This window comes from Eutrema salsugineum, unplaced genomic scaffold (assembly GCF_000478725.1).
Source record: "Eutrema salsugineum unplaced genomic scaffold, Eutsalg1_0 scaffold_15, whole genome shotgun sequence".
NCBI lineage: Eukaryota > Viridiplantae > Streptophyta > Magnoliopsida > Brassicales > Brassicaceae > Eutrema > Eutrema salsugineum.
Genome location: NW_006256867.1, coordinates 6,482,449 through 6,626,627, shown reverse-complemented (window position 1 = coordinate 6,626,627; position 144,179 = coordinate 6,482,449). Strand labels below are relative to the sequence as shown.

Sequence of the window (144,179 nt, the reverse complement as noted above, 5' to 3'; positions counted from 1 at the left end):
ATAGATGATTTGTGAATGTTGATGAGTCTTTTTCAAACTATTGCATTTACTCCCTTCCAGGATCAGAGTGGAAACATACTGGTCAGGGTTGCGAGAGATAGTTGTTTAGTGCTGCAAAAGTAGGCTATTCATACTTTCGTGCCTCGAGTTCTAGAACATATGTATTCGATTACCTTTATCATTTACTTATTTTCTTCATAGCTTTAGTCCATGAATCCCTGCAATACCCTTGAGCCCAGCGTCTGTTTTCTATTGTTTACAACCTTCGATTTTATTTGTTTTTTACCTGTTTTCACTTGCTTTCATTTTTAATTGTTTTTTACTTGCTCTTTAGTTTAGATTTAGTGACACCCAAAACCAAAAACCCAAATTGTTTAGTTTTAGTCTGATTTAAGTATTAGTGTGAATTCGTATTGAAACAACTAAGTCTCTGTGGATCGATACCCTAAGTACTACAGCACACACTGTGCACTTGCAGACGTTTAGGGGTTAAATTTAAAACCTGAAGCTTAGTAAAACAAACACCTAGCTTTTGCAGAATCACCTAATGCATTCTCTTTAGTTTTTATCGAGAGATATAAGCAAAAACGCCAGAGAGAGAGGAACGACATAATTTTCGGTCACTTAAAAGAAGGACTGAATGAAAATGTAGAGGAAGAGTATTAGAAATCTTATCAAGCTTTATGTTGCCTCAGAGAGCTCATTTTTAATGGTAACTTTCATGCTCTCTAAGACTCTATATCTAAAGTTGTTTTCCCTTTCTTAGAAAAAAAATCGAAAATAAATAAGAGAGAAAAAGAATGAAAGGAAAGAAAACAAAGCCTAAAGAGTCTTAGATAGTCACATTTATTTGGAGAAAAGGCAACTAGTATTCATCTATGGAGTTATGGTTTTTAACCTAGACAAAAATCTAAGTCTGGGGGAACTATGAGGAGAACCAAGGAAGAAGATCAGAGATTTTTTGGCAAGAAGAAAGTGACTGGAAACTGTGGATATCAACAGCTCCATCTTGTTTTGTTATTTTGCATAATATCCTGCTTCTTCAGAAATTAAGGTAACCTTAAACACTTAAAACCTCACCTCTAAAAATTCCTTTGAATACTTAGCCTTGATTGCCTTTTTTTTCTCTATTGATGAGAACCATTGAAACTTTTAATAAACTTTAAGAGCTAGTTGACTGGAAGTTAGGTCTAAGTGTGTACATTTTCGCATGACTGATCAATGGACTAGTTATGCTTGTATTTTGGTGAGAATTTCTAGGCTACACCAAATTGATGCAAGATGATTTATTATGGTCTAGAAGTATGGTCACTGAGATTTTGTTAATTAGTGCGATTTTCAAACCTCTTTTCTAGGAGTAGATCTTTATTTTGTTTGAGGATCAAAAAAATCTAAGTCTGAAGGAGTTGATAATACCAGATTTTTACCATTTTTATAAACATTTTTAATGTCTTATACATGTGTTTTAACTCTGTTTTCAATGTTTTATAAGTGATTTATGTGTTCCAGAGTCATAGAAAATTCTATCAAAATTACTTATGTTATAGATCATGAACCCTAAAGATAAACCCTAATACTCAGTGCTTTTTACCTATTGTTTTCAATCTCTTGCATTTAGTTTTATTTCTTGCTTAATTTAGTAGAATTAGTGACACACAAAACCCCTTTTAATCTGATTAGGTTTATAATTGTTATTAGCATCAGTTAGAAATCCTAAAAACACAAATTCATGTGGATTCGATCCCTAAATACTACTGTGTTTGATGTGCACTTACAGCTTGTTTAGAATAAAACTTGTAGTTGCCCACTGCACCCACATCACAGATCTCTCATAATTGTGTCACATTTACAACGTGAGAGAGAATGAATCATACTCCTGCCCTCAGATGTTAGCGAGCCTGCTCTGTTCCCGAAGAGGTCAGTGAAAAAACCCACACAGTGATCACGCAACTCCTCCTTATTATCTATTCTCCTGCCAGATTGATCAAGAAGGTAGTGAATCTGATTTATTAACCTTTGCTCCGCAATCATTCTATGAAAGAAGGATGTGTTTAGGTCTCCACATTTGAGCAAATTTAGCCATGACCTTTGACAGAAAAATCTCTCTTTTCAGCAACAGCCAATTCAAACCAAACTCTTGAGCCTCCTTCTCTAGAGCAGCAAGCTGAGAGAGGGAGAGGATAGGAGATTGTTCTGGCAAACGGTCAGAGCCTGAAAAGCTTGTTGAAAAGATTTCTCCAAGTCTGAATAGTGATCTTTTCTGAAGCTCTTAATTATCCTTATAAGAAATTTGAGTTTCTTTGAAAGGACAAACATAGAGGTTCCCTGAAATGCTAGCCTCTCCCAAGTATCTCTAACTGTAGTGATGAAGTCAGGATGATGCATCAGAAATTTAGAAAGCTTGAATGAGTTGCACTTGTCACCATTCTGATTCAAAATCCTCACACAGCTTGGACAATGATCCAAAAATTCTATGTCTTTAAAGGATCCATAAGAGAGAGAGGAAAGGGTTGAAGCCACTTGTCATTGATGATAATACGATCAATCTTTCTTGCAATCAGCCTGTTTGTTCCACCAATTGAAGTGATTACCCCTGTCCGGAAGATCGAAAATACCTGCGGATTGGATACATTCTCGGAACTCCTATATACCCCCTCGAATCCGAGAACCACCTGAGGTGGCATCAGATGAATTAAGTGTTTGGTTGAAGTCACCCAAAACCAGCCAGGGTTTCTTCAATGCAAGAACTGGCCGCTGAATCAATCAACTCCTGCTAAAGACTGCATCTTACATACCTGCCATTTAGAGCATATACAAAAATTACCACAACGGGAGAGTCAACATGGGAAAGCTTGACAAGATAGATAATTGTTTGAGCAGATTTGGAGATGACGTCAATTGAGACCGCGGGATCCCACACAACCCAGATTCGACCGAGAAGAGCAAACTCATAGTTACTCACCGCCTTTCAGCCAGAGAAAAATAGAGTGGATGAGTTTCTGAAACCTGAACTCCTTCACCCGTGTCTCAACTATACTACCAAAAAGATTTTTTGAAAGCTTAAACCATTTCCTAAAGTTTCTCTTCCGAACAAAATTATTAAAACCTCTTACATTCTAGCAAAATGTGTCTATCATCAGTATTTTCCAAAATTTGAGCCTTTGCTCCTGGTAACCTCGAGCTTTCCTTGTCTCTGCAACTCCAAAGTCTTATGCGCCTCTAGTTGCTTCTGCTTCTTGACCTTTTTCTTGGAGATGACCGGAGAGAAACTACTTCGAGATTTGTCATACTTGCAGTGGTCAGATGAAGGAAAAGAGGTTCGCCAAGCAACCCCGCAATGTGCTCCAAACCTTCCTCATAATAAATTTGTGGCAGATCATGATGGAAATCTAACCACACCGGAGCAGAGGTGAGCTCGAGAATCATTGGCTTCCGACCATGTTTCCACTTTGCAACAAACATGGATTGATTCTCTATGTGCCACATGCTGACAAAACTTGTAAACTCAATATTATTTCTGTGTGTTTACATCGTTCATAGGGTTGGCTATTTATACAAGAGAAAGAGACTAGAGCCCTAACACAATCAGGAAAGAATCTCTAGAGAATATACAAGTGTATCTTCTAATATAGGAATATCCTCTAATACCCCCCTCAAGTTGGAGCATACAAGTTTGCTATGCCCAACTTGATCAAAAATGCATCAAATTCCTTTTTACCCAATGCCTTAGTAAGAATGTCGGCAAGTTGCTCTTTCGTTGAAACGTGCACAGGTTTGATAACGCCACGAATAATGTCATCACGAACAAAATGACAATCCAATTCAACATGTTTAGTACGTTCATGAAACACGGGATTGGCACTGATATGCAGAGCAGGTTTACTATCACATAGAAGTGACATAGGCTCCGTGTGTTTCATACCCATGTCACCAAGCAATGCTTTAATCCATTGAAGCTCTGCGGTAGCCTCAGTCATCGCCCGATACTCTGCTTCCGTAGAGGACCGAGAGACAGTATCTTGTTTTTGACATTTCCATGTAACCGGCGAAGAACCAAATTGAATAATGTATCCTGTAATAGATCGCCTTGTTAAAGGACAAGATGCCCAATCCGAGTCACACCAACCACTGACATGGAAGTTATCCTCCGCACGAAGAAGAATACCTTGTCCGAGTGTCCCTTTGAGATAGCGCACAACCTTTAAAACTGCGAGCCAATGTGCATCTCTAGGAGACTGCATAAATTGAGAAAGCACATGAATAGCATAGGCGAGATCCGGACGTGTGGCAGATAGGTAGATAAGACGCCCCACCAATCTTCGATACCGATCCGGATCAGCAAGTAGAGGACCTTCAGCAAGAGCCAATTGATGATTCTGATCAATAGGAGACCCGGCCGGTTTACACCCAAGGAGACCCATCTCGGAAACAATATCAGTCGCATACTTCCGTTGGCAAAGATAGATGCCGGATGAGTTTCGAGCTACTTCCAAGCCAAGGAAATACTTAACCGCTCCTAGATCTTTCATGCGGAAACACAGAGACAAATAATCTTTAAACGTTTGGATCGCCGTATGAGAATTACCCGAAATTATCAGATCATCGACGTATACCAAGATGCGGAGAGAAACATCATTCTTGGAGTAGACGAAAAGAGAGTAATCCGCACGAGACTGGGTAAAACCATATGCAAGAAGCGCATCAGCTAGTTTAGCAAACCAACAGTGAGGAGCCTGCTTTAAACCATACAAAGACTTTTGAAGTCGACAAACGCGAGTTTCACCATCAGGACGAAAACCCGGAGGAAGCTTCATGTAGACGACATCATGAAGATCACCATGAAGAAAAGCGTTGTGGACGTCCATCTGATGAACCTCGTGATTATTTTTGGCAGCAAAGTCAAGAAATATGCGAACCGTCTTCATCATTGCCACTGGTGCAAAAGTCTCCTCATAATCAAAACCTTCTTCTTGATGATTACCAAGAACGACAAGACGGGCTTTATATCGTTCAATCGAACCATCGGATCTCTATTTCGTCGTAAAAACCCATTTGCACCCAAGTGCTTTCTTGTCCGGAGGTAAATCCTCAAGTCTCCATGTTTGCAATTCCTCTAGAGAATTATACTCCAAATGCACCGCTTGTTCCCAATGTTTCTGTTTCATGGCCTCTTGAAATGATCGAGGCTCAATATTAGTAGTTAAGGCCAATATAAACTTGCGATGATTAGGGGAAAACCGATCAATAGAAACATAATTAGACAGAGGATAGAGGGAACCTGAGGATGGCTGAGGAGCGGGTTCATCGGGAGCGAGAGAGAGTGGAGGAGTCGAAGCTGACAAGGACTCAACAATAAAATCACGTAGCTTGACATTCGGAATCCGAACACGATGCCCTCGGCCCAGAGGTTCCTCTATAATATCAGATGAGTCTTCCACAACTTGATCAGAAGCATTAGTATCAACAGCTAAAACCGGTTCTGTTGGAGGGGCAGAGTCAGATTCACTAGAAACAGGATCACTATTTCGATCATTCATCATTGGAGCCACGTCTATGGGATCATCAGTAGCGGTGTTCGTCAGAGGAGAAGATAATGTGGTATGTTCCAACAATGGTGGAGATTCAGAAGTAGCAAAAGGAAACGTCTGCTCATGAAAAACCACATCCCGAGAAGTGATAACAGTGTGACGTTCCAAATCATATAGTTTCCAGCCTTTCTTTCCATAAGGATAGCCCAAGAATACACAGCGTCGACTTCGTGGAGCAAATTTATCACCTTTATGATCACAATTGTGAGCATAAGCAAGGCAACCGAGAACACGTATGTGTTTATAACCCGGTGCATGACCATAGAGCTTCTCGAAAGGGGTTTTATTCTGAAGCAACACCGAAGGAGTTCGGTTGATTAGATACCCTGCTGTGAGTACACACTCCCCCAATATTCAATCGGAAGATTTGCTTGAAAACGAAGAGCCCTGGCAACATTCAAGATATGTCGGTGCTTGCGTTCAACACGACCGTTCTGTTGCGGTGTATGGACACAAGATGTTTCGTGTATGATGCCTTGTTCGCGAAAAAACTGTGTGAGACACGTAAACTCAGTCCCGTTATCAGTTCGTATAGTTTTAACCTTCTTGTCAAATTGTCTTTCGATCATGGCAAGAAAATTGCGGATCTGTTGAGAAACCATTGCCTTATCAGCGAGGAGATAGAGCCAGACAGCCCTCGAATAGTCATCGACAATGGTTAAAAAATATCGTGAACCACAGAACGCCGTAGTACGATAGGGTCCCCATAAGTCAACATGTATCAAATCAAAAACTGCTAATGCATTATTCAAACTATCCGGAAAAGACTGTCGAGTTTGTTTAGCTCTAACACAGACATCACAATGTTTAAGAGAAAAATCAGTACTACTAGACGAACTACTAGCTCCAGGGACGATTCCGGTGATCTGGGACGACGGATGACCAAGACGCTGATGCCACAACATTGTATCCTCGCGAACACTCGTCTGAAACACAGCCAAAGTCTCAATGCCCCGAAAACGGTAAAGTCCCTCTCTCTCTCGCTCACCCGCTCCAATCAGCATCCTGGTATTGCGATCCTGCAAAATCATCAGCTTATCAGTAGCCTGACCGACTAGATAGTTATCGGTGACAAGTTGGCCATACGAGATAAGATTCGTATGAAATCCGTCAATGTAAAAAACATCTTTCAAAGAAACGCCCGAGGTAAGATGGACTGTCCCCTGTTTCGATGCACATGCATTCGATCCAGCAGGTAGTATGACCGGGAGAGGAGATATATCTCGGAGATCCGTCAACAAATCAAGACAACCTGTCATGTGATGTGTGGCTCCAGTATCTAATATCCATATTGTATCATTATTCTTACCACCAGAATCCGAAACAGGCTTGCCCGCATTGATCATCCGCTTGACCACACTCCATTGTTCATCAGTAAGCCCAGCCAAACCTTGTCGATCACTGTCGGTAATCATCACTGGAGACCCAGCAATGGCAGAGTTAGCTGCAGAGATCTGAGTCACATTCGCACGAGGAGCTCCACCATTTCCACGACCTGTCGCAGAGCCCCTACCACCACCTCTGTTTCGCTGCTTATCAGTCCACCAATCAGGGTACCCAATCACTTTGAAGCACGTCGTCGATTCATGACCCAGCTTGCCACAAGCGGCGCAGACGCGAGTTGGATCGCGAGTATTTAACCCACCTCGAGAAGCACCAGACGGCGTAACGTCACGAGTCCACACCGGAGGAGTTTGACGAGACTCGGGAGTAGCTTGAGAAGCGAATCCCATCACCGCAACTTCTGCAGTCGCATTGGCACGAACCGTTTCGTTCTGCAAAATGGTCTGATAGACACTGCCAAGATCGGGAAGAGGAGAGATAGCACAGATTTGAGAGCGAATAACCCCGTGGATGGAATCGTCAAGCCCTGAAAGAAAATCGTGCACCCGAAGAGTTTCTCTCTCCTTGTCATGAGCTGCATTTAGATCGCATTCACACTTGCCACACGTACACCGTTTGGAGTTCATACATTCTTCAATGGCGTCCCAAATTTTGGTGAGGCGACCAAAGTAATCATCCACAGAAGCTCCGTTTTGTTTATATGTAGCAAGAGAGTTCCGAAGCTGCTGTAAACGAGCACCACTCTTCACCGAAAAACGCTTTTTAATGATATCCCACAGATCTTTCGTGACCTCACGAGTGGAGATGGAGGAGCGAAGCCTAGGTTCGATCGTCAACTTGATCCAACCGACGAGCAGATGATTGTTTGCTGTCCAATCCTCGAGAGTTGCATCACCATCCTTTGGTTTCGGAATACTCCCATCCAAAAAACCAAACTTCTTTCTGGAGCTCAGCGCCATTCGCAGATTACGAGCCCATTCATCGTAATTCAAACCGTTGAGAAGCGGCTGTGAAATTACAGCACCAGGGTTATCCCCGGAGGTGAGATCAAAAGGAGAGATCGTCTTGTAGGTGGCTTCTTTTGGAACGACGGCCATGATGATGTCAAGACGAAGAGAACGCCGAGAGGCTTAATGCTCTGTTTTAATTATGAAAAACAGAGGTTGCAGAGAACTCAGTCTGTAGAGAGACTCAGCGGAGAAAACAGACAACCGGTCGAGAGACGCGGCGGAGAAACTGCAGCCGGTCGAGAGACGCGGCGGAGAAACCCAAAAAAAATTGACTTGCAGCACCGTCGAGGGACAGGCACAGCAGAGAGAAGAAAAAAAAAATTTGAACTAGGTCTGTCAGATCGATTGCTCTGATACCATGACAAAACTTGTAAACTCAATATTATTTCTGTGTGTTTACATCGTTCATAGGGTTGGCTATTTATACAAGAGAAAGAGACTAGAGCCCTAACACAATCAGGAAAGAATCTCTAGAGAATATACAAGTGTATCTTCTAATATAGGAATATCCTCTAATACATGCCCTGAGCTAAAACTCACTGACGGGTGATAGTTCAGGGAATTTTGATCAGGAAAGATCGATTAGGGAGCTTGGAGACAATGATGTTATGCAGCTTGTTACTCCAAATGCCATTGGTGATAGCATGAAGGGCACCAGGGGAGGGAGCTCTACCATGGGATTACGCGATGATTAAGGCTTCCCATCGATGCTCATTTTTCTCTATGAAAGAGTTGGGGATGGAGACACAAATCTCACTGGAGTCAAAAGGAGGTACCTTTCTTTGACATCTTCCTATTGGAACCTTGGACAAGTTCACTCCAGGAACTGGTATTGATAGGGGTCGGATCAAGAGCTCCAACATCAGCAGAGGCTGAGTTGACATCAGAGGAGAGCGGAAGAGGCAACCCGGATCTCAGAAGGTCACTCCCAGGCTTCACGTGGGCAGCTGATGCCGCTGGAGAACCCAAAAGAGGAAAAAGATCTTGGGAGAGGAAACAACCCATATCTGCTTTTCTGATCGAAGCAGAAAGGCAAGAGGGTCTGCCGGAGGGGCGTGAGGGGTCTGCAGAGGAGCTAGGGACTAGCAGCGGCGGTGATTTGAAGGAGGGCGCCAGATTAGGGAGATTGGGGAGCGGAAGATTTGGAGGTTTGGGGATTTTAGGGGAGAGGGGTGGGCGTGATATTTCTTAGCCATTGAGGTGGCCGACATCGGCTGCCAGGGACCAGCACCGGTGAAAAGAGGGAAGACGAGGAGATGCTCAAATCTGTGTTTGTAGTTTGTATGTCTATCCATTTCACTTCTAAAATTCATAACTATGCTTTTCCACACAAGGCTTGGAGTCTGGCAGTCCTTGCAGCAAACATGTATGTGCAAATATGTTTCATTTACCCTTATGACAAGTAACAAGTTGTCACACACAAGGATATATAATCTCAAATTTTTTATGCATTGACGGCCAATAGAATTGATATGCCAATCGCTTCAATGGTGATCTCCAAATAGTGATCAGTGCAGAGGTAGGAGGAACTATAACAAGAAAAAATCATATGAGCCCAATTTTCCACATATTTAAGGTTGTTTGGTGGATTGGCAACTATCTTTCCGACTTTACGTAGGCACGCAATCGGTTTTAACAAATTTTTTATGTATTGACGGCCAATAGAATTGATGTGCCAATCGCTTCAATGGTGATCTCCAAATATAGTGATCAGTGCAGAGGTAGGAGGAACTATAACAAGAAAAAATCATATCAGCCCAATTTTCCACACATTTTTAAGGTTGTCTAGTGGATTGGCAACTATCTTTCCGACTTTACGTAGGTACGCAATCGGTTTTAACAACTTTTCTTTGTAACCTGTTCCACTAGTCAGTCTGCTCGACAAAAACTGTAGACTGCAGTCACTGTTGGTCTATTTGGCCTTTGTGAGTCTATTTGCAATTGCACTGGATCTAAGTTATACCCCAAGTCTCCAAGACAAATCAAAACTTTTAATTACATTTTTCCCAACAGATTATAAACGAACCATATGTACAAAATACTCACTCTAATCTAACCATCCTAACAAAAGCTACACTAAACCAAAATAGTCAGAAACAAGAAAAAAAACAAAGCTCTAATCACTAGTCAACATAATATGATGCAAATCAATCTGAAGTTTCTCATGAAGAAGAGACACATCCACTGCTACATTCCCTTTCTCCTCCTTCGCCGCCAATTCCATCACCGGAATCGCCGCAAGAAACCTCTTTATATACTCTCTGCAACACTCTTTACCTTTACAAACAAGTTTCTCCTCCGACGATTCCTCTTTCTCGTACATCAAACTCGAATCATCAAACTTGAGAATGTACGCTTGTTTACATCCTTCGAACAATCTCTCCCCTAACGAATCGATTACACAAAACCTATCTAAACCTGCCTTGACCACGAAGAAATGATCGTTCCAGCTAACGATATAAACCCTAGATTCTCCTACAGCTATCTCTGCTACTTCTTTCTCCACTTCGTCCCAGATCTGATCAAACGACATTAAACCTTCCAACGAAGCGAATCTATCCGGGCTGAAAAACCCTGTGAATGATTTATCAGTACAAACCCTAATCGGTCGTAATTTGGCGGAGACGATCGTCTCTAGGTCGAAATGTTTGTTCGGGAACAATCTCAAATATGATTCTTCGTCGGAGAGTGATTGCCATAAGGAAGAGCCTTGTGTGATTAGCGAATCGAATTCGGTTTCTAAAGGATTGATTAGCTTAGGATTTGCTTGGAACCAATGAGCCACCACCACCGCCACCGCCGCGCAAGCTGCTTCTCCGCCAGCTTGTTCGCTTCTCTGATCAATCGACGCCGTGTAAACTTCCGATCTCAGCTTCGATTTCCCATCTCGGCTCACTAAATCCTTTACCAACCATTTGTTCGCCACGATCGATAAATCTGTTTCCGTCGCCGGATTTTCTGGTTCTGTCTTCGACGGTTTTGAGGATGATATCTTCGTTGTAGCTTCATCCTCTCTCTGCAAAATAAACCGGTTGTTAACTGTCAAAAATCGAGCCGGGTTTTAAAAAGTTGTGGTTTACCAAATGCTTACCGGTTCTCTTCTCCATGTCATAGAAAAGCTTAACCGTCGTCTTTTCCACCAATTAAACCCGGCTTTATGACCCGGTTCAGACTGATTCTCCGGGCTTGAATTCGACTCGGTTTCGACAACCGGGCTATGTCCGCTGGAACTTGATGCGGTTGCCGGAGACGAAGACATCGCTGAGTCGCTGCCGTCGCGACGACTCGTCATCCTCGTCGGAATCGCTGAGTCAACTGAGATTGGACCGAGTGGTGTAAAGTCTTCTGGTTCGTTTCGTACCTCGGAAAAAGTCACGTTGACCTGATTAAAATAAACAAAAACCGCGTGTCTTAAATTCTTAATTAATGAAGGATTAGGATTAGTTAATTAATTTACTTTTTCCTTTGAAAAAAAAAAAAGTCTTTAATTGTATCCATGATGTTTCCGAGATTAATATAATACTCCAATGAGAACAAAGAATAATTCAAATTTGAAATGACTTTTGATTAATTAAAAACTGTGATTTAAATTTAAATTTTAATTGACTAGCTTACCACAAGAATTGCTTCCTTAGAAAGTAAACCCTTTGACCTAATCGGAAGCTTTCTCTCCACCGTCGATTCAAGCTTCGACGCTAACTCCGCCAAATCCAACGAGGCTTTTCCGATCACAGCCTTTTTGCTTTTCACGTCTATTGTCTCTCCCTAATACCAAATAGAGATTAATTCAACATAACTAAATTTAAACATTCAATTAATTATCCAACAAAAGATAATTAACAAAACTCACGTAGAAGACATTGAAGGAAAGATTCCATGGACCAACAACGCAACAAATACGTTCGAACTCCTCCTCCCATTCCACGTAGCTGGCGCCCAAAGCAATATGTTTAGAGCTCGTATGGTTAACCGGTCTGTTCGACCGGTAAAATGGGACGAGCCCTAATCCGAAACCGGAGACCGGTCCTTTCCATTTTAATTCTACCATCGCGAAAAGATTCTTTTCCGCCGTTTCGTCCCCGGGAATAGCCTGTAAACCATCAAGTCTCACCGGCTTCACCGTCACGTGAATCTTTCTCACCTTCTTCGCCATTGATTTTAAACTTAAGTCCTCTTCTTTTGTGTTTTTTTTTTATTTGGTGTTTTCTCCTTTTTTTTGTTTTAGGTGTTAATAAAATGTGTGAAGGCCTGATGCCCTGATCTTTTGTTGTTTTATATATATATATAGAGATGAGATATGTGTATTCAGAGGCGTAAGTCTTCTAAATAAGGCATAGGAAACGTAAGAGAATATTGAAAAGGTATCAAAGACAGCAAAGAGAGAAACCCTCCAAGAAAAAAACAAATAGAATAAAGAAAGCCAAAAAGAGCGACTCAGTCGTTTATGTGCGGCAAACGCAGCAAATCCGCGTTTGAGGAAATGAGAAAGAAATAATAAAAACCATCACGTGTGACTCACATAGTCTATTTTCCGCGGGCTAATACTGACGTGGATGTATCTCATTGGATGGATGACTTTCGTACCTTAGTTTAGTTAACAAATACTCCCTTTCTTTCATTATGAAATAAGAAAGAAAACTTAAAAAATCAACTATAATAAAATAGAGGGAGTATAATGAAACAGAGAGTATAACAGAAACTTGGTCTCTCTCTATACAACTTTTGCAAGAGGTGAACATAGATTAGGACCGCTTCGTCTACTCCTTTATCATTTTTATAACTTTTTCGGATAAAGAAAGGATCAGGAGGACCACTGAAACGTTGCCACGTCAACACGGACGAAGTTACGAAGTAAAGACCGCACGTGAACACTTGTTTACTCCAGCAAGTTATGTACTTCTTTTCCCTTTGTAGACACGAACTTGAAGATTCTCTTTGCCACGTATTTCCGACGCTTTATTCACTATATGAGCACGTGCTTTTTTCTTCGTTACGGCGTCCCTTAGGAGGTTCCTTTGAAAGCCTGAAAATTAAATCGCAATCCCAAGAGGATGTTTTCAGGAAATGCCATTTTTTGGGCTACCTGGTAAAATGATTTCTGTTCTACAAGGTGGACGTTTCCAAATGAAACAATTTCTATTATGTAAAGTGGGCATTATTTCCCGGTCCTTCCTCTTGTTATTCACCATTTGACCTTTATTTTTTGTATCATCCTATCTTTGAATTTTCAAAGTTTTTATCGCTTCTACGCGTGACATGTTGTTCATTGCTTTGGTGTCAATGGAATATCGATTATATTTGCTTTCTTGCTTTTTATTCCTTTGCCATGGAACCAAGCTTTTAGGTTGATTATTTTGTTAACACAATTTTTATATATAATTTAGCAATATATATATATATATATAATTGAATGTTTCCGGTGAACCTGTGAGTGTTTCTATGGAAAAATTCTCTCTCTCTCTCTCAATTTTTTCCCGTTAATGATTGGATCCAAAGAAACCGGTATGGCTACTACTTACACCGCTACAAATTATTTGATGCCACCCTACTATTCACATCATTCTGTCAGCACTAGTTTGTGAGAGTTAGAGAAAGATGAGACTTTTTGGTGTAAAAATACTTTTCTCTTTAATTTACAAAGAGGACTTTACAAAGATGAGACTATAGAAGGATAGGACTACTAAGGTGAAAAGACAGGATGTATTCCGACGAAATGTCCAAAAGTAGGGTATTCTTATCTACAATTTACAGCTGTAAAGATAATTAGCTAATGCAGAAACAGATTGGAGAGTATCAAAACGGTTTTGTAGGAGGAGCGTCTCTTTACTTTGCATTTCATCTTTTGTAGGTACGGAAGAACAGAGCTCTGTCTTTTCTGAAGTATTGCAGTTGGGCTTTCGACGTGGGCCTGTATTCAGATTTCGTGTAATATAGGGCTTGGATCACTCACAGCCCCCCTCAAATTTGGGGTGGGTGACTCAGCGACACCAAACTAGACCCGGAGATCTTCGAATGCTTTACGCGGCAATGGTTATGTAGAGCCGAATTCGCACTTAAGTACACTGCCGAGAGATTATCACACTGGAGCAATGTTGAGTCTTCTGAGGAATGCCTAAGTCGCGAAGGAGAAACGAGAGCCAGTTAAGCTCTTGAGCAACAGCAGGGAGGGCTCGATATTCCACCTCAGTGGAAGATTTGGAGACAGTGGCTTGACGCTTGGCTGACCATGATATTAGATTAGAGCCTAGGAGAGTGAAAAATCCGGTGGTTGAACGTCACGTTTCCTTGTAACCAGTCCAATCACTGTCATTGTAAGAAGGGAGGGTCATGTTTGTGTCTTTGTGAATCTGGAGCCCGAGTCGAGTTGTTCCTTTGATGTAGCGGAGGATTCATTTTAAAAGACAAAAATCAGAGATTGCTAGTGAATGCATCCGCTGACAGACAAAGTTGACTACATACTGAATATCCGGTCTCGTGATGGTAAGTTACTGAAGTTTACCGGCGAGACTCCAAATGTAAGTTGGTTCGGGAAACAGCTCTGTATTGAGGTCTGATGGACTTGCAGGCCTAGGGTTGTTTTTAACAAGCCCGTTGGTCCTCCAAAAGTTTTAAATTTATAAAACCCTAATGTCTGCAAGTGCACAGATGTACATTGTAAGACTTAGGGTGTCGATCCACAGGAAGGATGTCTAATCTGCGAGAAACAACAAACTGAGAAGTAAGCAAAGTCATAAACCAATAAAAGATTTTGGGGGGTTTTGGTTAAGATCCTAAACTAAACCTAATCTAATATTCACAAGAAATGCAATGCAGGATGAATTGTTAAAAGAACATCTAAACCATATCGTCTCAAACTAAAGACTCTTAAACTCATACGTGGCGATTTAGACTTCTCCGGATTACTCTAATCAATGTATGATGGCATTTTCAATTAGCTTCCGGGCGATTTATCTTCATCTGTTTTTGGGAATTTGCATTGAACTAGAATAGACATATGTATGATTAACCAACTGTCGTCGCTTTAATCAACTAATCTCTTAGATCTAACAATTAACTCTCGCTCTCATGCTAAACTTAAGATCATGCATTAGATATTGAATTCGTCTGCTCACATCTTCTCTATAGGTAGCTCTCGAATCCTATAGCGACTATATTCTTTTGAAGCTAGGTACTGATGATCTGATACTGCACTCTCGTGGCTCTGATCGATCCTAGGCTCAGAGAATAGGTCATGACTCTACTCTCATGCTTTATGAACAACTTAGAAGAGATGAGATCCAAAATATGGCTAAGAACAATAGAAATCCTAATTGGTAGATATGCTTGTCGATATCTTCAAACAACTCGACTCTCTTGGACTAATCTACATGATGCAATGAATGATAAAAGGCATAGAAGAATGCAAACAAAAAAAAAAAAAACAGAAAAGTTAATAAGATAAAAAGGAGAAAGAACAATGGATCTGGGGAAGAATCCCCATCTCCATCGCCTAACCCTAGAAAAACAGAGTTTGGTGGCTCAAAATCTCATTACAGGAGCACACACCCGTTTAGGACTGCTAAACAATGTATTTATAGGTCCTAAGATTTTCCAGGTCTCATTTAGGGCTTCTATGAAGAGAAATGGCGAAGTCAGCTTTGATGTTGGGCCTTGTGGCTCGTCCTAAGGTCCACCGCGGGTGAGAGTTTTCCAGGACAGGTAAAACATGTGTTTACCGCGGGTGAGAGTCTTCCGGGACTGGTGAACTGGGTCAACTTTTTCTCCATGTATCTTTTGATTGCACCGTTGGATCTTTGTGATGTAAAGTGCTATGGAAATCTGGTTGTCTCCTCTTGATTGTCTCCAAATTTGATCTGGATCAGACAGTGAAAAAACTTCATTTGAGGCTGAACTTCTGACGGTCTGACTCTGAGCTAAAAATGTGGATTTCTTCCATTTAGCCATCATTTTCCCTAAGTTTCCTAAAACTAAGTAAAACCTTTTAAAAAGCATTTGAAATCAATGGTGAAAAGTGGTCAAAATCAGGTGTTATCAACTCCCCCATACTTAAGACTTTGTTTGTCCTCAAACAAAACAAGATCAATTCTGGAAAAATATCATTCAATAAAATTGAGAGGGAACTCAAAAATATCAGCAACCATACTTCTAGGCCTTAATTATGGACAATGCATCAATCATATCAAGTCTAGAAAATTCTCACCAAAATACAAACATAACTAGTCCGTTAATCCGTCATGCGAAAATCCACACACTTAGAACTAACTTCCAGTCAACTAGCTCTTAACATTCGTTAAAGGTTTCAGTGGTTCTCATCAAAAGGATATTAAACAAGGCATTCAAGGTTAGGTATCAAAAAGGCGTTTTAATGGTAAGAATGATGTGTTTAGGGTTACCTTTTTCTGGAAAGATAAGACATTATGCAAAACAGCAAGAGATGATGGAACTGTAAATGCCCCCACAGTTTCAGTCACATTCTTCTTGCTTTAAGATTTCTGATCTCCTTTGTTCAGGTTCTCCTTATAGTTCCCCCAGACTTAAATTTTTGTCTAGGTTGTGAATCCATAACTCCTTAAGTGAATACCTAATGCCTTGGCTCAAGTGATTTCGGCTTCTAAGACTCTTTTAGGCTCTTAGTTTCTTTTCCTTTCTTTCTTTTTCTCTTTTTTTCATTTGTTTTTAGAAAGGGGAAACTGCCTTTTGACTTAGAATCTTAGGGAGCACAAAATTTACCTTTTAAAATGACCTTTTCTGAGGCATCATACGATTTCTGGCACACTCCCTTTCTGGTCTCTTTCAGTCTTTCTCTTGAGTGACTGAAGACTAGGTTGTTCCTCTCTCTCCGGCGTTTTTGCACATATCTGTCGATATAAACTAAAAAGAGAATGCATGAGGTTTAAACATAAAGGTTTGGGTTAAGGGTGTGGTACCAGCTAAAGATGAACTGGCCATCTAGGACAACAAAGAGTGGTAACAATAAGGTAAAGATGTCCTAGATGTATATCATGATGCCTTTTTTTTAAAACCACTGATGAGAAAATTAGATGTCAAGATTAATTCCCAGAAAAATGAGCTAGTATATCCTGTCAGAAAAAATCTTCATGAATAGAAGTCCTCTGGTGGGTATTCGTAGTGTAAGTACTCTAGCTACCGCCTAGTCTAGTACTAAAACTTGAAAGAGCTTTCATGAGTGATTGGTGTAAAAGCAAACAGGTTGGTTATCATCATCGATTTTGTCATTATTCCCTCAAAATGTAATTGATCTTTGAAAACACTTTTTGAAACTCAAAAGACTTTTGAAAAGTTTTAAGAAAATCGAAAAAAATTGAAAATTTTTAAAGAAAAGTGCAGAATGCAATGACTCATGCAAGAAAAGGTGGCTAGAAAGGGATGAAATCCTCCTCCAGACTTAAATCACACTGCCCCCAATGTGAAATAAATCAGGCAAGGATGAGAAATAGAGTATGTGAAAAATTTTAACAAAAAATCGAGGAAAAGAAAACTTACCTGGTGTTGGTGATGGATGGTGAGGTGGTTGTGGTGGTGGTATGATGTTGAATGGTGGATGGTGGATGATGTGTGGTGGTGCTTGATCCAACTTGGATTGATTTGAATCAAGGTAGATGTTGAAGTGGCCAAGGATGGCCGACTTGTGCTGGCCGCAGATCAAGTCTTCCCGGCCGTGGTAGGACGTGTGGTGGCCGCGATTCAAGGCCTCGTGGCCGCGGCAAAATGCTTGCTGGCCGCGGCTGAACCTCCTTGGGCCGTGGTCAGCTCCTTTTCTTCTTCTTTTTTTTTTTCATTTTTGTGGCATACTAAGGCTTGTCTAAAATAAAGGAAACAAAATTTTAATAGAAAAAGAAAGTTAAACAAAAACAAATAAGTACCTAAAATGGGTTGCCTCCCATCAACCGCTTTGGTTTATAGTCTTTAGCTAGACTTTGCAAAGAAAAAGACTTAGTTCAAATAGGATCTTGTCCTAAGACAAGTCCTTTTCGAGATCCTCCTGTTCTGTCTTGCAGGTTCTTCATCACTCTAGGGTTCTTCTGGTTCAAATGCCTGGGCTTTATGTTCTCCCTTTTTGCTTTTAAGTGGAATAGTTGATAACTTAAGGTTTTCAAGGCCTTAATAAGGGTTATCAATCCCCTTGTCAAAGTAGTATAAGGGGTGTCAATCCATATGTGTGGTAGTTAGGCACTAGTGTATGTGATAAGTTCTTAAGTCAAGTGATCAAAGATGAGTTTTGGTGTGAACAAAGTAACAAGAAAGCATAAAACAAGGAACAAACAAGCTATGATTAATGAACTAAGCAAGCAAACAAAACAAGATGATGGTGATTAAGCAAATGATAAAACCTAAACCTCTAGATGTGATCATTGATTAGGGTGCTTTAGATATTGAATCATGATGCTAATGCAACACTTGCTACTCTTTAGTCTAGGCTTCTTAATCAGATTAATTCATTCCCATGACAATAATCCCTTTGCAAATCACTTAATCAAGTCTAACAACCATTAGATATAATCAAGCAATCAGCAAGCATAATGCATCAAGCCTAATAAGTGACCAAACAATCTCTCAACCAAGAAGACTGAATCTTATACAGAAAGACATAACAAGCAATCACATGATCTCAAACATTTCAACTTAGAACTCTAATCTAGACTAATCCTCTCATGAAGGCATTAATCTCTACACTAATCCACTTTCAAACCAAATCATCATTTGTGAAATATGAATCAATGAGCATTAAGAAACAGTTCTAATATGTCATTCATGCATTTAACAAATCATTCCCATGATGAAAAAGGCATAAACCCTTAAGTTAGCTCATTCAGGCATTTCATCAAACACCTTGTGGGTGGAGAAATGCCTAAGTTCTAGATCAAGCTTATAATGAGAGATCTAGCATTAAGAGCAGCTAACTAAGGAAATGAAATGAGAATCTAGACCCTAAACATCACAAATCAAACATTTAAGCACCCTAATCTACACACCTAGAAGTTTAAAAGATGACTACTCACTAATTATGAAGAACACATCTAATCTTTTGCAAGAGATGATGTTAATCATGATTAGAAGCAGAAATGAGATGATGAGATGATAAGAAACAGCTTTGGAATGATCAAATCCCTTAGATATCTCTTAATCAAATTCGTTTTTACACTAAAAAGGAAAGAGAAACAAGAGAAAAACAAAGCTTAAGTCTTGGAAAAAACCCTAAAAAGCATATATAATGTCTCTTGCGGACCGGGTCAGCCCAGGACAAACTGGGTCCTGACCCGGCTTTTATGGATAGTGGTGTGGTTTGCCACGGTCAGATGATGCTTGGACAGACCGTGGCAAACTGACCGTGGCAAACTGATAGTGTCAAAGTTCTTGGACAGATTCTTCATGATCAAGGTTGCCATGGCTTGATTTACACCATGTCTTGTGGCCGTGTCTCTTCTTTTCTGGATTTGGGTGATGAACTTCTTGGATTGCCACGGTCTAGTATCTCTTGGTCAAGCCCCGTGGCAAGTGATCGTGTCAAAAGCCGAAGGTGTGTAAAAGTTGCCATGGTCAAGTCCTAGACCGTGGCATTCAAACCGTGTCAAAACCCGAATGCTTGTAAAGTTCCTTCCAGCCAAGTGTTTGTTTGCCACGGTCAAATGTAGACCATGGCATGATGATCGTGTCAATCGCCGAAGGTGTGTAAAAGTTGCCACGGTCAAGTCCCAGACCGTGGCATTCAAACCGTGTCATGTTTCACTTAGCTCGCATCATTCAGGGCTGTCTGGACCACTTCGCATTCCGGAGAGTGTAACTCATAAGATACTTCTCCGAATTGAGTGATTCCGGTTGCAGAGGCGACAGGACTCATATATCTACAACTTTGGTGAAGGAAGCTTCGGTGCTTGGGAAGTGGAAGGCTTCCTGGAGGGCTCATCTTCTCAGTACATTTACACGATCAGAGAAAGGCGTCTAGATATGTCTCCATTCCGGAGACCGTATCTTCCTGATCATAGATCCGAATTGAATGATCTTGGACGTTCTGGAAAGAGGACTCAAATAGCTCTGATTCTCATGCAGGACCCGGAAATCGAATCGGTCTGGAAGTGCACCGTCCTTCGTATTCTTCAGAGCTCATCGGCTTGGTCCAAAACGGCAGCGAGACAGGAGTTTCTTCCGACGAGCTTAACTTTCTGCTCACGCGTCCGAATTCCATGATTCTACTTGTTCTGGAACCGTGATCTAATACTCCAACTTTGATGAAGCCCCAGACAACTGAATCTGACCGGAAGGTTCCCCGGACAGGCGATCATTCAGGAGTATCGGATTGCTCCGGAATGGATGCGAGAGAGGTCTGTTTTCCGGTGACCGTATCTTTCAGCTCAGTGCTCCAAATGCCCTGATTCAACCTGTCCTGGATTCTTGACTCAATTATATCCAACTTTTCTGAAGACCCTGTAAGCTGAATCGGCCGGCAAGAGCTTCCGGTGACGCGATTTTGGAAATGTATCTGCACCCGGGATTTTTGGCCGAGAGACTTGACCGCGGTACGTGTTTTTGGCCGAGAAAGCTACCCGCGGAAAGGATTTTGGCCGAGAATCTTCGGCCATCAGTACATCATTTTGCCTAGAAACCCAAAATTGCTCATTTTCCCCATTTTTGATCATTTCAACTCCATTTCTTCATCTGAATCACATCCTCCACTCCAAATAAGCTCCAAAAGCACCTGTTTAACACTCCAAACCATGCAAAACTCTCTTGGACCTAATGCAATCTCCTAAGTCCTAAAACAATGCCTAAAGACCTAAAATGTATGCAAATGAGACATAATTTGGACTAGAATATGTACATTAAATGATGCAATTTATGAATATATCAACTCCCCCACACTTATCCTTTGCTTGTTTTCAAGCAAAAAAAGGAACAAATGACACTACAAGAAAACAATCGTTTTCCAACGGTCCATTACGACGGTTTTCAAATCGTCGCAAGCTTACAACGATTGTACGACGATCTTACGTCTAATTTTAAAACCGTCGTAACACCGTCGTATAAAAAAATCGTCGTAAACTCGACGTACAATTTACGACGAATTACGACGATTATACATCGATAACGAGAGATTTGCTAGTAAATATAAAATCGTCGTAAATTCGATGTAAAATTACGACGAATATACGACGACTGCATTTCGATGTACATTTAGGTGAAAAGAAGTTAGGTGAAAAACATTTAAAATATGTTTACCTAACAATTGGAGGGGAAAGATTTTATCGCATAATCGTCGTAAACTCGTCGTAATATTATTTTTGAATGTAAATTTGTCGTAAAATATCGTCGTAAAAGCGTTGTAAAGCCCGAAATTTTCCTATAAATAGATCTTCATTCCTTCTTTCAATCACAACACATCATCATTCAAACATAAGAGCATCTTCATCTTTGAGACCCATTGTTGGTCTCTTAAATTTTAGTATAGTGTTGTAAATCCTTATATATTGGGTTGTCCATTGCTGGAAACCCGAATCAAGAGTTATATTACTTTGAAAAAAAGAAGTAATAATATTATAAGGTTAATTTACTCCATTCACGTGGCTAGACGTGACACAATTGTCTAATCAATAAAAAGAGATAGTATTTTGAGTTTATTTTCAGGATGTCTATATACGAGCTAAGAAGTTGGATGTATATGCGTAAAGATTCAGATGGGGCGTTGACAGAAGAGTTCAAGAACGGGTTAGAAATATTTATGTTTCAGGCTACAAATATGGAGAGAACGAAAGATAGTGGGAAGATGTTTTGTCCTTGTTTGAAATACAAGAATACGAGGTATACACTAACCAAAACCGTGTGGACGCATTTATTGAATAGAGGGTTTATGCCGCAATATTTTGTTTGGTATCTACATGGAGAAGGATATGGCAGTAATACTCATGGGAATGCTGGTAGTAGTAGTAATTATCAAAGTCATGTTGATATTGATGAATCGAATTATGGTCATCAGCCTAATCAGTATCAATATGATCAAAGTGTAGATCATGATAGGATGCAAGAAATGGTGACTGATGCATTTCATGAAACGCATACTGGTAATGCTGTTGAGAAACCTAATGTAGATGCCAAACGATTTTATGATTTGTTAGACAATGCTAATCAGCCAATCTACGAAGGATGTAGAGAAGGCTTGTCTAAATTATCGTTGGCAGCTAGGATGATGTCAATTAAAACAGATCATAACCTAGCTGAGGTTTGCATGGATGATTGGGCTGATCTTCTGAAGGAGTATCTACCGGAGGATAACTTGGCAGCGGGAACATACTATGAAATTTAGAAGTTGATTTTTAGTCTTGGTCTACCTTCTGAGATGATAGATGTATGTGTTGACAATTGTATGATTTTTTGGAAAGATGATAATCAGCTGGAGGAATGTCGATTTTGCCAAAAACCAAGATACAGGCCGCAAACTGGTGGGCGTAAAAGGATACCGTACCAACGTATGTGGTATCTCCCTATAATTGATAGGTTAAAACGACTTTATCAATCTGAAAGGACAGCTCCATCAATGAGATGGCATGCAGAACATACACAAGTAGATGGAGAAGTTGTTCATCCATCAGATGCAAAGGCATGGATACACTTCAATATGGTATACCCAGATTTTGCTAAGTTCAAACGGAATGTCTATCTTGGTCTGTACACTGATGGTTTTAGTCCATTTGGTATGTCTGGTAGACAATATTCATTATGGCCAGTAATCCTAACTCCTTATAACCTTCCTCCAGATTTGTGCATGCAAAGGGAATTTCTTTTCCTAAGTATTTTGGTTCCAGGTCCAAATCATCCGAAGCGAGCTCTCGATGTATTTCTGCAGCCACTCATACATGAGTTGAATCAGTTATGGTATATTGGCGTTCGTACATATGACTGTTCTACGAGGAAAAATTTTACTATGCGGGCTGTGCTTATGTGGACAATAAGCGATTTCTCCGCTTATGGTATGCTATCAAGATGGACTACACATGGGAACACAACGGACGGTTTCCCAACCGGTCGTTGTACCACAGCCGGCACCGCCTCCACCACCACCAGCCAAACCAGCGGCTCCCGCACCGGCCGATCCTGAAGCTGATCCGATCCCGCCTGTACCGTATGCCCAGTTTACGGTACATGATCTTCTAGCACAGCCGGGTCGTGAGACCATGAACAAACTCAACCCAGATCGAGCCCCGGGAACATTTTGGTACGTTATTTTTTTCCTACAATATTTTTAAATTAATTAATATTTATTCTTATATATTTGAAATTAATTTACTTTTCTCTTTCTATTTGACTAGGTTTACGACCGACAATGCAGTCGATCGTAACGTTGCGGATATCATCAAGGGTTTTTCGTACAACCCCATACCAGCTGGAAGAAGCTGGATCAGGCCACACTTGACACTTGGTTCAAGTGTTTTTGCGGTAAGTAATTTACAATTTTGTTTAATTTTAATTTTTAATTTTAACTTTTTACAATAATTACTAACTTTTTTTTTCCTAGCAAAACTGGCATTGGAAAACATCCGCACACGGACGTGTGGAGACGGCCTTCAAGGAGAAGGTCAAATTCTGCCTCAACAACACCGTTTCCGACTGGAAACGAAAGTGGGAGGTTGACGGCGACAAGGCCAAGCCGGCGCCTATGGCCAATTCCGTCTGGCGGGGACTTGTCCAGTACTGGTTGGATCCGCACAACCAGACTACGGCCGCCAAGTGTTCCGGATCTAGGTAAGTAGTTAATTCCATTAATATTTACATTATTTGTTTTTATTAATTTTTATAATATATTATAATGAAAATATTTTTCAGGAACGCTACTGACGATGCGAGAAATCGGAAGAACGTTCCGCACACTTCCGGCCAGATTCCTTTTGCCGGAAGACGGCTTATGATGGTAAGTAAATTAAAATTACTGATTTTTTTGTTTTTAAATAATTAACCTTTATTTGTATTATAATTTTTTTCATTTTGATTTTGTAGGTCGAAGATAACGGAGGAGAACTTCCTCCGATGACAAAGGTTTTCGCCGAGACGCATAAGAAGCGGAACGGCGAATTCACGGATCCTCGGGCGGAGGAGATCTACAACGCCGCTTGTGCGGCGATCGAGGAGCGACAGACGCAGCTCAGCAGGCGTGTCAAACGTCTCCCGGAGGTAGCTCGGTCCAATCGACCCCGGCGCTGACGGTGGCGGAGATGGACCAGATTTTCGAAGAGGTAAATTTAATTACTATATTTAATTAATGTAACTTTAGTTATAAATTGAATTTCTAACCATAATGTTTTTAAATATTTGTAGGTTGCCCCAAAGAAAAATGGGCGGGTATTAGGGATGGGGTCCATCCGTGATACCCTGAGAGCTACGGCGACTGGTCACGTCCGGGTCCCGGATCCGGTTATCCGCTAGAAGATCGATCAGATGCGGATCCGTTACGAGATGAGGATCGACCAGCTCTACGGTCTCTTCGAGATCATGGGAGCCGACAACCCGGTGCTCATGGCGCAGTTGGACAAGCTGCGGGCTGATGGGGTTGTCAGATCATCTGCCGCCGGGTCATCCACTAGGACGCAACCGCCGGTGCAGACGGACGAGGAGATGTTCCGATCTCTCGGGGTTGAGCCTCCTAGAGCCGGAGATCAGGCGCCGGCGGAATCATCAAACCGAAGACCCGGCAAGGAACACGTCCAGGACGATGGGGAGCAGGCCGGTGACGGGATCGACGATATAGATTTAGAATTAGATTTAGAGCTATAGGGTTTTTTTTTGTAAATTACAATTAATTTTAATTTGAAATTTTAATAAATTTTTAATTGTAAATTTTTTTTTTTTAATTTAAATTTTAATTCGAATTAATTTTTTTTTAATTTTCAATTATATTAAACGTCGTATAATCGTTGTAATATCTTTATTTAAAACCGTCGTACATTCGTCGTTAATATTACGACGAATTTACGACCACAAATGTGACGATTATACGTCCGCGCTTTACGACGATTTTACGACGAAATGATTAAATACTTTACGATCGATTTACGATGATTTTTGCGTCGTACATTTTACGACGATCTTACGTCGACCATTAACGACCACTTAACGACGGTCCAGGCGAAGACCAAGTCGACGCAATTCGATGTAAAATTGTCGTAAACTGTACGACGCATTTACGACGATTTGGTTTCCCTCGATGTTACGTTGAAACGAAACCGTCGTATATTATACGACGATTTGTCTATTACGACGATGACTTTACGACGATTTCGTAATCGTCGGTAGTTTGTCGTAATAGCCCTATTACGACGAAATAACGATCATTTTGGCCGTCGTAAAATGATGTTTTTCTTGTAGTGTGAGAGGAAAAGGTTGAATGCATTGGGAGCTCATTTTTCCTTTGAAAGAGAAAAGTGACCACTAAGAAAATTCAAGTTCATGCTCAATATGCAATGCAAGACCATACTCTGATGTATCAACTCAACAGTAATCTCCACAAGTTCTCTTATTCCTCAAGTCTTTGACATTCATTAAGCTCTTTACCAAGTGGATCAAATGATGCAGTGTTCAAACAAGCAAAATTTGGCTAGGGTGAGGTAATGAGACTAAAATGGTCTCATCAGCGCCTAAGTGGGTTCAATGCAGCAAGGGGATCTTTCTATGAATGATCAAACTTTGGCAGAATGCTAAAGGTAAAAAGCAACCTATGCATACAAGGGCAAGGACTCATCCCACCCCACACTCTACTCAAAGCTTTCTCACTTGCTCAACCTCTCATGAACCTCACTTTCCACACTCATTTTCCTCTCACTAGGGGACTCACTTTTCATTTTCACACTCAAGTCTTGGAGTTCAAACTTTACATAGCTCTTTTTCACTTTCTTTTGTAACTTCTAGCCTCTTTTTCTTTCTTTTTAAAACATTTGAGCTCTTTGGCTTCTTTTCTTTTCCTTTCACTTAGAGGCTAGACTCTTTCTTTTCAAAACACTAGAGCTCCCTTTCTTTGACTCAAAACTCCAAGACTGATTTCTTTTCTTTTTTTTTTCTATCCCTAGTTCTCACCACTCTCCTTTTTCCACTCATCTCTCCTTTTTCCACTCACCAACAAGTATCCCCCCACACTTAGTTCTTGCCAAATCTCTCAGCTCCTTGATGATGGAACTTAACACTCAATGAGACTTGCCCTTGTCGCTCTAAACCTAACACTTTCTGCTAAGTTTGATCCAAGGTGGCCTTTCAATCACACACAAACATTTGGCTTGAAGGAAGGATGGGTTCAAGGTGAGGAAAACTGATCCAGATGTGGACTCAGCTATTTGAGCTAAGGAAGAGGGTGGTAAAAACAGGATTCTAGCTCAAATATGTATATAGGTATCCACAAGCTTATTCAAACAATGCATCACAAGATAATTTCAAGTCTAAGTTCAAGGTTTTCACTTATTAGAGTTGAGTTCAATTCAAACTTGCTTCTCAGATTCAAACCATTTCAAGCCTTGCAAGCACAGAAGTCATTTCACAAGCATATTTAATCCAAATTCCCAAAGTGATGTACTCTCAAGGAAAGAACCTATCATTACTCCCATGCACAATGAAACCTATATGATGCAACTAGACTCAATCTTAAAAATGTGAAATGCAACTAGAATGAACATTTTTTTGTGAAATTTTTTCAGATTTTTCCATTTTTTTGGTTTTTTATATGCACTTAGATGAATGCAAAATGAGACTCAAAGTGAAAAGGAAAATAAGAGCAGAATAAATATGATTAGTAAACACAAAACCCCTCCCCCACACTTAAATAACACAGTCCCTTGTGTTATAAAAGCATGAGAAAGAGGAGAAATCAAACATGAAATGCAAAAGATAAAGAAAAATGCTAAATGCTTATTTACAAGTGTTTGGAGTGATACCTGGTGTGGTTCTTATGCAAAAGGGGAGTGAGTATCTGCACCAGATGAGGCCAGACATCACTGGAGATGGGTTTGGCTTGGCCTGAACTCCCTTGTGCGGCATGGACTTGTCTTGGACCAACTCGCACACCCAAGTAGCACACCAGGCGGCTCACCAGTTTTCATTCCTTAAGTCCTTCCTCAGCTTGTTCACAGACTCCTTTTCAATTTGTCCTTGGACCACAGCATTCCTTAGTCAGCTTAGACCTGAAAACACTTCACAAAACCCATCAAATTATCCTAAAACATGAAAAAGAAGAGAAAAGATTAAGAAGATTATATACAAGGATAAGCTTGGGGTGTCTCCCAAGAGCACTTTTTTTAAAGTCACTAAGTTTGACTTTGAAAAACCTGTTTTTAGCTGGGGTGAGGTTGAGCACTGATGCTTTTCAGCACTTCAATGGTCCTGAGCAAGAAAGCTTAGTTGGTTTGCTGCCTTTGGGAACCATTAGACCCTTGTCCTTGAGATCCCATCTTGAGACCTTTGTCCACCAGCTCTTGAATACCATCTGGGTCTTTATCAAAGATGGCCTTTGTGAGACATGCCCTCACTTCAGCAAACAGACCTGGTTTCCCATTGCAATCCAGCTTATACTTCAGAGATCCATCATCATCAACCCAAGGCGTGAGATCAAAGTCTTGGGAAGAAATATCAGGTTTAATACTCTTGTCTTCTGATGCTGAGGCATCACTTTTGGTGTTAATCATCCTTAGATCACTAAGTGTAGGAGACCATGAGAGCAAGATATCTTTTTCTCTGATCAATGGCCCTCCATTCTCATACTTGTAACCAGAGTTGATGTGCGGTTCTTTCTCATTTTCCACAGCTGAAAGAGATTGGGATCCACCTAAAATCCCAGCACTTCCCACATACTTCATCTCAAGTACCTTAGACGGTTCTATCTCTTGGACAACTGATCCACAAAATTCAGCTAAAGGTGGTTGAACAGGGTAAAATGCATCCTTATCCACCTTTGTAAGCACCACTCTTTGAGTATCAAAGTCAATCATTGCACCAGTGGTGTTGAGAAATGCAGTTCCAAGCAATAGAGGGAGCTCTTTGGTCTTCTTCATCTTCATGATGACAAAATCAGTGGGGATTACACATTCACCAACTTGAAGTGGATAGTCTTCTAAAAATCTATATGGTTTCTTGGAGTAGGAATCACCAAAGGTGATAGAAGAAGGGTAGGACGTTATAGACTTGACCTTTAGCTTCTCCAGCATATCTTTAGACATTATACTCACACTTGAGCCTGAATCACACAAAGCATTCTCAACTTTAAAGTTGCCAAGAGTGCAAGAGATGGTGAACTTCCCTGGGTTGCCTAGCTTTGGGAGGGAGGTGGGCTTCATCTGAGTTGATTCAGAGGTGGAGGCACTATCTGTTGGCATTGCTTGATCAGTTGGCAGCTCCTTTGTTTCAAAAGACTCTGGATCATTCCCTTTCTGTACAGAAAAAACTGAACCGGCTGCCCCCACACTTTCATTCTCAATGTCCTCATTGAGTTCATGTATGAAGCCCATGAAATCCTCTATAATGGCATTCTCATACACATGAGTGTGTGCATTCTCATTACAAACTTGACCATAAATGAGGTCTTCAATCTCTTGCACAGCAGCTGAATGGTCATCATTGGAGTAGATGGCATTGCAATAATCTTTTGAGTTTTGAAGAGCTTTACCAGGAAGAGAGACTTGTGGTTCAGAAGTGCAGATGCCCTTGTTCTTTTTAATAGACTTTAGTTCAGCACCCAGTGTCTCCAGGTCAGATACCATCTTTTGTTGTCCTAGTAAGAGCTGTTGGAGAACAACATTGAAATCAGGACTTTGTTGAACAGGTGGTGGGCCAAAACCAGGAGGTGGTGGCCTTTGTTGTAGGCTGACTTGATTTGTGAAGCTATTCCCTTGATTCTGAACCGCTGGTTGCTGAAAACCCAGTTGACCTTGGGAGTTACCTTGGTACTGATTCTGTTGAACAAAGCTTTGAGGAGGGTATATTTGGTCTTGGGGGTTGGCCACATTGTTGCTCCTATAGGACAAGTTCTGGTGGTTATTGAAATTGTTGTAACCATTGAACTTGTTTTGATTCCCAATGAAGTGCAACTCCTCTTGAGTGAGACCCTCTTCATTTGTATTTGTGAAGCATCTCTTTTCCTCACTCACATAGTTTATAGGCTTTTGAGTGGCAGCTAGGGCTTTGTCAAGCTTGATATTCAGCACTTTGATCTTCTCTTCCAGCTCTTGGTGTATACCAGAATCTTCTCCTCTATAGCTTCTATCATAATCTTCCCCATAAGTGTCTTGGCTCATGGCTAAGTTCTCAACAAGTTCCATAGCTGCATTGATTTCTTTTGCCAAGAAATTTCCATTTGATGCTGTGTCCAACTGAATCCTGATCTTAGGAACAGCTCCTCTATACAAAGTGCTAAGGAGAGAGGCTTCTGAAAAGCCATGATGTGGACACTTATTTGTGTAGCTTCTAAACCTGTCCAAAGCTTCTCCAAAGGTCTCATTAGAATGTTGAGTGAAGCTGGAAAATCTGGTTCCTTAGCTTTGCAGTCCTTGAGCTTGAGAAGAACTTGGATAGAAAGGCAATCTTGCATTGCTCCCATGTGTGGATGGATCCTCTTGGGAGGTTCTTTTCCCACTGATGTGCCTTATCTCCAAGGCTGAATGGGAACAATCTCAGTTTGAAGCTGTCTTCAGATACCCCATTGATCTTAGTGAGATCACAAACTCTATCAAACTGATCCAGATGCTCCAAGGGATCCTCCATAGGTAAGCCATGGAACTTCTGATTCTGAACCATATTGATCAAAGAGGCCTTCACCTCAAAGTTGTTGTTTTGGACAGGAGGTGGCCTGATTCCTGCTCCATACTGGTGTGCATAAGCTCGGTCATTCTCACCAACAAAGACTGGTTGGGGCTGATGACGTATAAGTGACCAAACAATCTCTCAACGGCGCCAATTGATAACTTAAGGTTTTGAAGGCCTTAATAAGGGTTATCAATCCCCTTGTCAAAGTAGTATAAGGGGTGTCAATCCATATGTGTGGTAGTTAGGCACTAGTGTATGTGATAAGTTCTTAAGTCAAGTGATCAAAGATGAGTTTTGATGTGAACAAAGTAACAAGAAAGCATAAAACAAGGAACAAACAAGCTATGATTAATGAACTAAGCAAGTAAACAAAACAAGATGATGGTGATTAAGCAAATGATAAAAGCTAAACCTCTAGATGTCATCATTGATTAGGGTGCTTTAGATATTGAATCATGATGCTAAGAACATAATTCAACACTTGCTACTCTTTAGTCTAGGCTTCTTAATCAGATTAATTCATTCCCATGACAATAATCCCTTTGCAAATCACTTAATCAAGTCTAACAACCATTAGATATAATCAAGCAATCAGCAAGCATAATGCATCAAGCCTAATAAGTGACCAAACAATCTCTCAACCAAGAAGACTGAATCTTATACAGAAAGACATAACAAGCAATCACATGATCTCAAACATTTCAACTTAGAACTCTAATCTAGACTAATCCTCTCATGAAGGCATTAATCTCTACACTAATCCACTTTCAAACCAAATCATCATTTGTGAAATATGAATCAATGAGCATTAAGAAACAGTTCTAATATGTCATTCATGCATTTAACAAATCATTCCCATGATGAAAAAGGCATAAACCCTTAAGTTAGCTCATTCAGGCATTTCATCAAACACCTTGTGGGTGGAGAAATGCCTAAGTTCTAGATCAAGCTTATAATGAGAGATCTAGCATTAAGAGCAGCTAACTAAGGAAATGAAATGAGAATCTAGACCCTAAACATCACAAATCAAACATCTAAGCACCCTAATCTACACACCTAGAAGTTTAAAAAATGACTACTCACTAATCATGAAGAACACATCTAATCTTTTGCAAGAGATGATGTTAATCATGATTAGAAGCAGAAATGAGATGATGAGATGATAAGAAACAACTTTGGAATGATCAAATCCCTTAGATATCTCTTAATCAAACTCGTTTTTACACTAAAAAGGAAAGAGAAACAAGAGAAAAACAAAGCTTAAGTCTTGGAAAAAACCCTAAAAAGCATATATAGTGTCTCTTGCGGACCGGGTCAGCCCAGGACAAACTGGGTCCTGACCCGGCTTTGATGGATAGTGGTGTGGTTTGCCACGGTCAGATGATGCTTGGACAGACCGTGGCAAACTGATAATGTCAAAGTTATTGGACAGATTCTTCATGATCAAGGTTGCCATGGCTTGATTTACACCATGTCTAGTGGCCGTGTCTCTTCTTTTCTGGGTTTGGGTGATGAACTTCTTGGATTTCCACGGTCTAGTAGCTCTTGGTCAAGCCCCGTGGCAAGTGGTCGTGTCAAAATCCGAAGGTGTGTAAAAGTTGCCATGGTCAAGTCCTAGACCGTGGCATTCAAACCGTGTCAAAACCCGAATGCTTGTAAAGTTCCTCCCAGCCAAGTGTTTGTTTGCCACGGTCAAGTGTAGACCGTGGCATGAAGATCGTGTCAATCGCCGAAGGTGTGTAAAAGTTGCCACGGTCAAGTCCCAGACCGTGGCATTCAAACCGTGTCATGTTTCACTTAGCTCGCATCATTCAGGGCTGTCTGGACCACTTCGTATTCCGGAGAGTGTAACTCATAAGATACTTGTCCGAATTGAGTGATTCCGGTTGCAGAGGCGAGAGGACTCATAATCTACAACTTTGGTGAAGGAAGCTTCGGTGCTTGGGAAGTGGAAGGCTTCCTGGAGGGCTCATCTTCGCAGTGCATTTACATGATCAGAGAGAGGCGTCTAGACATGTGTCCGTTCCGGAGACCGTATCTTCCTGATCATAGATCCGAATTGAATTATCTTGGACGTTCTGGAAAGAGGACTCAAATATCTATGATTCTCATGAAGGCCCTGGAAACCGAATCGGTCTGGAAGTGCACCGTCCTTCGCATTCTTCGGAGCTCATCGGCTTGGTCCAAAACGGCAGCGAGACAGGAGTTTCTTCCGACGAGCTTAACTTTCTGCTCACGCGTCCGAATTCCATGATTCCACTTGTTCTGGAATTTAATCTACTCCAACTTTGATGAAGCCCCCGACAGCTGAATCGGACCGGAAGGTTCCCCGGATAGGCAATCATTCAGGAGTATCGGATTGCTCGGAATGGATGCGAGAGAGGTCTGTCTTCCGGTGACCGTATCTTTCAGCTCAGTGCTCCAAATGCCCTGATTCAACCTGTCCTGGATTCTTGACTCAATTATATCCAACTTTTCTGAAGACCCTGTAAGCTGAATCGGCCGGCAAGAGCTTCCGGTGACGCAATTTTGGAAATGTATCTGCACCCGGGATTTTTGGCCGAGAGACTTGACCGCGGTACGTGTTTTTGGCCGAGAAAGCTACCCGCGGAAAGGATTTTGGCCGAGAATCTTCGGCCACCAGTACATCATTTTGCCTAGAAACCCAAAATTGCTCCTTTTCCCCATTTTTGATCATTTCAACTCCATTTCTTCATCTGAATCACATCCTCCACTCCAAATAAGCTCCAAAAGCACCTGTTTAACACTCCAAACCATGCAAAACTCTCTTGGACCTAATGCAATCTCCTAAGTCCTAAAACAATGCCTAAAGACCTAAAATGTATGCAAATGAGACATAATTTGGACTAGAATATGTACATTAAATGATGCAATTTATGAATATATCAATAGTTTCATAGAAGATATCCTTGTCGATATTGGCAAAAGAAACTCTCCTGTTGGGTCAATCCATGATGGCTCCAGCAGTTGCTAAGAAAGGCCATCCAAGAATAACTGGATAAGAGTCATCTTTGGTCTTCACTATGTATAGATTGACAGGTGCAATGCAATCTCCAATCCTTAGAGGAATGTCTCGAGCTATCCCTCTTGGTGTTGCACTTGAATCATCTGCTAAGCTAATCTTTGTCCTGGTACTTGAGATGTGCTTAATGACAAGTCTCAAAGCAGTTGCTTTGGACATCATGTTAATGCAAGCTCCAGCATCACAAAAAATATTGAGGAATCTTTCACCTCTAATGTCACAAGAGATAAGAAATTGACCTTTGTCTTAAACTTTGTGCAGAGTTCGAACTGGTCTACCTTCTTGGGCGTGTGTGAACAAGTCTTTCATCTCTTGGATTGACTCTTTGCTGTCACAAAAGAAGTGGCCTATCATGTAGTCTCTACATGCTTTGGCAAGCGAAATTCCTTCTGGCAGGCTCTGAACTACTTGGTTGAACTCTTCAAGTGCTTCTTTGCTGATCTTGTTTGTGTAATCACTGGCTTATTGGGGATCTTTGAGATGGATCCGGTATACAGCTGCATCAGGTGATGATCTAGGAAAATATAGATACCTGGCTCTTCTAAAATATGTAGAGATGTTCTCCTTAGTCTCCTTACTGTATCTGAAGAAGACTTGAAGGCAGCCTTGCTTCCAGACGTCTTCGAATCCGAGATAGAGAGGAATGGACTTCACAAACTTGTTGAATTCGATCAGTCTATCTCTAGATATGCTCTTGGTTATTGGTTCTGTGTTGTCATCAGATGAATCGTCCCCAGGGTTTGGATCTTTTACAAACAAACCATATTCTTCATCTTCTGAGAATTGCTCTTGAAGCTCATTGTCACAAGTATAAACCCTGTTGCAAGATGCATAAGTGTTGGATTCTTCCTTTTCCGTTGATGCTTGTGCAGTGATTGAGAAGACATCTTGGTAAAACAACCTAGGTCTGGTCACATGAGGTCGGTTTTCTGATGAACAGGCTTTAGAAAGAGGTTGAAAGCTCTCCCAATCTGAGAAGTCGTGCTCCACCGCGGGTGAGGAGCTCAGAGCCGCGGTGGAAGTGGCTCTGGCCGCGGGTGAGGTGCTCGTAGCCGCGGTCAGCTTCCTCCGGCTCTCCATGGTTGCTTCTTCAATCTCTTCTTATCCATTGTTGTTCTCTTGCTTCTAGTGTCTGTCAGGCATGTCTTGGGTATCCAAATCATTGATTCCAGAGTTCAGATCATACTCCTTATGATCTTTAGAAAGTTTTTCAACCTTCTCTTCTACTTCATCTAAAGCATAAACAACTTTGTCTAAAGTAGCATCAAGCGCTTCTGTCTTATTTTCAACCTTTGCTACGCCTTGCCACAACTCCAATGTGTAGTCGTAGGTCAGGTTTTTGCTCTCATTCAGCTCCTTATCCAAGTCATCGATCTTGAAGGTTAGGGTTTGCAGCTCCCTTTCGTTTTGCCGAATGTTGAACTTGTTTTTGTCTTGTTCTTCCCTGACAGACTCTATTCTCTGATCCAACACGTTAGTAGCTTTGGTTTTCTGATCCTCCAGTGTCTTCACATGCTCAGAGAGTTCATCAAACCTTTAGTTGAGGCCGATGGTCACGTCATCTACCTTCGTTCGCAGGGCAGCATCGATGAGGGCTTGAGAGGCAAGGAACTGATTCAGCTTGGCTTCCAATCGATTAATCAGGATGTTAAGTCGATTGTTCTCATAGTTGTGGTGCAGAATCTGATAAGGAAGAGGATGAGATGGTCGACGGTTCACCAGGTGCGGCGAATAGGGCTCATCTTGGTGGTGTGGAGGTCGCGAGTCTCCATGGTGGTGGTTTGGATTAGGGTTCCGAAGATGATGATCAAAATCACGCCTGGAGGGTGATTCACATGCACAGGGAGCTTCACACAGGTCGCAAGACCTTCGCTCGGGGTTAGGGTTTCTCCTTGAATGATCCATGCTTCAAACGTTTCTGAAACTAGAGCAAACAAAAGAGAGAATAAGCAGAAAAACAAAAGGTTAGGGTGTTTATGAATTTGGTTTACTTCCTATGTTTCTTTGGCAGAAACTCAACATATATATAGTCTTCTGCGGCTTCAACCTCCCAGGTTTAGACCTCCCGAGACTAAAATCCTCCCCGGCAACGGCACCAAAAACTTGATGGACTTACGGGTCTAGAGTTGTTTTTTAACAAGCCCGTTGGTCCTCCAAAAATTTTAAATTTATAAAACCCTAGTGTCTGCAAGTGCACAGATGTACGTTGTACGACCTAGGGTATCGATACACAGGGAGGATGTCTAATCTGCGAGAAACAACAAACTGTGAAGTAAGAAAAGTCATAAACCAATGAAAGGTTTTGGGGTTTTTGGTTAAGATCCTAAACTAAACCTAATCTAATATTCACAAGAAATGCAATGTTGGATGAATTATTAAAAGAACATCTAAAGCATATCGACTCAAACTAAAGACTCTTAAACTCATAGGTGGCGATTTAGACTTCTCCAGGTTACTCTAATCAATGTATGATGGCATTTCCAATTTGTTTCCGGGCGATTTATCTTCATCTGTTTCTGGGAAACTGCATTGAACTAGAATAGACATATGTAATAACCAACTGTCGTCACCTTAATCAACTAATCTCTTAGACCTAGCAATTAACTCTCGCTCTCATGCTAAACTTAAGATCATGCATTAGACATTGAATTCGTTTTCTCACATCTTCTCTATAGGTAGCTCTCGACTCCTATAGCGACTATTTTCTTTTGAAGCTAGGTATGGATGATCTGATACAGCACTCTCGTGGCTCTGATCGATCCTAGGCTCAGAGAATAGGTCATGAATCTACTCTCATGCTTTACGAACAACTTAGAAGAGATGAGATCCAGAATATGGCTAAGAACAATATAAATAATTGGTATATATGCCTGTCGATATCTTCAAACAACTCGACTCTCTGGGATTAATCTACATGATGCAATGAATGATAAAAGATATAGAAGAATGCAAAAGAATGAAACAGAAAAGTCATTAAGATAAAAAGGAGAAAGAACAATGGATCTGGGGAAGAATCCCCATCTCCATCGCCTAACCCTAAAAAAACAGAGTTTGGTGGCTCAAAATCTCATTACAGGAGCACACACTCTTTTATGGCTGCTAAAAAATGTATTTATAGGTCCTAAGGTCTTCCAGGTCTCATTTAGGGCTTCTCTGAAGAGAAATGGTGAAGTGGGCTTTGATGTTGGGCCTTGTTGCTCGTCCTAAGGTCCACCGGGGGTGAGAGTCTTCCAGGGCAGGTAATATGTGTTTACCGCGGGTGAGAGTCTTCCGGTATTGGTGAACTGGGTCAACTTGTTCTCCATGTATCTTTTTATTGCACCGTTGGGTCTTTGTGATGTAAAGTGCTATGGAAAGCTGGTTGTCTCCTCTTGATTGTCTCTAAATTTGGGCTGGATTAGACGGTGAGAAAGTCTTCATTTGAGGCTGAACTTCTGACGGTCTGACTCTGAGCTAAAAATATGGATTTCTTCCATTTTGCCATCAGTTTCCCTAAGTTTCCTGAAAAGAGCCTTGAAACTACAAATACATGAAAATCAGAATAAAAATTCCTAAAACTAAGTAAAACCTTTAAAAAATCATTTGAAATCAATGGTGAAAAGTGGTCAAAATCAGGTGTTATCAAGGTCATCCAGTCATTGAGGAAGAGGCGTGGACATCAGATTACATTCAGACATGGAGGCTTGATGCAGAATATCAGAGGCATAGGCAGCTTGGTGAAGAAACAGACCCTGAGGAGTTTTCTCAATCTTAATTCCAAGGAAGTATCTAAGTGGTCTGAGGTCCTTCATAGATAACCTTTTGTTGAGACAGGCAAGAATGTCTCGAAGAAAAGCCTCATCACTTCCTGATGTGGACATCGACCCTAAGAGTTTACCGGATCTAATGCCAACGGTTCAGGAAAGAGCCATGACTCGTTCCAAGATCAAACAATTCAGTAACAGATACAAAAGAGCATTGCACACCTTCATAAACTCGTTAGAACCAGATGATCCCATATTACCAAATTTAAATGTTATACACGGCATAAACGACCTTGTCGGCCAAATCGGAGCCGAAGACTTGGGAAGCAAGAATGACCCACCAGATGATAGACAAGACTTTTTAGGGTCTCAGGGCTATCAATCCCCTTGTCAATGTAGCACAAAGAGGCTAATCAATCCAAGAATGTGGTGATAGACACTAAGCTATATGATCAAGTTCTTAATTCAAGTAAACAAGAGTGGGTTTTGATTAATCTAGAGACAACTACAAACATAAACTGGATTAAAGACTAATGACAATGACAAAACAAGAACTAAGCAATGACAAATGATGTGAGTATACTATGATGGAGGCATGAGATTCTAGACATGATAGTTGGTTAGGGTGCTTGGTGTTAAACTAGAAATACTAATGACAATGATGAGACATGATTCAAATGATTAAGAACTCTAATCTAGGTTAATCCTCTCATGAAGGTATTAACCCCTATACTAATCCATTTTCAAACCAAATTCCCATTTGTGAAATATGAATCAATATGCATTAATAAACAGTTCTTAATGATCATTCAAGCAAATAACAATACATCATCATGCAGAAAAATGCTTAAACCTCTAATACAACTCTTTCAGGAATTTCATCAAACACTTTTGGTGCATGAAATTCCCAGAATCTAGATCTCAAGTGATTATCAAGGATCTAGCATAGAGAACAGTTGTTTAGAGAAATGAATCAATGAATCTAGCCCTAAGCACTCCTAATCTAACAGTTTAGCACCCTAACCTACACATCTAGAACCTCATTAAGGTGACTACTCACTAATCATGATCAACACACTAAATCCTTTGCAAGATGTGTTGTTAATCATGATTAGAAGTTTGATTTGATGATAAGAAATGATGGAACAGATAAAAAGAAACTTCAAAATCGATATTAAGCTCTCTAAAACAAAGTGTATTAAGTAGGTTTTCACAAAAGGGGAAAGAAGATTAAAAGTAGATTCAAGGTTTTTTTACAAATTAGGTCTAAGAACCTTATAAAGGAGGCTTGGGCAAACCGGGTCAACCCGGAACAAACCGGGTACTGACCCAGCCTTGGTGGGCAAAGATGGGTTTGCCACGGTCTGGTGTGTTCTTGGTGTGACCGTGGCAATCCTGACCGTGTCAAAGTCTTCACTTGTGTTCTTGGTTCCTTTTGATGCCACGGTCTGATCAAGCTTCGTCTGGAACCCGTGGCAAGTCACCGTGTCAAACGCCGAAGATGTGTAAAAGTTGCCACAGTCAAGCTCCTAGACCGTGGCATTCAGATCGTGTCAAAACCCGCATGTATGTGAAATCCTTCCCAGCCAAGTATTTGTTTGCCACGGTCAAGTCTCAGACCGTGGCATTGAAACCGTGCCAAAACCCGAAGCTGTGTAAAAGTTGTCTCCAGCCAATTGTTCATTTTCCACGGTCAATTCCCAGACCGTGGCATTCAGCTCTTGCCAATCGCCGAAGGTTTGCAGGAGTTGCCACGGTCAAGCCTCAGACCGTGGCATTTAGGCTGTGTCAATCGCCGAATGGTTGCAAAGTTCTTCTCAGCCAAGTGTATGTTTGCCACGGTCAAGTGTAGACCGTGGCATGAAGATCGTGTCATTCGCCGAGGGTGTGTGAAAGTTGCCACGGCCAAGTGTGGACCGTGGCATTCCATCGCGGCATGTTTAACTTAGTCATTCTGGGCTGTCTGGACCATCTCGCGTTCCGGAGAGTGTAACTTCCTGGAGACTTGTCAGAATTGAGTGGTTCCGGTTGCAGAATACAGAGGACTCATTTGACTCCAACTTTGATGAAGGAAGCTTCGGTGCTTGTGAAGTGGAAGGCTTCCTGGAGGGCTCATCTTTGCAATGCATTTACACGATCAGAGAGAGCCGTTTATACATGTGTCCATTCCGGAGACCGTATCTTTCTGCTCAAAGCTCAGAATTGACTGATCTTGGACGTTATGGAAAGAGGACTCAAATGTCTCTGATTCTCATGAAGGCTCCGGAAACTGAATCGGCTTGGAAGTACTCCGTCCTTCGCATTCTTCCCAACTCATCGGCTCGGTCTGAAACAACAGCGATACAGGGGTTCCTTCCGACGAGCTTAACTTCCTGCTCAGGCGTTCTAATTCCGTGATTCCACTTGCTATGAAACCGTAATCAAGTCTTCTCCAACTTCCATGAAGCACCCGCCATCTGAATCGGACTGGAAGGTTCCCCGGACAGGCGATTTCTAAGACATGTTTACACCCGGAGATTTTGGCCGATACACTTCACTCGCGGTACATGAAAATGGCCGGTAAAGCTTCCCGCGGTACATGAAAATGGCCGGTAAAACCTTCCTGGCCAGCGAGAATGGCCGATAACCTCCAAAGACCCAATTTTTGCCACTTTTCAAGCTTTGCTCACCATTCCACTTCCTGGATTCATCTTTTCAGCTCCAAATTCACCTGATAAACACTCAAAACATGCAAAGACTCATTTGGACCTAATGCATCTCCTAAGTTCTAAAACAAACCCTAAGGACCTAAAATGCATGAAATAAAACATGATTTGGAATGATTTATGCAACCTAAATGATGCAAATTATGAACATATCACCAGACAATCAAATCTCTCATGCCAAAATGGGTATCTCTCGACCAATTTTTGATTTAAATGCTAACAGTCTGAGCAGAATTTAATTTTCAGGCTTAAACTTGAAGAATTAGAAAACAACTCAAAAATAGCCGATACGCGAGAATTTTTAGCCCAGAAAATAAGACCCCCTCGGCAAAGCCAACCTGACGATGAAATTTGTCGTTTGGGAGGTGACATCTCTCGACCAAAATCACCAGCTGAACCCAATGCTCGAGACAGAACCAATTTTGCCCAAGCGGATAATGATTGCTAAGGCCATGCAAGATTTAGCCGAGAATCAACAAGAGAGCCAGGACGAGCCACCAAACGACTTGGGAATCATCAACCGAGGTAAGATGTCTCGACCAAGTCCATATTCTAAATCTAACCAACGTGGAATTTTGTCACACCAACGTGTATGTCGGAGCTGCCTCACAACACACCCATGGAACCTGATAAAGACCAAGTGGGGCACGAAGCAAGGACGGAGCCTCAAGAAGACTTAGAGACTGAGGACAAAGGTTCAACTGAGCTAAGGGGACTCTTAGAGGACTTTACAAACAAGGCTCAAGTCGAAGACGCGTCTGCATCAAGTTTGTCCTCAACAACTACACATGCATCGTCCCGGATCCCTCCACACCAATGTAAGCTTTTCAATTACTATATCGTTCTTGCAGGTGATCCAAGTCTCCACAACGGCTAAATACTACTTCAAAACGTCGGCAACAACTTAGTTTTAAGAGTCTTGCTCAAACTTTCCTTTTATGTATCAAATGAAACGATGAGTTTATGCTTTCGTAGAATAGGTTTGCTTCTTGTAGTTTTGTTTTAAACGTCCTGTTGTTTTGAGTCTTTCCATTTCTTAGAGTCGAACCATAGAAGGTTCAAGCTGACAGACTGTTTATAAACTCCCACACGCAGCTTTGTAGTCCACAACCTTTTTCCTATTATCAATAAAAGAACAAACTTTTCTTTAAGTTTCCTGAGTGTTCATCGTTTGCTTGTGAGATTCAAGTGAGCTTGGACCTTTGCACCGTATAAGAAAGTCATCTCCCTTTTGTGTCATGTATTCACTCCGCCAGCACACCCCTTAACCGATCCCACACGAGAGGGCGACCGCCTGCATGTCAGATCACTCCATCTTCGACCATCATTTGAATCAAAGAGAGGGCGACCGCCTACTTTGGTTCCCCATCGGATCTATACTCCTGAGAACTAGCCTTGGTTCTTATATCATCTGGTATCAGAGCCGAAAGTTCTGCTTTCGGTTTTCTTACCCTTATCTCTTTTTTTATTTATCTCCTATTCAGCATTCGCTTAGGTTGTTAGCTCGTTTAGGATTTGATAAGAAAAACAAAAAATATAGTTAGGGTTTGTTAGTAATCGTATTTGCTTCTGCTCATCTAAGAAAAATCAAAAAAAATATAGTCTAAATGATTTGTCTCATTTCATATCGCATTCACATTGTTGCATTCTCGTTTTCATTAAACTAGAAAATTCAAAAAAAAGTTGTTAGAGTCTGAGTTATCTTTTACATTTATATTCATTTTACATTTTGTACTTTGACGAATTGTTGTTTTTGTGAGATTACAAGGAACTACAGATTAATACCATGGGAGACAACGTTGAGAACCCAAATAACACCACACCAGCAATCCCTAATGGCCAGCAACACAATGAGCTTATGGACATGCTAGCCACCATGAGAAAGGAGTTAAGGGAGACGCGTAACCGGGTCGCAAGACTTGAGCCACCAGAACACCGAGCACCGAACCATGTGCTATCTTAAGATCGGAGAAACGTGCAAAACCAGGCTGAGGAGAACCAACACGACTCTGATTCAGACAGTATGCCTGAACTGGAAGAGGATCTCTCACCCGACCCTATGCAAAGGCAACACCAGAGAAGATGAGACCCTTTGCTACGCAACAGGCCGCGAGAGCGTGAGCCGAGAGAAGTTAACTATGATGTGAAACCAACTCCACCGACTTTTGCAGGAAAATCTAATCCCGAAGTCTACTTGGACTGGGAGCGGAGGCTGGAGTACATATTTGACTGTTATGGCTATGGATAGAGCAAGAAATTGGCCTTAGCCGCGGCTCAGCTCACTGACAACACTCTGGCATGGTGAAACCGTACCGTAGCCGAGAGGAGACGTCAAGTCTTTGGATCTATTCAAACTTGGCATGACATGAAATATCTCTTATGGCTCAGGTATGTTCCTGAACATTATCACCGTGACTTACAAAAATAATTTCGTAAGCTGTCTCAGGGAGCAAGGAGCGTGGAAGAGTACTTCGAGGAGTTTGAGAAGTTAATGAACTCTCTAGAGCTCAAAGAGACCGAAGAATTTGATGGCTCAATTTGTTGATGGCCTTCAAGAGAGAATAGCCCGTAAAGTTGAAAGGGTAAAGTATAGTGGTTTACATGAACTATTACATCTCTCGGTGCAAGTGGAGCAACAAATCAAGAGAAAAATGACTCTTTCAAACCGAGGCCAGAACAATCAGCCGTGGCAAGCTAGTTCTAGCAAGCCTATGGACAAAGGTAAAGCCGTAGAAGCTGATTCGCGGTTCACAGCAAAACCAACTGAGGCACCGAAATCAACTCGACCAGAACCAAGTAAGTATCAAAACACTAGTCAAGTTAGAACCCGTGATATTACTTGTTTCAAGTGTCAGGGCCGTGGTCACTACGCGAGGGATTGCCCTAATCAACGAGTAATGATCATTAGTCCAAGTGGTGGGTACGAGTCTCAAGATGAACTTGAGGAGGAGCCAGAAGACAACGGAAAAGATGTAGAATATCCAGACACTGGAGAATATCTCTTAGTCACGAGGAGAGTCTTAAGCATACAAGTACAGCCCGAGGAAAGAATCCAACGTGAAAACTTATTTCACACGCGATGCACCATTAACAACAAGGTATGTAATCTTGTCATTGATGGGGGCTCTTGTACTAACATAGCTAAAAAGTTTATGGTGGATAGATTAGGGCTGGAAAAGATCAAGCACCCGAGGCCGTATAAGTTACAGTGGCTTGATGATGCTACCGAACTCAAAGTGACCAAACAAGTCACAGTTCTTTTCAGCAATGGTAAGTATAAAGACGAGGTGCTTTGTGATGTTGTGCCAATGCAAGCATAGCATCTCTTACTGAGCAGACCGTGCCAATTTGACAAGGCCACCAAGCACAATGGCCGCACCAACTTTTATAGCTTTACTTACCTCGGCCGCAAGCACAACTTGGCATCACTCAGTCCCAGCAAGGTTCAAGAACTTCAGAGCCGAATGCACCAAGAGGCTAAGTCTTCTAAATCAAATTTATATATATCTACTGGTGAATTAAACTGCGTTTGGAGTGCCAATGGCACTATGCTATTAATGCTATTCAAAGAATGTCTTAGTGCAGGTTTGAAAGAACTAGAGCTCCCACCCGAAGTGGAAGCTTTGCTAGATCAGTTCAAAGATGTCTTTCCCGAAGAGATTCCACCAGGTCTAGCACCTCTACGTGGAATAGAGCATCAGATTGACCTCGTGCCAGGCCAACCTTTACCAAACAAGGCGGCTTATTGAATGAACCCGGAAGAAAGCAAAGAACTAGAAAGACAAGTGTGAGACCTTATGGATAAGAGCTACATCCGAGAAAGCCTCAGTCCATGTGCCGTACCGGTCCTTCTAGTGCCTAAGAAAGATGACACCTGGCGCATGTGTGTGGATTGCCGGGCTATAAACAACATCACCATCAAATATAGGCACCCTATTCCGCGTCTAGACGACAAATTGGACGAGCTCAGTGGCTCCACCATCTTCTCCAAAGTAGACTTAACGAGTAGGTATCACCAAGTCTGAATGCGAGAAGGAGATGAGTGGAAGACTGCCTTCAAAACTAAGCAAGGCTTGTATAAATGTCTAGTCATGCCATTCGGCTTAACCAACGCCCCAAGCACTTTCATGTGTCTAATGAATCAGGTTCTTCGAGAATACATCAGTAAATTTATGGTAGTATACTTTGATGACATACTTGTATACAGTAAGAGCTTACATGAACATATCAAGCATCTCGAACTAGTGCTCAAATCACTTCGAAATGAAGGCCTTTAAGCTAAGCTTAAGAAGTGCTCATTATGTACTAATCAGCTTGTGTGTTTTAGGGTTTGTTGTGAGTGAACAGTGCCTACAGGTTGATGAAGAGAAGATCCGAGCCATTCAAGAAGCACCGACGCCAACAACCATAGGACATGTTCGGAGCTTTCACAGTTTAGCTAGTTTTTACCGACGCTTCGTGAAGGATTTTGGCACCATGGCCGCACCACTCACGGCAGTCAGCAAGAAGAACGTGCCTTTCAAGTGGAGAGCAGAACAAGATGCTGCATTTTAAGCACTAAAGTCTAAGCTAATACAAACCCCGGTTCTTGCTTTACCAAACTTCGACAAGATGTTTAAGGTCGAATGTGACGCCTCAGGTCTAGGAGTCGGAGCAGTAATACATCAGAAGAAGATGCCCGTAGCATATTTCAGTGAGAAACTCCACGGAGCCACCCTCAACTATCCCACCTACGACAAGGAGTTGTACGCACTAGTTAAGGCATTGGAGACTTGGCAACATTACTTGTTGTCCTAGGAGTTCATCATACACACAGACCACGAGACATTAAAGCATTTACGTGGCCAAATCTCACTCAAAAGAAGGCATGCTAAGTGGTTTGAGTTCGTAGAGACCTTTTCCAATGTGATCAAGTACAAGAAGGGCAAAGAAAATGTTGTAGCCAACGCTTTATCAAGGCGTCATGCTCTCATTGCAACTATGGAGGCTAAAGTGTTGGGGTTCAAGCACATTAAAGAACAATACAATGATGATCATGAGCTTGGTGAAACATACCAAGATTACTGAAAAGGCCCCACAGGTTCCTGCTATATACATGATGGATTTCTCTTTAAAGATAAGCGTTTGTGTATTCCTCAGGGTTCCATGAGAGAGCTCGTGCTTAGTGAAGCCCATGGAGGGAGGATTAATGGGACATTTCGGCGTAGACAAGACCTTAGCTATCATGATTGACCATTTCTATTGGCTACACATGAAAAGAGATGTGGAGCAGTTTTGTGCACGGTGTATCCAATGCCACAAAGCTAAATCCAGGTCACACCCTCATGGTTTATACATGCCTCTGCCTATACCTAACGCCCTATGGGTAGATATTTGGATGGATTTTGTCTTAGGTTTGCCCAAGATCAGACACAAGGATTCCATCTTTGTTGTTGTTGACCGATTCTCGAAAATGGCCCACTTCATACCATGTGAGAAGACCAATGATGCCACACAAATTGCCAATTTGTTCTTTAAAGAGGTCGTGCGCCTACATGGGATCCCAAGAACCATCATTTCGGACCGAGACACCAAATTTCTCAGCCACTTTTGGCGTACGTTGTGGAAAAATTTAGGCACCAAGCTTCTCTTCTCCACAACTTGCCACCCACAGACCGACGGTCAAGCAGAAGTGGTAAACCGAACCCTATCTACATTACTTAGGGCTGCCCTTGGTAAAAACATGAGCACTTGGCTTGATTGTATTCCCTTTGTAGAATTCGCATATAATAATGCAAGACACTCGGCTACTAAGCTATCTCCTTTTGAGATAGTTTATGGTACTAACCCTCTTTCTCCATCTTAGATCTATAGCACTGGTAGACCAAGCCAATCTAGATGGGTTGAGACGTGGAGAGCTGTTCAAAAAGCTATATAAGGCGACGAAAACACACATAGGAAAGAAAACCGAGGTCTAAAAGAAGGCCGCTGACAAAGGCCAAAAAGACTTCTCATTTGAGCCAGGAGATTGGCTTTGGTTACACATGAGAACAAAAAGATTTCCAGGCCGGCATGCATCTAAGCTTTCACCCCGAGGCGATGGACCGTTCAAAGTCATCAGCAAGATCAATAATAATGCATATTGTTTGGATCTCCCAGGTGAGTACAACATTTCGCATACTTTCAACGTAGCTGACTTGTCTTATTTTGATGTAGGGGAAGAAGTTTTGGGGTCCAAACCTTTAGAAGAGGGAGGGAATGATATGGACATCGACCCTAAGAGCTTACAGGATTTAATGCCAACGGTTCAGGAAGGAGCCATGACTCGTTCCAAGATCAAACAACTCATTAACAGATACAAAAGAGCATTGCACACCTTCATAAACTCGTTAGAACTAGACGATCCCATATTACCAAATTTAAATGTTATACACGGCATAAACGATCTTGTTGGCCAAATTGGAGCCGAAGACTAGGGAAGCAAGAATGACCCACCAGACGATCAAATCTCTCGGGCCAAAATGGGTATCTCTCGACCAATTTTTGATTTAAATGCTAACAGTCCGAGCAGAATTTCATTTTCAGGCTTAAAACTTGAAGAACTAGAAGACAACTAAACGCGAGAATTTTTACCCAAGAAAATATGACCACCTTGGCAAGGCCAACCTGACGATGGAATTTTTCATCCTGTAGATGACATCTCTCGACCAAAATCACCAGTTAAACCCAATGCTTGAGACAGGACCAAGTTTACCTGAGCGAATAATGAGATTACCGAGGCCATGCAAGAGTTAGCCGAGAATCAACAAGAGAGCCAGGACGAGCCACCAAACGACTTGGGAATCATCAACCGAGGTAAGATATCTCGACCAAGTCCATATTCTAAAGCTAACCAACATGAAATTTTGCCACACCAACGTGTAGATTCGGAGCTGCCTCACAACACACCCATGGAACCCGATAAAGACCAAGTGGGGCACGAAGCAAGGACGGAGCCTCAAGAAGACTTAGAGACTGAGGACAAAGGTTCAACTGAGCTAAGGGGACTCTTAGAGGACTTTACAAACAACAACTTAGTTTTAAGAGTCTTGCTCAAACTTTCCTTTTATGTATTAAATGAAACGATGAGTTTATGCTTTCGTAGAATAGGTTTTGCTTCTTGTAGTTTTGTTTTAAACGTCCTGTTGTTTTGAGTCTTTCCATTTCTTTGAGTCGAATCCTAGAAGGTTTATGCTGACGGATTGTTTATAAAGTTCCACACGCAGTTTTGTAGTCCGCAACCTTTTTCCCATTATCAATAAAAGAATAAACTTTTCTTTAGGTTTCCTGAGTGTTCATCTTTTGCTTATGAGATTCAAGTGAGCTTGGACCTTTGCACCGTATCAGTGAGTCATCTCCCCCCTGTGTCGTGTATTCACTCCGCCAGCACACTCCTGAACCGATCCCACACAAGAGGGCGACCGCCTGCGTGTCAGATCACTCCATCTTCGACAAACATTTGAATCAAAGAGAGGACGATCGCCTGCTATGGTTCCCCATCGGATCAATACTCGTGAGAACTAGCCTTGGTTCTTACATCACTTCCGGTAAGTAGAATGTCATCTACATAAAGCAGCAGAACCATATATTTGCCATTGCGATGATATGTGAATAGAGATGGGTCAGATTTGCTGCAGATGAACCCGAACTCGATGATGTATTTACTGAATGTGTCGAACCAAGCTCTAGGCGCCTGATTTAAGCCATAAAGAGGTTTGGTTAGTCTGCACACATGAGAGAGCTTGCTTTCATCGACAAACCCAGGAGGTTGAGTCATGAATATCGGCTCTTGTAGTTCTCCATGGAGAAAAGTATTGAAGACATCTAATTGCTTGATGGTCCAATCCTTAGCTGTAGCCATATTCAGCACAATCCTTATAGCGGCGGTTCAAACTACTGGACTAAAGGTTTCCAGGTAGTCAAGTCCTTCTTCTTGATTAAAACCTTTTGCGATAAGCCTAGCTTTTAGTTTTTCCACTGAACCATCTGGTTTTAGTTTTGTTTTGAGTACCCATTTGCAGCCAAGTATATTCATATCTTCTGTTGGTGGAACCAGATCCCAAGTGTGAAGGATATGTATTGTTATTATTTCATTAAACATACCCTCATTCAGCCAAGATGCTTCATAGCAGCCGTAATAGATTTGGGTTTTCTGTGGCAAATTTCAAAGTAAGAAGAATGTACCTAGTGTTTGGTTTGTGAATACTGGCCTTTTCCCGTGTTGTCATAGGGTGGGCATTGTCCTGTGGCACCTCGTGTGGTTCAGGGGCCATAGGGGCTGGAGGAGGAACCTCAACAATGTCTTGTTGTAGTGCAGGTGCAGGTGGTGCAACAGATATTGCCGGAGGAACGAGGACCTTGGTCACCTGAGATTCCACCGATGGATAGAGAGGGCTAGAAGCGGATTGCCAAGCTCTAAGAAGAGGAGTATCATATTTTGGAATCAGCGACTGGTATGATGCTTGAATGGAAATTATTCTTCATTAAAAACAACATGGCGCAAGGTGTAAACTCTTCCTGTTGTAGGATGTAATCAGCAGTACCCCTTTGATTACGAGCTATACCCCAGAAAGACACACTGAAGAGACCTCAGATCAAACTTGGTGTGGGCAAGAGGTCGAAGGCAAGGCTAGCAAGCAGCACCGAAGACTCTGATCATCGAGTAGTTGGGCTTTTGTTTGAGCAAGCTTTCATGAGGACTGATGTTATTCAGAACAGCAGACGGGAGCATATTTCTGATGAAGCTTGCAATGTAGAAGGCTTCAAACCAGTATTTGAGAGGAGTATGACTGTGAAACAACATCGAAAGATCCAGTTCAACCAATGCCTGTGTTTTTTTTCTGCTATCCCATTTTGTTCTGGTGTGTATGGACATGAGAACAGATGTTTAATCCCATGGTTTATCAGATGTTGCTTTAATTGTGTGTTTGAACTCTCCTCCACCATCACTCTGAAAGACCTTTATTTTTGTACTGAATTGATATTCTACCAATTTCTGAAAAGCCATAAACACAGAGTTAAATTCGGATTTTGCTTGCAAAAGATAGAACCATGAGTACCAAGAATAATCATCCACAAAGATGGCATAATATTTTAACCCTTGGTTTGAAACAACTGATAAAGGTCCCCATAGATCACAATGAATTCGATCTAAGGGATGCAAAACACGAGAATCTGAAGAAAAAAACTGTAATTTAGAATTCTTCCCCATCTGGCAAGGCTCACAAACGAGGGATGTGTTACTCTTATTGATGTCGATTTCCTTGCTGTTTTTGAGAAGTTGGAGAATCTCCGAGTTTGAGTGTCCTAGACGATGGTGCCAGATTGGCTCAGTTGCTGCACGATGCCGATTTGAGTAGAGGGCAACAAACTCTGGACTCTCCAACACATAAAGACCATCACGCCGAGTTTCCTTTGACACCACTTTCTGATTTTTTATATCAATTACACACACCTTTTTAGCATCAAAATACACTCCACAGCGATAATCGTCACAAAATTTTGATACAGATAGAAGAGATTTCTAACTATCACGACAGACCATAACCTCATTCAGAGAAAGCGTACCCGAGGGTGATGTCAAGGTAGCTGAACCAACATGTGTGATGGGTAGATATGTACCATCTGCAACCAGAATAGTGTCATTACCTTCATAAGGAGATGCAATTTGAAGACCAGAGGTAGAGGCAGTGACATGAGTTGAGGCTCCTGAGTCTGGATACCACTCTTTGCCATTTGCATTAGAGACCTGCAGAGACGAGAAGGCTTGAGCTGTTTTCGAGCTTTGGTAGTTGTTGTCGAACCGGTTGTAACAGTCCAGAACAGGTATTACCTTTTTTGTTAATGAGCTGAAGACTCCGGCAAAGCGAGAACTCTCGAGCAACAAAGCTCTTGTTGAAGTACTCTGCTAAGGAGACCCACATATCTCCAAAGGTGAGCAGACTGTGAATGGTGCCGAGGAACTCTTCAGACAGAGTACCAAACAACCAAGACCTGACGAGTTGGTCAGTGCAGTACTAGGACTCATACACCGGGTTTGGTTCCTCGGTGGTGATGTTGTTGTTGACGACGACCCTGGTGGCTGGTGGGGGCATTACACCTCCATTGACGAAGCCGATGAGATTTTGACTGGACATGAGAGACTCGAACTGTGTCTTCCAGAGCAAGTAGTTGGTATCATTGAGCTTCAAGGTGACAGAGCTCAAGAGATGGACATTACTCAGAAAAGGATAGGTTTGGAGTGGATCGGCCATTGATACCTGTTAGGGTTTACAATGGCTCTGACCATGTGAGAGTTAGAGAAAGATGAGATTTTTGGTGTAAAAATACTTTTCTCCTTAATTTACAAAGAGGGCTTTACAAGGGTTTATATAGAGACTATAGAAAGATCCAGAACTAGGGTGTTTTTATCTACAATTTACAGCTGTAAAGATAATTTGCTAATGCAGACAGATTGGAGAATATCAAAACGGTTTTGTAGGAGGAGTGTCTCTTTACTCTGCATTTCATCTTTTGCAGGTACGGAAGAACATAGCTCTGTCTTTTCTGAATTGTTGCAGTTGGGCTTCGACGTGGGCCTGTATTCAGATTTTGTGTACTTGGGCTTGGGTCACTCACAGGGTTAAGTTCAAACCCCAAACCAACTCAATGGTTGCATCTCGGCCTGGGCATAATAACCGAAACTGCGAGAACCGAACCGAACCGACCCGAAAAAATGACTTCGGTTTGGATTCGGTTTGACTGCAAAAGCCGAATGGGTTTTAAAATTATTTGATTCGGTTCTCGGTTCGGGTTAGGGTAAACCCGAGAACCGAATTAAAACCCGAATTTCGAAATAACTCCCTGAATTAATTGCATAATTCTCCTACCTAAAAAATGAAATTCATATACCAACATTACAAAAAAAAAACATTCGATTTCATCTCTCTATTTTTTTCCCCCTTCTAATAAATCCCAAATCGGGAAAACTGGATACCCTAATTCCATTTCTCGATCAAATTCACCACCATTCTCCTCCTTCATTGTCGTCGAGAGTTGATTCCCAGGTAAGTCTTCCTTCTCTGATTCTCCTGTCTTGATTTTTTTCTCTTCAATTTTACGATTTGTATTTAGTTGGATTTGGATTTCTTCAGATGTTCTTCTTCTTCAAAAGCTTAACAAGTTCTCTAATGTTTGGTGCAGATGGGTTCTTCGTCACCAACAAAGGATCCCATTTCTGAAGATGAGCATGGAACTTCTCCTACACCGAGAAGCAAAGAGAATCCAAGGAGTGAAACTAGCTCACCTCCGTTCAAGCCGAAAAAGAAATTAAAAATCTGTAACACAAGGTCTGATGTGTGGAAACACTTCACACGAACTAAGGAGGATGTCAACACCTGCGTCTGTCATTATTGTGGTAAGTCGATGTCCTGCAACAGTAAGAGTGGAACTTCAAGCTTGAAGAATCATCTGTGAATTTGCAAGGAGCATATTGCGTGGCAGGAAACAAAAAAAGACAGGCAGAATATTATAGTTTCTGAAGATGCAAGTGGTACTCTGCAGTTGTCGAAGGTTTCAGAAGCAGTGGTTAGAGAAGCATCGAATGAGATGATTGTGTTGGCTGAATTGCCACTTTCATTTATTGAAAGTCTGGCTTGGAGACATTTCTGCAATTGTGTGGGTCTTCCACAGCCAAAGTCAAGGAGAACAGTCACTAGAGAAATCGTGGAGATGTATGTTAAGAAGAAAGCTGCAATGAGAAAGGTGCTTGATGAAAACAAGCAAAGAGTGTCTTTGACCACTGACATTTGGGTTGCTCCAACAACCGGAGCTAGCTATATGGTCATCACAGCTCACTTCATTGATGTGAAATGGCAGCTAAGGAAACTGATCATAGGGTTTAAAAACATCGACGATCACAAAGGGACTACAATTTTTAGAGTTTTGGTAGAGTGCTTGGCTGATTGGGGGATAGAGAAGGTCTTCACAATCACTGTCGATAATGCCACTGCCAACACGAGTGCCTTGAGGAAGTTTAAGGAGGCTTTCCTTGGAACAGGTGATCACGCATTGGTTCTAGAAGGTGACCACATGCATTTACGATGTGCTGCTCACATCATCAACCTGATAGTAAACGGTGGGTTACATGAAGTTAACAAAAATGTATCTGCAATCCGTAATGGAGTTCAGTATGTGAGAGCTTCTACTAACCGAATCAAAGCATTTGATCTAAGAGTGGAATCAGCAAAAATGACAAGAGGCAGTTTACCCTTAGACTGTAAAACACGGTGGAACTCTACTTACCTTATGCTGTCAAGGGCTCTGAACTTTAGGACAGGTTTTGATCGAATGGAAGCAGAAGATATGCTCTACAATGCTTACTTTCAAGAACAAGTGGAAGGAAATAAGAGAGTTGGCCCACCAACAAAGGATGATTGGGATTCGGTTGCAAGACTAGTAAGGTTTTTGATTATCTTTTACAACTCTACTTTAGTTGTTTCAGCATCTACTTCACTGAATTCTCACAAGTGTTACAATGAGATTGTGACCATCGAAACCAACTTGATCAAGCTGAGCAAAGATCAGGACTCAACAATGAGGTCAAAGGCCGATGCAATGAGAAAGAAGTTTGAGAAGTACTGGGATGGGCCAGAAATCAATAGGCTTCTAATCATTGCGAGTATCTTAGATCCAAGCAACAAAATGAGGTTTGCTACTCTCTGCTTTGACAGGATTTATGGGAAAGATAGTCCTCAATCAAGGGAGTTGGTGGATTCTGTGACTACGGTTATGAAGAAATTATTTGAGGAGTATAGCAACAAGTTATCTGGAGGTGAGACATCATCTAAATCCGCAGGAAATGAGTCTCAGAGTGGTACTTCGAGTCAAGATCATGCTACAGGTAATGTCTTTGACAAAATGGATTTAGATTTTGAAAGTGGATATGAGAGAATGGATTTTGTCTACAAAGAGATGGTAGATGAGTTAGGAACTGAAGATTCAGGTACGGAGTTGGATATATACTTGAAGGAGAAATGTGAAACTCCAAAAAAAAAAAATTCGGTACAGATTATGATGTTTTGGGATGGTGGAAGTTGAACAGCTGCAAATTTCCGGTTTTATCCGAGATGGCAAGAGATGTGCTTGCAATGCAGGTGTCCTCTGTTGCTTCAGAGTCTGCTTTTAGCACAAGTGATCGAATCTTAGACCCATTTCGAAGTTGTTTAACCCATTACATGATTGAAGTGCTAATGTGCACTGAGCAATGGCTGAAGTGTGAGATTCGTCTAAGTGATAGAGGTGTGATCACTAAAGAAGAGCTGCTTGCTGATATTGAGTTGCAGGATAAACTTCAAAGACGTATGTTTCTTCTCTTTAAAATCTCATCTGAAAAATGTGATGAGTTTTAATGTTATCCATCTTTTTCACTTCTCCGAAATGGATAACTTAAAGTCTCCAGACTTGTTTGAACCTGAAGATGAAGACTGACGTGATAAGGTAATGTTATGCTTAACTGAAGTTTGGTAATAATCGGTTTTTGAATGGTTTAGTGATGAGGCTGAATTGGTTATGCTGGTAATGTTATGTATGTTTGCTTGTTTTTGTTTTACGATGAGGCTATAATGGTTTAATGATGAGTTTTGGAAAAGCGTTTTTGTCTTTGTCATTGTTGTTTACTTGTTTTCCTTTGATCATTGTTGTATACAGGCAAGATAAGAAGATTGGAGTTGGAGATAGAGATAGCAACTTTGTAAGGAAGGCTGGATGAGATAGTTTTTGGGATTCAGCAAGTAATGTTTTTCAATCTTATCTTCTATGTCTTTTGTCATTAGTTTTTTTGGATTTATGGTTGGAACTGATATGGAAGTTCAACTTGGAGAACATGTATTCTCGATATTGTGCACAACTTTGTCATAACTTCTTTTTATTTTGCACGCTTTGTTCAAATGGATATTTGGAATTTAGATTTTGTTGGTTTATTTCGGGTTTTTCGTGTTTGATTGGTTTTTTCGGGTTATTCGGGTTTTTAAACAACCGAAATTCAATTTGAACTCATTTTCATTGATTTTCTTTGGTTATTCGGGTACAAAATTACCTGAAATCGTATGTATATTCGGATCTACCTCGGGAAAACCAAACCGAAACCGTATATTACCGATCCGAACCGAACCGAAATTTATTCGGTTCTTATTCGGTTATTAAACAATCATCGTTTCGGATACCCGAAACCAGAGGAACCGACCCGAACCCGAACCGCCGACCCGAATGCCCTATGAATGATGGTTCAAACTGATGATAAATTCGCTTCGCATCAAACAAAAGCTTAGATTCATCGATACATCACTCAAGCAAACATTCGGCAGCTCTGGCGATGCTGTAAAAAATGGGAGGTGAAAGACAATCTTGGACTCTTGGTCATCAAAAAACTGAAAGGAAAAGAGTCTACAAGCAAAGATCTAAGCTTAGCGAGTTAATATACATAAGTTTTACATGATTTTCTATACGGTTTAAAGATATAGTCATCTTTAACTTTAAGGTTCTATGACCTAAAATGTATTTCTACTGTATGTGTAGTGTTTATAGTCTTTTAGAAAGACAATGTAAAAGCATTGAAAGTTTGGATTCAGTAGGACAACGTAAAAGCATTCAAAGTTTGGCATTAGTTGAAGGTTATTCTGTGGATGTATTAAGCAAAAAGTTGGTGACAATTAATATAGCCATCTGAGTTAGCTTTCATCTGTAAATTGTTTAAATTTGGACATGCGGCTTAAAAGTTATGCCAGTTCTCATGATGCTCCTCTCAACCGCATCATCTTCATTACATAGTTGAGCTTGTCAAGACCAAACGGCTCTACCATCTAATAACAAGGTAAGAGAATGTTCTGTATTGATTTCTCTTGATCTTCAATGTTCAATATAGAATTATCGATCCACTCATAGATTGATAGATCCACTCATATATAGGTCGATAGACCAACTCATAGGTCGATTGATCCAGATTCATCAGACGTGTAGAAAATTTCAAGTAGTTAATAAGATCAATTGATCCCCAATCAAGATCGATTGATCTTTCCCATAACAAAGTATGGAATTATAAACTTCTTATTTTGCGCCATAATCATTCTAACTCAACTAAATCCGACTCTAGACCTATATATACTTATTTTAGCCACTTTCTATTCCAAACTTTTTCTTCTACAAACTTGTGCATATATTTCTTTGCGGAGAAGATATTTAAACTCTTTTGAAAAAGTTGTAGAAGATTTATAAACACTCTTATATATTTATTTGCAATTTATATATGTAGCTATTATAAGTTATATCCATTCATTCTCTGCAATTATATATGTGTGAGTATATGACTCATAGGTTTTAGGGATTTTAAGAGAATTCATGAATTGCTATACAGTGAACTATTTACGATTTTCTTTAACATTTATTGATCATATTTCTAAGCATGACTTGCGACATAGTTTCTGATCTGAGGTTGTTTAACAAACCGAAAGTGTTTGATTGAAAATAGAAAATAGATGAGCAAAACACTTTTAACCAATGAGAGGTGATGTTATATATGTTTTGTGAACTTATGAAACTAGATCACAATGCCCGCTTAGGTTGTTGAATTCAACAGGAGTTAGTAGTTATCTCTAATCATAGATCTAAACATAGAGATTTAATATTCTGGGATGAGATTGATCTAGTGTAGTGATATTAATTAGATAACAATAGTTAACGATTTCTTTGGTTGACAGACTGTTATACAATTTATGTTTCATAACATTCCTTGATGCCTAATGCCATTTATTCATATTTCTTCTAATATATTTCTTTTCCTTCTAAACAACTTTAACGAAGAAAAAAACAACCATTATTATTCACCATCAAGAACGCAACATCGTCCTGTAAGTTTTTTTTTCCTTTGTTCATCAACAAACATTTTGTTTGTGCTTCTGATAAGATTACAAGAATGTGTATGTACGCATTTTGATCATTTTAACTTAGTTCATCAATCCATTTGCAAGTCTTGCTCTAAGATTCTTCCTCAATATCTTCCCCGATGGAGCTTTAGGAATGGAGTCAGTGAAAAACACCATCTTGATTCGCTTGTAGTGAACCACCTATATTATAACACGGGTGATTTAATTTATCTAAAGTTTCCGTCATGCATGTTTCCCATGTTGAAAACCGATGGTGAAATCACAAAATCTTACCTTTTTGTTGACATAACTCTTGACCTCATCTTCGGTTAGCTGAGACCCTTTCGATCTAACTACAAACGTTACGGGGACCTCATCAGCTACTTCATCCTTCATTCTGAAAATTTGGATTTCATTAGCAGATACTAACATTAGAGTTTCGACTTAGAAGTGTTTAGATTTTCTTTTAAACTCACGCGACAACTGCAGCATCCTCGATATTAGGATGAGAAATAAGCAATGCTTCAAGCTCAGCTGGAGCCACTTGATAGCCTTTGAATTTGATCAGTTCCTTCAAACGATCAACAATGAAGATCTCATCGTCATCATCCACAAACCCAATGTCTCCCGTGTGTAACCACCCGTCTTTATCTATGGTTTGCGCAGTAGCCTCCGGATCATTCAAATAACCTAACAAGATCACATCATTTCTTTTCTATCAAAGTATAATTCCAAAGATTAGATAAACGGACACATCGTGATCATTGAACTGTTTTACCCTTCATGAGTTGATCGCCCCGGATGCAGATTTCGCCAGATTTATTGCGGGGTAAGGAGACTCCGGTAATGGTATCGACAACTTTCATCTCAGCGTTTCTGATCACAGTACCGCACGAACCAGATTTGGTCTTAAGTGATTTCTTTGCAAATGCCAATGACTTCGCCACTGTTCCTGCCTCAGTCATTCCATAACACTGAAAATGTGTTGTATCTAGTCATTACCAAAACACAAAAATATAAAACCGACAACATATGTCACTATCCACCATAGACATGAACTGATGAGAAAAGGCAGCGAAATCATTTAGGAAAATCCTTTTTTTTTTTTACTTTAAAAGAATATTTAAACTAGGAACTAACATGTAGAGGCCCTTGACCATCGTCAACGAAGGAACCATGAAGGAACCTGCGATGGAACTTATCAAAGGAATCTTAGAAAAGAAGTCTATCAAAGAAACTATCAAAGAAAAGTATCAAAATAACTTATAGAAAAATAGACAAAGGAACCTACCAAAGATATATATCAAAGAAGCTCACGACTATGAATCTAGCTAGCTACTACATACAAGTGGCTAGATCTATCCAAGAGCTAGATCTACCGCCAACCATTGATATAATAACCTGCTAAAGATGACACAAAACCTCCGACTAACTACAAAAGACCGACATAAATAACCAATGCCCTATGAACAATAACCAACGACCTACGAAGTCTTCTTTGATTGGTTTTTGATATCAATTTGTTGTAATTTCGAGCGGTTATGAACAGAAATTCGTTGGTAAATAAAGATATATTTTTCAGTCATTCCGTAAAAATGTCTTGTCTCAATTAGAACCGATTACAATTTGCCCAAACAAAAGGTACAAAAAAATTAATAAATAAATGGTGCGATAGAAAAATAATCTAAAAGTATGAACTTTTAAAAATACCTAAATTTCATTTTTTCTCATTTTTATCTTATATAATTTTTTAGGATTACGTGAATCTTATAACACCACATGTAAATAGAATGATGAATGTTACTTGTCCCAAAATTCACTATTTATGTCAGGTATTTGGAAAAAATACTATTAGAACATCTTCATCTCTGAACTCCTCATGGAATTCTTAACAATTTTTAATTAATAATTTTTTAATTAATAAAAAGTTAAGAATTCTATATTTTTTTTCTCCTCCATTGGTGAATCTCATTAGGGACGTGAGTGGTTATATACTTGGAAAAGCCAGAAAAGTTAAATAAGGCCACACTTTCTGAATCTTACCAATTCATATCATGTAAGAGATGGTGGAATTAGAGGGATGAGTGGTCAAGAAGCAGAACGGACAAAGCTACATTTTATGAACCCACTACTGACTTGTGACATGTTATTGGGAAATAGTAGTATAAGGGGATGAGCGGTCTAATATGGACAGTTAGACGATTAGACAACTGGACCACTTAGGCAACTAGGCAGGTAACTGAGGTAAGTAGACGGTCTGGTACCCATTTAAAACGAGAATCAAGCAAGGTTACTTACGCTCTCCCTAAAGATGTACGTATATTTTTTTTTATGGAATATAAGACTCTCCATTTAGACATTTATATTGGTTTGTAACCTTGTTCTAAGATCAAAAGAAGCCCATAATTTGTTATCTTCAACATTTGTTAGGAGAAAGCAACCACTATAGTCTATGCTCATGGGAAAACAAAAGTTTAGCACGTTATGACAACAAGCCAACACCGAATCTTCCTAGACAAGTTTAAACTCCACATCAGCCCAGCACCTCGGATAACGTTGTTCACCAGCTAGCAAATACGAATAAAGTAGGTGAAAAAATACTTGTGTAACCCACCCATACAGGATCCGGGAAGGATGATCCAAGACCAAACCCGACAACTAGACACGTGACCTGGTATCCTAACCTGGGATAGGTATTACTATATATACACCCTTTTCGACACAAAAAAAGGGAATCAGATTTTTCTCTATATAATTTTTAAGTTATTATAAACTTTTGTGTCATTCTCTCATACTTTGTCAAACATTTCGCCACTCCTTCACTTCCTAGACCTACTCTCATTTACTTTAGTCATCTTATGGCAATCTCATTCTTCCATTTGAATCATTTCTTCTATCTCAGGCTAAAGTCCCTTATAGATATACTCCACGGAATCATCATTTTCTTTGAGCCTGGAGCCACTTAGCTATTAATTTCCTCTCTGTTTTCAATTTTTTTCCTAGTTTCTTAAGTATCAAATGTAATCCTTTCTTATATCTTACTAACCTGAACGTCAGAGTCTCAGAGAGTTCTCAGAAAACATCATTCTATTGTATTTTCTGGACTTCTACATGATTGTTCATTTTCTAGGAGAATGCCATTAGAGGACGCAATGTCTCAAAAGAAAAAAAAATATTTAACCTAATTAAAAAAATATAAATCAACCCATAAGAAAGATACGACAATCATACAAGTGGTCACACACTATCAAATATTATTTTTTCACAGAAAAATTTCCAAAAAAAATCAAATAAAATAAAATGAAACAAAAAAATGCAAAAAATATTTTACATTAAGGAACAGATGGAGTATATAAGAATCTTCTTAATTAATTGAAATGAGTTAATTCATTATATAAAGGCAATATAGTCATATTTCAGAAAACCAATATGAAAATATGTAGCGTCGCTTATGTTATAAAATAATATTATTGTATCTATATTTTATACCAATATTTACTAAAATAAAAGTATAGTATTGTTTGTTTTATATATCTTGAATTGAAAATTCTGTCGACTAGAAGATCCGATTTAGTAACACGTTTCACATGATGAGTCAATATTGTGGTTTAAAATTGATGGCATTTATGTATAGTAAACACAAAAGACAAAATTTAGGTGAATCCATTTTAAAAAGAGCGTGAAACAAATCACAGCAAATCAATATCTTTATATAGAGCGTGTACACCAACACAATCAGAAATCATGATAAGGTTGCCATAAAATGACTAAGTAAATGAGAGTGGATTTAGGATGTGAAGGAGTGGCTAAATATTTGAGAAAGTATGATAAAATCCTCACCAACGACAATCATTGTTAGTTTATATATCTATGCTTCTTTTTTTTGACATCGTTTATCTATCTATGCATAAAAAAACAAATAACTCCATTATTTGATTAAAAGTCAATTGCACATGGTGGCAAATTTTCACCAACTGTCACAAAGATTTGGTAATACCCAGTCTTGCTTCCATAACTATAAAAATTTAGCCAAAAAAAAAAAAAAAAAATTACGGTGACGACAAATGCACACGCTAACTCCCAAGTACCACATGAATCATATGCACCTAATCTAACCAATTCATTTCTAACTGTCCACTCCATTCTCTAGTAAATCACTGACCCACGAATCAATTATAAGTCAAAATCAATAGTCATATTTCTCGGATTTTGAGGATTTTAGCCTAGAGTCCCTTTGTCCGATTGCACTACAACTTATGAAGAAATAAGAAAATAATTGTACAAATGAAGAAACTCATTAAAACTAACCTGAGCTAATATAGCATTGGGAAACTTGAGTCGCACGGTGTCTTCAAGCTCCTTCCTGAGCGTCGCCGCTGCTGAAATCATCATCCTCACGGAACTTAAATCATATCTCTCAGTTTCGGGGGACTTAGCAAACGCTAAAAGCACCGGAGGAGCCACGGGAACCACCGTGACTTTGTACTTCTGAATCAGCTCCATCACCAGATTTAACTCGAACCTTGCCACGATCAAGATCGCCGCACCGGTCCTCATCGCCGACATAATTAACGAGTTAAACGCGTAAGTGTGAAACATTGGGAGAAAACAGATGATGACGTCATCTCCGGTGAAGTTGAGATTAGGGTTTTCTCCGTCAACTTTCTGAGCAATACTCGTAACTAAACCTTTGTGAGTAATCATGACTCCCTTTGGAAGCCCCGTGGTCCCCGAGGAGTAAGGAATCGCCACCGTGTCCTCCGGCAAGATCTCCGGTTTAGGAAGCTCTGTTTCGTCCGCCTGAGTTAGTTCCGTGAAGCTCACGCAACCGTCAGGTAACGAAACGGCGTCGTCTCCGTCATCTACGGTAACGATCGAAACGTTTTCAAGGTTTGTTAGTTTATCGACGTAACATCGCTTCGTAATGATCATCTTCGCGGCGGAGGCTTTTGCCTGTTTTGAGATCTCAGCCTCTGTGTAGAACGGATTCGCGGCGGTGGAAACGGCTCCGAGGTAAGCGACAGCGAGGAAGGAGAGAGCAAACTCAGGCGAGTTCGGGAGAAGGAGCATCACCGTGTCACGGTGGCAGATCCCAAGACGGTGGATTCCGGCGGCGATCCGCCGTGAATTGATTTGTACATCGGCGTAGGTAAAAACACGTCCGGTGGCACTGTCGATGAGACAAGTTGCGGTAGAGTCGCCGTCGCGGTTGCCCGAGAATCTCTGAAAGACGTAATCAGTGAGAGGAAGGTGATTGGGAATGGAGATATCGGGAAGTATGGATCGGAAAATGAAATCATGAGAAGGTTCTTGATCTGTCTTCTTTGTAAGCGCCATTTGTGTGGTGACACGTTCTTGATCTGACTTCTTTTTGTTTGATTGGGTTACATAATGGTACGTGGGATTGGTGATTATAAAGAAAATGGACGAAACTGATTTTTTTTTTTGTTTACCGTTTTTTTTTAATAATTAGGTTGTCAATCCTTTTTTGTAATTCTATCGTCGACGTTTCAAAATCGCAAGTCAATTCGCTGTGACACTATCCATCGATAATTGAATCGCACGTTTTCCGAACTCTTGCTATCACCATCAATAATAAACTACATCATCGATTCTGACAATAATCTATATGGATTTGTTTCTTAGATTATTGCAGAGTGATCAAACTACTTCTTGTTCAAAAAAATACAAAAAAAACTTCTAAATGACAATTTGCAAGTTTACTTTTCACATCTAATAAGTGTAGGTCAATAGTCATTTTATAATTAGCGTGTAATATAACTTTCGTGTACTTAACTGTAATACCGTATAATATTATGTTTTTTTTAATGGTTTCAACTGCCCTCCACTATTCAAACCATAAAATGTTATATATTAAAACAAAATCCTCGTGACAAAAATTTCAAATCTACTCTGAAGATTTTGAAATTCTAATAAATGTGGTAAAAGCTCTTCAAAGTCTTAAGTCAGAAGAATAATTATATCTGGAATTGAATAAAAATTATTGGGCTTCGTGAGTTCTTATATATATTATCTCGGTTATTCAAAATTCATTATAAAATACTGTTTTTTGTTGTTGTCAAAGATTATAAATTACTGTGAATTTGGATTAAAAGTTTGAGAACCAAAACACCATGGTAAAAGGAAATCTCTACAAAAAGACAATTGAAGCAAAAGAGAGTCTGGTACATCTGGCAATATAACAATGCATTTCGTCAGTTATAAACAAAAACAATGCATTTGGTCAGTTATCCAAAAAAAAAAAAAACAATGCATTTAGTACATGTGTTTGGAAGACGCAAGTCAGTGTGGAGATTGTTTTATAAGTGACCACTATGTTTTTTTTATGTTTTACTAAAACAGGTTTTTTATAAAAAAAAAATTCACGGAATATATACCTAATATTGATTCAGATACCCAAACTAGTGGTACAAAGTTTAAATAAGCTATATCGGTAAAATAGTCACGAGCATTCTTTACTAACATGTTTGCCTTTGTGTTGTTTATGCGCGGAATAAGTAAGATAGAGAAATAAATAAACATGTCACTTAGGAGTAGATACTATATTCACCAATTCAGAGTAATCTATATTTATGAAACAAACACTATATTCTAAAATATATAGAGTTTGTGTTATAACACATATCACATATGGACTCTTATACCGGCCACTGGGCCCATCAGGGCATTGTACTTAACCTAGATTCCCTATGTACTCTATATATACATTCCAGTGATTAATAAAGTTTCTAAGTTTTCACAACACGTTATCAGCACGATAAGACTCTCTGAGCGAAAAACCCTAATAAATCCGGCCACCACCAAAACCCTAAAAGCAAGTCGAAACTTAAAAGACGCATATCTTCCAAACCGTGAGAAACCAGAAGACAATCTACATATCAAATCGAAGCCCTCGACGAGACGAATCTACTGGTGAAAACCGTTTGTCGACCCAACGTCGGACGCGCCCTCACGCACACTTACAGTACACGACGATCAACCGAAAAAAAAAAAAAAACCAGATCCGAGTTTTTCCTTTTTCAACCAGCAGCTTCTCCAGTTTTGGTGATCAATCCTTGGAATTTGTAGCGGCTAACTGAGGTCTATTAGCTCCCAGTTTCATTAGCCTGTCAGAAATCCAAAGGTGGAAAAGGTATCTTCTAAAACTGAGAGCCATAGAACCTGTTGTTTAAACACTTCATTTTTTGCATCAGTTAGAAACTGATTTAAAATTTGTATTATTTTTATAAGTGATTTTAATAAAAATAAATAAATGTATCAATTATCTAATTGATGTAAATAAAATATTTACCATCAATTTTGTTGAATTGATACAAACCAATATAAATTGTATCAATTAAAATTAACTGATGTAAAATCGTATCAATAAAAAATAACTGATGTAAATTATTTAATTACAGTATCAGTTATTATAAATGATGCCAAACTATGTATATTTGTTTCATTTACAAATAAGTAATTTAAACTAATATCAATTAGAATTGTGATACAATTTAAGTGATACAATACATGCTTTTTTTTGTAGTGTATTGCAATGATTTGTGATAGTATAATTCATAGCCCAGATAAATGCTTGTAATTCAACATGCATGTAGATGAAATATACTTCTTAATAGATTTCATGCCCCCATTAGCAATCCATTTATGTTTTCTTAAAAACAATACCAATCTACCCCATACAAATTATTGACTTTCTAAGAGCCACCTACGTAACACCAACACCCTTTATTAACAAAGATTACTAAAAGAGGATCCATATTTTAGGGCACCATGTTGTGATCTATAATTTGTGCTGCCTCTTATGCTTTTGCCTCAGTTTCCGCAATCTGAAGAACTTCTTGTGGATATTATCATTCCTCACTTTTCGGATATGTCACATGATCTAAGAAAAATGTATATTCTGATTACGTTCTGAGAGATGTCAGGATAGATAATTAAAATTCAAAAAAAACCAATAACATTGGAAACACTCCCAAATGTGTACTAATGGAGAAATAGCTCAAGTTTGTAATGTCGGAGGGCATTCAGAAATAACATGACTAATATTTTTTCTTCCATTCTACACCGTGCACATTGTGTATTGCAATAAATTCTTTTACCCTGCAGATTTATTGAGACTGTAAGACATCCTGATATGACTTACCACATAAAATAAAATAACGTATTTTTTAGAAGATATTTGGCCTTCCATGTATATGCTTGCAATTTTTTCACACCTGGTCCATAAAATTGGATGTTGTGACCCATTGAGGGAAGCTCATGTTCAGTATGATATCTTGACATAACTGTATATACATATCTACCTGATTCTGTAAAGTGTCATTCTAGAGTATCTTGTTTGTAATTTCTACTAATTGGCATCCGGGGAAATTGTATTTAGAAATGGCACATTCCACATATATGTTACTGAGTCAATCAAATGATTACCCATACACAGGGCCGGCCCAGCCCTAAAGTCCATGAAGCAAGTGCTTTAGGACAGCCAAAAAAATCAATATTTTTTAGAGTATCAAAAAAAGCCCAATTGTTTTTTAAAAAAGTGTGTTTTAACTTTGTTCCACATCGCACAAGTCAAAAATATGGAAAAGAAAATTTGCATTATAAATAAGAGTCATTATGACTTGATTTTTCAAAAAAAAAATCAATTTCAGACTTAAAAAATCGATTTCAACCTTTTAAAAAAAATCGATTTTAGGCTTAAAAAATTAATTTTATGTAGAAAAAAAAGTATTTTTTTTTTAAAAAATCGATTTAGAAAAACAAAATGGTTGTCCTCTTATTACGATTAAAGGCATCATCTTTTTTCCGATTAAAGAAATTTTTTTTTTTTCCGATTAAAGGCATTATTTTTTTCGAATAATGGTATTATTTTTAAAGTACGCTTTAGGCATCATTTGACTTTGGGCCGGCCCTATCCATACGGCCTTGATAATATTTATGCCCTTCACATATTGCTGATCTCAGGTAATGAGATGGTATCCAAAGATCTTTCTATACGGAGATATAACATTTTGAATCAACTCTTTTGATTAGCCTTGTTTTAACTAAAAGTCTAGCCAAGACAATGCTCCTCCACTTTATGACGGGGATTAAGATTTGACTGTTTCTAAAGGTTCAGTGTTCTGAAAATAAAGATCCTTAAATACCTTTGCAAATAGGGATTCCAGTTTTTCTTGTAATCGTCTATAGTTGTTTTGCCAAGAATGCAGTATTGAAATCCTCTATTATTCAAAAACTAATCCCTCCAAAAAAACAAAAATTATATAATGTTATTACAAGATCCATGTTACAAGATCCAAGTAATGAGCTTAAGCTTTTTATTTGTGTCTAAAGAGCAAGCCCAAAACATATTAGAGTTAATGAAGGTACTCATGTTATTTATAATCTACGCATATATAAACCAGTCTCATTTTCTTGTCTATGGAGTTAGCCAATACATTGATGGTGAACTTACGTTCTTGTATAGTGTATGGTATTAGTGATCTCTCTGTCGCTCAAGTAAATTATCACAAAACTTCAGAAAGTATGATGAATAATTTTGTTTTTTCAAATTAATTATGTGAATTATATTAATTATTTTTTCGTGTTATTTATGTTTCTTATTTCTTCTAAATCCCTTGCACTATAAGAAAATAAGCAAAATTTTACAGAAAAATATGTAAAAATTCCATTGCAAAATACTTATTTTATGATAAAATTTCGATGGTTTTTGGTTATCGGAATATTATATCAATACGAACACTGTCGTATTTACTATTCTGCAGGTTTCTGATATACATTATGATCAAAAATGCCGCCGAAAAAAAAATTGATAACAAAATTATGAATAAAAAGAATTTTTGATGGGTTTTTGACTGGTAATAATTTTAGCGGAATTTTAACTGATATATTATTGACGGTATTACAATATGTTTCTCATATATACAAAATCTGATGGTTTTTCATCACATATCTGATTAAGTTTTGCCATTTTTTTAATTTTCATCGCATATCTGATTAAATATGTAAAGATAAAATTTAAAAAATGATATAAATATGAGAAACTTATTCAAAACATGAAAAGAAAATAGGCCTGTATGCCCTGGTCCCCTGGACTCGGTTTTAAATGGGTTTTTTTGCAAATGCCAACGTTCCTGCCTTGAAAATGTGTGTTTTTTGTTTAGCCATTACCAAAATTTAAAATGACAACATTTGACTTTGTCCAGTATAATAACACCCCCAGTGGCGAAGACATGAACTAAGAAACGGTAGTAAAATCATTTAAGAGAATTCCAGTCTGCAAATTGTATTTAATTAAACCGATATTGAATTGAACATAGGGTTCATCAATATGTGTGTTGGTCGTCGTAAGTTGCTACTGTACTCGCCTTTGCTAAGCATTTTGTTTTCTTTTCCATCAATCCATTAAATGTACGTTTTTTTCCTTCTTCTTCTTTTTTTCTTCCCATTTCGAATAATAATAAGAAGAAATTAAGAATAAATAAATAAATAAATAAATAAATGAATGAGATCGATCTGGATGGGGCGATTTATAACGAGACGATGACTCTGTCCCCACTAATGGACTAGACGGTAGGTGCAAATAATTCATTACTTACTGATACAAATTTAATCCACTGAAGTTGACCCCCAAAAAAAAGAAAAACTTAATTCATTGAAAGTTGAAACTTAAATCAATACATATAGAAAAGAGATCGATCTGGATGGGCGATTTATAAAGAGACGAGTAATGACTGTGTCCCCACTAATGGACTAAACGGCGTACACAATTCATTCGTTAGTGTTTATAACTTAATTCATTGAAATAATAATCACAATTCATTTTAAAAAATATCTATTTATATATATGATGGGCTATTCTCTAAAACTGCAATAAATTTGGTTTTCGGTAGGGAAACTTCCATAATATCCCAATAAAATTTAGAAATTTTTTCTAATACTCTAACTATTTTATTTTCAAAATAATATATCAACTAATATATTTTTTCCATTATTGTACATTGTACCCATTTTCTGACAAAAAGAGTGTACCCATTTAACACCTCTGATTGAAAGGAAAATAGGTACAGTGGCGGCATCTAAATATGATAAAGTTGGGTAATTAGAACATCTGTAGTAAATTTTTTCATTTTTGTTACTAAAATAATTTTAAAATAAAGTGGGATTTCTCTCTAATGTAATGTTCTTTTCTAAAAAAATATTCTTACTATTTTTTATTTTATATTTAATTGCTAATAATATATTTTTTTGTCGACTGCTAATAATATATTTTATCTATAAGTTTACAAATTGAAACCATTAATTTTTTTCTTTCCTAACTTCCACAAATTATGATATTATTTAAATTAACCATTACAATATACAAAAAAAAATTATACCACATAAAAAATAATAAAACAAAATACATTTTAATTTTAACATCAGTATTTAAATAATTTTTGAATAAATGATCATTTAATACATTTTGAAGTGAGAATAAACATTTTATCTTTGATATCTTTGAATCAAGTAAGAAAATTTTGGAACTGAATATTTTCATCCTCAATTATTTTTACCTTTGGAGGAGTTTCTCTTCCAACTTCAACTAGAGTATCAAAATCGTGTTCATCTTCGATTATCATGTTATATGAAACTACACATATAATTATTATGTAAGATAACACATTTTTTCCAATTAAGAATAATTGATGAGTCAGATTTTGTTGTGCACATGTGACATGTATATTGCTTAAAGTTTTTGAAACCATAAACTTATTGTATATAACATAAATGTCAAAGTAAAAATCACAGTTTTAAAATTTTTAAAATTATGAATGATTAATTTATAAATAAAAAAGTTCAACTTCAAAATGAAGTTGAAAATGAATTTACTCTCTATTTGGAAGAAAAAATGGTACTTTCCATTTTGGAATTAAAAATAGAATAAAGTTGGAGAGAAATTTACTCCAAAATAACATTTGTAGTAAAAAATGTGGTAGAGTTAGAGACTCTCTTAGAGAGATTTCTGATATCTCCAAAAATTCCAACTTAATTGGTATGGTTAGTGAGATTCTAATTATAAATCTCGTAGATATTGTATATGCTGGACCAATTTTTAATGCAGTCCAATGGCTCATTAAACATTGCTATGTATAAAAAGAAATGAAGTCCAATGGCTCATTAATATGTGAAGACATATTAAAAGTGCCATATTAGTATTTTGAAAAAAGTTAGAATGATGTTTTTTTGGTCAAACGTTAGAATGATATAAATATAGACATAATTATGTATTTAATTAAAATGTGTGAATAATAACAAAGGACCCATGAGTGCGCCGCTGAGCCGAGCCGGGCTTGGACTCGGGTCTCAGGTCTCGGGTTTTGTTTTGGTTAACATTCTCGCCCAAACGTAATGATTTTTGGTTCAATTCAAATTGAATTGTCGACTTAAATCAGTTAACAGTCAATTCCAAAAATCTTGTCCAATTAAAGCGTCATTAACACACAAATTAATTATGGATTCTTCTCCACGCTATCCTCTCAGTGGCTATATAAACGAGCCTCTCCACACTCATTTTTGTCATCTCGTCTTTTGTTTTCTTCTCAAAAGTAAGTCCAAGAGCATATCGCAGAATGATCTGTTTGTCGATTCTATAATCGGGTATTGCGATTATAGTTTCACAGTGGTTGTATCCTGAAATATGTTATCTTATACACCACCACACTGCAAAAAGTATTTCAGATTAAGAAAAGAGTCATACTCGCCTCCACGTCTTGTATTTTTCCTTAATCATATTTTTAAGACGTTTTATCTGAAAAGTCTTCTTTATTTTATTTACAATATTTGTCTCAAATATATTACGCCTTCACGTTTAATCCAAAATAATCCGATCTTCATTAGATTCTATATTGCAAAATTATTCTTTTTCAGACGATTTTCAGAAAAAAATTCTTTCTCCTACGGAAACACTTCTTTACAAAGAAACGATTTCGGCAAAGGCTTTTGGCAAGTTACACGAAACGTTATCTTTCTTACAGATCAAAACGATCTTAAATCATAGATGGGCCAGTTTTTTAACGTCTACTAGTAGTTTTGGTACGCCTTCGGCAATATCCGTGAACGTTTTTTTAGTTAAAAAAACTCAAACCAATTCTAGGAACGCTTTAAAGCGGTATCCATAGAATGCATTACTTAGCGACTTAATTTTTTAATCGCTATTTCTTCAATTTTGTTCTAAGAATCAGACAATTTTTTCTATCTCTTTTTGAACAGATGTCAAAAAAAAATCCATAACTATAGGAAACGATAATGTTGCTGAGTCAACATCAAAATTTGGTGATGTACCACTCAGGTCCCTACCCACAAACATTCCGTCTCTACCTAGTGCTGTAGCCGCAGGTTTCACAGCGGACAAGTTTGATGGTATCAACTTCAAACAATGACAACAAAAGATGCATTTTTTTTCTTGTGCACGTTGCATTTGGATATGTGTCTCACCGAGGACAAACCAGTTTTGCCTGCTGAAAATACCGATTTGCGTGTAACTGCCAGTGTTAAAGCTTGGAACCACGGGGATTTTCTTTGCAAAGGCTACATACAAAACCACATGGTGGACCGGCTGTTCAATGTCTATAGTGAGGTCAAATCTTCCAAGGCTCTCTGGGACGCGTTTAAAAAGAAGTACAAAACGTTCAATATATCTTCTGGAAGATATCTTCCACTAATTCAAATTTCCAGAGGTACATGATGGTGGACTCAAAACCCATCATGAAACAAGTACATAAGCTTCAAATGATTTGTCAAGAAATTGCTGATGAAGGAATGAAGATCTGTGAAACTTTCACAGTGAGTTGCTTTGTCGACAAGCTACGTCCTGGTTGGGTAAACTTTAGAAACTATCTGGATCATAATCAGAAGCCTCTAACCTTGGAAAATCTGATTTCCAGGCTGCAAAATGAGTCTTTGAAACGAGAAAGAAAAGCTGCAGTGCCTGTCCTACCTTAACCATTTCACTCCCACAATGGAAACATGGTAGAGCTCAAGAATAAAGGCAAAGACAAAGACAACGGGAAATTGCTTTCTAAGGGTAGGATAAACAAGTTTGCTTTCATCATCATCCACTTTCCTCAAAAAGGAAACTCAAAAAAAAAAGCTTGCTGGGAAGTGCAACTACTGCCACAAAAAGGGGCACACCTCTACATAATGTTGTAGCAGGCTGAGGGGCACCAAGCTCAAGCAAACTTGATTGAAGCTGATCTGTGTGTCATGGTCACAGAAGTCAACATGGTTGAGTCAAATCCTAAGACATGGTGGTAGGATACTAGTGCAACCACTCAAATCTGTATTGACAGAGATAAATTCTCTACTTACAAGAAAAGCAAGAATAATGCTCACTTGTTGATGAGAAATGAGTCTCAATCCAAGATTGAAGGCATATGCAATATAGTTTTGAAGATGACTTCAGGCAAGAAAGTCACTCTCACCAATGTGACATGTGCCAAACATGAGGAAAAACCTGATCTCTGGAACCATGATCAACAAACATGAATTCACAGTCAACATCGAGTCTGACCAGCTGATCCTTAGGAAACATGGGTTTTTATTGGGAAGGGTTTTGTTGAGGAGGATCTGATCAAAATGTGTGTAATGACAGTCCTCAAAAATGATGTACCCTCTCTAGTTCAATTAATAAGAATGCATCTTCTTAGTTGGTTGAGTCTTTTGATTTATGGCATGAACGATTCAGACATGTGAATTATAAATCTATCCAAAGATTAATAAATACGAACCTAATGCAAAATGAGTAAAAGTAAATGCGAGACATGTGTCCAATCAAAACTCACTAAAAACTCCATCACCTCTTATCGAAAGAACTACCAAAATCTAGGTCTAATACATACAGACTTGTGCGACTTAAAGTTAGTACAATCTAGAGGAGACTTTCATAGATGATTATACAAAATACTGTTACATCTATTTACTAAGAAGTAAAGATGAAGTCTTGGAAAAATTCAAAGAATATAAAACCGAACTTGAAAATCAATATGATGGTCCATTTAATTTGACGGAAAAACTATTAAAATAGATAGAAGTGATAAAAGAGGTGAATATGATGGTCCATTTAATTTCTTTTGTCAAGAAAAAAACATTATACATCAAACTGCTTCTTACTCACCAGGTACTCTAATGAGCAAATACGGCTTTGCAATCAACTTCGAGTCTGACCAGCTGATACTTAGGAAAAATGGTGTTTTCATAGTTAAATGTTATGTTAAGTCAGGATTGATCAAAATGTCTGTAATGACAAACATGAAGAAAACAAAGTTGTACTTAATTCCAAAGATTTAATTAATAAGAATCCAATTGCTTATGTTGTTGAGTCTTTTAATATTTGGCATGAACGTTTATGACATATTAATTACAAATTTATTCAAAGACTGATGAATATGAACATGATGCCAAAAAGCAAAATTAGCAAAGACAAGTGTGAAAGCTTACGAAAACACCATCACCTCATATTGAACGAACAACCGAACCTCTTGGATTAATCCACACTGATATGTGCGATTTGAAATATATACAATCAAGAAGTGGTAAAAAATATTTCGTGACTTTCATAGATGATTGTATAAGATACTGCTATGTATACTTGCTGCATAGTAAACATGAAGTCTTGGACAAATTAAAAGAGAACAAACTCGAAGTTGAAAAATAACTGGAAAAGGCCATCAAAATGGTTAGAAGTGATAGAGGTGGAGAATATGATGGATCATTCAATGCGTTTTGTCAGTTAAACGGCATTATCCATCAAACTACAGCTCCCTATTCACCTGAATCTAATGGAGTTGCGGAAATAAAGTACCGAACTCTAAAGGAAATGATGAATGCAATGTTCCAGGAATCTGGACTACCCCAGAATCTGTGGGGGGAAGCGTTGCTCACCAAAAACTTTATCCTCAACAAAATACCACATAAGATAACTGGCAAAACACCATATGAGCTTTGGAAAGGTAATGTACCTTCGTACAAATAACTCAAAGTGTGGGGATGCCTAGCAAAAGTTGCAGTGCCACCTCCAAAGAAGGTCACAATTGGACTTAAAACTGTGGACTGTATCTTTATCGGATATGCTTACAATAGTAGTGCTTATCGAATTTCTGGTACATAAGTCAGATGTATCAGACGTCCACATGAATACTAACATAGAATCAAGGAATGCATCATTCTTTGAACACATATTTCCATATAGGGATAAGCAAACTACTAAACACACTCATGAAGAAAGAGATGCGACTACTTCTGTAAATGAAATGGAAGTAGAACAGGTTGAAGATAAACCTAGACGCAGCAAAAGAGCTCGTAAAAAAAATCTTATAGTGAAGATTTAACAATGGTCTTTCTTGTTAAGAACGAACCGAGATCTTATACAGAAGCCATGTATACACCAGAAGCTCTTTATTGGAAGAATGCAGTTAATAGTGAAATGAATTCTGTATAATGTAGAATCATACCTATGAGTTAACTGACTTACCTCAAGGGTTTAAAGGACTAGGGTATAAATGGATCTTCAAGACTAAGCTAAAAGCTGATGGTTCAATAGATATGTACAAGGCATGCCTTGTGGTTCAAGGATTCAGACAAAAAGAAGGTCTAGATTTCTTCGACACCTATTCTCCAGTTACGAGAATAACTTCGATCAAAATATTGACTGGTGTAGCAGTCCTACGAGGTTTGGAAAACCAGCAGATGGATGTTAAAACTGCCCTTCTAAATGGAGATTTAGAAGAGGAGATATACATGAAAAAACCTGAAAGTTTTGAGGTTAAGGGAGAACACAAAGTGTGTAGACTTGTAAAATCCTTGTACGGACTGAAACAAGCTCCGAAACAATGGCAGGAAAAGTTTGACAATGTGATGATGTCAAATGATTTCAGCATAAACAAATGTGATAAATGCATCTACTACAAATGTACTCTAAGCGGATATATTCTATTATGTCTGTATGAGATGACATGCTTATCATAGGCAGTAACAAAAATATCATTCAACAAACCAAGAACATGCTCAATGGAATATTTGACATGAAATACATGGGACTTGCGGATGTCATTCTTGGGATTAAAATCAATCGGACTTCAGATGGAATCACTCTATCTCAAGATCATTATGCTGAAAAGATCCTAGAGAGGTTTAAGACCCACTCGAATGGAACCGTAAGAACTCCAATGGATATGCAGGCTCACCTGACCAAAAATGTAGGTGAACCAGTACTGCAAGTGGAGTATACACGGGTAATTGGAAATCTGATGTACTTGACCAATTGTACAAGACCCGATCTAGCGCATGCGGTAAACGTGTTAAGTTGCTACATAAGTAATTCAGGTTATACTCATTGAAAAGTCATAACTAGAGTGTTGAATTAACTCTAATACACTAAGAGTTATGGGTTACACTTTGGTAAAGAACCAGCAATGTTAGAAGGGTACAGTGATGCCAACTGGATTTCAGATTCTATAAACTCCAAATCCACAAGTGGATATGTCTTTACACTCGCTGGAGCAGCAATATCCTGGTAATCTTCCAAAAAAACACTCCTCGCCAGATCAACCATGGAGTCAGAATTCATAGCTTTAGACAAAGCGGCAGAAGAGGCAGAGTGGCTTCAGAACTTCCTGGAAGATATCCCGATGTGGGAAAAACTAGTGCCAGCATTATGTGTACACTGTGATAGTCAGTTAGCTATCTCTCGGGTACTGAATAATCTATACAATGGCAAGTCTCTTCACATACGAAGATGACGTAAGACCATTAGGCTTCTGGTCTCAAGCGGTGTACTCATCGTTGATTACATCAAGTCAACGGACAACCTAGCGGATTCGTTCACCAAAAGCTTGCCGCAAGATCAAATCATTAAATCATCTAAGGATAGGCTTATTGCCTACCACGAAAGAGGATGTTTGATGAAAATCCCATCTACACGATTGGAGATCCCAAGACGTTGGTTCAAAGGGACAACTAAGTCAAGCAAAATCTGAGAAAAGCACTGAAAAATGCTCAACTTGGGGGAAAAGGAGATCTGAGAAAAGCACTGAAAAATGCTCAACTTGGGGGAAAAGGAGAGTATCTCTCGAATATTCATTTTCGCCAAAGTTTATTCCTTGCAGATCAAGCTGAGTCTTCCATATAAATAGACGTCTCCTCTCTTCTCATTCGACTTACCGAAAAAAGCAGAAAAAGCTTAAGCAAAATATTTTCTAGCAAATCTCTCTCGTCTAAATATTGTAAGTGTCTCGATCGAGAGTTATATCGTAGTTATTTCAGTTGCAGATTCTATTATGGGTGCTGCATAATAGTCTCATCACGGTTATATCCTGGGATTCAAAAGTCGCTTCATACGATCACACCTTACCGATGATTTATTGAGTTAAGAAAAAAGATCATATCTCAACTCCGTGTTTTTGTCTGTTTTCAATCGGTTTTCGAAGTCTCGTTTTTACTCTCTTACTGTAACTTATCGTTTATATTATTATTTATTTCATTCAAAATTTTGATCCGGATTTTTGCGGTCCTACCATACCTAATACCATGTGTAGAATGAGTGTAACGTGAAGCTTCACTAGTATATCTTTCCACCGTGTGACCATCTTATTCGATTCATCAACAAGACGATTCGAAATCGTCTAGTTCTAATATTCGTAATCATTTTAAGTTTTTTATTTTTTTCAGTAATTTAGATATAGTTTTGTTGTAAATAACTCTTATTTGTTGATTAATAAATTTTAAATTTTTATTAATGCAGACTTGTCAAAGGAATTGCCCAAAACGATAAACTTCTCAAAGCATGGTAATGAATCTTTGGTGGAGTTTACTTACCCCTGGATTCCCCCGAGATGTTCAACATGCAGCAAATGGGGGCATCTAGCGTCAGCCTGTGTGATTAAGCAGAAAATTTCTGAAGAGGGAATCATACCAGAACAGATTTCGACCACTGAGTTGCAAGTAGAGGAAGCTGTACCTCAAGAAAAAGACCCAATTGTTGTATCACCGACAGCACAAGCTCCCTTACCGCCTGTGTCTGAGGTGATTACACAAGAGAAAGTCAATGTTCCGGAGGAGGAAATCAAGACGCAATGGACTAAAGTCTCGCCAGCAAAGGCGAGCCGTAGCCCGACAAAAACAAAGGATCTGGAAGCAGAGGATTCCCATATCTCAGCTTCTAAGTTCTCAGTTCTGAGTCAACCAGGAGAGGAGGGAGAAATTGTTGAAATTGTGGTGGAGGGGTCGGTTGAAACTCAGCAGCAAACAAACCCTAAAATCATGTCTCAGCCACATGAAGTGGTGAAACAAACAGAGATGCCGCGGAAGGAGAATGTTGACACTAGTTCGGTGAGACAATCCCTACCCAGAAACTCAAAAACAAAACATAAGTTCTTTGTGGAGAATTCTACTCAAGCAAATAAGGATACCCTTACTGTTGTGGGGAAAAAAGTCTCCTCCAAAAATCCCTGAATGTCGAATTTCTGCTGGAATGTTTGCGGATTCAACAAAACCTTAAAACATTCCATAGTTCGGGACTGGGCCCGGGATACATAGATGCAGTTTGGTTATTTACTTGAAACAAGATTTAAAGAAGGTAAAGCTGGAAAGATCATTGGCTCAGTCTTTAGAGATTGGTCTTTCATGGCGAACTATGAATATCATCATCTTGGACGCATTTGGATTGTTTGGAGACCTACTATTCGGCTGACTCCAGTGTTCAAAAGTGATCAGATCGTGACTTGTTCAGTGCTTAGGGATGGTGTGGAGGAAGAGTTCTTCTGCAGTTTCGTTTACGCGTTGAATACTCTTGAAGAAAGGAGGAGTTTGTGGGAAGATTTGAAGCATCACCAGGATTCACCAATGTTTAGAAACAAACCTTGGATGATCATGGGTGATTTCAATGAGATTTTGGAGGCTGAGGAGCATTCCAACTTTGAGAACTCGCCGATTACCACATCAGGAATGAGAGACTTCCAAGAGGTAATTCGGTATTGTTCACTATCAGATATGGGAGGGCATGGCCCTTTATTCACATGGTGCAACAAAAGGGATGAAGGTTTAATCTGCAAAAAACTAGACAGGGTTCTAGTGAATGATACTTGGCTCTACCGTCATTCACAAGTCTACTGTGTCTTTGAGGCAGGGGGTTGCTCTGACCACCTTCGATCTAGGATACAATTAGAGGTGCAGGATAATCGGAGAAAGAAGCCTTTCAAGTTCATTAATTCAGTTGGAGGAATGCCTGAATTTGTTCCATTAGTGGAAGAGCACTGGTCCAAATCAGATCCTTTATTCCACTCCACATCTGCCCTTTACAGATTTTTGAAGAAGCTGAAAACCTTGAAACCGGGGATTAGAGATCTGAGCAAGAGGAAGTTTGGGAACCTGCCTCTACGATCAAAACAAGCTTATCAGGACCTTTGTGATAAGCAAGCGGAGACTCTCTTGCAACCAACACCAGAGCATATTCAAGAAGAAGCTGATGCTTTTGAAAGGTGGCAGGCTGTAGCGACGCTTGAGGAGGAATTTTTCAAACAAAAGTCCAAGCTCCATTGGTTAGAAGTGGGGGATCAAAACACAAAGACTTTCCACAATGCTGTAAAAATCCGTGAGGCTCAGAATGGCATAAGGGAGGTTCAGTGTCCGAATGGAGATATTGTGAGAACCCAGGGGGAAATAAAGCAAGAGGCTGAGAGATTTTTTCATGAGTTCCTCACTCATAAATCAGATGACTTGGAGGAGCCAACGGTAGACATATTGGGGGACCTTTTGGATTTCCGATGCACTACTGAGGACTGTGAGATGCTTGTGAAAGGGGTGACCGATGAGGAAGTTCAAAAAATTCTGTTTTCGATGCCAGCAAACAAATCACCAGGCCCTGATGGGTATACAAGTGAGTTTTTTTAAGCTGCTTGGCCAGTTATCAAGAAAGATTTCACAGTGGCCATTCAATCTTTCTTCATTAAAGGATTCTTACCAAAGGGTATCAACTGTACCATCTTGGCTCTTATACCAAAAAAATCAGAGGCAAAAGAAATGAAGGATTACTGCCCCATATCCTGCTGTAATGTTATTTACAAAGTGATCTCTAAACTCATTGAAAACCGACTAAAGAAGCTGATGTCGCAGATTATAGCTCCTAATCAATCTGCATTTGTGGAAAACAGGTTGTTGATAGAGAACCTTCTGTTGGCAACTGAGCTTGCAAAAGATTACCACAAGGAGTCTGTCTCTCCAAGAAGTGCTTTCCAAATTGACATATCAAAGGCTTTTGATTCAGTTCAATAGCCTTTTTTGCTCAAAACCCTATCGGCAATGCAATTCCCACAGCAATTTATACACTGGATCCGCCTTTATATAACCTCTGCCTCATTTTCTGTTCAGGTTAATGGGAAATTAGCTGGGTTTTTCAGAAGTGACAGAGGTCTGTGGCAGGGTTGCTCTTTGTCCCCTTACCTTTTTGTCATGTGTATGAATTTTCTTTCCAAGATGCTTGATGGAGCTGCGAAGAGAAGAGAAATTGGCTATCATCCTATATGCCAGAACCTCCCTCTAACTCACCTCTATTTGCTGATGATATAATGGTTTTTACTGATGGTAAGCGGCGATCTATAGATGGTATCTTGAAGGTTTTTGGTCAGTTTGCTCGACTCTCTGGTTTACGGATCAGCCTGGAGAAGTCCACAATCTTCATGGCTGGAATCCCACAACAGGTTACGAGTGATATTCTCACGCACTTATCTTTTGCCTCTGGTCAACTTCCAATGCGATATTTAGGCCTTCCGCTCCTCACCAAGAGTATGTCAGTAGCAGACTACAAGCCGCTGATTGAAAAGATCAGAGGTCGTATAAACTCTTGGACGGTCAGAGCACTCTCGTACGCTGGGCGCCTGTAATTAATTCAGTCATTATTGATAAGCATTGCCAACTTTTGGATGAATGCTTTTCGGTTAATGGGTGCTTGCATCAAAGAGATTGAGCAGCTTTGTGCTGCATTTCTCTGGTCAGGACCTATCTTAAACTCTAAGAAATCGAAAGTGGCATGGAATGTGGTGACCAGAAAGAAAACTGAGGGTGGATTGGGATTAAGGCCTCTCTAAGGAAGTGAACAGAGTTTGTGGTCTGAAGCTTATTTGGAGGCTGCTCTTCCCTAGCCATTCGCTTTGGAGATCTTGGATGCATATGTATGTGTTGCGCAAGGAATCCTTTTGGGCAATAAAAGAAACTCAAAGCAGTGGCTCTTGGATGTGGTGAAAGATACTTAAGCTGAGACCTCTAGCTAATGAGTTTCATCGGGTTGAGGTTAGAAACAGCAAGGGCACGTCATTCTGGTATGATCAATGGTCCTCAAATGGTCGGCTTCTTGATACTCTCGGTTCAGGGTGCTGTATTGATCTGGGAATCTCACTTGATGCAATGCTTGCAGAGGTCCTCCGAACACATCGCAGGAGAAGTCATCGGGATACCATCCTAAACAGTGTAGAAGATGATATTGAGAAAGTTAAAGCTCAGCAGACTGATCAGGTGGATGACACGGCTATATGGAAAAGCAGAGTGGATGTTTATAAGAACTGATTTAGATCACATGAAACATGGGCTCTGATTCGGGAAGAGCACTCGCGCTGTAACTGGAGCGATCTAGGTTGGTTCAAATTTGCAACTCCAAAATACTGTTTCTTCTTTTGGACGGCAATGCACAACCGCATCGCCACTGGAGATCGCATCCTGCAGTGGAATGCAAATGCTGATGCCACATGCCCTCTTTGTCAACACCTCTTTTTTGCGTGCGAGTATTCAAGGCTGGTTTGGGAACCTCTGGCAAAGGACATCCTAAAGGAGAAGTATACTACAGATTGGGATCAAAATCTGAGTATATTGAAGAGCCGTGCTTTCAGTGGAATAGCTCAGTTTTTCATCCGATACACTTTCCATGCCACCATTTATGGTTTGTGGAGAGAAAGAAATGCCATAAAGCATGGAGAAACCCCTTCCCCTCGTCAGCGACTAGTAAAGGTTATCGACAAAGCTGTTCGAAACCGCCTCAGCACAATCCGGCTTAAAGGAGGAAGAGACTATGAGAATGGACTTGTTTACTGGTTTGACACTAGAGCCTAATGTATGATTTGGTTTGAATCTCATTAAAAACGATGCACTTGATGTAAAAATGGTTTTTGACTGAATACAATTTTACATTCTTTTAAAAATAAATAAATAAATAAATAAATTTTATATTTCAATAAAAAAAAATTATTCTCATAAATATTCAAATTTTTGTGACGCCAATGATCTTTAACAAAGAAATAAATAGTTTTATAGCTAGGATTTGTTGAATCACTAATCCTTTAGACAACGAGATTGTCACACTACAGAAAATGTTTATTTTACATCACTTATCAGTATCACAAATTCAAATGCTACTATTTGAATTACTTATTATTAAATGATACAAAATATGTGGTTTTACATCAATTATGATAATTTATACTGTTATTGAATAGTTTTATATTCTTTTCATATTATAAATATTTTTTGTCATCTTATAAGTGATACAAATCTATCTTAATTGACACCACTTTTACAAATTGATACAAAATATAGATTCACATCAATAGAATAAAACGATATAATTATTAATATTTGTTAACATCACTTATAAAACAGATATATAATTAACATCATTAAATAACTGATGGTAGTAAAAAAAGTTATTTGATTATCTCCATTTCCAAACATTTTTATATTTTATTCCACATCACTAACTAATGAGGAGATGAAAGAGAAACCATTTCTATATATACTGGAATTTATGCCCAACTTATATTCAAGTGAAATTTTTGGTTGATTTTATTAAATGATATTTTATTAAAATTATTCATAAAAATGAATAATATTTTCAAATTATTCATAAAAATGAATAATATTTTCAAATTATTTATTTAACATACGAGATAATTATGATATAAAAAACATTGATACACATATAAAAAAATCAGTATTCTTGTTGAAGTAAATTTTTACATCAGTTATATTAATTTATGCAAATATTTAACAATTTTTTTTTTGTAAACTGACATAGGTTATCATTGATTATAATTATCGACACTAATATTTACATTTACCATTTAAATTGATGTATATTTTACATTAAAACTGATGTAAAGTATTTGTATCACTATTTGTAGAGTCATTTATTTAAATGATGTGAATATTTTTTACATCATTTATAACGAATATAAATTTGTAAAATAAGTGATGTAAAACATAATATTTTTTGTAGTGTCAGTATACATAAAATATTTAATTTGATTACTTAAGTAGTCCTCTAGCGACAAATCTTCAACTACCACAAGCTTTCACGACAAGTTTTAGCTTTCCTGATAATTTATTCATTTCAAGTTTTTTCTTTTTTCATTTAAGCATAGTTTCTTTTGAATATCTTTTCTCTTTGTTAATCGATTTATATTTTAAAAAACTTATTATAATTAATATTCAAAAACTTGTGACATCATGATCTAGACGGTACATAAATAGTTTTAAATTTTGGATGTGGTGAATCACTAATCCATTTTTCAATTAATTATTAGGCCACGAGATTGTCAGTACAAATTAAAAACTCCATTTGATTAATCAAGTCTCTAGCGACAAATCTTCACCTACCAAGCTACCACTAGGGCTAGAATTATTATTCGGTATTCAGTTTTCGATCTTGATATTTGATTATATCCGATTCGTAAAAACCAAATATCCGTATAGTTCGGATTCGGATCCGGATAGTGAAATTAAATATTCGGTTATTTCGGATATGGTTCCGAATAATATAAAATTTTGAAACCGGATATCCGTTATCCGTTTGTTAAATATTTATTTATTTTTGATATTTATTCATTTTTAAAAGTTAACTTTAAAATTATTTTTGGTTTAACACCTTTACATATAATTGAAATTCATATTGCATGATAATTTTCTATTTCAAATTGTGAAAGAATAACATAAAATAGATAACACATGAACATGAAGATAAATTAACTGCTTTATTACTATTTTCTCTTTTGCTATGTAAACTTTTAAACTTTGTGCTATTTGAATGCTACTTGAATGTTTTTTAATTTTTGATATTTTTAACTTTTGCTATAATGATATATTTTAATTATCTATGTTATATTATTATAATTTAAAAAAGGTGAAGATTTTTTTTTTTAAATCAACAAAACCGGATATCCGTAAATATTCGGTTCAAACTGGATATTCGTAAATATTCAGTTCAAACCAGATATCCAGAGTTTTTGGATCCGGATCCGAATAGTAAAATTAATTATCCGACGAATCCGGATCCGAATCTAGATACCTTGAAAAGTTTGAATATCCGGCTCCGTTCAGACCTACCTACCTCTAACCTGCTTTCTTCTTTAAATGTGTTATTTGATTATGCACGTTAACTCCTAATTAAGTACTACATGAGTCACACATAATCCAATCAAATCAAATCAAATTATCTATCCATTTCCTCCTAAATTGCTAATTCACAAATTATTAGTCAATCTCAGTAATCATATTTCTCTGTTTATTATCTATGCAAACTATTAAAACTTCCTAGTTTTGAAAGTTTATTAGTTTTTTGACATAACGGTGTTTTGGGATGATAATATTTGCGGTGTACGCTATTTACTGTTTTGAGGAGCATCAAACTGTTACTGATGCAGCTTATGTGCAAGATTCGAGGTTAGACTTAATGCATAAATATATTTTTCAAATATATTCATTTTTTAATATTTTTATTAACATACTATTTTTTTTTAGGTTTTTGGGGTTTTAGTATTTATTATAAATTAGAATTAATCCGCACACAGTACAGAATAAATTGTTATTAATTATCTTTTTTTTTACTTATTTTAAAAATTAATTTTAAATTTATAATTAAGTTAAAATTTGTTAGCAATAAAATAATAAATATTACTCGGCTAATATTTACGTATATACATATTTATTGAATAATTATTTGAGTTAATTTTGTTGTACAGTCTAATATATAAGTAATTTTAAATATGAAAAAAGTCTGATGTTAATACATACATACTTATATACATACCAACATGGTTTGTGAATGTTTTTATTTGAAATTCTATTATCACTTTTGGTTAATAAATTCAATAATATATTTTATTAATAGTTATATATAAGATTGTTAAAGCAAACCAACCCGTCTACTTAATCTGTGTTGTAATGGACAAAAATATTTTTAGACACACCCATAAAGAACCATAATTTTGAATGTTGAAAATATATTTTAATTATTTAAATTGATTTTTGAATATAATATACATAAATTATGAAAATACAAATGAAAAATGTTACAAAATTCTAAATAGATTTATTTTTGGAATATATATGGATTGGTTATTATTTTAGTACTAGAATATATTTGATAATATCTTAATAAGAATAATAAGTAAAAACATTAAATGCATTTTTGATTTTTATCCATATTATTTTTTATAATTTCAAAAAATAATTTAATATTTTTTTCTATTTCATTTAATATTTTATTTATAATAGCTTTTCATGTAATATCTTACAAAATAGTTTTTTTAAAGAATTTATAAATAATAGTTTATAGATAAAAAAAGTTTGATTTAATATTCCAAAAATTTATGTATTTTGAAAACTAACCCATGTTTTAAATAGTTGGAAAACTAACATTTTTAATATGTAAAAAAGCTATTATATCCACCATGATTTTTGATAATTTACAAATACAAAAATAAATATTTTAATTTATGATTTTTGGAATAAAATAAATTTGTAAATAAATATTTGTTGACTATGTAAATCACATAAGAAGAATCTCTGCTCGGAGGTGTTTTATTATTGATGTTAGAATCGAATTATAATGAGGAGGTTAAAGAACATGGTTATTTACTCTGAGTTCTCTAATGCTCTCAAGAATTCTCGGTGAGGAATCTCTTCCTTTATATATACAATATAAGTCAGTTCTATCTTATATTTCATTTTCCACCTTGAACTCAAAAAAGGATATTCTCCCTCAAGATTTACGGAAATCTTCTTTTAATCTTGGAGGTCAGCGTTATCCACAAACTGGGCCTAATTGCTGACATGACCCTTTTTTCGGCTTCCTGTAACTGTTTACGAAAATCGAGGAGACCATCATTGCCACTACGACTATAAACGACTCGTCTTCTCATATATTCTTCTCTTTCCCACTTCTGCTATTTCTCAAAATGAATCTTTTATAAGGTACACCACCTCTTTTCCCCAATTTACAGTTTTCGCGATTTCTGGGGTTTTGATTTGTTTCTTTGAAAATTAGCGCCGATTAAGTCACCCACTTCCCGATTTCTTCCATGGAATCTTGTTTTATTTCTGAAAAATGTCTTTGGAATCTTCTTCTTCAAGTGATTCTTCTCGATTTCGCATTGGGGTCTTGAAAGGCGATTCATCCCGAGAAAGTTAACCTACTCCAGCGTCAAAAATTCTGACAAGGGCTCTCAAGATCATCAAAGCTCACGTGACACAACACCTTCTGAAATCGCAGTTAACTCGAACCCAGGCAGAGTTGTCATCGAAGTTCTGACTCTCCGTGATGAGGTCGAATGAGAGTCTGATGCTCAACCTCAACCCGACAAAGAAGAGATGGAAGAAGATGCTGAGGAGGGTAAAAAGGAAAATGAAGATGATGATGAGGAGGCAGAAGAAGAAGATGCATTCAAGGTTTTGGGAACGTCAAGGGTAAAGCCCATCCGAAGGTCGGTTTCCAATCAGGTTATCCTTACTGCATCGGGCTCTCATCTTGCTGGAGAACCTGGTGAGGTAGGCGATACATAGGTGGTCTAGGGTTTACCATTGGAGGCACGTAAGGCTCGTTCAAGAACGTTCTGTAGTTTTCGGTTCGAATTTCTTCGTAGAGATCGCGTAGGTACTGCTTCTCTCTGCGTCAGGTGGCTTGAGGAGTGTTGTAAAAACCTTCCTCATAGTAGGGATTTCGATTTATGGGATCCATTGCTTCTAAAATGGAAACAAAATAACTGAAAAATAGAAATATGCAAAAAAAAGGGTTCTAGAGTCGATTTACTAACCTTTTTTAGGGTTTTGCGGAAAAGAAAACGCGTGTCTTCCCCGGCAACGGCGCCAAAAACTTGATGTGGTCGTGTGGTGAGGGTGTCAAGTTTTACCCTAAATGAAATCAATAGCCGCAAGTGCACAACTGATCGATTGTAGTACTTAGGGATCGAATCCACAAGGAAGGAGGATCTTTCCTGCAAAAGCCTTCGAAAGAAATATAAAGTGAGGAAGTCTAGAACCAGGCGAGTTTAGTGAGGGTTTTGGTGGTGTGTTTAAAACGTAAAAAGGAATCTTAAAGAGAGAATACAGGAATTAAAATGACCTAATAACTAAACTTAACGAAAACGGGTAAAAATGAGAAAAACGGCTAGACCTAATTGCTAAGTGAAAATCGATTGAAAGAGTAAAGATAATAAACTAAAGCTTGAATGAAAGTCGGTGTAAATCTATAAGAAAGAAAGCGCTGGGGTTCAGGGAAGTTTTCTCAGGGGTATGAACGATTCAAAACATTGCTAGAGGGTAAAATTGATAAGATCTTAGCTTAAACTTTTCGAACTGGAGTCACGGACGTATGAATACGCCACTGTCGTGATCATAGACAACTATCTCTCTCAAGCCTGACCAGTAGGTTTCCACTCTGGCCCTGGAAAAGAAGAGGTGCATTATGTTTAAGACTCGTCAGTATTCACAAATCGCCCATAGGTAGGTTTCCACTCCTATGTTTTTTCTGCTCTCCCAAACTAGATCTGACACCGGATGAACACTTTCGTGTCACCAAGCATCTGGATCAGATTGTAGTTCATGACGCTACCCTCATGCAGTAAAAACAAATTCAGAAGAAAAAGTTCTAAGATTCGGCTCAATAGCTCATGGAATCCTCATCGAACACATATATCCCCATTGGAAATCCCTTAGACCCAACAATAAAACTACTCAGACATGATAAACGAAATCAAAAACATAGTATTAAAAAGTAGTACAGAAACCGAAATTGAAAAAGAAAGAACAAGGGTTCAAGAGATAGATCTCTCTCTCCCTAAAACCTAAAAACAAAACTTAAAGTAAAATTTCTGTAAAGTATTTCGTCTCCTGTCTTCTTTTCTTAAAAACGATCTAAATGATATGTATTTATAGTCTCCAATACTCTCTGGTGTATAGGGTTCCGGAATTGAGGCTGGAAAAATGATACAGGCTTCAGAAATGTGCCTTCAAACTCGGAGTTAGCTGGCCGCGGTCAGGATGTGCGTGACCGCGGGGAATGGATGGCTGGCCACGGTCGAGATGGTTGTGACCGCGGGGAATGGCCTGTTGGCCGCAGGTGGAAACGCTTGCCGGCTAGTTTACGGGACATCTTGCTCTTCGCGTATCTTTTGATTGAACCGTTGGATTGCCAAGCTGTAAAGTGTGCTGGAAAGCTGATACTGCCATCTTTGAGATCTCCAAATTTGAGCTGGATCAGATGGTGAGAAGGCCTTTAATCGGGGGTGAACTTCTGACGGTTTGACTCTGAGCTAAAATCTGGTCTTCTATCCATTTTGTTAAGCTTTTCCCTAAGTTACCTGAAAAGAGTCTTGGAACTACAAATACTAGAAAAACGTAATAAAAGTACTAAAAAACAATTAAAAACATAGAAAAAGTATTTCAAAACGATCCATAAAAGTTGTCAAAACGGTGTTATCATGTTCAAGACGCTTGACACGCCAATCAATGTGAGGCTTTTTGAGGAGTTTACCTTGTTCAATGTCACGGAGCTCAAGCCATGGTATTTTTTGGCTAACCTGAAGCCCGGATACAGTATTATCACCGATCCCAAGGAGAGTAAATTTAGGAATTGGGAGACAAGATACTTCTTTGTGAAAATCGAATCGGCCTCAGTTGCATGCCCGAGAGTTACTCGATGTCAAACTAGCTGGAACGCTAATATTGGTAGTTTTAATATCTTTGAAGTTCCTTTCCTTAGCTTGGCTTTCCTGACCAATATTTTTATTTTGCAGTTCGGAACCTGGTCTTCAAAGTTTTAACCAAGCAGTGGCTTGATCTCGCTGAGTCTTTATCTAGTCTCGGGAAAGAGCTTTGGCCGGAAGTTGAAGCTGAACGAGCAGAAAACAGAGCTCGCCAGAAAACCAAGAGTAAGTCAATTCTTTTTTTGCCTCGATCATTCAAGGATTAATACTTATCTTCGTTTTTCCATTCACAGAAGCCACAACCTGCCCGAGTAGAAATAGAGCTAGGCTGAAGACCAGGCGATAGATAATTGTGAGAAAGAACCTTCTTAATATTCCAGACTACTCCCGAGTCCTTGATGACGTTATGCCGGTGATTCCAGACAAGAGGGTCGGGACTGGTGACAGCAGGTCAGCGGAGATAGAGGTCGTTAAAATTGATCCTATAGAGACGGAGACTCATGTCTTCGAACAGAATCCCGCAGAGGAGACTTTCACTTCTGAGCCAAACCATACTGGATAGGGTCACGACATGGATCTAGACCTTACTGGTGAAGATCATGGCATTGACCCAAAATTTATCGGTGACGATCATGGCACTGTCTCGGTTCCAGCTAACAAAACCTTAAACGTTGAGCCTCTCCCGTCTCAAGAGACCATAGGAAGCAGGGAGCAATCCGCCGATCTACCGAGACATCCTCCTGCTTGCGAGGAGATACGGGTCTTGAACGAGATGTTTGTGATCCATTCAGAAGCTCCTTATGCGGACGAGATCGCCGCTTCCAATGCTAAGCTGGTCGTAGCTCGGGATGGTTTGAAACTGATGCTTCATTAAAACTTGGGTTTCATCTTGTCCGGAAGCCGACATTCTGAATCGTTGTGCAGGCAAACCCCCTAGGACCTCGCGTGCTGTTAGAGCTATTGCTAAGGTCGGGTCTGGCTCCGAGGAAACTTGCCCTTCCAAGCGTCACTGATTAACGCCTCCGAACACCCTCTCCTTCACCTACTATGGCGAGGTTGCCCTTTGAAAATCCGAATCGGGGCCCTCGAGGTGCCAGAGGTGAAGGACCTTGCTCTAGAGCAGAAGTACAAAGATTATGCCAAGTCGAGCTTCCAGGTTCGTACTCTTGTACTGGCGTTTTCTTGTATATATTGTTGCTTTTGGATTTAACTCTTTTGCTTTACTGTTCAGACCAAAACCCTTGGTAATGAGCGGCAGTGTCCGAGTAGCTGGTTGATGTGGTGTGGTCGTGTGTCGGGTTGTCAAGTTTTATCCTAAATGAAATCAATAGCCGCAAGTGCACAACTGATCGATTGTAGTACTTAGGGATCGAATCCACAGGGAAGGAGGATCTTTCCTGCAAAAGCCTTCGAAAGAAATATAAAGTAAGGAAGTATAGAACCAAACGATTTTGTGGGGGTTTTGGTGGTGTGTTTAAAATGTAAAAACGAATCTTAAAGAGAAAATACGGGAATTAAAATGACCTAATAACTAAACTTAACGAAAACGGGTAAAAACGAGAAAAACGGCTAACCTAATTGCTTGAATGAAAATCGATTGAAAGAGTAAATAAACTAGACTAAAGCTTGAATAAAAATCGGTGTAAATCTATAAGAAAAGAGGCGCTGGGGTTCAGGGAAGTTTTCTCAGGGGTACGAACGATTCAAAACATTGCTAGAGAGTAAATTTGATAAGATCTTAACTTAAACTTTTCAAACTGGAGTCACGGACGTATGAATACGCCACTGTCGTGATCATAGACAACTATCTCTCTCAACCCTGACCAGTAGGTTTCCACTCTGGCCCTGGGAAAGAAGAGATGCATTATGTTTAAGACTCGTCAGCATTCACAAATCGCCGATAGGTAGGTTTCCACTCGTATGTTTGTTTTGCTCTCCCAAACTAGATCTGATACCGGATGAACACTTTCGTGTCACCAAGTATCTGGATCAGATTGTAGTTCATGACGCTACTCTCATGCAGTAAAAACGAATTCTGAAGAAATAGTTCTAAGATTCGGCTCAAAAGCTCATGGAATCCTCATTGAACATAGAAATCCCCATCGAAAATTCCTTAGACCCAACAATAAAACTAAGACATGATAAATGAAATCAAAAACATAGTATTAAAAAGTAGAATAGAAACCGAAATTGAAAGAGAAAGAACAAGGGTTCAAGAGACAAATCTCTCTCTCCCTAAAACCTAAAAACAAAGCTTAAAGTAAAATTTCTGTAAAATATTTCGTCTCTCCTCTTCTCCCTTTAAAAACGACCTAAATGACATGTATTTATAGTCTCCAATACTCTCTGGTGTCTAGGGTTCCGGAATTGAAGCTGGGAAAATGATACGGGCTTCAGAAATGGGGATGAGCACGACTGCGGGGAATGAGCGCGACTGCGGGGAATGGGTGGCTGGCCGCGGTCGCGATGATTCTGACCGCGGGAAATGACCTGTTGGCCGCGGGTGGAAACGCTTGCCGGCTGGTTTACGGGACATCTTGCTCTTCGCATATCTTTTGATTGAACCGTTGGATTGCCAAGCTGTAAAGTGTGCTGGAAATTTGATACTTCCATCTTTAAGATCTCCAAATTTGAGCTGGATCAGACGGTGAGAAGGCCTTTAATCAGGGGTGAACTTCTGACGGTTTGACTCTGAGCTGAAATCTGGTTTTCTATCCATTTTGTTAAGCTTTTCCCTAAGTTACCTGAAAAGAGTCTTGGAACTACAAATACTAGAAAAACGTAATAAAAGTACTTAAAAACAATTAAAAACATAGGAAAAGTATTTCAAAACGATCCATAAAAGTGGTCAAAATACGGTGTTATCACTAGTTTACAGCTAGGTCAGCGGCACCCTTAATTGCATCAAGTCCATGGGGAGTAAGGGTGCAAAGGTCCCTCCGGAAACTGTTGACCACTTTACGCAGGAGGAGGAAAGACTTCGTGAAAAGCTGCCGGCAATGGAAGTGGATGAGCTGGAGGCTGAGGACTTCAAAGTGTCGCCCGTGTCTGATGACGAGCTCCCGCAGGTTCCTTTGTTTAAGGAAATATTAAGCCACCAGGAATTAACCAGTGGGGTTTGAATATCGAGGAAATATCGGAGAATCCACTGGACGATCAAGCTGCTTCTTAACTATTCTCTCTTTTTTTTTGGTGGATTGTTATTATGCCGGGTCGGCGTTGTTTTTGAACTCAGTTTATTATGTATGTAAATCTTCTTCGTCCCTTTTTCTGCAAATGAGATTGCATTTAATTTTTTTTTTCGGATATAGAAAATAGTTTGCATAACAAAAATCGTGAACTTGAAAGAGTCTGCGAAGGATTCGGCTTATTTAGCTCGTAAGCTTTTTAGTTATAAACCGGAGTATGCAAGACTGGTCTTCACTTATTTAGCTCGGAGTTAAAACTTGCTAGGGTTGCAGGACTGGGCCCGGTTTTTGTTTAACAAGCGGGTACCACGGCATCATGTGGATGCGTGCGAAACAGGTTTCGGCTTAAAATCGAACATCTGGCCAGGATGTAGATGTATATTACCAAGGAGTTTGGATGAAAGCGCATACATGTTTGGTGTGAACATAAAGAGCGAGTTCGGAACTCGGAAAATAGAAAAGGCAAGATAAATAAATTGTTTTTACTGAAGTAGCTGGATTCGAGAACAAGCAGCCTACGTACCCCTTAAAAGGAGATAAACCATTCTGTAGTTCTAATTACATGAAGTGTTTGTCGAGCGTAGCTCGGCTTTGGTTTTTTTTTTCTAACTCGGAAGCTAGTAAAAGTACCTCTTAAGGTTCATGGAATTTCATGGCTGAGGTATCGGGGTGCCATCCATCTTCATGAGCTCGTAAACGCCTGGTTTACGACTCGCATGATCTGATATGGTCCTTCCAAGTGTGTGTCGAGCTTGCCGGCATTCTGTTCTTCAGTATTTTAGAACATTTTGCAAAGAACAAGGTCACCATCTTCAACGAACTGGCCCCGAACCTTCTTGTTATAGTATTGAGCTTTGAGATGTTGGTTACGCGTTGTTCTTTGAGGAAATCAAGGTTGTCGAGCATTATGTCGTTGTTGAGACTTGGTCTTTGTGTCAACATTGTATGCCGAATTCTGAGTACTTCGAGTTTGGCTGGATTTATGACTTCCATACTGTACGCCAAGGAGAACGGAGATTGTTTGGTGGAACGTCTTGGCATGGTTCTATGTGACCAAATTACTCCATCGAGTTCGTTTATCTATGTACCTTTTTTTTCTTCGAGTCGCTTTTTGTGGCCATCAAGTATATTTTTGTTTTTTGCCTCGGCCTGACCATTGTCTTGAGGGTATCTCGGCGTAGAAAAACTTAGTCGGAATTTCCATTTGGCACAAAAATCGCTGAGTAGGTTGGACGTAAACTGAGTGTCATTGTCTGTAACGATTTCGTAAAGGATGCCATGCAGACAGATGATGAACTTCCAAATAAACTTCTTAACGTCGGCATCATGGATTTTGACAAAGGAATCAGCTTCGACTCATTTAGTCATGACCATTTCTGTCCAGTAGACTGATATAATGGTCCGATGATATCCATAGCCTAACACATGAATGGGTAAGGGGCAGTGGACGTCATTAGGAGCTTGGTAGGGAAGTGGATCATAGGTGCATGCCTTTGGCATTTATCACACTTATTTGCGAATTTCTCGCAGTCTTGCAGCATAGTAGGCCAGTAATATCTGACCTTCTTGATTTTAAAGGCCAGAGATTGTCCGCCGGAGTGATTTCCTTCTGCGCCTTCATGCATTTACTCATAATAATATCGATTTCTCGCCCCGTAGTGCAAGTGAGGAAAGTTCATTCTGCATTGCACCGGAATAAACTATCGTCGACCATTATGTATCGTGCTACTTTATTCTGTAGTCGCCGAGCCGCCCATCTGCCACCGGGAAGTTTGCCATCAGTGATGTAAGCTTTAATTTCGGCTGTCCAATCTTCGGGCTTTGATATTGATAAGTACGTGCTGATCGGTGGTCGCGTCGTGATCATCTTCCAGGTCGTCGAATATTTTGGCATCGGGGTTGAGATTAAGGAGATCGGAGTTGACCTCGAAAGGATTGGCTACCAGGATAATTCTTGTATCAGTAGCTGTTTCCTGGTGTCGCTGGTACCGATAAGGAGGTGCCGTATTTGGATGGACCTCATAATCGCGTTTGCAAGTTTCCATACCAAAATCACAACAGCATAAGCTAGTTTTTCCAAGGTTGGATATCGTACTTCAGCACCATTCAGGGACTTGCTGACGTAGAATATAGGTTTTTATTCGCCTTGGTCGTCCCGCACTAACACGCCACTGACTGTTGTGGGTGAGATGGCGATGTAAAGATAAAGTGTTTCTTTGTTCACGGGCTTAGCGAGGATAGGAGAAGTGGACAGATATTCCTTGAGCTGTTGGAATGCGGCTTCGCACTTCTCATCCCATTCAAGGTGTTTGTTTCTGCGATGATGCTGATAGAATGGGAAACATTTATCGGTCGTCCTGGATATGAATCGATTATGGGCGGCGATCCGACCTGTGAGTTTTTGGACTTCGCGCTTTATTGTTGGAGATGGAAATTCGAGCACGGCGGCGATCTACTTTGGGTTAGCCTCTATTCCGCGCTTGGTGACTATGTAGCCGAGGAATTTGCCAGAGGTGACGCCGAATGTGCACTTGGCAGGGTTGAGCTTCATGCTGTATTGATTAAGTATTTTGAAGCAAGTGTGGAGGTGTCCGACGTGATCGGTTGCTCGAAGGGATTTGACGAGCATATCATCAATGTAGACTTCCATGGTCCGGCCGAGCTGACTCGCGAAACGCTGGTATGTTGCGCCGACATTTTTGAGGTCAAAAGGCATCACTTTGTAGCAGTATATGCAGCAATCATTAACAATGAAGGTCTAATCTCGGTCCGCAGAATGCATCAAGATCTGGTTGTACTCGGAAAAGACATCCATGAAGGATAGGAGTTCGTTTCCCGTGATTTTTTCGACGAGGCGGTCAATCTGGGACAACGAGAAACTGTCATTGAGATAAGCTTTGTTGAAGTCGGTGAAGTCCACATCAATTCTCTATTTTTCGTTTTTTTTTTAACTACTATTGGATCAGCTAGCCAATCTAGATAACGGACCTCACTGATTGATCTGGCAGTTAACAGTTTATCAGATACTAATGTAAGCACATTAACATTTCATAGAACATGTTATACAATTGTAATTATATTAATTGTGTTAGAGAAGTGATAACACTATATAACATGCTATTATTGTTAACATTATATAAAATACGCATTGGAATAATTGTTATTAGGGATAGTTTCAGATTTAACATATATTTTAAAGTCAAACACCAAACTGACTTCTTCTTTTTTCTCTCTCCAACTTTTGCCATTTTCTCACAATTTTATCCTTCCCACCTAAACTATTAACGAAAATGCCATTATACATCTAATATTTCGATTTTTTTTTAATTTGGTTAAAGTCTCTTTGGTCCTCCTAAAGACCATTTATTTACAAAAATGACATCTTCTTCAATTCCTTCAACCACCATGAACAACCACGAAATGAGAATAAATTATTCTCAACCAATTTTAAAGCTGTAATAAGTAAATATCTGAGCTCATTCACTCATAACCTTGCTCATTCTTTCATAATTTCTTCTCCAAATTAAAATATCTGGGCTAAGTTACAATGCGTCGGGCCATGCATTTTTGGTGATTTCTGGTTACTCGACACCTGGGTTGTTTATTTTCGGAGAAATCCTTAAGTCTACCTTAAAGTTACTTTTGTAGTTTGACCAAAAACTTATAGGTCATTTTAGTGTTTGACTACTGTTTTTTTAAAAATTAAAAAATTAAAAAAATTCCGAAAAATTTCAGTAGACTTCCCAAAGAAGTCTACAAACTGTAGACTTCTTTGTGAAGTCTACTTATATTTTTCGGTCAAACTTAGAAGGAATCCTTTTTTGAGTAGACTTCATTGTGAAGTCTACTCAAAAAAATTAATTGCAAAAATAACCTATTTTGTTCCGTAGACTTCTATTAAAAAAGTAGACTTCAAAAGTAGACTGTCAGAGAAGTCTACTCTTACATGAAGTCTACAGTAGAAGTCTACTTTGTTAGTCAATGCATCGGTCAAATGCTAAAGTAACCTTTTTGGACGGAAGTCTACTTCTGAAGTCTACTGAAGGAAAAGTCAACAGATTGGTCAATTGCAAAATGACCTGTTTTTAGTAGACTTCATTATTAGACTTCTCTATGAAAAAGTAGACTTCTCCTCCAGTCTACATTTGAAGTCTGCTATAGAAGTCTATTTTTGACGTTTTTTTTAAAACGCGTTTTAGGCAAATTTATAAAGTATTTTTCAAAATTTTTGGACTAGAATTGCTTCTTAGTAAGTGATTGAAATACCCAGTGAATTTCATTTCATTTCATTCGATATTTATTGTTGAATCAGAAGTTTCTATTTTTAAGCTATTTAGCTTATCAAAGTAGACTTCGTCGTGTAGTCTACTAATGTTCTTTTCGGGAGAAGTCTGCTCTTGATACAAAAAGTCTGTATGCAGTGTTTGCTAATATGGTTTATATGGTTATTTTTTCAGAGAATGGCTCAAATTCCAGTTGTGTATGGAGAGTGGAAGATTGAGGAGAATTCATGGCATTTTGTTGTTGACATGGGCAAAGGTGGAAGAATGTGGTTTTTGAACGATGGTTGCACCTTGGGGGAGCTTACTGAGATGGCGCGAGATGATTATAACTTGGGCAAGAAGACTGAGCTCATCGAGTTAACCTACTCACTACCAGTCTCAATGTTGCAAACTATGGCTCCAGATACACCTCCAATGCATGTCACCAATGATAGACAAGTTTCAAGCTTGATTGCGTTAAGCAGAGTGCATATGATACGTCTTTGTGTGTCCACTCGAGTGGAGATGGATACTGAGGAGAACCAGGAAGGATCAGATGAAGATTTAGGTGAGGAGTCTGAGGAAAATTCAGAACATTCTACCGATGATGAGGCAGACAGTTCTGATGTGAACGAGGATGGAGAAGATGTCGACGATGCAGCTTACTCTGACGGAGAAGATTACAGTGTCTACGGTAAAGTGAAAGATGAAGATGATGATGAAGATGAAGTCTGTATTGAAAATGTCAGAAACAGATATGGTGAAACAGGAAGCACGCCCATGTCATGGTCTGATAATATATATGTTAGGGCAAGTTTCCCTACAAAAGAGAAGCTGTTATCAGAGGTTAGATTGACTGCGATAATGTTAAAATTTGCTTTTAAAATAGAGAAGTCTACCAAGACCCTGTTTGTGGCTAAATGTCGAGTGGAAGGATGTGCTTGGATGGTTAGAGCGAGCGTGAAGAATGATGCATCCACTTTTTGGGTGACAAAATATGTGAAAGACCACACATGTTCAATAACCCATCGAATGGCTCAGCGTGGTAAGTCTACTCCTAAGTATATTGGCAAGCTGTTTATAAGCCATTTGGGCATCATTGATGGACTTACACCAGAACATGTCAGGGTTTCAATGAAGCATATGTTTGGCATCAAGATGGATTACATTACTTCATACAGATCTTTGATATATGCCCAACAATTGGTCAGGGGAACAGCTGAAGATGGATATGCGAGTCTCCCAGCTTACCTACATTCAGTGAACAAAGCCAATCCGGGAAATGTATCAGCTCTTCATGTAGATTCGAATAACAAATTCAAATATCTATTTTTCGCATTTGGAGCATCGATTGCCGGTTTTCAGTACATGAAAAGAGTTATTGTGGTTGATGGATGTCATCTAACAGGGAAATACGAAGGTACTTTGTTGGTTGCCACCGCATAAGATGGAAACTTTCAGATTTTTCCTTTGGCCTTTGGAATTGTTGATGGTGAAGATGATGCTTCATGGGAATGGTTTTTTTCTAAACTGCGTGAATGTGTCTCCGATGGTTATCCTTTGGTGATAGTTTCTGACAGACATCTTTCTATTAAGAAAGCTTGTCAAACTGTTTTCCCATGGGCAAAACGAGGGATATGCTACTACCATCTACAACATAACATAGTAACGAAGTTTAGGGGGAAGCAGTTGCTGTACTTGGTAAAACGTGTGGCTTATGCTTACAACATCTATTACTACAACCGGTACATGGCGGAGCTGAGACAGATCAAGCCTGACCTTGCTGACTATTTGGAAGAAGCCGATGTCTCCCTTTGGTCCCGAGTTCATTTTGTTGGAGACAGATACAATATTAAGACTAGCAATGTCGCAGAGTCTATAAATGCTGCACTTAAGAAGGCCCGTGGCTATCCCATTTCATTCCTCTTGGATTTCATACGAGAGAAGCTCGGTCGGTGGTTTTTAAAACGCAGAGAGGATGTTTTGAGTCTCACAACACATAATACTCGGGGAGTGGAGTATTTGCTGGCAACTCGTGGACATTATGCAGATGCAATGGAGTTGGACCGAATTGACACTTGGAGATACTATGTGAAAGGAGGAACCAAGAATTGTATTGTTGATTTGCAACATGGAATGTGTGAATGTGGTGTGTTTTATATCGAGAAGATCCCATGTTCACATGTTATTGCAGCTGCATTAGCCGGTAGGATAGCTGTGGATTCTCTAGTATGTCCGACTTACTCGAAAAAATACTTGTTTGCTGCATACTATGCCAACATATATCCCCAAATTTCAGAGGTCCAAGGAGTCCAACCATCAATATGTCTGCCACCAGACATTCACCGCAAACCAGGCAAACGGAAGAAGTCTCGGTGGCAATCATGGCTAGAAATTGCTAGGAGGAAAAGCAAGAAGCCAAGGAAGCTGCACAAACTATACAGCTGCTCACAATGCAAGCAACCTGGTCATACCCTACCGAATTGTGTAAGTTGAGCTAAACTCATCTAATATTAAATCATAGTATACAATATTGACAGTTTTATTTACTAAACTTTGTGTCTCTCACTTAGACGTCGAAGATTCACCAGGACAATAACAAGAAGGCTCCGGAATAGGAGGACAAAGCTTCTATTGTTGTCAAGAAGTCTACTATGGAAGTCAACTATAGAAGTCTACTATGGAAGTCTACTGTCAAATTCTACTATGGAAGTCTACTGTCGAAGTCTTCTATGTATGTGATATTTTGTTTACGGTTATGTTTGAAACGACTTCATTTAAGTAACTGCTTTAACGACTTTAACGGTGTGTATAACCGTTGTACCTGTTTGTCTACGGTATTTCTGCTTATAAATTCTCGGGTTTAGACGAATTATAGTTTCATTCCAGACCCTTAGAAGATGTCGAACCTGATAAACTTCAACTCTCTCCCTTCCGACATTCCGTGGGATATCCTCTTAAAAATCACATCTCGTTCATATGCTGCGCTCTGTAAAGCAAGGGTTTTCTCCAAACATCTAAACGAGATTTCTAATGAAAAGAGTTTTTTAAGAGTCGTTGATCTAATAACTTTGACCATTCCATGGGTCTTTGATCAACATGGGAGGGTTGACGCATTCTTTCGGCGCTGTTTGGAGTGTAGAAATCCTACAGCGCAATACCTACGAGGCGTTTCTCTAATCTTCTATGAAGACCGCATCCAAGCAGGGTTAGATTTAATAAAGGTGTCATCAAATGGAAGATGTCTCATGGCTACTTACTCCATGGTTATGTTCTTTTTAACCATGGATGGCAGCCATGATGTATTTAACCACATTCGTGGTCTACTTCCGGCAGAGGCAACAAAGATGAGGAAGACTATGCAGCACATCAACAGGTGTCCGACCACTTATAAGAAGCCTGACGAGTTTCACGAACCGGTCTTCCATGTTTTTGCTAAGGCACAATCAAGGAGTTGTGCTTGTATGAATCTGCCAAACCAGCACTGGATGGATGATGAAAGCCTTGTCGAGTCATATGGTGACAAACTCTGCAGTCCTTGCTTCTGGAAGTTGGAATGTGCCATATTCTGGAAAACAATTCCTGGATTTGCAAATGAATGGCCGCGTTGAAATTAGTTGACTCCATGTTTTATGTTTTTGTATTTACTTATATGTTTAAATGACATTAGTAGACTTCTGTAGTAGACTTCGTTTGTAAACTTATATTTATTGTATGCAACATATTTATGAGTTCTACTAAACTTTTTCCGTATACACTATCAGGAGTGCATGTTCAATAATATTTCACAGGATTCAGTGTTTAGGGTGAAATCGAAACTTATAAATACAAACATGTTAATTACTTAGTAGATTTCAGTACAAATACAATTACAACTTAGTAGACTTTTGTTTAATTACAATATCCTGAACGAAAATACAACATATTTGGCATTTTAATTATACGATAGGTGGCCAAAAAACTTCCACACCTATCATCTACCAATTGCTAAAATGACATGCAATCACATTGAAGGTCATTTATGCAAGTAGCGCAAAAGTTGCCATAAAAATGAAAGTTAATTTTAAATACGGATACCCTAAGCTTTCCTATCATAGACATCTAACCCGGTTGCATCTAGCTTATCATGGCCCCTAGCACCTATTTCGTCAAAGATCTCTGCAGCCATTTTCTCCCTGATTTGTCGAATGTTTTTATCACAAAGTTGCGGAGGAAATGGCAAATCCAAAGCATGACACTCGATGTACTTCAGGCAGTAGACTCCGATCACCACTCTGAATGTTTTGAGGTATCTCCGTACCTGGTACTCGCAAATGGGTGAACGGTGTGTAGGGGAATCTCCACTTGTCTTCATCAGGTGCACAGGTCTGAAGAAGGTAGGGTATCATAACAGCGAGAGGCTCCACAGCTTCGTCAATTTGGGCGTCAGATGCATGTTTGGTTCCCGCATGACTATCCCATATCGTGATATGCCTCGTCACAAATGAAACTCAGATAGCTACCCAATGGTCCCCCCTGATGTGCAACATTGAGTACAAATGGTCGAATTTATAGGCCCACGTCTTTTTAGTCTGGCAGTAGATAGGTAATTCGCTAGTGTAGTACGAATACACTCCAGGTGGTAGAAGTTTGCCAGAACCATCTTCATTCGGCTCAAAGTTTTTGAAGTCATTGTAGTCACGCCTCCAAACCGTAGCAAACATGGAGTTGAGGAAGCAAATTCGGTCAGATACAAACCACTCCAGATGCTTGGATAATCACAGCCTGAGTACGTTAATATAAGCTTCCATGTGCTGCACATTGACGAAAATAAAACATGAGTGAAGTCTGCAAACGAAGTCTACTATAGAATTCTACATATTAGGTCTACGTATGAAGTCTAACTATGAAGTCTAATATGAAATAGTAAAACACTAACCGTATCAGCTAGCCATTTCTTCGGTGTCCGGAGAATGTAATACTAGTCGATCGAAGAGTTTTTTGGACGTCTTGGATAGGCACTGTATAAGTGAAAAAGTTAGACAGGGAAATAATAATATGAGGAAGTCTACTTACATAAGTATAGAAGTCTACTTACGGGTTTGCTTTCACAAAGTTCATTAGAGTGGTATGCTTCGCCCTGACACCGGTTTGATTGAAAGGATCATATCCACGGACACGGCCGGAGTGAGATGCCGATGTTGGAATGATCGCCTTTGCGGTGCTATTTCCTAAGAAAGGACTCTTCTGTGTCGCAGCCAGCTGTCGGTTTCTGGCACTCGTTGCTCGGGCAACTATCTGAGCTGCTGCTCTGGCCTTGGCATTTTTGGCTAGTGCAACTGCGTCGAAGTCAACATCATACGTCTTCGGGTCAATTTCACAAAAGCTAGGCTCGGGGGCCTCTTCTTCCTTCATGGCAGCCTTCTTTTCTTTTGCATCCCCGGGGGCGTTAACACTCTCACTCGCACCAACGTTGACATTATCTTTCATCGGAGCATCTTCTTTCAATGAATTACTCTGCAGTTTATTGTCACAAACATGCATGAATATACAAATGACAACACCATTGCTATAATTTAATAACATGTTTCATCATAGTCTGAAAATTGTAAACAACTAGTTTTTAAAACATAAGTAAATAATCTCACATGGTACATAGCACTATTAAACATGTTCGAATTCAAATGACATTAGTATTAAGTGTTCCTATCTTTTGATGATCTTGTTCGCATGAAATGTTTTTGTATAGGCGGAGGGTTTTCGGTACTAACCCCTTCATGCTTCTTGGATCCAGTGACCTGCTGCTGGGTTGGCTGAACATTGTCCTTAACCTCTTCCTCAGTGTGCTTCGCCGACCCTGTAGTCAACTCCTCTACCGCGCGCTCTACAGATTCAACCTTGTCGGTGAGAAGTTTGATCTGCTTTTCACAGCTACCAAGACCATTCAGCATCTTGGTTGAAAAGCTTTTGAAGCAATGGTCGAAGTGCGCTTTCATAGTAGCGACAACTCCGACCCCTTCATCACCAACGAAAGAGGCGGCAGAGGCAGAGGCTGTGCAGGTTCTCTTGCGACTTGATTCATCTGAGGGTAGGCTCCTCTTTCCTGCTTCTGCCTTGACGATGTGTGCACCCAAAACACCTTCCAAAGACCAGTGGATTTTTGAGAACTTGAAATGGGGGTCATGGATTGCATTGACAATCTTGACGATATCCGGATCCTGTTCCTCATCATCCCAAACTGGAAACATATCCGCCAAGTCCTTAGCCACGCAGCACTGTATGCGAGCCTGGAAAAACACAATAAGTAAATGAATTACTAGCCATATGAAGCCTGGAAAAACTACGTATGAAGTCTACCATTGAAGTCTACTACTGAAGTCTCCCACTATCAAGACTTTATATAGAAGTCTACGCATGAAGTCTGCTCCTGAAGTCTACTTTGTAAATTCATTACTACATAGAAGTCTACTACGGAACAAGACTTCTAAATGAGAATGACTAGACTAATACAGTACCTGTTTTAGCATGTTGGCTTTGACGTTCTTTCGTCCTCTTGATCCTTTGTAAGCCAGCATAAGAGGTGTAGGATCATTTGGCAATGGTTCTCCAAATTCAGCAGCAAAATCCGGCAGAGCATAGTACATCCACACTTGAAGAGATTGCACAAATCCTTCTATATGAATGTTTTTGCTGAGATCTTTCTCCTTAACAGACTTGATCAGATGCTGAAATGCAATTCTTCCCCATGGGAACTCCTTAAAATCTTTGAGATCCAACACTAGTCTGGCATGGTTGACATTTTTGGATAAGCCTGGTCTCGTTGCCACTATGAAACCAGCGTAGATCCCAAGATATCCCAACCGCAGCCTATCATCCAGATACCATGATGAGCAGTTGGAACAAGCTTCAATAATTTCGATAGTGCTTGGGCCCGACTCGACATCGACCCCCATTAGCTCCCAAAATGCACGCATGTCATCGGAAAGCTCAAGATCAGTTACAGCCAAGTCATCCACGTACCCGCAGTTAAGTCCGGTGATCTCCTCAAACTCATGCAATGAAAACCAAACTGGAGTGGTACCAATCAGGCTCCATATCTCGTACCTCTGCTTGCAAACTATCTGAAAGGTCAGCATGTGGTGCACCAGCCTAGAAGTCCAACCAAAATCCAAGTCGTGGAACTTTAAAAAGACACCCAACGGTGACTCGTAAATCTCTTCCCATTCATCCTCTTGTAGAGCTGACTTTAGTGCAGGTACCAGCCTATAATCATCAGCATAATAGCCGATGCTTTTATCCGAGGCTGGCTCACCGCCTTTGGTGTACAGTCTTCTAGGGAATTCAGAGGCCACCATTGTCTAACACAGATTTCTGCATCGACGGTAACAAAGCTCTAATGAGAAAACTAGTTATAACTAACAGTTTGAAACTATACAGGAATGAAGTCTACTTTTACAAAATGAAGTCTACTTTTTGATACAATGAAGTCTACTTTTTCAAAATGAAGTCTACTTTTTCAAAATGAAGTCTACTTTTTCAAAATGAAACCTACTTTTTCAAAATGAAGTCTACTTTTTCAAAATGAAGTCTACTTTTACAAAATGAAGTCTACTTTTGCAACATGAAGTCTACTTTTACAAAATGAAGTCTACTTTTTTGCAAAATGAAGTCTACTATTACCAAAGGAAGTCTACTTTTGCCAAAGGAAGTCTACTTTCACATTCTAAGTACAATCTGAGTCGAGAAGTCTACTAAAGCCAACCGAAGCAATCTAAACATAAAAAAAAACAGTATATGAAGTCTACGGAAGCCACATGAAGCAATCAAAACATCATAAATATTGCATATGCAGTCTACTGAACCCAACCGAAGCAATCAATACATGATAAATACTGTATATGAAGTCTACTAAAACCAATCATCCAAATGGAATCTACAAAGTTTATAGTGTTTACAGCCGTGATTAGATGAAGCCGGCGTCGAGAAAATGCAACCAGATCTGGGAAAAAAAACCTTAGTACTCAAACCCGACGGACAAAATAATTGGAAGATAGAAGAAATAAAGGAATAGCTAAGTATATATCTTCAGAAGGACATCTACTAACCGTTTTGAGGCAGGAAATGACTTTAACCTCCAGCGGCGAAAGCAGATCTGCAAAAAAAAAAAAAAAACCCTAATTTCAGATCTGGACACTAGTGGTTACGAAAACGGAAAGGTGATGAATACGGAGGAGTAGGGAAGCATGAGGGTGTGGTTGGAGGAAGAAAACTTGCCTGAACGGGTTTATCGGCGGCGGTTCTGTAAGTCGGCGGCGCCGGAGAAGAGAAACAGAAATCGCCTTCGACTTTTTTTTTTTAACACGAACTTTCGACGGTTTTTTTTATACGGGATCTGTAAAATTCTTTTATATAGTCTGGTAATTCTGTTCGGTTCGGGTAAGTTTTTTTCCGGTTAAAGTTAGTAATTTTACGGAGTTTAGGTAAATTTACCCGGTTACGGGCAGTTTTTCTTGGTTAAGGGAAGTTATTCCCGGTTTAATTTCGGTTTAAATTTCGGTTAGATTAATTTATTCGGTTTAGCACACTTCAATGTAGAAGTCTACAACTTTTAAAACCTAAATAATAAATTTACTTCTACTTAATTTAAAAACATAAATTTCCATTTAGCAATATAAAAAAATAATTTCTGTACATTTGCGTTACAATTACGGAATTCATGAATGTAAATTTGATACCAAAGTAATTTTTTCTAAATTATAAAATTAAATTTCCAGATTTAATTACTTAGTAGACTTCATTTCGATAAAAGAAGTCTACTATTAGACTTCTTTCTCTCTTTAGTAGAATTCGTCAGGGTGTAAACGGTAATTAGGACATCCGTTTTTTGTTTACTCATACATGATTAAATGGTATTTTCACTACTCCTTTAGGTTATTTCTGCCAAATGTTTTTTCAGGGGTCTACTTTTGTATTCAAAGTCAAGTTTTAGGTTATTTTTAGCAAGAATCCCTTGTTATTATGTGAATTTTGGTTAGCATGTTAACATCCTTATCTGGTGATGAATATTATCGCTGGTCGTTTAAAACAATATCGCCAGTTTATTTTGTCAGAAATTAAATTTTTAGACTAACAGTATTTTCTGTAATTTAGTTTAAATAGAAAAGATATATCTGATCTAATTTTTCTTTTCTTTTTTACTAATATAATTTAGAATTAATTATTTCTATTTGCTTAATGGTCAACTATGGTTATTTATTAATATTTTAATTTACTCAGACAAAATGTGGTACTAATGCTTACTTACTAAATTTACTCAAAAAAAATGCCAACCTCAAAAAATTTGTTTAATCGTTTGATACGATTTTCCCACCCACTAGGCAATCTATATATATAAAGTAAAATGTTCTCTCTTCTCATGATGCCACATCATTTTCTCAAACTCTAAAATTTTGACACATCATCAATTCATTTATTAATTTATAATTTATTATATTTTGTGTTATTATATTTTCATTCTCATAGTAACTATCATACATTAATATAACAAGAATATGAATAGACACTCTTTATAAATAATAGTTTATATATTAATCCATTTAGTCATTATTATTTTAAATTATTTTTTTTATTTATATGAATCAATAGATATGTATAGTAAAACATAAAATTTTAAGATAGCCAGATTTGGATCCAGTTTTGTCAAATCCGAAAAACAAATTCTCGGATCCAAAATTTTTAATATCTAAAAGTATCCAAATTCGTTTTAAAACCGATATAAAACACTAGAATATAACAAAAGACATAAATTTGAAGAAAATTAAAATAATAAATTATAAAATTAAATGCATATAGACGGGTTATGAATATTTGCACGAGTTTCAAAAAGCTCAAGTGACAATTATATCCTTTTCTATTTTAATTATTTTTGTTATTTATAATAGAATATCATGTTATAATTTACAAAATAAAATTTATTTTTTAAAATGACTACTTAAATAATAATTTAGAGAGTGAGAATGCATATTTGTGAAACAAATTGTGGTATCACAAAATGTTAACATGTTCAACCTAATCTTTGAAACATAAAATGGGTGAAGTTCCCCTTAAATAATTATACAGAGCTCAGGTTAGAGATGTGATATTGAGAGTGACTAGAAAAAAGAAAAACCTGAGAAAAATAGAAATTTCAACCGGTCTAATATGTTGTGTGTGGTTCAACATGTTGCATTGATGAGAGGGAGAACATGAGAGGGAAAAGGAGAGTGAGAGGGAAAAGGATAGTGAGAGGGAAAGGGAGAGGGAGAGGGAGATGGAGAAAGAGAGGGAGAGGGAGAGGGAGATGGAGAAAGAGAGGGAGAAGGAGAGGGAGATGGAGAGAGAAATGAGTGTAGAAAAAAAAAGATTATGAATATATTTTGAAAATATGTTAGGGAATTGAGATATTTTTAAATAATTAATTGCTTCTTACATATATTTTTTTTCTGAATGCAATAATAAAGAATTGTATATGTTCCAAAATCATAAACCCGCATAAATATAAAGATATATATAAACTAAAATTGATTTAAAGTTTTAATTGATATATTATTTGATTATTTTTTAAATGTTTTATATAAATTATAAAATACAATAAGTATATATAAAAAATTAAAATACAAAATCTAATAATGAAAAAAATTGATATTGTAGAGTTTTTTCTTAAATATATCAATAAATACAATACAAAATTTCGCGCGAAGCGCGGATCAGCCCCTAGTAAATTTTAATTTTTACTAGGAGAGAACCCGCACATATGCGCGGATCTTGTTTTAATTTATATTTTAAATAATACATTTTTAGAATTTTTTTTGAATTACATTTTTACCATCATTTTTTCGTTTAAAATATTTATACTTTCTTTGATTTCTTCTAGATGATACCCTATTTGTAATCTCTTCGACATAAGTTGTGCCAAATAATCCGATTTTTCTCCTACGGTAATGAGAGACTAAAGATCTACTATTTTAATTTAAGTATAAAAACGTAATATCTCATAGAAAAATTTACCATTTTGAATTTTTTTTTTTTATATATATTTTATTGATATATTTAAAATAAATTTAAATTTTATTTATTTAAATATTTTTGTTCATATACATATTAATATTTATTAATGTGCTTTAATGTTTTTCTTTAAATGTGATTAATTAAATGTTTTTCTTTAAATGTAATTAATTATTTATTTTATTAAGATTTTAGATGGACATGTGGCGCTTTCTCCAATGCTGATGTGGCAAGCAGCTGAAGAAAGTTGACCAAGTTTTATATATAAAATTGTCCGTTAGTAATCATTGTGAGACACGGTGATCCTTGGCTGATTTTCACACTTATCTATACGTAATAATTAAATATGATTTTTTATTAAATAATAAATAAATACGAATCTACAATAAGATATAAGAACAATCAAGCAAAGCTGTGTTCCTCATACACAGCCCAAAGGATCTTCCAACATGGGTTCTCTTGACTTGCCTAACGCTTCATCATTCAAGGTTCTTTCTCTTTTTTTTTTTTTTTTAAAAAAAAATTTGTTTACAAGAACCAAATCAGTAATCATTATCATGTTACATGATTGTGTTGTAATCAGGGAGGAAGTGAAACATTTCTCCTGGACGTGCTTGAAAGTATACTGAAAACTTACTTGAGGAAGAATCCGATGGCGAAGACGGTGTGGGAACTAGTTCAGTCGGTGGACAACGAAAAGATCTCCTACGACCATTTCTTTTTCAGGACATTCAAGGTACGAATCCTCTCGTCAACATTTGGTAAAACTAATTGTGCATTTTCCTCTGGAATTTTATTGTTTGGGTGCGACTCTGATCTAAAGCACAATAAGTTGGTCATTTAGTCATTAAAGCTTGTGTTTTAGATATCAATTATTTTTTTTAAAAAAAAGTTGGAGTTCATTTCTTGAGACTTTTCTTTACTTTACCTTTGTGTTTGTTAATCGTTGATGGGCTAATATATATATGAATTGATTTTGATTTTGATTTTGATTTTTGTTTGTTTCTTTCTTTGGTGGTATGGGTTTAGGTCGATGGTTACGGAATAGACTCCTTGTCGAATTTTTTCATGGATTATGGATACAAGATTGGAGGCAAACTTGATTTTCCAAAGAAGAAGGTACGAGTTCTCTGGCTCTCTCCTCCGGATCTTCACGTTCCCGGTTATCGTCACGGTCTAGGCAACGGCCCTTTGCCACGACTTGTTTTCGCTGAGCTTCTTGTGGACAAACTGAGCTCTGAATCACAGGTATGAATGATCACAAAACATATTAATGTTGCCATTATGAATCTTAAACATTTCTAATAACTCCTTTGTTTGTCTTACTTTAACCATGGTTAATTAGGATATAATAAGGAAGTATTTGAAACCTCAAGGTGGTAAGCAAGCGATCCTTTCAAGCACTTTGGGGTCTTTAATTTGGGAGAAGCCAACATCCACCGACTTCAATCAACTTGCCAAGTATATGTTAAAAAATTCTAATTAATAATCATCAGTATCTTTAATCAATACATTTTTACGTTTTCATATAGTACATTTGATCAAATACAATTGATGTAAATTTATGATGAATTGTCTATAAACGATAGAGAAAGTGAATATGCGGCATGGACGCTTATCCACGGCTACACGATGAACCATCTTGCTTTTGCGGTTCATCGACTTAAACACCGTTTCAGTGACATCAAATGCGTCCAAGAGTATCTCGAAGAGCAGGAATTCGAACTCAACAAGGATGGAGGAGTTCTCAAAGGTTATCTTAACTTATTGAGAATTTACATTTGAATACTTCTATTCGATAACCATTATCTAATTGGATGAAAATATATTTCAGTGAGTCAAGATGGTCTACTATTACAAGTGTCGTTGATGTCGGAGAAACTTCCGGTTGAATTTGCAGACGGTGTAACTGAAACCACCACGGCTTCATACATTGAGTTCGTTCAACGTCTAATTCTTCCAGAGTTTAAAGATTTGCCGTGTGATGAGGTAAGAAACGATTAATTCAAATTAATTGCATTCTTTTATCATCCAAATTTTTCTTATATCATTCAAACTAATTGCAGATCAGAGAATTCCATAGGCGTGAGGGACTCGAGCAGGCTAGCGCCTATCACATAATGGAAAGCACTCGTTTCACAGCACAAGTCTAGAACCAGACTTGTCTTGTTCGGCTCACTATGTCAAATATGTGTATCTTTAAATGTTTGTATGTTAACTAGACCATCTGTGTGCTAGATCTTTATGCTGGTATTTGCTTGTGAAGTGATGGTAATGATGAATAATGGAATTTGTGATGCTTTTCATTTTTCAAATATAATAATTTGTGTGAATGCTATGTATGTTGCTGTGAACATGGGTTTTATTCGGACATTCAAATCACCCAATACAAAGGCTCTTTTTCTTACTGTCTTTAATATTTTTTATGTTTACTTACCACGAGCAAATAAAATATGAACCCAAATATGATTGTTAAAAAAAGGGAAATTATGATTATTTATATCGGGAAATCAACTCATCAGCATGTGAAACAATGTTTTTTTAGGTAAATGAGCTATATATATATATATATATATTATATCGAAGAGTGTGCTATGCGCGGACGTTCTAAGAAAATTTTAAAACTTTTTTGTCATCTAATATTATTTTATTTTTATTACTATGTTAATAGATTTTTCTTTATCAGCTTAAAATTTGTGTTATATTTGATGATTTTTTAAATTCTTTATTTTTATCATCTATGTATTCTTTTAGTGTATTGTGCTTATTTTTACTTGTTTTTTTGTTGTTGTCCATTTATGCAATTATTTTTCTTAAACAGAAGTTATTATCATTTTCAAGTTTTGAGAAGTGCGTACTTTTTAATTTAATTTTTTTTATTATTTCTATAAGTCCTTAGTATATATGTATTGTTTTAACGCAACTCATACAGCTTACTAAGTATATACAATCTAAACATGTCAATTTATGGTGCAAAAGAATGATCATCATCAAAAAAAAATAATAATAATGATCATCTCAATTTTTTTTAATGTATAATTAATATTTGTTTGTCAAATGCCATTTACAGAGTGCTTTGGAAAAAAAAAAATATGTTGTCATTTCTTCATATTAGAGATGAGAAAAGTGGAAGTTTTTCAAATCAGAAACTTTAAAAATGAAAAACCCAGTGTCGTGCCTAGCCTTAATTAGAGAAGCATAAGGCAAATTATAACAGATGTTATTATTTTGTTTTGTTTAAATTTTAATTTCTATTTATAGTTGATTTATTGTTCATACTATTATAGTTTTTTAAAATAAAATCTAATTTTAAATATCATAACATCTTTGTTTCAGTTGTCTCTCATATATATATATATATATATACATAATTTTTTTTACTATACATAACAAACAAAATTATGTATCTTACATTTTTAGTTAAAGTTACAAAAAAATATGGCCCTTAATTAGAAACAAATTTGGTGGCTTAAGGCAGTTGCTTTTTTTTATACATGTAAGGCACGGCTCTGGAAAGACCCTTACAATCATAAACTTGTGTAATATTTTTTTTTTTTTACTTTATTTTCTCAACACTTTGGACTAAGAATTTTGAACACAATATTCTATTTTTTAGAACATACAATTCGAGGTTTGCATTTTTTTCTAGAAGGGACTGAATCCTAAATCTGAAGCCAATATTTAGTCTTAGTAGGCCAATTTTTAAAGTAGACATTTTGAGATTTATTTTTAATGTTGGATGCGTTGTATCCTTTTTTTTCTTACTCTATTTCATCGACAAATAAATATAGAAATATGTATAATTTAAATTGTCCTTAATCTATTTTCATAAAATTTGGTATATAATTGCGAAGACATGGCTTTTGTTAATTTTTTTTTTTTAAAAAAAACTCTGTGCACATAAAGTATTCTAGAATAAAAACTTGTACTTCCTTACTCTATTTCATTGACCCATAAATACAGAAAGTTGTGTACTTTTCTTAAAATCTATTTCCATAAGATTTGATATATTAACTTAATTAACACATATTATGATAATTATGATATATTTCATTAATTTAACATGTGTTATAATAATTTTATATTTTCTTTAATCTATTTCCATCAGATTTGAAAACATGGTTTATTGTTTTCTTTTCATTTCAAAAAACAGATTGTTGCTGAAGTGACGACTGACATAGCAGAATGAGAAGATAACTAAGATAACTTTATATATATAGTAGAATTTGACCCACGCATTATAAAAATTTGATTGTATGTAAAATTATTTTTTTTAATATGTTTTCTATTATTTTTTTTTGTTTATTGCAATACTGGTTATTTTTTTAATTAATTTTATGTTATTTTTGCTATAAAATTATTGGTTACTGATTTTATTATGTTGTAAAACAAATTTGAATTTATAATGAAATCAATTTTTGTTTACTTTTAAATATTTTGTTCTTATTGAAGTTGTAATAAGAAGTTTGAACATAATTTGTGTAGGCAAAATTTAGTGGAATAGACATTAATTTTATGAACATTTTCTCTCTTCTTTGTTGCTACCTCTCAGAAGGTTATGAGGTTTTACATATCTTTACAGCTTATCTTTTTTCTTTTTAGATCATTAGTTTTTTTTTGTCGACGTTAAGAATCCGTTTATAACTTACTTTCACGTTACTTCTTTATATTCTCATCTAAACCAATTATATTTATAAGAACCATATTACATCTTCTTTCTATCATTTTTCAACTCATTTTTTTTCTTGGTCTCACACATCAATATGCACATAAGGCCATATCCTTAGATCTCTTTATCCTGCTTATATCCCGAAATTTTTTGGTTTTTTTAATTTCTATTTAATTTATAGTTCTATTATCTTTTGCATATAGTCTGTTTTCACGTGAACATTTTTTAGGTTTATTGTTTATATTCAGTTATGTAATTTTGATTTTTCGTATTTTCTAATAGATATATATTAGTGTTTGTTTGTGTATTCATATTATAAAAAAATAACATTTGAAAGTTTTTGTTGCATAATTTTATTTCTCCTTGTTTCATGTAATTTTCTTTTTTATTGATTCCAGTGTACAATATTTTTTTAATTATTTAAAATTAGATTTTAGGGAATGTAAGAATTTTAGCTATTCTGATTTTTTTCATTAATATTTACTTTTAAATATATATAAAGAAATGTTTTCTTTCTTCTAGTGATGTCAATAAAAATCTGCCTATGTGGTAGCTGATGTGGTAGCACCAGAAGAGAGAAAAACTCTCTTTATATATATTAGGAGAGAACCTGCAGTATGCGCGGATCTTGTTTTAATTTGTATTTAAATAATATATTTTATAATTTTATAATTAAATTTTATTTTTAGTATTATTGTTTCTTCAACTTCTTCTTGATGATATTTGTAATCTTTTCTACGCCACCTCCAAATACTCTGATTTTTTTCCCACGATAATTAAAGGATAAAGATCTACTATTTTAATTTATGTATGAAAATGTAATAGTTCACGTATAAAAAAGGATAAAGATCTACTATTTTAATTTCTGTATAAAAACGTAGTAGTTCACGTAAACTATACGTTAAATACTAGAGAGGAATATTTATTTGTTCTTAGATCTTCATATTCTATACTTTTTTAAATCTTCCTAATATAATATTTGTTAACTTTCTCAAATTATCATTTTGAGTTTTTTTATTATATATTTTATTGATTTCATCTTTATTTATTTTAAAAAGAAAACTTTGTAGGACATCTTTATGTATCCATTCTTTTTTTTATTAATATTTTTTTAATAATTAAATTTTATCTCTTTGATCGTTTATTGAATATTCTTTTGTGTCTTATTTATTAGTTGGAGTTTTATTTTAAATTATTTAAAATGTCTTAACTTATTTTGTTTTATAATTTATTTTTTTCATTTGCATTAAAATTTAATTATATTTTTTTTTGAAAATGAAGTTTAAATCACTTGAAAAAAATATAATAGTGCAATTAAAATGTCTTGTATTGTATAATATTTAGAAATATTTATATATTTAAATTAAATTTGAATTTTATTTACTTAAAAAAATATTTATACACATATTAATATTTTTTATGTTCTTTAATTGTTTTTTTTTTTAAATTTGATTAATTATTTATTTTGTTTGCGCAGGAAAAAAAATTAATATGGACCAATGAAGGGGTGCTAAGGTATTATCGTTGGAGAGCTCCCTTCAACCATTATATATAAGATAGATATATTAAATGCTTGTTTAGTGTAATGTGCTGGACTACCAATTATTTTGAAAGAATTTTAATTTTTTTTTTGCATATAATTAATTTAATAAACTTTTAGAAACTAAATCTTACATCTATACTATTAAAATGCAAGTATGTTTTGTATCCAAACATAATTTAGTTAGTTTTCTGCTATTCTGTTTTTGATATCTACTATTTATGTTGCCAAACATATTTTTAACTTGATTATTTTTTTTTCAAAAATTAAAAATTTAATATTGGAATTTTGTGTTTAAAATTAATTCCAACAAAATTTAAATTTGAATTCAATAAGTTTAGATTTTCTTAGATATAGGTTAGAATAATTATCAAAACTACAAAAACAGTTGTTATTATTTTTATAAAAATAGTAATAATGATATTAATTTATTTTATATTTAAATATTCAAATTTAAATAATATTCTCATAATGATAAAGATGATAAATGATATATTATTATATATTTTTATAATCATTCAATTTAAAATTTTTTTTGTCGACAAATTTAAATATTTAAAATTAAAAAAATATTTATGTTATATGGTAATATAAACAGACCGCATAGAATTATATTTTTATATTCATGATTTTTTTTTGGTTTAATGGAATGGACAGGTTAAAATAATATTTTTATTATCATTTTAAAAATAAATTTTATCTAAAAATAAAATAAAATTGTGTCATTTATAAAAAATATTATATCTATAAAAAACACATTACTTTATAAAATTAGATTAAAAAATTCAAAATTTCTCGTACGGACGCACGAGATAGAATCTAGTTAATATTAATTACTATGTAAAAGTTTCAAAATTACTAACTCATCTTATCATAATACGTGTTAAGTTAATAAATTAAATTTTGATATGTGTAATTGATTTAATTAGTAATTGAAGGAAATGACTCCAAACTCATCTTCAAGTTTAAACCGTTTTTGAGTAAGTGCTTCCGCATGGAAAGATTTCAACCCACTCATGTGATTTTTGGGGATTGAAGTATATGAGTCTATCGTTGAAACGATGAATTTATTTGTATGCTTTAAACATCATCTTGGAGAAGTGATTGCTTGTAGCAAAACTGGTGGATACACCCATTGAACAGAATCCACAATTTGACAGAAGATGAAAGAGAGTATTTTTCAAAAACAAAACGATATTGTTGTCTCCAAATTTGGTGTATTTGGTGATTACTCGGCCTGCTTTATGTAGTCACCTCTTACCCGACATTGAAAAACATTATTATGTATATTCCGTGTAACATTCCAATTCCAGCCCAATTGGGAAAAGCCCATCAAAACTAAGCTCGTTCCAGCAACCCTAATTTGCCCCCATATTTAAGTGAAAAGTTAAATGAGGAGGAGCCTCATTTTCATTCTATTAACCCTAGCCACCAAAGCAAAAAGAAAGAGAGAGAAAAAGGGAAGCTTGCCGCCACCACCTGAGCTCGCCGCCGCCGCTGTCTGAGAGGAGAAGGAGTAGTCGTCAGCCTCCTCCTTCACAAAAACTCCTTGATTCCTTTGCCACCAGTTCTCCTTAAGTCAGATCTGCTTTTAGGCCAATGTGAGGATTAGATCTAGGGTCTTCTTCTTATTCCTTTGTCTTCTTCTGGTGTGTGGAGTCTAGATCAAATGAGCCTAGGATGATTTCTTGTGCATCTAGTTAGATCCATGTGTGAGTCTAATGAAATGAATTAGGATCTCATTAGAGGAAGAGCCAACATATTTGATTTTTCACCCTATTGTGTGGTTAGTGATTGGTAAAATAGTTAGATCAGGTGTTCATCTCGGTGATGATGTGCCGAGTTATGGACTTGTTTGCTGGGCTATTGCTGTTTGTGTGACTAAAGCGGTAGTTCAACGGTGGGGGAAGGTACGTCGATCCTTCTGGAGTCTATATGACTAGAGGCTTGTCTGTGTGACTGCCTGGTATTATGTCTGTGTGATATGGGAGATGTGGTCCTAGTCTGTGTGACTGGGAGGTATGGCCTTGTGTGAAGGGCGGGTTGGAGACATCATAATTGCTTGCTAGTTGTTTGTGCATCGCTAGGATGCTTGTGTGTTGCTTGTTGGATTTATTCTTGACATGTTGGTGGAAAATAAATGAGTGGAAAGGGAGCCTGGTTTGGTTCTCACTGAGTAATTTCCCAAATTACTCACCCTTCTCTCTCAAATCCATATTGCAGGTGAGTGTGATGAATGTGATTGTGATGATGTCTGAGAGGAAATAGACAAGCTCTAGTGTGGTGTGCCTTCAGAGATGGAGGAAGATTTTTATTGCTTTAAAAACTATTTTTCGTATTTTCTTTTAAGATATTGTTTTCTGCTTATTTTCGGATTTATTCGAGTTATTCATTTCTGTTGTAAGACTGGATTTGGTTTGATTTGGAATAAGATTTAAAGAATTGTTCAGGAATTATTGGTTAGATTAGATAATACTGCCGGTTTAGTCTGGTTTTTTTTTGAACCCAGGACGGGATGTTACAATTGGTATTAGAACCTAGGTTCGAGTTAGAAATAGAGAGAGAGTCTAGTCTAGAGTAGTGGAATTGGGAATTAGATTCTAAAAAAAATGAATATATTTAAAAAAAAAGTTTTCAAATATTTCCGAGTTTTCCAAAAAAAAATTGAATTTTTCAGGATTAAAAAAAAATTGGATTTTAAAAAATATATATATATATATATATATATGGTTTTTAAGAGTTTTCAAAGTTCAAAGATTTTTCAAATGGTTCAAACAAAGAAAACCACTACCTAGATCAGCTTCTCTAGTTATTGTTTGTTTAATTTATTTGCAGGGTTTAGGAGGCATCTACCTAGATCAGCTTCTCTAGTTATTGTCTGTTTTCTCGTGTTGTGCGATGTAGATGCCTCCGAAAGCCAGAAATGTGTGCACCAGATCCCAAGCTCGTCGTTCAAGTGGGGATGAGGAGACCACTGATACGACAGGAAGTGTGAACCGAATTTCAGTGAACCAGCAGGCTGGAAATCCTGAGAGATGTACCTGTTCAAGTGCCTACAGCCGCAGCAGAAGCAGCTCATGCTGCAGTCTTGGAGGAGCTGCAACGCTATCGGGAGATGTATGGTCACTTGAACCAGGGAGTAGGTGTGAATGCTCAGCAGCAGCAGGAGCATCAGCAGAATGTGCCCCCGCCGCTAGTGCATGAGCCGCCGCCTGTGGTTGTGCCGCCAGTGTTTGTTCAACCTCAGAATGTGCCGCTGCTAGTGTTTGTTCAGCAGCAGTATGTGCCTCCGCCTCCTGCGTCAATATATTTGGGCTGACATATTATCAGGCCATGAAACACCTGAATGATATGGGAATGGAAGCTTTTGGTGGGAGGTCTGACCCAGTGTCTGCAGATAACAAGAGGAAGAGGTTGGAGAGGAATTTTGATGCCATGAGATGTCCGGATGGTTACCGGAAGGACTTAGCCGTGCAGTATCTAAAGGAGGAGGCGCTGATATGGTGGGATGGTGGATGGTGTGCTGGAAGCAACTCAGGGTCGGTATGAGTTGACGTACAATGATTTCAAGGAAGCGTTTGGTAAAGAGTATTTTCCACCCGAAGCCTTGGACCAGATGGAGAGTGCCTTTGAAGACCTGCGTCAGGAGAACCTCACTGTGAGGGAGTACAAGAAGGAGTTCAACAGGTTGAGGAGGTTCTCCAGGAAGCACTTCACTCAGGCTGACTTGGTCCGTCAATTCATGAAGGCTTGAAGTTGGAGTTGAGGAGCAGATGTTCTGTCAGGAGGTACTCCACATTAGTGGAACTTGTGGAGACAGCTGCCATTTAGGAAGCCAATTTGGATGAGCTGAGGAGGACCAGGCAGGGTCAAGGCCGAGCACCCCGTGCCCTGGAGGCACCAAAGAAGACCTGGGATGATATGGCAGTGGGGAGAGCCAACGGGAATGCTCTAGAGTGTCCGCGTTGTGGGAAGAGACACACTGGACCGTGTGGAGTGATTAAGTGCTACGGATATGGAGGAGTGGGTCATCAAGGCAGGAATAGCCCAAGCGCTGCAAGGGTTGGCAAGTGTTATCGCTGCGGCAGATCAGGTCATTTCAAGAAAGATTGCAAGATTCCACCGCTTGTTCCGCAGGAAGGAGGAGCAGCACCAGGAGCACCACCAGCTAAGAGGCAGGCTGTTGGACCTCGTGTCTTCACCATTGGAGATCCTGAGGGAGCCGCACCGATCGCTGGTAAGTAAATGTTTGAGTGATTATATATGTTGCTTGTGAATAGGAATGTAGAATGGAAATGCATAACTAGACATAAGTATGAATCATGTAGGATCGGTCTCAGTAGGGAGCGCGATTGCATATACCTTGTTCGACACTGGTGCCACTCATACCTTCGTGAGCTCGAGGTTGATCAAGTGTTGGACTTTTTCTGGGAGGTTCATTCCTAGGTCTAAGGCAGTGGAAACTGCTGGGAATGAACAAGTAAGGACCATTGGGGTACATGAAAGTGTACCAATTTTGTTGGAAGGTGCAGGATTTCCATTTCAATTAACATCCCAATTCCAGCCCAATTGGAAAAAGCCCATCAAGACCAGGCCCGCTCCAGAAACCCTAATTTTCCCTTATATTTCAGTGAAGAATTAAATGAGGAGGAGCCTCATTTTCATTCTATTAACCCTAGCCACCAAAGCAAAAAGAAAGAGAGAGAAGAAGGGAAGCTTGCCGCCACCGAGGAAGAGAAGGGAAGCCGCCGCCGCCGCCGTCTGAGAGGAGAAGGAGTGGTCGTCAGCCTCCTCTTTCACAAAAACTCCTTGATTCCTTTGCCACCAGTTCTCTTTAAGTCAGATCTGCTTTTAGGCCAAGGTGAGGATTAGATCTAGGGTCTTCTTCTTATTCCTTTGTCTTCTTCTGGTGTGTGGAGTCTAGATCTGATGAGCCTAGGATGTTTCCTTGTGCATCTAGCTAGATACATGTGTGAGTCTAATGAAATGAATTAGGATCTCATTAGAGGAAGAGCCAGCATATTTGATTGTTCACCCTGTTGTGTGGTTAGTGATTGGTAGAGTAGTTAGATCAGGTGTTCATCTCGGTGATGATGTGCCGAGTTATGGACTTGTTTGCTGGGCTATTGTTGTCTGTGTGACTAAAGTGGTAGTTCAACGGTGGGGGAAGGTACGCCGATCCTTCCGGAGTCTATATGACTGGAGGCTTGTCTGTGTGACTGCCTGGTATTATGTCTGTGTGACATGGGAGATGTGGTCCTAGTCTGTGTGACTGGGAGGTATGGCCTTGTGTGATGGGCGGGTTGGAGACATTATAATTGCTTGCTAGTTGTTTGTGCATCGCTAGGATGCTTGTTTGTTGCTTGTTGGATTTATTCTTGACATGTTGGTGGAAAATAAATTAGTGGGAAGGGAGCCTGGTTTGGTTCTCACTGAGTAATTTCCCAAATTACTCATCCCTCTCTCTCAAATTCATATTGCAGGTGAGTGTGATGAATGTGATTGTGATGATGTCTAGGAGGAACTAGACGAGTAGCTCTAGTGTGGTGTGCGTTCAGAGATGGAGAAAGATTTTTATTGCTTTAAGAACTATTTTTCGTTTTTTTAAGACATTGTTTTCTGCTTATTTTCGGATTTATTCGAGTTATTCATTTCTATTGTAAGACTGGATTTGGTTTGATTTGGAATAAAATTTAAAGAATTATTCAGAAATTATTGGTTAGGTTAGATAATACTGCCGGTTTAGTCTGATTTCCTTTGGAACCCAGGACCGGGTGTTACACTCCGGCATTTGAATAGCTCACTTGGCCCAGGTTTTATGCTAAGTTCTATCAATGATCTTTCTCTTTCATCTTATTGTCACCTAGACTGGATCTTTTTCCCATTAAGTCGGCAATCGTTAACTTACTATATTATAATATGGTGATATGATTGTGTCATGGACAACTAACAAACAACCTATTGTATCTATCGGGCCGGGGTTGAACTAGAGTATTGAACTATGATTGTTATACTCAGTGAGATAAAAATGGATGATCACGTTGCTAGAATCTATCGGTATTGTAGCTACCTCTTATGTCAAGACAACTAAATAACTAGCTGAGATTTTGACTAAGGCATTTGGGTGACAAAAATTCGGTTATTTACTTGGTAAGTGGGACATTTGAGATCTACATGTACCCATTTGAGGAAGAGTATTAGTATAGTATAATGACGTGAGTTGGGTTTTATTTTAGGACACAATGATCTAGCTGCATGATCTTCTCAAAGTTTAATTCCTAGAACTACTCTGCAAGAGCACAGATGTGCAGTTGTAGTATGTAGGGATCGAACCACAGAGACGACAGATTCGCTTAATAAACCTATTAGAATTGAATTACGGTAAGCAGAAATAATGAAATTAAAACAGCAACGCAATAGAAATGTTCGTAAAACTCGATTTGACAAAGATTAGGCCTAGGGTATTTCTCAGGAAATCAGAGAACGTGGATAAATCAATTAGTCAGGACTCAAATTAAGCGCGGTTCTTGAACTCAAATCACGAAATTATAATTAACCAAATTTCGTTGCGAGAATTATCTAAGTCTAAATCCTAAAATCCCAAATTTCTTTGCAAATCCTAAAGATGTAAACTAGCCTTAAGTGCAGGTTCGATATGTTGACAAAGTATCTAAACCAAATTTCTTTGCGGATAGCTACTTTGCTCACCCTACGATTATTCAATTACACTTTTGCATCAATCAATTAAACTAAGATCTAAGTTCTAAGTGATCAGTGCAGAATTAGCTTTAAGATCAACCTATGGTGAAGAACTAATCAGATTATGAACCCTAACTAGCAAATCAATCCAGCATTCAATGAAATCCTTTTAGAGAACCCTAAACCTAACAAGCTAACTACTCAGACATAAATATTGAAGCAACAGACATGAATGAATAGATTGCAAATAAGAAATCACTGAATAAATAACAGGGGTTCGAAATCTTCTCTCAAAACGAACAAAGTTCAGACTTGTCTCCCCAAAAGCTCTCAAAAGTAAAGATGAATCTAAGACAAAAGTTTTCCCTCTGTAAAATCTAAAGTGTGTCGATCAGGGTTGTTCCACGAAAAAAAAAATCAATAAATTAAAAGGTTTAAGGCAATATATTAAAAAAGTTGGGTATTCAAGAAATCTTTAGGGGTTCATGGACGGACTTATTCAAGTTAAGTTCATAGTGGCAACCATACCTATTCGTTCTAGAATCCAAAACACTGTTTTATGACTAGCCCACTCTTGGGGCAATGATCAACTCTATCTATCAATCTAATCAATCATCTCTTGCATGTAATTGAAAGAATAAATAAGAAATATTTCAGATCAGGTCAGATATGCTCTGAAGAATCTATAACTACACTTTAGCAAGCGATGGAGTTAAGTGTAGCACTCTAATTTAGATTTATTTTTTAGCCAACACTTAGTTAAATTTCTATATTGATTGACTTAACATTTTCGCGAACTGGATCAAATAGACAAGTCTTTACAGAACATAAGTGAATTAAACAGAAATACTTGTATTACAAATGAGGTTCTAGTACAATAATCAGTTTGCATATAAGCTAATACATTGCTACACTAGAGCTTCTACCCAACATTCTACCATATCTTCCTTCACAGTCTTAGTCTATGGACGCTGATCAGACATTCATGTCACTTGCGTCCATAAAAGAAGGTATAAGCAACATAATTGCTTAGTAAGAATGGTCATCCCATCTCACCGAACAGAGTTGTAAACAAACATCAACCACATAGTCAAGATAACGCTTATCACAACAGAAAACTATCTATGCATAAGCATGCACGCTTACCCAATCGATCCTTCCACAACCAAACATGCTTTAGCAAGCATCTCAGTCCCAAGCTCAATGCATGATCTAGATTGCCGGGTAAGGTTAATCAGTCACCACAATAACCAGCAGGTTATAAACGATGATAAGTCAAACAGGTGCAAACAAGCTCACAAGCAAGCAATCAGAACTAAATATATATGCATGAAAACAACCCAAACTAATAGCCAAGGTCACACACTCACCTTAACTTTTCTCGGATTCGGTAAGAACAGATTCTCTATTCGCCCATACATGTTCTCTTGATCACTCGGCTAGATTCTTAACACGCTCAGATAAAATCTCAATCCTTTGGCTAGAATCAGATTTCTCTCAGCTACAATTGATTTCTCTGGGGTATTTTCTCTTCTAAATTTCTGTCTGAATCTTTTAGAATTCTTGCTCATGCAAAAAATAAAAATGAGCTGGAAGTCCTTCTTAAATAGGCGCTCCTCATTTTCCCCGAAGAAAACAACCCAGAAACCGTTTTCCTTACTAAAACTGTTCACGTGTGTCATTTTTTCTCGAGCTTAATAGTTCTCGCGTAAACACCTACTTGGTTAAAATCAGAGAACCGTTCACACACTTTTTCCTTGGCACTCCTACAACATCATTGTTCTTGCTTAACTTTTCTCCTTGGAGTATCAAATTTTCCGATAACCGCTTACCAACCTTGTCTGATTTTGACCAAACTTGTCTGAATCCCGATCAACTCCCCAAATACACACTTTGTCCAAATTTCCACTCAGACTTAGCAAAATTCAAGGACAAACTAATTTTAACTCGAGTGAAACTCATTTAAATCGGTGAAAATTGGATTTAGCTCGGCAATCACCTGAACTACTTGATTTTCTCTGACAAAACTTATATTCCCCGACAAACCCTTGTTTTATCGCACATACCGGATTTCCTCAGACTTTCTCCTTTACACCACTCATACTATCCTTAACAACTCATACATTAAGCCCATCTCAATTAAGTTTTCCAATTAATTAGTCAAGTAGAATGCAAGAAATGATGGTCTAAAATCAGTTAATAAATTATCAAAGAAGTAACATGCATTAAAATAAAAGAATAAGATGAAAAATTATGTTCATCAAAAACGCCAATCTAATCTCCTAACTTATTTATCGAGCCATGTAATCCTCCTTAAAAATACCTTGTTCCAACAAGTTATATACTATCACATATTCACATGGATATAAAAACCAAAGCAAAAGCAGATAAACTCATATTCAATAAGATTAATAGAAAAAGGTTCAAGAAACTTCTAATGCAATACAAAAGGCGAGATCTTCCCCCTTATATTACCAAATATAAAACATAAGAGATCTAAACAAAACTAAGAGATTGCTTGTGTTGTGTAGCTGTGGTGGCTTAATAATTTTGTGTCTGCTCTTGTGTTTATATAGTGGTGTAGGTCAATTATGGGAAATCTCAATAAATCGGAAATGTCTTTTTTCTTGCATAGATGAAACTCCGGGACCATGTCTTCCTTGCATGTCTTTACACAACACTTTGGATAGATATGAGTGACAATTTACTTGTGATTCTGGCTGATCATGACTGGTCTGCCACTTTATCTAGTGTGAACACATTGGATTAGATCGATTATGGATCAAGTTGCACAATATGGATTAGATTCTGATACCATGTTAAAAGTACATGAGTTTCCAACACAACCAAATAGTTATGAATGAATTGACTCATATCGTTTCTATATTATATAAGATTCATTATAACTTTCAGTATGATATATTATTTCCAAATACGTCTATTTGAGATAATGGCTCTATGGCCAATGATTTTGGTATATTAAAGCATAAATCTAGCCCTGGGCATTCAGGTCCGTGGTTCGGATTGGTTCGGACTTTTTGGGTAGGGAAGAATTGGACCCATTTGGGTTTCGAGAAAATTATGGTTCGGTTCGGTTCGGGTCTTTTTATGGTCCATGATTTTAAAATAGAACCGATGTAAAACAAAAAAAAAAATTTCGGGTATGATTTTACCCGAAAACCTGAATTAGAGACCTGAAAAACCCAAATTCAGTCTCTAAAATTTGAAACCCTAGCGAAATCAAAATGTTGAAATTGTTAAGAACGGCGCTCATTACGTCGGAGTAAGGAGGGTGGTTAAAAGATGAGAACTTGTTGCAGCGGTGGTCGAAAGAACTTGTTGCGGCGGCACAGCACGGTGGTCGAAAGAACTTGTCGCGGCGGCACAGCACGGTGGTGGAAGAGTTAGCACAGATGAAGAATGGGTGTTGGGCAGCGGTGAAGGGGTTGGAGTTGGTGAAAGGTGGAAGGGCGGTGAACGAGAGGATGGTGAGGATCATTGGGTACAAAGAGATAAGGATCCATGGATTTAGATGTTAGAGATATGATACATGAGGAAGACGATAAGATTTTCTTTTTTTTTTTTTTTTTTTTTCGCCTAAAAACTTTTATTAATGAAGGATAGGTACAAAGTCTGAATGTAATTCATTTGTAATAATATGTGGAACATAGAAATAGAACACATAATTCTGTAATGGAGTAAGAGGATGTTTTGCCAAAATATCAGCTGGTTTGTTGAATCTTCGCGGCACCCAATTGAACTTGACGTCATCAAATCGTGATATCCACCATCGTGCCTCCCTGATCCAATTATATAGATGAAAGTTCTGTTGCAATCCACTAAGAAGTTCAAAAACTGTTTTGTTATCCCCTTCAAATTCAACCCTTCGTAAGCCTCTACTCCAACAGCCTTGCATAGCCGTAATAAGAGATTGAAGTTCTGCTTCTAACGCACTTAAGACGATTCGACCTCTTACTTGAGCTGCACCCATATACCTTCCTTTGTCATCACGAATGATCCATCCAGACTTTGCTGCAGTGCTTGTATTAAGAAAAGAACCATCATAGTTGCATTTGATCCAGTCTTTTTGAGGGACTTGCCACAACGTGTGGTTAAACTTTGAACAAGAACCTGTGTTGTTTACACCAGCATAAAGGTTTACATAGTCTTCTGTATTCATCCATTCCATTGCATCCTTCCTTGCGTATTCCAAATTTCTTCCCCAGGGTAGATGTTTTTTTTGAAAGAGAAGAGTATTTCTGCTTTTCCAAAGTCGCCATAAGATCCACAAAGGTAGCTGATGATATTGTCTGAGAAGAGAGGTTGTGTTGCTGGACAGACAAGCGATCAATTTGTCATCAAGGCTTGCTTGTGTATCAAATAGAATCGGGTTTGGAATGCCTGATGCCCTCCAAGTCGCTTGAGCATAATCACAATCAAAAAGAATGTGTTTTGTAGATTCCTCTGCTTTACAACATCTTCGACAAATAGATTGTTGACTTATATGTCTTCTTCTTAGTAGCTCTCCTGATGGTAGTATTTCAGCATCTATTTTCCATAAGAAATGTTTTAGCTTAGGAGCTGTTTTCAGTTTCCAAATATGCTGTTTCAGACGTTGATTACCATTCGGTGGCGCAATGAAGTCGTTTCCTGGGAGGTGGGTTAATAACCAGTAACCCGATTTAACAGAGTAGATCCCATTCTTATTGTAGTGCCATCCAAGCAGATCTACTGTAGCTTTGGGGCATAATTTGATTGATAGTACTTGATCAACATCATCTGGATGGATATATTCCCTAACCATGGCTTCATTCCAACAAGTACCATGTTGATTAATGAGGAGATTGACTCGTTGTGCCTCATTTGTGGTGTGTCTTGGTCGAGGTGGTCTCGGGGGATGAGATGGGATCCATGGGTCTGTCCACGTATTAATGATTGTCTCATTACCAATGACATAACAAAGACCCTTTTTCAAGAGATCTCTTCCATGTAATAGTGATTTCCAACCATATGAGCTCTGTTTTCCCATAGAAGCGTTCAATACATTAGATTGTGGGAAGTACCTTCCCCGTAGAACCTTGGCCATCAAGCAATTTGGATGATGCATAATTCGCCAGATTTGTTTGCTGAGCAGGGCTGTATTAAAACTCTCCAAATCTCTAAATCCCATTCCACCTTCTCTTTTTGGGAGGCTCATTCGTTTCCAAGCTAACCAGTGCATGCCTTTAGCATTATTACCAGGGCTCCACCAAAATCTTGCTATAGTCGTGGTAATCTCATCACAAATAGCTTTCGGTAACTTAAAGACATTCATAGAGAAGATCGGCATGGCGAGAGCTATAGACTTTAGAAGAACTTCTTTACCGCCTTGTGATAGAAAGCCTTTACTCCATCCTTGTGTACGTTCTTGGACCTTGTCAATGATGTATTTAAACATCTCTGATTTCTTGCTTCCAAATTGCTCTGGTAATCCTAAATATTTGCCGCCTCCTCCTTCATTAAAAATGCCTAAGATGTTCCTCATTTTCCTACGGGTTGTTTCCTGAACTCTGGCCCCAAAGGTTAATGAGGATTTTCGCAGATTAACAGACTGGCCAGAGATTGCTTCGTAAATGCTGAGAATCTTCTGGATTGCCTTACATGAACGAGCATTCGCCAAGGTGAAGAAAAGAGAATCATCAGCAAAAAGCAAATGGCTTATCGATGGTCCTTGAATGCTGATTTTAATACCCTGCAATCTTCTAGTTTGAGTGGCTCTATTCATCATGTGGGAAAGAACTTCAGCACACAAAATAAAAAGATATGGGGAGAGAGGGTCCCCCTGTCGTATACCTCTTTCTGGTGTGATATGTCCATAAGCTTGGCCATTAATGAGGACTGAAAAACTAACAGACGAAACGCATTTCATAATCCATTGGATCCATCGAGTCGAGAAGCCCATGTGTTTCATTGTTTCCTCTAGAAAACGCCATTCTAGTTTATCATAGGCCTTACTGATGTCTGTTTTGAGGGCCATATAACTCTTTGCTTGTCGCTTTCTTGACTTCAGGCTATGGAAAACCTCATGCGCAATGATAATATTATCCGTTATCATCCGACCAGGTATGAATGCTGCTTGATTTTCTGATATTATGCCAGAGAGATGATGTTTAAGCCTGTTGACTAAGATCTTGGAGATGATCTTATAAGACACATTACATAGTGCAATAGGTCTGAATTCTGACATCACTGTAGGTGGATGAACTTTTGGTATTAGGCAGAGGTTCGTGTGGTTGTGTGCAGGATCCAAAGTTCCGAAATCAAAGAAGCTTTTAACTTCTTGAAGAATATCCTTTTTAATCTCATCCCAAAATTTTTGGAAGAAATCCCCTGTAAAGCCGTCAGGGCCTGGTGCCCGATGTGGACCAATATCAAAAACAGCCTTCTTAATCTCATCTTCTGTCACTTCACGTGTTAGATCATCATTCATAGAAGATGTTACTTTGCTTTGGAAGTCAAAAAACACTTCGTCATACAAATGCTCATTTCCCCTCGTTGATGTAAAGAGATCCTTGAAGTAATCTAATGCCACCAGGCTTATCTCAGAGTTTCCTCTGTGTAGTATACTGTCAGAATCAAGGATGGAGGAAATTCGGCTCCGAGATCTTTTGGCTTTAGTGATGTTATGGAAATAGCGAGTATTACGATCACCTTCATTTAACCATTGTATTCTGCTCTTTTGCTTCCAAAAAATCTCTTCGTCAATGTAAGCTTGATTAAGCTCTTCACGAAGTTTTAATCTTTCAGGTGGAGATATGGAGCCGTTGGCGATACCTTTGTCAAGTTTGCTCCGAATAATGCTTATCCTTTCCTCTGCATTTATTCTATGCATACGTTTCCAGCTTGATATTTTTTTCCTGCATCCTAGCAATCGTTTAGTTAATGGGACGCTTGTTCTTCCCATTTCACCTTGACCTCTCCATCCTTGTAAAGCCATTGCTTTGAATCCATCCTTGTGAGTTAGACGGCTATCATATCTAAAGCTACCACGTTTTTCTTCTTCCATTTCAGAGATAAAGGTGATTAGGGGTCTGTGATCTGACTCCGCAAACTCCAAAAAGACTGTTTCCGATGATGGAAATTGCGAATGCCACTCATTATTAGCCATGTTACGATCAAGACAACATGTAACATGATGTTTTCCTCTCTCTCCAGCCCAACTAAATCGATCACCACTTGATTTCAGATCTGTAAACTCACAGGTTCTGACAAGTCGCCGAAAGTCTCTAAATGAGTTGTCAGGACGTGTTCTTCCTCCAAGTTTTTCATTATGATCTAGTATTTCATTAAAATCCCCTAAGAGAAACCAAGGTTTTCCCCTTCTGTTAGTTCCCAATCTTTCAAGTTTTTCCCATAAATGGTTTCTGAGTTTTGGATTGGGATTACCATACACAAAGGAATAAAAAAACTTGATTCCATTAATAGATATCTCACAATCAACAAGATTAGGGGATTTAAATAAAACAACTAGATCTACTGGCATCTTCCAAAATACAGCTAATCCACCACTTAAACCAATCGGTGGAACAGTAACATAATGAAGAAATCCTAACTGAGCACCTAAATCACGGATGTAATCATCCTTCTGCTTGGTTTCAGACAGGCATATGATGTCCGGGAGATACTTGCGGTTAATCTCCTTAAGGCGTCGAACTGTGAGGTCAATGCCAATCCCTCGACAGTTCCAACAGGCTGTCCTCATGGTGGAAGAGGTGGTTCTGGGCCCACCGCGCCTATCAACACTTTGGGAGGAGATGATTCCTCCATTTGACCACTGCTTTCACCCTGCTCACGAGAATGCATTTTGTAAACAAACTTCTCATCATCAGAGTCAGAGTGCTTACGTTTCCCCAGGTAAGATGTCATGGTGTGCTCAGTTTGCAGATCAGAAAGGTTTGAATGTTCTGAACCAATGTTTCCTTGAACCACGTCCTGCTCCAATGTTATAGCTCCGCGGGGAGTCAAGTTTCTCTCAGGCATCTGAATATTGTCTTCAGAACCTGCAATTTCTGAAACAAGGCCTGCATTATCACCATTATCTTGATCATCTTCAGAACTCATTCCCAATTCCTCTTCAAAATCATCGTTGAGAAACCCTGCTTCACCAATAGCTTCATGATCTCCATTTTGAAGATTCTGGTTTTGGGCACCTTCACGCAGAATGGCTTCAACTTCTTCATCATTGATCTCCCGGATCTGAATACCACCATTGTGTTCATTGGCTTGATGAGGTTCCTCTTCGTCACCATCGCCATCAGAATGATCAACATCACCTCCATTTTGAACACCTTGGTGTCTTCGTGGTGCATTTCCAGGACCGTCATCATCATCATCATCATCATCATCCGAAACAAGCACCCCACCACCATTATGAATCAAACAATTGCCAGAGTCGTGAGTCAACATACCACATACTTCGCAAAACCCTCTTAGTCTCTCGTAACGGAAGCGAAGCAGAGTGTTGACTCCTTGTGAGAACTGGAAGTGTCTTTGGAATCGCAGGGGGCGAGTGATATCCCAGTTGACTCGTACTCGTGCGTACTCTCTTCGTGCTACAGCTTCTTGATTGTAATCTACTTCCATCAACATTCCGAAAGAACGTCCGATGTGAGCAATTACATCTTGTGTGGCAAACTGGAATGGAATTCCACGAATTTGAATCCAAAATGGGATAAAATCCAAACTCGCAACATCCACAAAAGGTGCCCAGCGCTGGAGGACAATCATTCTGTCTGCAAATGCCCACGGGCCTCTTCTCAGAACATTCTCCATTGTTTCTTCAGAAGGGAATATGGACTGGAACCGATTCCCTTCAATGATTCGCCCAAAGATCAGACCTTCAAGACTCCAAATTCTGGGCATGTTGGCGATGATGGAGCGTATGTTTTGGCGTCGTGGATTGGTTGCACGACCCCAAAGAACAAAACGGTTTTCGTAAGCAGCTTGATGCAGGACATCGGCGGGCAAGGCGAAAGGCTCGTCTTCCACACCCAGATCTAGATCTTGGACCGCTCGTCGTAGATTATCCGCCATTTTTTGTAATAGAGAATAGAATCTCAATGGAAAGTGAGTATGTGCGGGAAATTGCAAGAGGAGTTGTGTAAAATTCCACTCTCGATTTCTGCTTTTATGTTCTCTGGACATCACCGAAATGGGTGGGAACTGCTTCTTACTTGAGATCGTGTCTTCCCAAGTGGAATTAACCGTCGCCAGACAAGAGAGTGGAGAAGTAGGTCCTATCTTATCGGCGGGAATCGAGAAAACCACCAACAGAGTGGTTGAAATCAATCGGAAAAGAAACTGTAGAAAAATCGCCTGAAAAGTCGCCATAGGATTTTTTTTTTCGCTCCTTAAGATTTTCTTTTTTTTTTGTCGGCAACGATGATATTTGGATTTAGGGCTTTTTTGTTTTTTTCTATCTTTTTTTTTCTTTTAACAGGTAAATTTTATTAGTTTCTCTCAAAAAGTTTGTGATTATGTCAAAATAAACATTAAACCATGAATAGAACCAAATTTGGTTTGGATTATTTGGGGACTCTAATGGTTCTCGGGTAAAATCTGAACCAAATCGAAACCCGAATCAAATTTAAAAAGGAACCATTCAGGTTATATCGAAGAACCAAATCCAAACCGAACTATATTTTTTGGTTTGGGTCGGTTCGGATCCTTCCGGGTTGGATTTTATGTCCAGGGCGACATAAATCTATGTGACAAATTTTGGATCAGATCGACTATGGATCATGTTGAAAATTGTAGATCGAGGTTTGATACCATGTTAAAGTATATATGCTTCCAACTCAAAACCTATTAGTTATGAGTGGATCATATATTTTATAACCCGCAGCCTGCGCGGAGTAAGATTTTTTTTAATAGATTTGTTTCCGAGAAAGATTATATTTAAAACATTAATTAGATATGAGTATAAATTATATAATAGTTATGAAAAATAGATAAAGAAATAAAGCAACTAAACCATAACTTTTAAGTAATAACATGAACTGATAAATATCAGCATATGAGGATGGCCTCTTCATAAAATTATTAAAACAAAGCAAAGAAAAATTAACTTGGCTGAATATAATAAGATATCCATCTTTAGAATAATTTGTAGGATTTCGGTAGCCTCGTTTGAATGGAATCCTGCAAATGATAAAATATTTCATTATACATACGCTAAAAAGGTTGTCTAAAAAAATAGTACATAGATACTTTCTTAATAATTATGCTTACATTGATATGAAAGCTTTTGTTTCTGGAATATCAGGATCAAAGAGAAACTGAAACCATCCTTGTAACGTAGATATTTGATTAAAGCCATCTAGTTCAAAAAAAAAATCAAATGTTCGTGTTTATTTAAAAAGCTAAACAATATTCAAACAAATAGTAAATGAAAACGCGAATTATAAAAATTAACCTTCCCACCAATATTGTAAAACACACATAAAAATATGTTATATATATATTACATTATTAAAATACATACATAATATATTAATAAATAGTTGTAATATCATTATATAATTAAAAATACATCTATGACAACGATAACATGCCTCAAAATATAGTTATAATATCATTATATTTTATATTATGCATATATATTAAATTTGTGAATTATGAAAATATATAAACATAGTAGTATATGATAATATCTTAAAATATAAGATAAAATATTGTCAATGGTTGTTATGGTTTAAAATGGTAGAATTGTAATTATTATAGTAATTAGAGACCATTTTTAATATAACTCTAAAAAACTCAAACCTCAGCATGACACAATTGTAAATCACACATGACACAAAGGTTGTAAAATAATAATAAAAGATATTACTTAAAATTTCTTCCAATAATGTGGAAATAGTTAGCTTTTTTTTTGACAACAGTGGAAATAATTAGCTATATATGAATAGATTGATTTATATTTTAATATATGATTTAAAGTCCCACTTCTAATGTAGAATATTACTACTACACTTTTGCCTTCAGTCTCCATTAGGTAGCCTTCCATATCTAGAATGAGTGAAACGTGAAGCGTCACGAGTATATCTCCAATCAGTTTAACCATATTATTCGATTCATTAACTGGACGGTTCAAAAAGGGTGAGATTTATTCGTTATCATGACTCGTCCAAACTGAAAAATATCCTTCAACATTGGTTCCAATCACGACATCACGACCAATTTTAATATTCCTAATTATTTATTCATTTTTAGTTTTTCATTTCTCAATTTAAGCATAGTTTTATAATTTTTTTTGAAGATCAATAAATTTACATTAAAAAAATATCATTATAATAAATATACAAAATTTTGTGACACCAATGATATAGACAATGACAATTGGAAAACTCCAATTGCAAAACCAAGACCTCAGAATTTCTAATAAAACTTCTCTCTAGAATTCTCTCTCTAGAATGAGTTTCTAAATACTCTCTAGTTTTCCAGACTTCTCGACATCTTCATAAGCCTTGGTTTCTTTCTTTCATTCATGAGTTGCGATCTGCTCCTCTTCTCTAGTTGAGTCTAGTGGTCTGTCAATACGATGGTCAAGTCTTGTGGTCTGTCAATACGAAGGTCAAAAGACAGTCGTGGGTTGAGAATTCCTAACAGTGGTTGAGCACTCAGAGGCCGGAAGTGCCCGTTAAGCTCCCTTTACTTGGAACTGACCCTCGTCTGTTAAACCGACTTAGTCAATACGACATTCCCCGAGCCTTAGCTTAGTCAATACGACATTCCGCGAACCTCGTCTAGTGTATTATGGTATCAGAGCCTCGACTCATGTTATGATTGAATGAATCATTGTTTATGAATGATTGTTGTGAATGTTCTGGAAAACGATCCCTTACTCATGTCAATTTCAAATCCAAATCCTCCAACCATCGATTCTCCGTTTTCAATTTCCACTTTACCAAAATCAAAAAGCCGTTCTTCCTCATCTAGTATCAATTCTCTCTACGAAATTGAATACATCCCTGGAGATCAGCTACCTGAAACCACACTCCCTCTTGTTAATCCATATGAATACTTTGCCAAAAAGCCCAGTGCTTTCTCGGTTAAAGGTGTTCGAGAACTTATCAAGCCATCCTCCAATCGAAAAGTCATGGAATATGTCCAGTCCAGCAAATTCTCATCCTGTCAAGTCCCAGCAACCGAAGAAGAACAATTCATCTCGCTCAACATACCGGAGAACCTTCCTAGGTTATGGCAACAACAAGGATATACTCACTTACACTTTGGTGTAGTCCGGATCGGTTTGACCCTACATGCTTGAAAAGGTCTACCTGTTGTAGCAAGACTCGCCTTGGTCGATTCAAGACTGAAATCCTACCAACAAGCTTGCATCGGAACAGTCCAAACAACATTAAACACCGGAACAGTATTCGTGACACTGTTTCCAAACTTTAATGTCTCGCTACAAGATCCAAATCTTCTGAAGACACTCAAGGTCCAACTTCAGCTCACCGGAGCTCCTATGCAAGAGAAAAGTGTCGTGGCGACCCTTCATCATCAGATAGTCTATCGAATCCAAGATCATGCCTTAGATCTTGTACTACCCTCTTCTGATGAAGCACTTTACCTAGAAGTCACTTCAGCATCTCAAGCACCAAACTCCATCCAGATCCCTCGTCAAATATCTCGCGAAGAGCTGCTCCGCCGACTACCAGAATCATGGATCACCAGCTACGAGAAGCTGCACCAAGCGGTTCAAACACCGATTCAATCCTCTGAAGTCAGCTTTCACTCACGAAATGATGGTAAAACCGAAATCAAGTTCGAAAAACCAAGATCATCGTCATTCCGCAAACAACTGTTCACTCAATTTGCTATTCAAATTGACGAACGCGAATTCTATAGTCCAGCAAAAGAACAAAATCCTAAACCAATCTCTTTTGGACAAAACGGATCGGTACTATATCCTTTCAAAGATGAAGATGGACATCAATATTTCGATATCTGTTCCTGCTCAGCATGTGAAGAAGCCATGTACGAATCTGATAACGAGATTCGCACAAGGAGAAGAAAGAAGAAGGATCCGCTCTACAAAAGATATTTAGAAGGAGATCCCACCGTCGGTCCTCTCGGTGAAGGAAACGGGCGATACGACTTTATAGTCCAATATTCGGAAAAGAAAGATGAAAATCAAATCATGATGATCAACAACGAAGACTTCCCTCCTTCAAGCGACTTTACCAAGGACAACATCGCACATAGCCCAAAGATACTCACTCGAGCAATCAACTCTTCTGGACCAGATCAACTAAGCCAAGGAGAAAAGGTCCTCAACTGGCAAACTGAGAATGCCATCGCTCGAAATCAACTCCTCAAAACAATAAATTACAAGGTTGATCAGCTGACGGAATTTTACATCAAAAGGCAAACTAGCCTTCAGAGCTCAATAACAGAGATCCATGGCCGGCTTAACAATCTTCATCAAGAAATGATGGCTATGGCACAAAACATGATGGTCAATACAGCACAATTCCGTCATAAAGAAGCAGAGACAGCCAGTCTCAAAGCCCAGCTAAAAGATCTTCAAAGAAGCCTCGAGAGTATGATTTACAATCAGAATTCTGCGAGTTCTTATTCCAATCCTTTCGGTGGAATGCCTATGTACCAAGGCACCTACTCCCCAGGATTTCTCTCCGGCTATACAAATCAAAGACCAAGAACACCGGCCCCCGGATTCTTATCATCTGACGAAGCCTTTACGTCAAGATATGGCATGACCTCAGCTAGCAAGCCAAAGGTGTCAAAATCAAAACCAAGACGACAGAAGGATTCCGAGTTTATGGTCAATCCTACCAAACGACCAACACTTACTTCTTCGTCAAGCCATGAATCAGTGGAAGATTCAAAAAGAGAAGGAAAAGAAATTGGTATAATTGAATTCTCTATGGCTAGTCTGTTGGATACTATTAGACAGACTTCTACTGCTCAAACAGCCACGGAGATGCCGCATACACAGCCTTCTCAACAAATTGCAACTCCAATTGCAAATATCGGTCATCATTCGGAGACTAATTCTAACAGTTCCGAATCAGCTTCGGATGAAGAATCTCTCCCAAACCAATTTGCCATAGGCAACGAAAGAGGCGAAACATAGACTCCAAAACAAGAACCTGATATTCATGAAATCTATTCAAGCGATGAAGATATGGAGTACAGGCCTCCCAGGCAGCAAGAAATACCAACAAGACCATTTGCCTCTAAAGTCATGGTCTTCACGTTTGATGACATTCCTTTCGAAAAATGGAATGATCGTCTCGATGAATTTCATGCATGGATGAATTCTGAAGCAATCACGTCTCCCTTAGAGCTTGTGATTCAGCAGTTTACGACCCGACTATCTGGAGCACTCAAAGAATGGTGGAATTCACTTGGTGAATACAGACAGCAGCAAGTCTATCAAACGACAATACCGCTACTTCTCGGAGAAATTCATAGAGAATTTATCGGTACACCCACACATTTGAAAGAACAGCTTCAAGAAGAATTCTTTACTGCGAAATGCTGCTCATTGAAGAAAAGAGACCTAGCTAAGCATTTTGAGCGACAGACGCGACGTTATTACGCTCTTAATGGTCTCAACAATCCAAGCCTTAAGCAAATGCATCTCTCTTCGATTGATGACTACCTCAGTCAACAAACAAAGCTATACATCAGAGATCAAGCCCAGACAGTGGAATATATTTCCATTGGCCAAATACAGCAATATGTCTTCCAAACACTAGACAAACTCTGCAAGCAAAAAAAGTTTTGGATGGAATTCATGGATAAATCAAAGCAACTATCCAGGATCTGTGCAAGACCAGACCTATCCATCAAATGTTCAAAATCCAAGAAGACATGTTAGCTGAGGTCATGCCATATCTTAAAACTATTTGTCATTAAAACTATTTGTGTTTGACCAAATCCCATTTTTGGATAAAAAAATCCCATTTGATTTTCTCCAGCAACAAATCTTCACCTACCACAACCTTCTTCCACTAACCTTTTTGCTAATTTAACTATTTTAAGTGGCGACAAATAACGTTAACTCCTAACTACCACATGAATCATATGTAGTCTAATAATATCAAATAAAATTATTTTTTATTGTTTCCTAGTAAATTACGCATTGGCAAATTATTAGTCTAATAATAATCATTGTTTATATTGTATCCACATAAAAATGCTTCCGGAGCCTATTCTTACAAATTTAGTTGGTTAATGTATATAAAAATATGTTTGAAACTTATTTTTTCTTCTTTTATAATTTAATACTAGATTTTATTTCGTGCGTCCGCACGAGAATTTTTTTTTAATCTCATTTAATAGTGTAATTTATGTTTTTATAGATATAATATTTTTTTTAATAAATGATACAAATTTATTTTTATGTTTAGATAAAATTTATTTTAAAATTTAATTTTTCTGAAAATTTGATCACAATTATAAAAATATAATTAATCCAAAAAATATGAATACAAAAACATAATTTTACCCCATTTATTCATATTATCATATAATATATTTTTCAATTTTAAATATTAAGTTTTTTAAAATAATTGATTGTCTTTATCTTTATCATTATGAGAATATTATTTAAATTTATATATTTAAATATAAAATAAATAAATATTTTAATATTATTTTATAAAAATAATAACAACTGATTTTATAATTTTGAGAATTAATCCCAATTATATCTAAGAAAATCTAAACTAATTAAATTAATATTTAAAAAATTCGAAATTAATTCTAAAGATAAAATTCAAATATATTATTTTGGAAATAAATAAAACAGATAAATCAAATAAAAATTTATATTTGGCAACATATATAGTAAGGAGTTATCCAAAAACAAATAGTAGAAAACTAAGAAAATTTTGTTTAGACATAAAAAGTGCTTCCCTTTTAATAGTATAGATGTCTATTAGTTCATAATAATATGATTATCGAAGATTATATAAATAAAGGCCCCATTTTTGTATTGCTTAGGACTCTTTGATCATAGGTAAGCCATATGCTTGGATTTGGTGAATCACTAATCAATTTTTTTAAAAAAAAATAGACGACGAGATCGACAGTAGAGATTAAAAAATTCCATTTGATTACTCCTTAGCGACAAATCTTCACCTACCACAACCTTCTTCCAATAACCTTCTTGCTTCTTTAAGTATTGTATATGGCGACAAGGGCACTTAACATCCTGACTACCTCATGAATCACATGTAGTTCAATAACATCAAATCTTATCAGGAAAATAGAAAATTGCTTATTCTATCTTTCTTCTCTTATTACTTGTAATAAATTGCTCTGCAACAATGTAAACAGAAAATTGGTATGAATCTTAAAATTTACCTAAAGAAAAAAAAATCTAATCAAATTATCAATCCGTTACCTAGTAAATTACGCATCCCATGAGTTATTAGTCTAATAAAACACAGAAATAAAAAAAAATTATGGCCTTTTAATCATGGGAGAGTTTCAGATTTAACCTGAAAATAAAAGTCAAACACCAAACTAACCTTTCTTTTTTTTTCTCTCCAATTTTTGCCATTTTGTCACAATTCTATCATTCTCACTCAAGATATTAACGAAAATGTCATTATAAACCCATTATTTCGATTTTTTTAAATATTGGCTAAAGTCTCCTTGGACCTCCTAAAACCTTTTTAATTGCAATAATGTCATCTTCTTCAATACCTTTAACCACCATGAACAACCCCAAAAACAGAATAAATGCTTCTCAACCAATTTTAAAGCTGTAATAAGTTAATATGAGAGCTCATACACTCATAACCTTCTATATTCTTTCCTAATTTCTTCTCTAAAATTTTTGGGCTGAGTTACAATGTCAAAGGTTATGCATTTTTGGTGATTTCAGCTTAATCAAGACATGGGTTGTTTTTTTTGGTCAAATTCAGAGTTTTGGGTGCATGAGAGACCTAAAAACAAACTCAAAACCGATATAGGTAATGATACACTTCAATTTTGGTAATATCTATATCTGTATCGCGAAAGTAGACTTCAAATGAAGTCTACTAGTCAACATAAGGTTATTTTTGCAATTGACTTCTTAAAAGTAGACTTCATTAAACTGCACGAGAAGTCTACTCGATATCCTTTGAAAACAAAAAAAAACCTAGTAGACTTCGTTTGAAGGCATAAGAAGTCTACGAAAGAGAAGAGGTTATTTTTGTAGTTGACCGTATTTTGAATTTTTAATATAGACTTCTTTCTAAATTCTACTATTTACGTCTGCACAAGAAGTCTACTTTTAAGTTACTTTTGTTGTTTGACCAAAAACGTATAGGTCATTTTAGTGTTTGACTAAATTTTTTTAAAAAATAAAAAATACAGAAAATTCTGGAAAACTCCAGTAGACTTCAGAAAGAAGTTTAAAAACGGTAGACTTCTTGCGGAAGTCTACTTCTGTTTTCTGGTCAAACTTAGAAGGAATCCTTTTTTTAGTAGACTTCTCTGTGAAGTCTACTAAAGAGAGTCAATTGCAAAAATAACCTAAATTTTTATGTAGACTTCTATTGAAAAAGTAAACTTCAAAAGTAGACTGTCAGAGAAGTCTACTCTTACTTGAAGTCTACAATAGAAGTCTACTTTGCTAGTCAATGGCTCGGTCAAATGCTAAAATAACATTTTTGGTCGGAAGTCTACTTTTGAAGTCTACTGAAGGAAAATTCAACGGTTTGGTCAATTGCAAAAATAACATGTTTTTAAGTAGACTTCTTTTGCAGACTTCCATAGGAAAAAGTAGACTTCTTCCTCCAGTTTACGTTTGAAGTCTGTTGTAGAAGTCTACTATTTGTATTTTTTTAAAAAACGCATTTTAGGCACAATTATAAAGTATTTTTTCAATTTTTTGGTTTAGAAATGCTTGTTAGCAAGTGATTGAACTACCCAGTGAATTTCATTTCATTTCATTTGATATTTATTGCGGAATCAGAATTTTTGATTTATAAGCTAGTTAACTTGTAAAAGTAGACTTCATTTGGAGTCTACAAAGTCTTCAAAAGAAGTCTTCTAACGAAGTCTTCAAAAGAAGTCTTCTAACGAAGTCTTCAAAAGAAGTCTTCTAACGATGTCTTCAAAAGAAGTCTTCTAACGAAATCTTCAAAAGAAGTCTTCTAACGAAGTCTCCTGTGTAAATTTTTTTTTGATATTTATGTGTTTGATACGTTGTGCTTTATAATTACGTTTGATAATGTGATTTTTTATGTTTTTTTTACAAAATTACTTATGAGTTTAATATGTTTATGTATTATAATTATAGTTTAATTTTTTTATTCTATTTAACTTACAAAAATTTCCAACCGTATCATCTATTACTATTTTACCTTATAATTGTTGAAGTCTATGAAAAGATGGTTTTAAGCTTTTAGCATGTACCTATATTTTTGTTTATTGCTTCACAAACGTGTTTGGATGTCTGACCTGAGTTAAGTTTGAATTGTGTATCATTTTAATTGTTTTTTTTTTGTTTGAATTGTGACTGATTTTTGTTTTGCTGCCTGACCTGAGTTTTGTTTTGCTTAATGACTATAACAAGAATAACAAGAAATCTGTATAACATAGTATATCACCATTAGACTTAAACTATATACGAGTTCATGATCGTTATAATGACCATAAAACTATGATGACCATTACACTTTATGACCATTACAAATGATTCAAAACTATATTTTCTTCACAAGCTAGTCATCACTAACATCAGGTCCAGGCTTGAAGCTTCCTTCTGGTACAAAGATTTCCTCTTGTTTTTCTCTGGTTTGGTCTGGCTTGGTTCTGGTTTGGTTTCTTGCTCTGGTTCGGTCTCAGATGGGGTTTGGCTTCAGCTTCATTCCTGCATCGATCCGCATGTTTCATTTCATCAATAAACATAATTATATCATCAATAAAACCCACCAACAGTGATTTGTTTGAAAACCAATCATGATTGCCACTATAATAACCCCTACTTATCTAAACAACACTTTTTCTTCCGTTTTTAGCAATTATGTAAAGTAAACACTGCAGTAACCCATCGACAAGAGAATCATTTTAGCACTCTCATTAATCTCAAGCAGCTACTTAAGTTTATTAAATTAGCATCAACGAAGTAAGACAAAATTTGGATTAACGAAAATCAAAATTGAAGTTTTTTTACGTGTCCACCAACTCCTAATTTTCCTTCATAGATACTCTTCGTAAATAGTCTGGAAATGCCAAATTAAATAAAAATATCAGATACAGTATAATACAGTATAACACGTAAAACCTCAAGATCTTCAAAATACAGAAGGACTATTAAAGGTAGCATATATATAATCTTTAATCAAACTAGATCCTCCAAAGATTCAGGCCACTATGGTCAGATACAAAGTCAGGTACATAGACTTTTCACCTTTAATCATCAACCAAAATTTCTCTGTAAATCTAAAGGAATCCAGCTCAATACATACTTCGCATACTACATTTTAATCAGATTCTGATTTTCTTCAAAAGACGCAGCCATGAACCAATCCTAGGGTTTACCAACGCCGCCCACCCTGGCCGTCCTCATTGCGGCGGCAATTTTCCTTTTAAGTGAAGCTCTCCTTCAACCATCAACAAACTTCCTTCAGAAACCGAAAAAGAAGAAAACCCAGATAGAAAGTTTGGATTTTTGGCATACCAATCGGATTCATAGTGAGAGCAGGGTGATTCGAGGCGGCGGTGTGGCGGCTAAGGAAGATGACTTCGTCAACAGCTTCACCGGTTGGTTCGTCCCACCGTGAATCAGCATTGGAGAAGACGTCGCGTGAGCTCAGGAGAAACACCGTTTTAGAGAAGCGCCGTTTAGAGAGAGATTTAAGTTTTTTTTTATACAAAATTAAGGTTACAAATCGTGGGTTCTTCCTTTATATAGAGAGGTACAATTTTGGTTAGAATAACAATTCTGGTTCAAAATTGTTGGTTTAATATTGGTTTATGTATCAGTTAAATACTTATTTTTGATTTTCCTAGTTAAAATAAATATTTATTCGGTTAAGTTAATTTATTCGGTTTAACACACTTCAATATAGAAGTTTACTAATTTTAAAACCTAAAAAAAATAGATTTTCTTCTTCATAATTTTAAAACATAAATTTTTATTTATCAATATAAAAATATAATTTTTGTACATATGCTTATAAATGTAATTTTGATACCAAAATAATTTTTTTTTTTAATTTTAAATTAAAATTTCTGATTTAATTACATAATAGACTTCATTTCGTTTGAATGAAGCATTCACTCTTTAGTAGATTTCGTCAGGATGTAAACGGTAATTAAGACATCCGTTTTTGTTTAGTGTAATCTTGGTCTTTTTACTAACCTTTCAAGTTATTTTTGCCAAATGTTTTTTTCGGGGGTTTATTTTTGTATTGAATGTCAAATTTTAAGTTATTTTTTAGCAAAAACCCCTTTAATCATTCCATTTTTTTTTTAGTTTACAATCCATTTTGAAACACAGAAATAAAAACATCCATCCCACACTTCTTCAAACAAATCCCAATCTCCACACCACCGGTCTCATCCCTCCTCTCCGACATAGAGAACAGAAGGTTTAAGCTGTTAGATATATTCTCAGTACTAACGGGTCTTCCCCACCCAAAATCCGACCCGTATATCCCAAACTTGTTAGACCCAGCAACCGACAGCTTCTGTATACCTTGCTCCATCTTCTTTAATCCTTCCTCATACAACTCCCATATTGACTCAGCTCCTCCCAAACTCAGTGCTCTAACAGAATCTCCGAGAATCTTGACACCATTGACGAATCCATCTTGTCCCAAGAACGTCTTCGCTTTGTCTCCAGAAAAATTGATAGGTAACGCACAGTTCCCAAAGTAGGTCACAGGAACCGGCGGGTCTAACCGTTCTCTGAAATCAGCAACGTAAGTAAATGGAACTGGTTGATCTTCGTCAACTCCACGTGCCTTCACCATACAGGTCAATACATAGGCGTAGGTGACTACGAAAGTTGACAAGTGGAGATCGGATCGAGTTGACCCGCTCTTGGCTCGCTCTACGAGTTTCTTCACGTTTTCCTGAGTCAGCTCGAGCGTGATCCTAACGACATCTTCGTCAATCTCTTTGGTGGGAGAAAGCTTTAAAGTTCTTTCGTTGGCATTGTACTGTGAGAGTTGGAAGATCTTCGATTCGAGTTCCGCTGGAAGATTGATGACTGTACGATCTAAAAGCATTGGTAGCTGCAAATCTTGGGGCATTGTTCCGTATTTACAGAAGTGAGCCCAAGATTTTATAAATTTTACCACTGTGTTGCCGTCCAGGGCAGCATGGTGGATTGTGATTCCGATGCAAAAGCCTTGTTTCGGGAACAAAGTGATCTTCAGAGCAAGAATAGAGGGTGAGTCAGAAGATACCAGTAACTCCGGCGCTAGAGCGCGTAACTCAGGCTGGTGACGGAGCCCTTTGCCGGAAACATGAGAGAAATCGGCGTCCGTCTCGGCCACTGTGAGAGAGACAGTGTCTTGCGGTAAGATGACGATGTGCGGCTTAGGATCTTGTGGGTTCCACTTGAGGTGACCGGAGAGAGGGAGAAAGTGTGCGAGGACAAGGGAAAGGGAACGCTCGAGCTTGGGGAGGATCACGGAGTAGAAGGAGTCGGGAGATGACTCAGTGAGTTTGTAGAAGATGATTCGGTTCGTAGGAATGTCTTTTAGCCACACTAAATCGAAGAAAGTGAGTGGGAGAATGAGCGGGTCGACCAGATCTGTTGCAGGGCCGACTCGAGAGATCTTGATCACGTTATACGCCATCGTTGAGGAAAGTAATTTCACTTGGACTCTCTTCTATATAATTTATCGGACAGGCTTTTGTGGGCATCGTGGGCATCGTAACTATTATTAATTATGCCATGTGGTTGTTTGGTATATGGTGTACCAAATCAAACTTATTATTTTTTAAACGGAACAAGTAGGGAAGCAACGCATCAACATTTTTTTTTTTTGGACTGCACATCAACATTTCTATATTATTATTAATCATATCTTGGAAAATTATTGTTTGGTATACCCAATGTTTGATATATTGATTTATATTGTAAACATTTAAACTGCCTAAAAATTGTGTAAACCCTAATTAGTTTTTACAATGACTGCTACTTGTAGGCCTGAGCATTCGGATATTCTGTTCGGTTTCTGTTCAGAACCAATCGGTTCTGGATATTTTGGGTAGAGGAAATTAGGATCCATCAGGTATTTTTATAAATTTCGGTTCGGGTTCGATACCTTTATTTCGGTTCGGTTCCGGTTCGGATAATTGGATCCGGATCTTTTGCCTCAAATTTTTAATCGACTCACATTTTTTTAATAACAAAAATTCAAAAATATATATAACAAAACTTAAAAATATACCCAAAAGTCCCAAAAATAAAGAAAATATATCTGTAAAACCAGAAAGATATACCAAATATCAAAAATATCAAAAAAAAAACTAATATTTAGAAGGATATATAATTATACTTTGGATAATTTGGGTACCCAATCGGTTTTCGGTTCGGTACTAGTTCGGTTCCGGTTTTTCGGGTATAAGAGTTTAAGATCCATCGGATATTTTTAAAAATTTCGGTTCGGATTCGGTACCTCCATTTCGGTTCGGTTCCAGTTCGGATATTCGGATCCGGGCGGATAGTCTTACAAAAAAGCTCGAACGATGATTTTTTGTTTTTTTTTCCAAATCAATCATACTGAGCCGGTCGAGCATGGTTCGTGGACCATTTCTCTAACTAGACATGTGATGTAATAATTGGAAAAAAATGAAAATTAGATAAAACATTTTTTTCTATTTATACAAACAACCTATAAATATTATAACCATGTATTTATGAAATTAAAACTTATAAATATGATGATATGTACTTCAAATTTCAAAAACTACACCAGCCAAAATAAAAGTAAATGTTACTAATTAATGATTTTGTTGAACCTTCAATAAGACCACGAAAATCGCTTAATAACAATAATGCTTATTGCCAACTCATAGGAGATAATCACCATGGTTTATAAATACGCATCGCCTAAGCGGCTGCCTGAAATACATTTTAAAACATTGGGTATACCAGATCAAACTTAATTCAATTACAGTAAAACCTCTATAAATTAATAATGTTGGGACCATAATAATTTATTAGTTTATCGTGATATTAATTTAACTATAAATTAATAATTATTAATTTATAGAGAAAATTTACTTTTCGCATATAATTTTCTAAAACTTTCTTTGTATTAATGTTATATTTTGAAATTTTAACAAATCTCATTATATAAATTATGATTAAGAATCATAACTATCACAATAAAATAGTTTTTAACACCATATTGGATTGTCCATGTAAAAATATACATGTTCATAAATTTAAAATTTATAAAAAAATCATGGCTGCTATCAATATTACTGATGATAAAATTGAAGATACACTACAATACATTTAAAAACATTTAAAGGTAAGAAAATCAATTATCACGTCAAAAAATCATCATAAATATTGAATGTATATAGTAAAAGAGCAATAAAAGCTACTGATATAATAATTAGAGAGATAAGAACCAATGAGATTTCAAATTTAAGTAAAAATAAACACATTAGTCATATTTTAGAATATTGTATCTATATATAATTGCATAAATTTATATCATTATTAATTTATGTTTTTGTTGGGACCATAAATTTATATAAGGGTTTCAAAAAAAATTATTATCTTATTATCTTATCGAATTTGATGGATTTTTACATTAGCTCGACTTAAGACCAACAAAATTTATTAGTTTATAGTGATTATTAATTTATCGAGTATTAATTTATAGAGATTTTACTGTATATCAAATGTAGCCAGTCAAATATATATCAAGGGAAGCGACGCACCAGCATGTTCAAGATGCTTTTGGTAAGAAAATTCGCTGGATTAAATATCATTGTTTAAGTATTCAATAATTTAGAATAGTATTTTTTTTTTTTTTTGCTGAAATGTGATATAAATTAAGCAAAAAAAAAAAGGTATTTACAGAGTGGTTGTCTGGGCATAAAATAGCGCACAGACATAGAACAGAGGAATAAAATTTGAGAATGAAAAACTATAAACTAAAGTTCGACTGGGTTGCCTTCATTGAAGAGGATAACTGCGAACAATGTTCCATCGGGTCAATAAGGCTGAGTTTTCTTCGTCTGGTGCTGAGGGCAGTGAGTTCAAGCGGTAACTGATGTCTTTAGCAATACTGAAAATTAGAGCAGTACGAGGAGGTCGTTGATGACGTCTTTAGTTTCGCTCACGCCAGACATTGTCTAGTGTAGCTTGAAACACCAACCGTGCAAGGATTGAGTCAGGATGATTTCTCCAAATCTGAGAGATGGAGCGAGTGGTAATCACCCGGATCTGTGCGATTTTGGAGAAGATCAGAGGTGAGCCAATTCCAGACTGTGAAGGTGTAGGGGCACGCAAAAAACAAATGATCTCTTGTCTTGTTGATTTCACCACAAAGCAGACATGATTGAGCTTGTCCCCACTGAGCTATACAATTTCCTGTGGCGAGCTTGTCAAGGAATGCCAGCCACGTTATAAATGCCTGACGAGGTATTTTTTGCGAGAACCACACCAACTTACTCCACCAGACTGCTGGACAGTGCTCACGGATTTGCTCCCAAGTGGCTCTAGATGAGAAATGATTTTTAAATTCTGTATATCCATGACGCCATAGAACAGTGTCTGGACAGCTAGGGATGACGGGGCTGGAGATGATCGAATGCATGTCACTAGCTGCTGGAGGTTCTGCGCACGACATCGATGAATGGTCTAGATCCCATTAGTCGCAGCTGCAGATACCGGAGCTTGAAGGGGAATTCCCAAAGTGCGAGTTCCAGACTCCCCAGTTATATCAATAAGTCTCCCCATGCTCAGACAATCATCAAACCAGAAAGAAGTAGAATTCCCGTTCCCGATCTGATGACGAATATATTGTGCAATGAGAAGTCGAAGCTTTAGAAGTTTTCTCCAAATCCAAGAACCTCGAGTACCCTCACAATCATCCCAGAAAGAGGAATGACGAAGGAGATACTGTCTAGTCCAAGCCACCCATAGAGAGCCTGTATTCGCAAATAACATCCAAATCAACTTCAATGAGAAAACACGAGACGAGTCTTTCAGTCTACGAATACCCAATCCACCTTCTTGCTTTGGTCTACAGACATCAGCCCATGCAACTTTTGCTTTGGTGGTGATATGAGGGGATCCCGACCATAAGAATGCAGCGCACTTTCAATTGTATCAAGACAGCGTTGCAAGAGACGAAATGCAGCACACCTAAAGTTTGTAATGCTTGTAAAGACAATGTGAATGAGCTGAAAGTGGCCAGCGAATGAGAGTGAAGCACTTGACCAAGTGATCATACGCTTTCTGATCTTGTCTATCAAGGGTTCATAGTCCAATCTAGTCCATACTCTTGGTGGTCAAAGGGAGCCCCGAATAACGGATAGGAAGCTGCTGCAGCAGGAACCCCAAGTCAGTTGCTGTTTGAATCAGCGCTGAGGATGTTTTCCCCGCAACAAATAGAGATGACTTCGCAACATTAATTGCCAGCCCTGATTCTTCCTTAAACATGTTCAGAATCTCAATCATTCCTCTGAGAGACCCAGCTGATTCGTCCATGAAAACAAGCATATCATCTGCGAAACTCAAGTGCGTTAGCTAGAGTTCACGGCAGTGGGGGTGAAAACCAATCTTACCCTCTCGAGCAGCCTTATTGAGCAATAGAGATAAGACATTGATTGCGATGACAAACAAATAAGGGGATAAGAAGCATCCTTGTCTCAATCCACGGGAGCTACTGAAAAAACCCTCAAGTTCTCCATTAACCATAACCGAAAAAGCGGCCGTAGAAATACAATTCTCCACCCACATAATAAAGATATTCTGAAGACCCATGGCTCGAAGAGTGTGGATAATAAAATCCCATCGTACTGTATTGAAAGCTTTATCAATGTTCAGCTTAAGCGCACAACAAGCTGTGATCGAGTCTGTATGGTAATCCTTAGTCAGCTCAGTAGCAAGGAGCACATTCTCAAGCAGCAACCAACCCTTAATAAACGCACTTAGGTTTGGAACCATACCCTCAGGAAGAATAGTCTTGAGTCTATTGGCAATAATATTGGAAATGACTTTGTAGATCAAGTTACAACAAGAAATAAGACGGTAATCTCAGATGGTTCGAGCATCAGTCGTTTTTGGCGCCAGACATAGCATTGTAGCATTAACTCCATTTGGCATGAACCCATAAATGAAATAGTATTGCACTGCAACTACAAAGTCTGCTGAGATGATCGACCAGGCTGCAATATAAAATTCTGCTGTGAATCCATCAGGTCCCCAGGTCTTGTTCGATGGCATAGTGAAGAGAACAGACTTGATTTCCTCCTCTTAAATTGGGTGCACAAGGAATTGGGTATTCTCCAGAGGACATCTGTATGGGATGAGATCTTTGATAACACCGTATTTTGACCACTTTTATGGATCATAATTATGTCTTATGCAGGTATTTTAACTCTGTTTTCAATGGTTTTTAAAGTGTTTTCAATTTTTTGGAGTTTCAAAAGACTTTACAGGAAACTTGGGCAAAAGATATGCAATTTGGAACAAATGAGCAATTTTGGATAAATGCAGACCGTCAGAAGTATGACAAGCGATGAAGATCTTCTCACCGTCTGATCACCCCCAAAATTTGAGACAACATAGAGGAGCTAACCAGCTTTCTAATGCACTTGGTTTGGAGACAATCCAACGGTTAGATCTTCAGATACTCCCGATGCAAGAATGACAGAAAATGCAGTTCCGGAAGAGAGCAAGTGCCGGGACCGCGGCAAACACCCATTTTCCCGCGGGTAGACCCACCGCGACCGCAGAACTTGGTCGTTCTCTTTCCAGACGACTTAATTAAAGCCCAGATCAATTCTTTTCGTTTTTTTTGAAGCCTTAAGTGTCCAGAACCACCCCAGAAGCTATAAATACCCCCTTTAGGTCATTCCTAAAGGTGTGGAGACGACATAAGGTAAAAATAGAGAGAGAATTCGTGTGGGTGCTTCAAAAACCCTAGAGAGGCCGCCGCTTGAAGGAGGAGCCGCCGCTGGAGGAAGACATCGCGCCTCCATCTGCTTCTCCGTTCTTTGTTTTTCTTTCTTCTTTTCTTTAGTTTCCTGCACTTTCAATTTCGTTTATGATGCTTTGTTACAATATGTTTGAGTAGTTACTCAGTTGGGTTTAAAGGGATTGTTCAAAGGGAATTTCATGTGTCTTTGTTTATGAATCGATAGATTTAGGATTATTAAACTTCTAGATGTTCTTCGTTTTCCTTTAATCTTACTGCGTGATTCTTTGCTGGCCACTTAGAAGCCGATCTGATATGATATGTTGCAAAAGTTTTCATTGATTGTCTGAACTAGGGTGAAACGAGCAATTCTTCTATAGGAGTGGAAACCTACCTGTAGTTGAGTTGTGAATATTGATGAGTCTTGTTCTGCTATTGCATCTTCTCCCTTCCAGGATCAGAGTGGAAACCTACTGATCAGGGTTGCGAGAGATAGTTGTTTAGTGCTG

At 37.9% G+C, this 144,179-nt stretch overlaps 9 protein-coding genes, 1 long non-coding RNA gene and 1 other non-coding gene across 13 annotated transcripts; 6 read left to right on the top strand and 5 right to left on the bottom strand.

The window, feature by feature from the left end:
- Nucleotides 1–9,910: 9,910 nt before the first annotated feature.
- Nucleotides 9,911–12,187, bottom strand: LOC18022254. Its single transcript, XM_006405135.2, has 4 exons — nt 11,793–12,187; nt 11,558–11,707; nt 11,034–11,324; nt 9,911–10,958 (listed from the first exon to the last, which is right to left on the bottom strand). Exons 1-4 carry the CDS (start codon nt 12,093–12,095, stop codon nt 10,059–10,061), a joined length of 1,644 nt encoding a protein of 547 aa, XP_006405198.2. The 5' UTR covers nt 12,096–12,187; the 3' UTR covers nt 9,911–10,058.
- Nucleotides 12,188–29,353: 17,166 nt separating this feature from the next.
- On the top strand, nt 29,354–29,461 carry LOC112088322. The gene has a single exon (XR_002900484.1). It is a non-coding gene; the product is annotated as a small nucleolar RNA R71 (small nucleolar RNA).
- A 25,604-nt stretch (nt 29,462–55,065) lies between these two features.
- LOC18022253 (4-coumarate--CoA ligase 4) lies at nt 55,066–60,523 on the bottom strand. The gene is made up of 5 exons (XM_006405134.2): nt 59,439–60,523; nt 55,909–56,104; nt 55,607–55,820; nt 55,425–55,527; nt 55,066–55,331 (listed from the first exon to the last, which is right to left on the bottom strand). Exons 1-5 carry the CDS (start codon nt 60,465–60,467, stop codon nt 55,212–55,214), a joined length of 1,662 nt encoding a protein of 553 aa, XP_006405197.2. The 5' UTR covers nt 60,468–60,523; the 3' UTR covers nt 55,066–55,211.
- A 17,338-nt stretch (nt 60,524–77,861) lies between these two features.
- LOC112088099 lies at nt 77,862–78,284 on the top strand. Its single transcript, XM_024158254.1, has one exon. The coding sequence runs from the start codon at nt 77,862–77,864 to the stop codon at nt 78,282–78,284; it is 423 nt and encodes a 140-aa protein (XP_024014022.1).
- Nucleotides 78,285–82,016: 3,732 nt separating this feature from the next.
- LOC112088250 lies at nt 82,017–96,685 on the top strand. Of its 3 annotated transcripts, XM_024158557.1 has the most exons (5): nt 82,017–82,118; nt 82,250–82,421; nt 85,241–85,375; nt 92,796–95,087; nt 95,174–96,685. In XM_024158557.1, exon 4 carries the CDS (start codon nt 92,799–92,801, stop codon nt 94,044–94,046), a length of 1,248 nt encoding a protein of 415 aa, XP_024014325.1. In that variant the 5' UTR covers nt 82,017–82,118; nt 82,250–82,421; nt 85,241–85,375; nt 92,796–92,798; the 3' UTR covers nt 94,047–95,087; nt 95,174–96,685. The 3 variants fall into 3 exon arrangements, with proteins under 3 accessions (XP_024014325.1, XP_024014324.1, XP_024014323.1); XM_024158556.1 differs by lacking the exon at nt 85,241–85,375; XM_024158555.1 differs by lacking the exons at nt 82,017–82,118; nt 82,250–82,421; nt 85,241–85,375 and adding an exon at nt 82,433–83,100.
- On the top strand, nt 94,350–95,218 carry LOC112088098. Its single transcript, XM_024158253.1, has 2 exons — nt 94,350–95,087; nt 95,174–95,218. Exons 1-2 carry the CDS (start codon nt 94,350–94,352, stop codon nt 95,216–95,218), a joined length of 783 nt encoding a protein of 260 aa, XP_024014021.1.
- A 988-nt stretch (nt 96,686–97,673) lies between the features above and the next one.
- Nucleotides 97,674–99,934, bottom strand: LOC18022251. The gene is made up of 3 exons (XM_024158252.1): nt 99,095–99,934; nt 98,351–98,866; nt 97,674–98,096 (listed from the first exon to the last, which is right to left on the bottom strand). The coding sequence occupies exons 1-3, from the start codon at nt 99,932–99,934 to the stop codon at nt 97,674–97,676; spliced, it is 1,779 nt and encodes a 592-aa protein (XP_024014020.1).
- Nucleotides 99,935–103,815: 3,881 nt separating this feature from the next.
- On the top strand, nt 103,816–105,971 carry LOC18022250. Its single transcript, XM_006405131.2, has 7 exons — nt 103,816–104,110; nt 104,206–104,358; nt 104,652–104,870; nt 104,968–105,083; nt 105,212–105,375; nt 105,457–105,611; nt 105,689–105,971. The coding sequence occupies exons 1-7, from the start codon at nt 104,072–104,074 to the stop codon at nt 105,773–105,775; spliced, it is 933 nt and encodes a 310-aa protein (XP_006405194.1). The 5' UTR covers nt 103,816–104,071; the 3' UTR covers nt 105,776–105,971.
- Nucleotides 105,972–113,752: 7,781 nt separating this feature from the next.
- On the top strand, nt 113,753–115,271 carry LOC112088096. The gene is made up of 4 exons (XM_024158251.1): nt 113,753–114,068; nt 114,160–114,357; nt 114,883–115,001; nt 115,179–115,271. The coding sequence occupies exons 1-4, from the start codon at nt 113,753–113,755 to the stop codon at nt 115,269–115,271; spliced, it is 726 nt and encodes a 241-aa protein (XP_024014019.1).
- A 20,584-nt stretch (nt 115,272–135,855) lies between these two features.
- On the bottom strand, nt 135,856–136,426 carry LOC112088202. Its single transcript, XR_002900383.1, has 2 exons — nt 136,227–136,426; nt 135,856–136,149 (listed from the first exon to the last, which is right to left on the bottom strand). It is a non-coding gene; the product is annotated as an uncharacterized LOC112088202 (long non-coding RNA).
- Nucleotides 136,427–137,001: 575 nt separating this feature from the next.
- On the bottom strand, nt 137,002–138,364 carry LOC18022248 (BAHD acyltransferase At3g29680). Its single transcript, XM_006405129.2, has one exon. It carries the CDS (start codon nt 138,355–138,357, stop codon nt 137,026–137,028), a length of 1,332 nt encoding a protein of 443 aa, XP_006405192.1. The 5' UTR covers nt 138,358–138,364; the 3' UTR covers nt 137,002–137,025.
- Nucleotides 138,365–144,179: the final 5,815 nt, after the last annotated feature.

Excerpts from the sequence above, each read along its gene's own strand:
- LOC112088250 (XM_024158556.1), top strand. The coding sequence starts at position 92,799 with ATGGCTCAAATTCCAGTTGTGTATGGAGAGTGGAAGATTGAGGAGAAT.
- LOC112088096 (XM_024158251.1), top strand. The coding sequence starts at position 113,753 with ATGGCAGTGGGGAGAGCCAACGGGAATGCTCTAGAGTGTCCGCGTTGT. Across the intron at positions 114,069-114,159 it reads GGGAGCCGCACCGATCGCTG|GATCGGTCTCAGTAGGGAGC; the intron begins GTAAGTAAATGT and ends TGAATCATGTAG. Across the intron at positions 114,358-114,882 it reads TGTACCAATTTTGTTGGAAG|TGATTGGTAGAGTAGTTAGA; the intron begins GTGCAGGATTTC and ends TTGTGTGGTTAG.
- LOC112088098 (XM_024158253.1), top strand. The coding sequence starts at position 94,350 with ATGGCGGAGCTGAGACAGATCAAGCCTGACCTTGCTGACTATTTGGAA. Across the intron at positions 95,088-95,173 it reads GTCATACCCTACCGAATTGT|ACGTCGAAGATTCACCAGGA; the intron begins GTAAGTTGAGCT and ends TCTCTCACTTAG.
- LOC112088099 (XM_024158254.1), top strand. The coding sequence starts at position 77,862 with ATGCACAACCGCATCGCCACTGGAGATCGCATCCTGCAGTGGAATGCA.
- LOC18022250 (XM_006405131.2), top strand. The coding sequence starts at position 104,072 with ATGGGTTCTCTTGACTTGCCTAACGCTTCATCATTCAAG. Across the intron at positions 104,111-104,205 it reads CTAACGCTTCATCATTCAAG|GGAGGAAGTGAAACATTTCT; the intron begins GTTCTTTCTCTT and ends TGTTGTAATCAG. Across the intron at positions 105,376-105,456 it reads GGATGGAGGAGTTCTCAAAG|TGAGTCAAGATGGTCTACTA; the intron begins GTTATCTTAACT and ends AATATATTTCAG.
- LOC18022248 (XM_006405129.2), bottom strand. The coding sequence starts at position 138,357 with ATGGCGTATAACGTGATCAAGATCTCTCGAGTCGGCCCTGCAACAGAT.
- LOC18022253 (XM_006405134.2), bottom strand. The coding sequence starts at position 60,467 with ATGGCGCTTACAAAGAAGACAGATCAAGAACCTTCTCATGATTTCATT. Across the intron at positions 56,105-59,438 it reads CCAATGCTATATTAGCTCAG|TGTTATGGAATGACTGAGGC; the intron begins GTTAGTTTTAAT and ends ACACATTTTCAG. Across the intron at positions 55,528-55,606 it reads GAGGATGCTGCAGTTGTCGC|AATGAAGGATGAAGTAGCTG; the intron begins GTGAGTTTAAAA and ends CCAAATTTTCAG.
- LOC18022254 (XM_006405135.2), bottom strand. The coding sequence starts at position 12,095 with ATGGCGAAGAAGGTGAGAAAGATTCACGTGACGGTGAAGCCGGTGAGA. Across the intron at positions 11,708-11,792 it reads TTTCCTTCAATGTCTTCTAC|GGAGAGACAATAGACGTGAA; the intron begins GTGAGTTTTGTT and ends ATTTGGTATTAG. Across the intron at positions 10,959-11,033 it reads TGACATGGAGAAGAGAACCG|AGAGAGGATGAAGCTACAAC; the intron begins GTAAGCATTTGG and ends TTTATTTTGCAG.
- LOC18022251 (XM_024158252.1), bottom strand. The coding sequence starts at position 99,934 with ATGGTGGCCTCTGAATTCCCTAGAAGACTGTACACCAAAGGCGGTGAG. Across the intron at positions 98,867-99,094 it reads AAGCCAACATGCTAAAACAG|GCTCGCATACAGTGCTGCGT; the intron begins GTACTGTATTAG and ends GTGTTTTTCCAG. Across the intron at positions 98,097-98,350 it reads GATCCAAGAAGCATGAAGGG|AGTAATTCATTGAAAGAAGA; the intron begins GTTAGTACCGAA and ends AATAAACTGCAG.